We start from the raw sequence: 144,179 nt of genomic DNA on the forward strand, positions 1-144,179 counted from the left end.
AGTGCCAGCCCTTCCTGATGGTATTTCTTCAGAGTGTATGGAGTCTAAACTGAAGCTTTATGGTTAGACGGTTTAAGCTACGTAGTATGGTAGCCTGTATAATTGCAAATAATTTACTTGGCGCTGCCTACACTTTGGATGCATGGAGCAGCTCTCCAGTACTCCAGGTGTAAGGTATACACGTGGGTGGGTGAAACCAGCCGACCAGATACACTCCTCATCTCATGGGGTCCTTTGTGGGATTAACACTGGCTTGTCCCTTTGGAGCTGGCAAGTGAGCAAAGACATGAAGCAGTTCACATGATTTAAAGCTGTTGTCTGCAAACTTGAATAGGCACCAATTATACAGGGGTCACAATTTCTTTTCTGTGATGAAGACCACAAACTTACTTTTAAATTAAAAACCATGAAAACTCACATTCTTCTGCTAGTTGTGTGATTCTGAGAGCTGGGAGCTGAAGCATAAAGCAGTAGTGTTATGTGTACTAACAAAATGTTTAGACTTCTTTTGAGTGAATGGGTTTCTTAAAAAATAGAGAGGAAGGAATTGATTCTCTTGCCACATAATTTTTGGAAGAGAAAGCCTGTGGAAATTATTCCTCAAGTCCATGAAGTCTAGAATTGCCTCATTCTACTCTAGCAATGAAAATACTTCACAAATGTGCAGTATGACAGAATCTTACCTGTAGACTAAATTTGAAAGACAAATCTCAATTTTGCTATAGTTTCTAGAAGAACAGAGTTTGTATTAACGCTGGCTGATTTTATTTTTATTGAGGAAACCGTTTCCTCATCTTGGAATGGGGGTAGCTATTAATAGGGTATAGGAATTGGTTTTATCTCTGATAATATGAATCTGTTTTGAAACTTGGAAAAGTCCTCAAAGCATAGAGTTTGTTGTTGATAACTGTGACACCCAGTGGTCATTTAAAGAACCATAAAAATGTAGTATAGAATGACTGCAGTGAACCTAAAGGCTACACAAAATACTGAGGTTTACACAATAAATATGTGCTTTTAAGAGTGGTACTCTTTTCCTTGGTAATGTGTACAGATATTAAAAATAAGCTGGTTTAGGAGTTGTAAGACTTTCATCCATTTAGTTTATGTTTTACCATATTTTAAAAATATATATATATTTGTATTTACTTGTACAAAGCTTTTTAATATCTTGTGAGGCTGAGGTTACAAGTCCAATAAAACACGCTGGATGACGGAAAAAAAGTTACTTTATTGCTGTGAAGTATGAAATGGCTTTTAATTCTTGTTGGCCAGAAGCTGGCTCAGAAGTAGTCTGGGAGATAAAAGGACCTTGTTTCCCCTCCTTTGTTTGCCACTGACTCATTGTGTGGCTTAGAACAAATTGCTTGTGTGCATGGCCGATAAGTACTTCAGTCGGTACGTTCATAAAGGTGCAAGGTGTAATTAGTATTAGTCCAGGCGGCATTCACCTCCAACCATTTGTGCCATAGTCAAGAATGATTAAATTATATGTTGTGTATAATGCGTCATATTTATATTCCAAAGCATAATATTACTTTATGAGCTATGTTTTATTACAGAGCACCGGATACAGATTTAGTCCCATATACTCGGTAAATGAGAAATTAAATTCTATTGTTTATGGATCACTGACCATAAAATATTTACTGTTGGTGGCATGTTTTAAATAAAGGAATACCATCAAAATTCATAATATCTAATTGCAGTGGACCAAGAAGCACATGCCCATTATATATATAGTTATATCTATTGTTTGGGAACGTCTCATGGAACTACCAAAGCTTTTTCTTACAGGTAGGAAGAGTTACACAGCAAAAGGAGCAACATCAGAAGGAATCCAGTTATAAAACTGGAGATTTGACAGAGCTGCAAAGTCAGTTATTGCCTAAGGCCCTCTTCTTGGCTGCATTAGCTCTGCCTATACTGTGTGCCTCAGGGGTGCTCTTCAGCTCCCTGAGTGCGTGTGCCCTGTCTACATCCAGAATTGGGATGACATCTGAATTCCCACCGTTTATTCACCTCTACCCACCCAGTTTCCATGCGGGGAAACTGTGGACAGAAAGGGAGCAATGAGACTTTCAAGACACACACACACGCACGCGTGCACACACGCACACACAGAGGCTGAAAGGCTGTGTTATACCATTACTTTCCAAGAACATAAATATTACATTTTTCACACTTTTTTCCAATGGCTATCAATGATTCACATTTAATAGGATCACGTGAAAGGAAGTATTTAATTGTCTTAACCAAAATGCTTAAATACTGAACTCAAGATAAAAATACCTTACAACAACTGCACATGTTGGAGCTAAATTGGTTTATCATGAAAAATACAGAATTTTTATATATGTCATTGCTTGGATTCCTGTAACATTTAGTAGTCCTGGTTTCAGACCCTGTTGTCCTGATCTTTACAAGGACACAAAGAAAAAGTTAGTCCCTGCTCTCAAGAGCTTACAGTCTAAAGATAACCACAGGTAACAACAGATGGAAACAGATAGAAAAGTGCTCTTGAAGAAAATAAAATAATGCTTCATAAAATGCATTGTTGATTATGTAGACTAATAGATTCTCACCTGGTGTTCTTAACTGCAGGACGAAGAGTGTTTTTGTCTTCCAGCTTCTGATAAGAACAAAAGTATGTGATATAATGTTGTTCTAGCATAAGAACATATACTGGTGCTTACTGATATACTAACATATGTATGCACTTGGTACAATTCTAGTTTAGTCTCCAGAAGGAGACCGTGAACGGATCTTTTGCCCTTTAAACTAAGCCTGAAATATGGATATTTGCTACAGAAATTTGTTTTTGCTTAGTGTCCCTCCACTGTTTATTTGATACTCAAATGACTTGAATTCTAGCTCTGAGTCATAGATGCCAGCTCTTGGGGTTTTTTTATATTACATGTAGCTCATTTCAATCCTCCCGCTATTTTTTTTTGTTGTTGTTGTTGCTTTTTAGCCTTAAAAAGTTTGATTTTAGTCCTCACAGACTGGACAAATCATGTTAGAAACTAGTTTGTCTTCTACTTTGTTTATAGCATTTTTTGCTAGCCAGCATAAACAAAGCCTCAGGCAATTTGCCATCCTATTCTAGACAGGATGTCTAACAAGTGTAGTAAGTGTAAGATCTTTTGTTTACATTGGGAACTGAGTTTGGGCTTTTTGCTGCCCAGTTCTGTACTCTTTATTCTAAAAGTGTTTTCTTATCCTATGAGGAGAAAGCTACAACTCACAATGTGCAAATCTGCATTTTTAGATAAAAGAATATCCAGATATGTGCTAGCTGGAAGAAATGTGTTCCAATATTTGAATTATAGGAAGAACAGTATGCTGAGAGAAGAAAGAAGTCTGACATGTATGTTGATATTTACCTTAGTTTATGTGTTGGGAAGAGCACGCTTGGAAGAGCATGAGTAGTGATGTATTTTATCCCTTCCTGCACGCTGGGGCCTGGCACGCGCTGGAAGGGAATCTCCTGCTCATTGTTATTAATTGCTATGATGTAGCACACCAGTGGCTCAGGAAGTGTCTCTGATGTCTCACTGAAATGAAATGTTTCAGATACAGACATAAATATCATAAAATACACTTTTACCAATAAAGCTACTCCCCTACTGATTAGCCGTTGCCCTGTGGTTTAGCGATAATAAGACCTTCTGACTTAAACCTCCACACTCATCCCTCTTCACACCACCCTTCTGTGACAAACCAGCTCTTCCAGTGCTAAGGTTCATTTTGATCGTTAAAAATTAGGTCCTTGCTCTCAAGAGCACTGAGGCCTGGCTCTTTGCAAGTGGTGGCTGCTAGACATGCACATTAAGTTATTAATTTCAGGGAGAAAAAAAAAAAAGGGGAGAAAGAAGAGAGCTTAGGACTGGAAAAAGAGCAAGAAGGTGGCCGCAGGAGCAGCCCCAGAGCCTGGAAGCCGGGTGAGCCACAGTGCTCTGTCGGGAGATCAAAACAAGTGGATCCACCCTCATAATCTTCTTCTTGCACAACCCCTGACATGGCTGTGTGTGGATGTGTTTCACCCTGAAAAGAGGTGAAAAGAGGACAGACCTCTGAGTTACACAACCGTCAGAGGAGATAGATAGAAGTGAATTTTTAGGCTCAGCTCCTGCAGCTGGTACACTGAGTAAAATAACAAGTATAAAGGATGTGGTTAGCAAGTTGATTTTGTATCAGGGTGCAACATTTAATAATTACCAGGCCAAACTCCTGCCTTCTGGTGTTTTGAACGCTGAGGTATAAAAATAAAACGTGTGAAATACAAAATAGGATTTCTGGACGGTGGAAGTGAGCAAGAATTATAAAGGATGTTTGTTTAAATACTGCTACAGCAGATGTAATACAGATCATACCATCTCACTAAGTCACAGGAGTTCAAGAGTTGAAAATGGCCGTTTAGGACTTGTGTGTATACATAAGTGTCAGAGAAACTAGATAAATTCTTTTCTGTTGAAGTTGAAAAACCTTCTCAGACCCTACAAATGACAGAAATTTCATCTTGTTCACCAGAAAGCCTGGCCAGAACAGTCAGTGACTCGTAGTTTCAATGTCAGTCCTAAAAGCCTTCCAACACGAGGAGAATATGAAATGATGAAGCATCCTCTGCCACACGTCTGTTTGAAGTACAGCACAACGCCGTCTTAGCACCAGTGTCTTCAGGAATACAGGCACCGGTCTCAGTCACTAAATACCCCTGTTGCGGCAAGACAGGACTGTATGGGGTTTTTTTCATCTTCAAGCACAGATAGCCAAGGGAGGAAGTAACTGACTGACCGATTCGATGCTGTGACTACTGAACAAAAACCCCTTTAAAGAAATGTCTTTGAGAATAAACAGGCAAAATTATCAGTTGTTAGCCTACTGTTGATTTACGGTAGAAAATCATTTAAACGGACATTCTTCCTCAAAAAGTCCTGTCTGCTTCTCTGCAGAGGCTCAGATGGGGCACTGCAGCTTTGCTTCATCATCATTTATATCGTGTAGTATTCCAGGAGAAGTACAGGGAAGGGGCAAGAAGCTCCCGGAGAAATTAAAAAAGTTAGGGATATAAAATCTCGGCCATTGATTACAGCAGGATTTCAACCCAGCTGTGCTAGAAATGCGCTCTATTACTTTGGACAAGCTGTTGCACCTATTGACACCTCACGCCCTTATTTGATTTAGGCCCGAAGTTTCATGATTAGCTTAAGCCAATCTAAGACTGTACTGCTGCCAAAAGGACATTCCTCCCCCTTCTTACATCAGTCCGGGCACCCACATGACCATACAATAAGCTGATCCAACCAAAAACCAGCCCTGGGAAAAAAAAAAAGGAGAGATTAGTTTTTAATTGAGTCTGGAAGTTAAGCAAGCCCTGTGTGCTGCCAGGCAGTTGCTGCTGCTAATGAAATGGATGGACTGGGAACAAGCAGCCAGAGGGGGGGAGAGGTTAGGCAGCCAGCAGCAGTGAGATTCAGCATGTGAGTCTCATTTTAAGTGGGCACATCTACTTTGGCATGCAGTGTGGCGCGAGAAAATTTGCTCTGTAGAGAAAGACAGGTTGAGGTGCCGTCCCAACAGCTGTGCTGTGTGCATCGGGGGGTTTTACTTTGGGTTAGCTGTAGGCCCTTGCAGGAGCTTGGTGTATTTGGTAGGCTCCTGGAGCGCATCTTCCAGTTTAGTCAATTCAAAAGCTTATGTAGATGCACCCAGTATGTATACCTGGGGGTACCACTGGTACTAATATTTTTTGAGCCCCCTAGGTGCTACCATATTTAGAGTCTACTTAAACTCTGTTTTGGGGGTGAGAGGCAGGAATGTAGCAGGCCCAGTCCTGAGCGAGGAAAGAGGGACCACAAAGGTTTCATATGGTTTTATCCCTGTGAAAGACTGAATCGTTTCTCTGGTCCTGCTCGCTAGCAATGGAGGTGTGCCGAGGCTGAAGCTCAGGTCTCCATGCAGTTCCCTTCGGTGATGATGCACTCGATGCTTTTCCCCTGTTTGTGATCGTTATTCTACCAACATATGGCTCTGCTATGGTCAGCTCCTGGATGCTTCACCAAAACAGTCTGTGGACTCACACCCCAGTTGAAATGTGCCCTTTTGAGCAGAGTCCTTAATTTGCCCTTTGAGGGTGTTTTGTGCAGTTCGATGCATTTAGCACTTTTTTCACATATATTTTTCATCGGTCACTCTGGCAGTAAAAGAAAAGACAGCAGGGGGCACCAAATCTGCAGAATTCTGTTAAAATGACAGCTTCCAGACCACGGTCATAAAATTGAAGTTATTATGCATACTCTAAGTTTAACACCTAGAATTTCTTTCCAGCACTGATATTTTCTAAGATACCCCTTTGCTTCTCGGGAGCTACAGTGGTGAAAGTGAAGGTTGGATTTCCACAAATGGAGGAATCTGAGCCAGCAGCAGAACTTTCTCCTGCCAGTTGTCATCCCACTCCCTTCCCTGCTTGGTGCTGTGGGCTCCAGAGCTCATGCCCAGGAAGATGCTCTCTCTAACACTAAATTCAGGAAGGCGTTTGTCTTGGCAGAATTGGATTAACTGAAGGCTTTGCCTTTCAGTCCCAAAGCGTGCTGGTATCAGCGTTGTGAAAAGATTTTGTGCTGAAATCGGTGTTGGACTTTCTAAAGACCTTAACCTCTCAATGGCCATGCAAAATGTTTTCAAGCCTAGAATAAATGATGTACCTTAACTCTGCCTCTGTTCTTTTGCAGAAGCTGGAACTCCGTTTTCTTACAACTTACTTTTTAATAAAAAAATCCTCTGCAAATTAAAAATAAACACAAAATATATTCTCTCATCGTTCTTTGAGTATTGGCTTAAATGTAATATGTGAGGTATGGATCTGATTCGAAAGCCTTCTTCATATGGATGGTTCACACTCATGGAACATCTGTGGGTACACTCAGAAAAGTAAAACTTATTATCTGTATATATAATACATATGTAGTATTTGTATTTTGGAAGTGCTTCAGGATTGGATCCTCAGCTGATAACATACAAAGACAAGTAACATTGCAGTTTGGCAGACACTTTGAGAAATCTATTAGTTGGGAACTACTAGTAGTGTATTTCTATTGCAGCCAAGGACTGGGAAGATTAAAAAACTTGTTCAAACCATGCTGAGATGTTCATCACATGATTTTTTTCTGCCCTGCATGCCCAGTCTTGGATTTATATTCTTCTAAATTTACAGTCACTTTCTTTCTCAGGCCATAGACAGAATAATGAGGCAGAAAAGATAGTCATGCGACTAAGATGAGAGCCTAGGTCTGAGACATGACTGCTCATTCTGTAGCTTTTGGTAAGTCATTTTAGGGTCAGATTCATAAAATCATTTAGTTATTTGAATTGTTAGTTCAGCTGATTAGGTGCATGCCTAAGCAAGTAGTGCTTCCAGGCTTATTTATCTACTTTAAATGTAAACACTCATTGGATAAAACAGGTAAACAACATACCTGCTAAGCCTTCCAGAACAGCGTGTTTTACAGGTGATTGCTATTGTTTCAGACAGCAGGAAAATAATGTCTTGTTGTCAGATGACCAAAACTCGGATGGTAGCAGCTGCACATGAGTATATTATCAGCTCAGTAACTGTCTAACAACACCTGTCATGCTCTGTGTTGAACTGATGGCACATGCTCAGCTGATCTGTGCATGTACAGGCCAATATATTTGGATTCAGTGATATTGGCAGATCTGAAATGTTAAAAGCAGGACCTAGAAATCATGTATGCTTTTCTCCAAGGAGATATCTCATCACTGGATTACTCTTCATGAGTGGTTTACTGAGTCTTATCACAGCATTTTCTCTCGGGATTCATGAATCTTATATTTTTGACTGTGCAGTTTCACAGATTCACTGACCTTACAGCATTATTATTGTGAAGAGAAGTACATTAAATATTGGGAAGAGTACTGACACTGCTGTAATGGGGATTGCATAAATATCTAGTGTAAATAGGCTCTACGTTCCCATTGATTTCTTTAGAGAAAGTTTACAGCCTGGAACTTTTAGCTTCATTTGTCTTACTCACAACAGCAGGCTAAAATAATGATTTCAAAACCATATTTTACAGTCACCTGGCAAGAACTGCATGAGACTCTTGATAACAGATCTGGGTTGTTCCTTAACAGCTGGAGGGTTGCTGTGTTTCTTCTGTCTCCATAACTCTTAGCCTGAGAACTTCAACTCTGTCAGCTTGAAGTTCAAGAAACTGAGACTCTTCTTACCTGTGATCTACTTCATTGATTTCTGTGGCATGACTCCTAAATAAAGTTAGGAAACCTGCAAAACAGACTGCTCCCCATGCTCAGTGGTGATGGATCACAGAATCACAGAGTTGCAGAATGGTTGAGGTTGGAAGGGACATCTGGAAGTCATCTGGTCCAACCCTCTGCTCAAGCAGGGTCACCTAAAGCAGCTTGCCCAGGACCATGTCCTTGAATATCTCCAAGGATGGAGACTCTGCAACCTTCCTGGGCAACCTAGTGCCAGAGCTCAGTCACCCTCACAGTAAAAAAGTGTTTTCTGATGTTCAGAGGGAACCTCCCCTGTTTCAGTTTGTGCCCATTGTCTCTTGTCCTGTGTTCAGACACCTCTGAAAAGAGCCTAGCTCCATCTTCTTTGCACCCTCCCTTCAGCTATTTATATACATTGATACGATCCCCCTGAGCCTGCTCTTCCAAAGGCTCAATAGCCCCAGCTCTCTCAGCCTTTCCTCATACAAGAGATGCTCCAGTTCCTTAATCATCTTCGTGGCCCTTTGGTGGACTCTCTCCAGCATGCCCATGTCTCTCCTGTACTGAGGAGCCCAGAACTGGACACAAAATGTAACTCTTAGGATAACTGGACCTTTTTTAATAATTTGAGACATTTCTTTCTTCCCCACATTTCCATTGCAGCCTGCCTTCTGGGGGCTAAGTCATTTGTCCTACGCAGCCATAACAAGCCTAATTTTCACAACCAGGTCATTCTTTGCTGGGGTGCAAAAACTGGTGGTTGGTGGGTATAGATGTGTCAAAACTTCAAGCAGACATGAACAAGAAATCTGAAGATTTCCTTAGGCACTTTTTCACCAGACAGGTCAGTACCTTGCACTGCTTATAGTGCTGAAAGATCAATCCCTGTCCTAATCCTCTCCCATCCCAGTCATATTTAATCCTCTTCTGTCTTTCCCACATCTCTCCCACTTCTCCCTCTCTAGTCCATTCATAATATAATACCTAGCAGTCAGAAAATAGCAGAATAAAAAATGACTGTAACCAACGCAAAGTTGGAGCCAGACTGCTCTGAACAGGATGGCCATATCCAGGCTTTTGTTTCAGACTTCACGTACATTAAGTCCTCAAAGATTTACAGTTCTATCCATTCTCAATTATTCTCTGCCATGAAACTCTCGTATACCTTGAATGAAACCTAAAGATAAAGAAGTCACTCAATTGAGCTGATATTCTCAGTAAGCAAAGAACCAACAGAGTTTGTGAGCTCTGAAGTACCAAACAGAGCAGCTCAATTATTTCTAAATGTGCTTGTGCAGTTCAGCTGCCTGCTATAATGTTAAATTTTAAGGCTGTACTTTCCCCTGCTGTTTGTTTACTCCACTGCCTTTCCCTGCTTCTGCACAGCACTTGCCAATTGCAGAGAAATTAGCATTTCTCTTTCTGCTTGTGCCAATAAAGTATGATCCTCCACGCAAACACACACGAAAGGTTCTGGCTGGTAGTGGTGTTTAACATTCTCTCTGAAATTTAGCTACCCCATCCATCAGATATAATACCAGAAGAAGCAGTCTGAATGTTGGGGCTTAAAAAAATCCAGGTTTTCTCTTTTTTGAGGGAGTACGTGGACATTTTTAAAATGGATTTCAGATACTGTGCTTCCCTAAATCTCAAGAAACCTTTCGAAGAGGCTTGAATAAAAGGTAAGAGATCATTTGGCCATGAAAATGACCAGATGATCAGAGGGCTGAAATACCTCTCCTATGAGGAAAGGCTGAGAGAGTTGGGGCTGTTCAGCCTGGAGAAGAAGGCTCCGAGAAGACCTCATGGCAGCCTTTCAGTACTTAAAGGGGGTCTATAAGAAAGATAAGGACAAACTTTTTAGCACGGCCTGTAGTGACAGGACAAGGGGCAATGGTTTTAAACTGAAAGAGGGTAGGTTTAGATTGGACATAAGGAAAAAAATTTTTTATGATGAGGGTGGTGAGACACTGGAACAGGTTGCCCAGAGAAGTTGTGGATGCCCCGTCATTGGAAGTGTTCAAGACCAGGTTGAACGGGACTTTGAGCAACCTGATCTAGTGGAAGGTGTCCCTGCCCATGGCAGGGGGGTTGGACTACATGATCTTTAAAGGTCCCTTCCAACCCAAACCATTCTGTGATTCTATGATTTAGAGTATGTGTTAGGTAGGGTAATGAGTCTCTGATTCGTAGTTTATAACCAAAGTCTAGTTAACCATCCAGTCTTAGACCTTAGATGCAGTGTGCATCAAAGTCTGTGAGAATGTCTCTCTTGTGTAAACCGGTATTTTTCAGATCAAAAATAAATGGAGGGAATAGGACAAAGTAATTGCATTACTTGGAGTTTTCTGGGTTAAATAGACTATGTCATATATAGACCCTGAATATCTTTCTTTGTTACATTTGCTGTCACAGTTAGGCATTAAAGTGATAATACTGAATGTAATTTTGCGGGTTGCACAGTTCTTAAACAGGAGTGATATAATGTGTTCTCCTCCTATTCCTGCTTTTATTTTGCAGATGCAGATGAAGAATTTTGATTATTCTAAGCACATTCTGGTTTGAAACCTACACAATAATCTGAATCTATTATAATATTATGTTCATATGCCCATCTGTTTTAACAGTTACTTCTTTCATTTGGGAAAAAATGTTTGTTCTCCTATCTGAGTATGAGAAATCTATATTCACTGAGAACTGAAAAATATTTATAACTATCCATAAAGCCATTTTGAAAATAGCTTTTGAAAAAGTGCTTCATAGAAGTCTCCTGGCCTGGTGTTCAATCTGAGAATGATTCCCACTGTAATGTGGTTGCTGCATATTTCATTGGTTAATGTATATTGTGGTTTCTTTTGTTGGAGATTGTTACAGTGGAGTTTGTGTGAAATAGATGAGAGGAGAGGAGAGGAGAGGAGAGGAGAGGAGAGGAGAGGAGAGGAGAGGAGAGGAGAGGAGAGGAGAGGAGAGAAGAGAAGAGAAGAGAAGAGAAGAGAAGAGAAGAGAAGAGAAGAGAAGAGAAGAGAAGAGAAGAGAAGAGAAGAGTTCACTTGGAAAGAACTTAGAATGATCATCTAGTCCAACTGCCTGACCGCTTCTGGGCTGACCAAAAGTTAAAGCATGTTACTAAGGGCATTGTCCAAATGCCTCTTAAACACTGACAAGCATGGGGCATTGACCACCTCTCTAGGATAAACCAATAGGTTTTTCCCTTACTCATTTCATAGAATAGAATAGAATCATAAAATAGAATCATAGAATCATTAAGGTTGGAAAAGACCTCTAAGATCATCGAGTCCAACCGTCAACCCAACACCACCATGCCCACTACACCATGTCCCTAAGCGCCTCATCTACACATCTTTTAAATACTTCCAGGGACGGTGACTCCACCACTTCCCTGGGCAGCCTGTTGCAAGGCCTGACCACTCTTTCAGTAAAGAAATTCCTCCTAATGTTCAATCTAAACCTCCCTTGGTGCAACTTGAGGCCATTTCCTCTCGTCCTAATTAATTAACTTAATTAAAACAAAATAGAGCATTCTCTCTCTGATTTAAAATATTTAAAAATAATAGATAATAGGGTTGGACATCACACCGAAATGTCATTGAGTTAACAACCTGACAAAAAGCCAGATCAAATATTTCTTGACATAGGTTTGTGTAAATTGCTCTTAAAATATTCCAATTCATGGAATTGGTCTCTGTGGGCAAATCAGTTCCATTACTTCGTTGTCTTTACCAATAGAAAAGTCTTTCTAATTTCTAATTTAAGTAACTTTTTGTAATTTAAGACCATTACATTTTATTCTATCTGTAGTGAGCAAAGTATATTATATTCTATTTCCATACTCACTACCCCTTTACATATTTGAAGACTGTTTTCATGCAGGTTTTCAGAGTTTTCTTTAGGTGAAATGAGCTCCTTTCTGCCTTATCTCAGAGGCCATGTGTTTTACCTCTCTAATATCTCCTGAATTATCTCCAACTGATGCACATAGTGTCATGTCCCAAAATGTCATTACTTCACACCTTCAGTGCTACATTTTTGCTTCTATATCCCAGTACAATGTTTTCTGTTTCCATGCCAGAATGATACTATTGACTCACGTTCGGTTTGTGATAAAACATGCAGCTGTTTTTCTAAGGACCGCTGTCTGATTGTTCCCACTCTTAATATTGTGTATTTAATTATTCTTACTTAAATGCAGTACTTCTCATTTTTATTTGATAAGTTGTGTATACTTTTCACATTGATTCCTTAAATTGTTGTGATGATTCTCAATTTGCATCCTACCCTTTCACAGGCAGTTAAGGGATCCTCTGCAGCTGATGGCTGAATGGTATTTAATAATCCTCTCTACTGCATTATCCAGAACATTAATGGAAGTTTTGACTAGTGCTAGACCTGAGGTAGAATCCTATACAATCCCATGTGCAAAATCTTTCCACTTTGACAGTGAATCATGAATAGCAAAACCAGCTGCATTTTCCCAACACGATGTTAATAGTTGTGTAAAAATGTCAACCAGACTGTTCTTCCTTAACCTACATTTGAAAGTGTCATATGAAACAAGGGTCAAAATCTAGTAGTTAGGATATATGACTTTAATTGCTTCATTCCTTGTCCCAAGGCCTGTTACTTTGTTATAGGAAGGATTTTGGTTTATTTGATACAATTTTACCTTGATTAATCATTGGTCCTTGCTATTTTTTTCTTGCTCTCTTCTAGGTACTTGTTTAATTTAAATTAACAGAAAACTTATGGAATAAATAATTAAACATGCCAAAATGTTTATCATTCCCTGGTTATTCCCTTTGCCCTTTCTGAAGATGGTGTTTCTCTTTACTAGTCTTCTGGAACCTCATCTGTCTTTCAGGATTTCTCAAATACATAGTTGGTCTGAGGTTATAGCAACTTTTAAAATATAAACCACACTGGAAATGTGTGCCAGTCTCCTCAGGTAAACTGGCTTTCCTGTAAGGACATTTCCTGCACATCTCAGACTGTCCCATAATGTTCTGTAGTATTTAATGAACACTTTTCTTTGAAAGAATTATTAGTTATTATTGTGAAAAAGTACATGTTTGCAATACATAAAGATACTATAAAAACTGCATATTGAAGCAGAATCTAATTTAAGAAGTTGTATAGACAGAAGGGTGGATATCTGCTGTTAGCCCCTATGAATTTGACAGATATTCAGATACGAAGTCATGTGGTGATCTACTTTCACAATATGGCAGTAAATTCAGATGCCTCAGATCTGGGGCCCAAAATTGTGGGGTTTGGAATTCACATCTGATGTTCAGGGACAGAAGACACTAAATAAGTTAACAGAGGAGACTGGGCGTAAAAGGAGTTTATACGACTATGGTTGGTGCGGCTTTGGACAGAAATGCAGTCAGACGATTGCTCTTAGTTTACCTGGAGACTCCCTCCAGTTTGATTTCACACCTTGCCTAGGAATTCAAACAAGCTGAATAGATCTTTGCCTCGCATTATAGTTAAATTAACGTTTCTATGACTCGAGTTTCTAAGCTGAAAGTTGTCTTCTTAAAGAAGACCCTGGCTGTGTAGTGAAAAAAATGGAAGATGCCATGCAGTACTTATGCACTTCTGTAGCTAACAGAGGCAACGTTTTTATTTTTGCTTCTTAGAAGTCAACAAGTCGATTTCATTCATTTTAACTCCCTCCCTCTGGTTTCTAAGAAATGAAAGTGAGAATATGTTGCTAAACATGTAAGTAAATATACTCGACTTAAAGCAACACTCAGCCCTCTGTGCCTTTTGCGGAACACTGTTAAATTACATCTTAAGAAAACACAGTACAACCCTTCGGACAGATGATCAGTGTTTTATGAGCATATTTTTATTAAGTTCCAAGAAAGTCCTACACCTGTTAACAAAGAATATTGATAAACACAATCAAAGGATTGGAAACTACGTAGTGTGTTTGGGTTTACTTCAAACCTGGCAGCCCTGCAGGATGAAATAATCCACGTAGGAAGATTTTGGAATGGGTAAAGGCATAGACACTCCCCAGTGCAGTTTCTGGATGTTAGCACGGAGGTACCGTTTGTTGGAGCAGAAAAGTAATTAGGTCTTTGTTCCTCTTCGCTTGCACTGAGATGATTAGCAGGTGCTTGGTACACTTCTGAGTTTTGCAAGGCAGACATTTTTCTGGTAAGAACTGGACTTGCTTATTTCAGACAGTCCGGTGAACAACCATCAGAGGACAATTTCTCTCGGCCACTGTGTCAGGCTCAATGCAGTGTGTGCACAATTTGCCACACTCAGCTCCCCTAGTTCCTCCGATGAGTACTTAGTTGTTAGGCATATCAAGCTGTTTACTCAGCTACTTAAGCTCATTTGCAATAATTTTACCTTCTTCCTTGGGATACACTAGAAACAGTCCCTCCTCTTCAAGGTGAAAATGAACTCCGTAATGCCGTTCGTGGACATAAATCATCTTAACTCATTTTCCCAGTGACTTTTGTCACTTGTGAAAGACTTTTTTTCTCCCTGGGCATCTATTAGCCTGCAGTCAGTTCCAAGCCACCTCCCCTATTTATGGGCATTTTAACAGAAAGAAATTAATAGGAATCCACATCGGGTGTGAAGTTACAGTTCACTAATTCACACTATTCTTGCTGGAGACATTTCAGTGCTAAAGGCAAAATAGCTTACTGTACTTTCAAACCAAGATTACTTTCTCCTAGCAAGACAAAGTGGCCCTAGTGGGAATTAGGGCAGCTAAGCTGCAATGCTTGGAAATTTGCACCCTAATTATCACAAATTAGCTTCTCCATCTGGGCCAGAACAAATATATGAAGAATATTCAGGGGGTTGTCCAGTGTGTTACCTTTCCCTGCAGTATGATCTCCACTGAGGTTTGTCTGGTCGTATTCAGATCATCACAGTGGAAAACTCCTCCGCAGTTCAAATCAGCAAAAGTGCGTTCTGATTTTCAGTTATCTGGATGTTCAAAGTACCTCTCAGAAGGTAGCATACATATACACGTTAGTGACAACAGTAACTGATAGATCATTAATCTGAGTTGTAAATGCCAGTACTGCTAAGATGTCATCTTTGCTTCCATTTCAAGCCTGAGTCTGCCAACTTGATTAGCTTTGCTTAAATGAATAGTTTTGCTGATGTTAATTGTTTCAATGGATACAGAATTATTGTCACTAAAATGCATGTTTCAGAAGCCAAAATAACCCCCCCCACCTAAATACTTGCTGAAAAATATTTTTCTTTTAGATAACCATGTCCACAAAGAAAACCTTCCTGGAGTCAATATGATTTTGAGAGTTCCTTAAATTGCAATTCAAAGCAAACTCTTACAATATCTGTTAGGAAACAAAAAAGTTTATTCCCATTAAGTGCTGTTTTACATCAGTTTATAGATCAACAATTTATGTAACCCAGTCAGCAAGAAACACGTATATAGCATCTACCCTTTTGAATCAATTAGCTGACTGATGTCAAGGCAATTACATTAATGTAAAGTTGTTGCAGGTTCAAGGAGAAGACAGCTTAGTTTCACTACAGAGGAACTGAGAAACAGATTTTGTGTGTGTGTGTGTGTGTGTGCGGTACTTGTGAGTCATGATAGTTTCTTGAAGGCTGTTTAACGTGCTGAAGTTGACATGAGTCATCGTTCTCTTCCCAGGTAATGACTAGTTAAGATCACATTTAGCTCTTCCATTTGTCTAGTAATCTCTGAGACTTGTATTTCATTGATCTTCCAGTGAACAACTGCTTCAGAGTTCTGAGTGACAAGTCTTCAAGAAATAAGAGAGCGCTCCATCTGGAGAGCATGGCTGCCTAGAGCTGGCAGCTGTTACTGCTCAGCCCCTTTTGTCTCAGAAATAAAAGTGACAATTGGTTTAACAAAAGAAAGCATACCTTGTCCTTACTATTAATGTCATCAGTCATGAAGTAGGTACAAAACATATAGGACTTGGAAAAAGGCAACTCTGAATGACATAGATTTTATATTAACTTCCAAATTAAGCCCAACAAGGCCGGAATTTTTATTTACTACACCACAGTCACTGTTTCTCCTAGCTATTCCTAGAGTTAAATTGAGTATTTTAGATGGCGTTCTGAATATTTGCTTAAGACCTAGACCCAAATTTTCATTATCTGACTCTTGTGGTCTAGGCAAGTTTATTTAGGTTTTTTGAGATAACAGAAAGAAAAAGAAGACAGAACCCAAATTAAGATGATATATTTGCGGTATAAAATGTGGTAGAACCTCCATGCAGGATGTCAAACCTTTCCTGTTCTCTTCTTCATAGGAGATGGGTAAATCGCAGAGAATCACCTTGTCTTGCTGGTCCTGCTTCAGTCTAGAAATACTTTATATGATGTTAAAACCAGGATGGCTAATGTATTAAAGGTTTATATTTAGAATAGGAATGATCTTTCAGCACAGCATTCTCATGAGACTTCTTGCTAAACATGTTCCCACTCCTCCATTGCCACCTCCAACCTTTTCTTCTGGTATTTTTCCAATTTATAATATGAATTTTTCAGTTCTTGTTGTCAAATGCTAAAATAGTTTTTATAAGAGACTTTAGCTGAACTGACTAGAAATTCTAAGTGATACAGAGTGCTACAATCATTAGTTTAACTCCTTCAGCTGAAAATATCCCTATTTATGGGTTTTCAGTTTTCTCTCTGGTATAACATGAGAAATATGTTTCAAAGTTACAAAAGCTTAGGGGATCAGTTTGGACAATCTTTAATTAAATTCAGCATTTTGATAAAGACTTCTGTTATTGATATGCTAATAATACAACTCATGTTTTTTGGACAATTGATTTTTTTTCCTTCAAACAGAGATCACTTAAACCTGATACTAATTTAGCAGAGGCAGAAGACAAGGAGGCAGAGTCATAAGGGTCCTGAGCTGATGGCAACCAGTGCATTTCTACTGTCACTGCAGTGCAAGCTGCTGTACATCTGCATAGCCTCCCCTTCCTTTCACATCACAGATGTAGCCATTTCTCATAAAACTGCACCAAAAGTGAAAACACTTCTTCTGAATAAATACAGCCATAATTTAATGTTTATGTATTCCTTAGTCAACATTGTTATTTATGCAGACCATATTGTAACTATTCATTTATGCATGCAAGTTAAAAATGACTAAGACCATTAATTCCATTAGAACACATATGTTGGTTTGGTGAAATACTGTTTTTTTTTCTAAACTATAGCAGACACCAGGCCTTGGTTTACTGCACCAGATTGTTGTTTTCTGGACAGCAGGCATGAGCATTCAGCAGCAGTCTCAGTATAAAGAGGTAAAGAGGAAGAGCATTTGGGCAACCAGCAAGGCTTGTACATTAGCAGAATATTTCAGGCTCCGGGGTGGGAAAAAATGAAACACCAGAGGAATTTAGCCCAGAATGTTATTTCAGTGTTTGGACAAATGCATATCCTATGCAAATTGTCTTATTAGCATAGCTAGCTCTGCAGGATCTTCAGTGACTGATGAAGGATTTCTCATAGGTTACTTATTCAGAAAATTTGTTACTCCATTTTCATTCCTTTGATGGAATTCAGTTATTCAGAATTGACAAAGTTGGACCCCACTCTCTCCCCACAGACCCAAATTAACTTCCTTCTTAGCAGGATTAACCCGCATTAGCAAGAATTACTTGTGTAAAGTTTCCATGTATTGATTAGAAGCAAATCAGGTAATGTCAAAGGCAATTAAGACTGTTTCAGATATTCCATGTTAAGATCTTACTTTCTATTCCCTGCATGGACTCCCATTTTTATGCTGGGCTTCCTCTCCAGGCTAAAGTTCTTGAACAGTTCAGAAAAATGTTCATAGAAAAAAAAGTAGACATGTTATTTTGTCAATGCTGAAAATCTTATTAGTAGTTTATGGGAGGCTCCTGGCTTGTCTAAGTATTGGAAGGACTCCACATCTGGAAGGAGGTAACTTTTGTAAGATGAACATGACTTCTGCTGTGGCCAAAAGTAATTATCGTCTTTGGCCAATTTTAATCCTTCTGAAAATTTCACACATAGTTACTAAAAATCTGTGGGAATTAAGCAATTTCTTTCCCCATTCCATTTCACTGGTTATGCTTTAAAGCGAGACCTCCCCTGCAATTGCTATTTCCACTTGCTTTTGGTACTCTGTCGTGGAACCAAGAGCAGAGACCCTGTCTTTCTGGAGTGCTTAGTACCCTACCAAATAGTTCATCACTGGTGAGGAAGCAGTCTTAATGGACTCCCAGGAGACAAAAGCTGAATTTGCAGGAGGTGAGGAAGTGGGAGGCAGTGGATGGACCAGGCTGAGACTATGAACTAGCAAGAAGGTAAGGAAAAGACAGGCTAGTGGGCAAGAACTGTGCAGTAGAGGGGAGAGGAGGCTGGAGAAATAGGGCAGAAAAGCGTATCTTAGGAAGTAAGAGGTGCAGTGAGATCTATGCTCACAGTATCGCTCCATTAACGCTGCAGATAAAGGAAAAAGGAGAAAGTCCCAGATTCCCTGTTCTCAAACACTCTTCTATTTGCTAGCAAATAGCAGAGACACAAACAGTCAAAATGTGTACCATGCCTCTGTAGTGCTGGTTATCAAAGCATGGGACAGAACAGTTACTGAGATCAATTAGTTCAGGGGGGTGATCCAAGTTGCAAATCTGAAGCCCCAATTTTGCCAGTGGCCATTACAGGCATGAGTGTGATAGTGTATAATTCTGGTATTGGCTGGCACGTGAAAAGTAGAAGCAAAGCAGCATAGTGTCATGCTCTGAACAGTCTTGTTTTGCTATTTAGGAACATTTCTGTATTGCATATTAATCTATGCTTTTTTAAGTGGATTTTAATAATTAAACACGGAGATCATAGCCTGACAGGAACCTTATGAAATTCAACAAGGACAAATGTAAAGTCCTGTACTAGGGAAGGAATAAGCCCTGGCAATGATACAGGCTGGGAACTGACAAGTCTGCTGAAGACCACCTGAGACAGGCAGTGGAACAGGTTGCCCAGAGAGGTTGGGCCATCTCTGTGCTTGGAGGTTTTCAAGACTTGACCTGATGAAACCCTGAGCAACCCGGTCTCACCTTGCATTTGGCCCTATATTGAGCAGGAGGTTGGACTAGAGACCTCCTGAGGTCCTTCCAGTGTAAACTTTCCTATGATCCTATGATAATGTAGTTAAAATTTATTCAGCTGGTTCCTACAAAAGAAGGTGGGAACAGTATTCTTGCTAACAGCTGGGGAAATAGCATATTTATTCACCTGGCAGTAAAATGAGATTATTGTCAGTGGGTTTGTGAGCTATCATATTCCTGGTGTCTGAAAAGAAGACTTCATTAACAAAATGTCACTTGCCTTTATTATTGCAAAGGTAACCTTTCGAAAATGAACTGACCATGAAGTAATACAGTCGTTTCCTCTGGAATCTGCAGATAATCTGAAACAGTAATGCATAAGAGTGTGAAATGCTTCGATTAATCTCTATGGGATATTAGCAGTAAAGCCCAGTAATGGCAATTTGTATATAAGCATTGTTAATTATTCAGTATTACTCAAAGTTCACAAAGAGTCAGATGTATTATTAAAATATACTCAATCTAATGAGTGACAATTCTCTTCTATAATTAATATAATGGTTTTTACTCTAACAGGCACTTAGTAATATATTACACTTAAAACTATATATTGTAATAATAATATATGAATCTTAAAACTATGAACCACCTTGGCTGAAGGTATAAGACCTTGTTGGTGGATTTATGGTGACTTTAGTTTCTCACTTCAGGGACTACTGGTCTTATAAAGACTTGTCCTTTAGGTTTACACAGTTGTGGTACTTATTTGGGAGTTAAAAGGACTCATTAGCAGTCCCATCTCTGATGCTGTTCTATAAATTAGCCACTGGAAATTTCTTTCAGTACTTTCAGATTCTTTCATTATCTAGCACAAAAGGTAATTTCATATAAAATCAAGTGCACTGAGACCTGCTAACGTAAGGGCATCCTGAACTCATTAAGCTACTGCATCTATTGTCACAATGTCTATAGGAACATTGGATGTCATTTGGTTTTGAGGGCCGTCTGTTGCTCACCAGATGTACTCCTTTGTTATTGTTTATCTAGTGACTGATTTTTTTTTTGTCCCTTCATAGAGTCCTCACAAAGTAAAAAGCCATCCTTAAGTAAAAAATCCCAAATCCTCTCTGTTTGTGCTTTGACCTATGGTAATATTTGCAGAGTGATAGCTTTGAAAATCAGCATCTCAGTACTGCTTGTACAAAAGCAGCACCACCATCTGTATTGCAAAAAAAGGTCTACTTGTTTCTCTAATTCCTTCAGGAACCTGCAGTCATATTTTCCAATAAATATGCATGGTAAAGACAAATACTTTTTGTTTACAAACAACAAATTCAAAACACAAAATATGCTTCAGTGGTAACTGTAGCCTGCCTAAATTTAATCTGTTTAAGTAAAGCAAGGACCCTTACAGTCTTTTGTAAAAACCATTTCTCTGAAGGTTTTACAAACACACTGTCATGATCTGTTTGTGTGTATTGTGGGATACAGCCTACAAAACCAGCTCATGTAAAAACTTGCGCTAGAAAGTATTGTTAAGCTTGAAGTACCTTGCATGACCCATCAGCAAATACATTTAAAAGAAATAGCCTTTGGTTAAAGATGAGAAAATACAAACTTTTTTTTTATCAATCCGAACATGAATTTACTTCCCATTTCTTACTGACTTTCTACTTGGTCTGAAATTCATCTCCATGCTTCAGTGTTCTAAATAATTTTTGCTGCTGCATTGCCGGGTTACAGGTGCAGGGTGAGAACAGCAGCCCCTTCTGGGAATGGCTTGGGAATACACAACCCGGAGGAAGCGTGAGCATTTGTGAAATTTTGAAGACAGCAGAATGAAAGATGAGGTGCTAAATCTGAGACTGTGACTGCTAAAACGAGCTGCTGAACACCAGAGAGCAAGGATTACTGCATTTGCTAATGGACTGCTACAGAACTGCTAGGCGTTTTATTTCTAACAATGGAAAAGAAATCCAGGTATGTCTCAATGTGTGGATGTCATTTTGTTTATTTTGGGAAAAGAAGCATTAAAATAACAGTTCTGAAAGCAACATATTTTTTTTTTCTAAAGGTGGTTATACTCTGTATTTATCTGGTTTTCCTATTCCAGTTCCCTTCAGCTGCTAATGCTGCATCCTCAGCCCTCAGCTCCCATACCCTCCGTTCTGGCCTCTGTGATACGCATTATTTCAAAGGAGCACAGCTGGGTGCTCGACTGTAATTTCTGATGCAGCTAGGATCAGGTCTATCAGTTCATTTGAAAGTTAGGACCAAGACCTTAGAAGTGAATGGGGACCTAATAGACAGACTGATGTTCCTGCTGTGTTCACATAGGCTTAAACCAGTGAGAAAAGGGTCAGGCACATCCATATTATTTTCACCCGTTGCCTCAGATGCCGTGGTTTGCAATAGTCTCGTTCAGAAATGACAAAGGAACGGCTCCCTGCTGTGAGGTCCTCATGCCAGAGAGAGTTGTAATGAGTTTGTAACGAGATGGAGATAAGGAAGACTTTTTAGTGATTATTGAGACAAATCTCAGAGATGTACTGAGTGAAGGGTAAATCTTTCCATCACTCTCCATCACTTAAATATCTCAGGATACTTAAGGTATCCTCGCGGTAGAATGTAAGAAGACAACAGTAGGACAAAAACATCCTAAATGCATCTTGATAGATTTTCCTTTCACTGTATATCAGAAACTTGTAATTAGTCAGCCACTAGCAATGATTAATGACCAGAAATACGGTTAATGGGCAATATATGTTTCAAAATCAATATCAGGAAAGGCTGTGTGATCTTGGAAGCATTGGGCTGTGGAAATGTCTCCTTGCAACATGATAAACAAATAATTTGCCTGTGTGTTCACTGAAGAGCTCCAAATACGTAGCTGGAATGTAAATGAAGATGAGAGACAGTGAAAAACAGGAGAACAGAACACTACCTTGGAGTGTAGTCCTGAACTGAGGTTTAGTGGTTGTTTCCACTTCTGTCTTTTGTGATATCTACAGTAGATTTTTATAGATATGCGTATATATGTGTGTATGTGTGTATACATGTAAGTGCTCCAGAAAGAAATGTTTTATTTTGGTTTTCTTGGAAGCATCAGTTTTTCTGTGTTGAATCTTAACACAGGTAATATATATCCAGATATTAAAGTAACTGTGGCAAAAAAAAAAAAAAAAAATCCGAAGACGACTTCTGTACCTCATTTACAGCTCGTTTCAAAATGTGTTGTTATGAATAAGCCATTTACTTTCACAAGCATACACTCTGCAGGATTTCAGTTACAAAAGAATTAAAAGGTCAGAGAATTACAATGCGTTTACTGCATCTCTGTATGACAGGAAAGCTCATTACTATTTGCCGTGTTCTGTCCTTCTCAATTAAAGCATCAAATCACATGTACAGTCTGGAGCAGCTCAATTATAAAAGGTTACATCCATCAGTTTATTCCTGATTGGTTTATTAATTACTGGCCTTGACTTTTAATTCAAATCAGCACTCTTTCCTTGGGATAAAAGTGCATATTATGTTAAAAATAATATACCATAATTTTAAACAAAAATATATTGTAAACATTTAAAAAGAAAGCTTGTATTAAACTTGGCTTTGATAGAATTACGATTTCTTGTACCATGAAGTCTTACTTTTCAACAGGTGATGCTGGCAAATTTCTAAACAGTTTTGCTACTGAACCCTCTTCCACCCATAAAAGGATAGAAAAATGCGGTGAACTGAAATTATTTTTAAGTTTTGTAGGGATATTTCAAACATACAGCTTTCATCCATGGTTTTCAGAATATTTTTAAATGGGACTTCTGGTGGTTCTGTGGTATTTTCTCCTGAAAACTTTATGCTTACAAACCTGCTGTATTGTATCAGCTGATGTGCTCCAAAGAGGTGGAAGAACTTTTGATGGTAAATCTAAAACAGATTTCCTGCAGAAATAGCCAGGTCATGCCTGGAGACGCTAGGGACGCTGTTAAAGGCAGGGTAAGAAGGCAGGGGCTTACCCTTCCTTCCTTGTTTTAAATATGTATTTCAGCAATTTGGATATTGCGAATACCTGAAAGTCATCAAGAGCACTCTCCCAACTTTTGGCGTTTAAGAAAGGTTTGTCTTTATTTACTCTAACAGCAAATACCGTTTTCACCTAGTGGGAAAGGATGGACTAACCTTACTTTGCTGAGCTACTCCATTTCAGCTAATTAGCTCCTCGGCTGGGTTTCTGCCCCCTCTCCCTCCATCAGAGGACGGCCGCTCCAGCGCCGGCCTCCCCACGCCGGGAGATGCCCTGGCACCGCCTCGGCCTTCCTCTGGCCTCGCCCTGCGCCTCGCCGAGGCGGCTGCTCCTTGGGGCACGTCTCACCCCTCCTCTGGCCGAGCTCCTGCCCTCCTCCTGCCCGAGCTACCTGATCCTAAAAGAAAAAAATAATAACAATAAAAAAAGCACTTCGAGTTTGGGCATATAATTACCTTCTCAGGATTGGGCCTAAACTGATCCCAGCCTACGCTCCTTCCTCTCGCGCTGTCGTGATACACGATTTCAGTCAGGCACACGCGGGCGTGACAGCAGACGCTGCCCGAGTGGCGGCAGGACCCCGCCGCCGAGCCCCCCGCCGCCCCCGCTGAGGGGACCCGCCCCTCGGGGGCGCCCTGCCGGCGGGGGCCGCCCTCCGCCGCGCCTCAGCGGGGTGGGGAGAGCGGCGGCGGAGGTGGAGGGGCTGGGCTGGGAACCCCAGGCGCTGACGGCGCGGCGGGGGTCGGGGCGGGCTCGGCGGAGCGAAGGGAGCGGCTGTGAGGGGCGCGGCGGCCGCCCTCCCTGCCCGCCCCGGCTGTGTCTGCGTATGTGACACTTCCCTCCGCCGTGAGGGCGCCCGGTCACTTCGCCGCTCTCCCCGCTGGGATTTCGGGGGTCGCTGGTCTGCTGGTCGCCCGCCAGGACCCCCCCGGCCGGGGGCGGGGGGCGCGGGGGGCTCTCCCCGCCATGGCCTTCACCTTCGCCGCCTTCTGCTACATGCTGTCGCTGGTCCTCTGCGCCGCCCTCATCTTCTTCGCCATCTGGCATGTGAGTACCCCAACACCCCCCGGCCCCTCCGCCGCCCGCGGAGACCGTTAAAAACGGCTCCAGCCCCGGGGGAGGGAAGGGGGGAGGCTGGCGGGGGTCGTGCCGTGAGGGCTGCGTGAGGGTAGAGGGGCGGCAGGACGGCTGGGGCTGGAGCGGGCAGCCCCGCGCCCGGGGAGCCGAGGCGAAGCGCTCGCTGCCGGCTTGTGCCGCCGGCGTCCCGCGGCGGGAGCGGGCGCTTCCCGCGCTTCCCCCGCACGGGCGGCTGTGCCAGGACAGACCGCGCCGTGAAACCTCAGCGTGGGTTATTTCATATATTAAGTTTTTACAAGCGTAAAGACCAATGGCAATGCCTCTGTGGTAGCGTGTGATAGCGTACCTGACCGTCCGCGCTTCTGGGAAGTGCTTGCAGCCGGCGTGCTGCCCCAGCCCTGCGCCTGTGGAGACCTGCCCGCTGCTGGCTTTGGCTGAGTTAAGAGGTACTCATGGCTCTAGCACTGGCTGTGGGATCTTCGCGGTAAGAACTGCTGTTTTTCTTGCCCGAGAATAGACAGTCGTGAGGGAGAAACCATCCCATACCTGATGAAGCAGTTGGGTTGTTTTTCCTTCAATAATTTCTACGTTAGTAACTTTTGTAACAATGGGATTTGAATGTGAAACTTCCTCACCCTTGTAATGCATGAACTGGATGTTTGAATCCACCGTCATTAATTTCACTCGGAAGTGGTGGTGCTCATTCCTTACTCTGCACTGGGTGGCTGTGGTAGGCATAAGCGTGTGACTTAGAAGGTGTTTATTTCCGCAGTGGTGAAATTATCCTTATGCATAATTTGCAATTCTTTGAAAAGGTTACATATTTTGGAATTATTTATGCTATGTGTATGCTACACAAATAACTTCATGCCATAAACATTCAGGATGGAACAGGATACGTTGAAAAGTCTCATGAATGCCTCTACAGATACCTGATGGAGTAAGATTAAAAAACCCCTCCTTTGACTAACAAGCAAGGGAGATACAGAATTTATTTTTATTGAAATGAGAGTAAAGCTGCTAGCTTAGTTGTATGTAAGCGTATTAGAAGTATGAAACAGATCACTCTGTTGTGAGAATTCTTTGAAAGCAAATTATTTTGAACTCTTAATGGTGCAGTTACAAGTTTTTTCTTATTAATGAAACCACAAAAGTGTGATGGTAATGCCAAGTACTGTAATGATGTCAAGTACTGCAAGGCTGAAAAGGGTCTCTAGCAGTCAACTACTGCACTCCTGTTATCTGAAAAAAGAAGTAGTAAAGTTTAGATGGTTACTCATGTTTTCTTCCCTCCTCTTCCCCAAACCTTTAGGGCCCCAAAAGTGAGAATTCTACAGCTTCTTCAAAGGGTTTAGAGTTAAAGGTGTATTCTACTCTGAATCTCTTGCTACAAATTAAGCAGTTATTATTTCCTTCATTACTATCACAATTTTAATGATTTCTTAAATGTATTTGAAGTTTGTTACCATGTTTCACCAGTCGTCTTTTTCCTGGACTGGAGCTGTTGTTGTCTGAAGACGTGTAGTACTTCTAACAAATCTAAGAAATTCTTTTTCTTCCACTTCCAGTGCAGTTACTGCAAATTTACTCTTAGTGAACCATTTTTCAACTTTCAGTCTGGAAACTCATGGAGAACTATGCATTATTTGTCCATAAGAGGCAACTAAGAAAGGAAACCTTTTGTCAATAGGCTTATGTTTATGGTGCGTGTTTCTTATATCTATTGAAAATGGCTGGAAATGCTGTTCTATTGTAATAGAGCAAGAATTGGTGCCATCTTTTCTTATAAATAGATGATAATTCTATTAAAATACATGGTTTGTGAAGGTCATAGAATAACAGATTTAACACCCTGCCAGAATAAACTTTTAAGCATACTTGTTACCCACATATACAAAACACAAGGATTTTTATTATTCTTTCTGTAAGAACTGTTATAATCTGGTTTCTTGTTTCTTCTAAAATGTAGTCTAACATGCAGCTTATGTATTGAGTTATAGGAGTTTCTTTTACCTTAAATATCCCATTGTGAAAATCTTCTCAAGAAACAAAACTCCTACTCCTTTCCTGTGACCTGATTTTTTTCACTGTAATATACTTGCAAGGGACAGTAGATATATTTTAAATAGGTTCTCATAAGTGCAGTGGAGGATTTTAATAATTATATTTTCCTGTTAAAATGCTTTTTAAGTGTTTTTTTTTTTAAAAAAAAAAACGAACACATTCGATTACTAAGAATAAGTTGTTGATTAATCTGAGCGCCCCATCGCTTTGAAAGATTTCTGAGATTCTAAGACTGAATGAGAATTTATATTTTGTAAATTATTTTAAAGGACGAGAAAAAACTATAGCCTTTGGACTTCACATTGTTCTAACCTGAAGCTGACTGCGGTTTGGGCAGTTATCTGGAATGAATTAACAGTGGATCAAATAAAATCTCATTTTCTTTGTGCTGGGAAGTCAGATGAATTATAATTTTCATTAATATTGATGTAATAGGTTCAATAAAAACAGTAATAGGTTCAAGCCAAAAGAAAAGAAGAGGGTAAAATGAGGATTTTTATTTTTGGAAACTGTGCTTTTCTGATGCCTTTCCTCTAAGAAGTTAAAGGCTCTCTATGCATTCCTGTGCTCCGTACTGTTTGGGGGCAGACAGAATGAAGCTGGTCGGTGTATTTTAAAGGAATTGTAAATAAAATACAGAAACTGCTTCAGACATCTGGAACATGTAATAATTTTTTTCCTACCTCTGAGTGATCTTCTCATATAGATTGCCAGTGGTGTCTGTCATCATAAAAAAAAAAAACAAATCCAAGAAACAAATTAGATACTATCAGAAACTTTTGTTTAAACTATGCACAAGATTTATCTTAATGTATCATTGCTGGAATTGCACTCATACATATAAAATGAAAGAAAAGGGCTGAAAAATTGAATTCTCCATGTACTACATAGTACAAATACCACCCTCTGTGGTATGGGAATTTTGTAAGCATTTAGGTTGTTCAGTGACCACATTACCTCTATCTGTAATGACACAATATTAGAAACATCATGTAGAAGTGGATGTTTTCATGCCACTGTTATGGAAAAGTACTAGAGAATTTAGTAGAGGGTGGTGGACTTTTCTGCTTGGTTTCTTCTAACCAGCCTCTGGAATTTAATAAAACCTTACATTCCCATTATAGAATTAAGTAAGCTGTTTCAAACAACTCTTTTGGTGTTTAAACTTCATTTAACACTATCAATTAGTCCTTTCAAAATCCAGGAAAACTTTTCCATCTGAGGCCTAAAACCTTTCCCTGAGTTTGAATTTTCATAAATATACAGTTTGGTAAAGTTGGTTGTATCTGAAGCCATATTAGCCGAATGTATATCAGCTGAATGAGACTGTCTTCAAATGAAGTTAGCAAGCGTCAAAATATTGAGCGAACTTCGGTAAGTGCGTATCTTGTGAGGGGGGGAAAAGTAATACATAGAGATACCTCAGTACAGTTGATTTGAATATATACTGCATGTGACTTCTTGCAGAAATGCAGTTACAATAGTGCTCTGTTTGCTTTACCAGCTGAGGTGTCATTTAAATGTGTTTTGGCCAAGGTGTCCTCTCATCTGGAATAATGCAGCTGAGCATATTTCGGGGGGATTGCGTGATACAACTAACAGCAGAATTTGGTCTGCTAACTGCATAATTTTATATCCTCATCTGATCATGTTGTAAACTCAAGAACAGAGTATATGGTCTTCTTACTAATGATCACGGACACTTGGTTTTGCTGTCCTCCGCTGTTGTTCTTCTTTATAAACAGCTTTTTACTAATCAGTTTTAATCCATTCCTAAACTATCTTGAACTAAGATTTAGCTTCCCGTTAACATTTAACTGAGCTATGTCAAGTCTGTTTGAACTCCCAACAAGATTTGACATACCACATTAATTTCTAGTGTAGCTCCGTTGCGTTGTGTCTGTGAAGTTGACTGGTTGACCAAATTGTGGTTTATTTGTCATCACTTAAAATGTGACATGCTTGTATGAAGTCCCACAGCACTATTATTCTCTTCAAATACATTGGTTTTGGATAATCTGAGTCCTTCCCTTTTTTAAATATTTTAAGAAGAAATTTGCTATTTTAAGGAAAGCTTTAAGAAAAAAGCTTTTCAAAGTGTTCCATTTTACAATACCACAGTAAAACAATTCATAAATACCAAGAACATTACTGTTTAAAAAAAAAAAGAATTTCTGTGGTGGGCCATCTCTTTTTGAACTCATACCAGCATATCTTTGAATGTGTGCGACTGCTTCATAACCAGTAGTACTCAAGGATTGCCAGAAAGTATTAGGAGTATCATGCCAGTGAAAAAATCAATAGTGCCTGCCTGAGAAGTTGTACCAAATTTGATGGGCTTTTGGAGTATTCTGATATAATTGTGAATTCAAATGAATCTGGGAATAGCTCTCTGGCATGCAAGAGTTGTGTGCACTGAAATTGGTGACAGTTACCTGAACCAAGCATAAGAAGAATAAAGCAGCAGAACATGGAAATTTTTTTGGTTTATGTTTCCCCCCTTCCCCCCCTCCCTTATTTTTCTGTTGAATTGTGAAGATAGTATTAATCCTGATTAACTACTTTAATACGACTTTGGCTTGACTTAACAGTTACAAGTTCACAGGTATGTTTAAAAACAGTGGGAGGCAATGATTGAACAGAGTAATATAGGCTAAGATTGACTTTTAGTTTTAAATTAAAGCATCCTTTTTTACAAACACCAGGGAAAGAAGCCCTTGGAATCTATATTCAGTGCTGTTTCTGCTATTGGCTTTGTGTATTATGTTTAGCAGACAGCTTGAATTATCTATGCCTTGTTTTCTCATTTACTAAGTGTGGATAATAGAACTGAACTGCATGTCATTTTATTTAACATATATCCCTAAAATGCCTTCACTTTCTGACAGAAGGTGCTATGTACGTATAAGATGTTGCCACTTATGTTATTTGTCACTGTATTGTCCTGGTGATGTGGACCATATTTTATTAGTACTCAAGTTGCAGTAGCTTAGGTAAAAAATTAGAAAGCTCTGCAAGAGTTATATATGTGGAATTTGGTGAGTATTCGGTATCTGACTCACTTAGGCTTCCTCATAAAATTCCTACCCTAATTTTCAATAAATTGTACAACCTTAATTTTAAAGATACATAAAGAGTACACAAGAGAATCATTTAAAGCTTGGGTTGATAGCAAATTCAGTTGAGCAAAGCACTTCGGTCACAAACTAGTTGCTAGTTTATCAATGTTCTCTATGTATCAGTGTCTTATTGTTTCTGTAAGTTTGGTTTGGGGCATAGCTATCTGTCTTACCTGAAACAAGAACAGAGATCCATGAGCTCACCTGAACCCGTGCTTCTCTTCAGTAAAGGCTGTCAGCCATCTCAATTTAACCTCTTTACAATGCTTTAGAGCCTGTCTTGAAAAGAAAGTAATTTCCTTACAGACTTGTGGTCAAGCTTGAATTTTCTTTCAGATATTGAAGTTTAGTGCTGTCCTTTAATGAGTCATTAATTCAGTTCTCCAAGAATATTGGATAATTACGTGATTAAAAATAAAATCAGATTAAGGTTTGATGAACAGGAACACAAATGCTGTTGCTGTACGTTATACGTATTTCTTGAACATATTTTTCCTTCTCTAAGTGGCGAAGCATGTTGTCCCTGAAGGTTTCATAGTCGTGACAGTTTAAGGAATAAGTCTGATATTTCCACTCTTTTTAAAGACAGAGCACAACCAGATTGGTCTGGCTATAGAATAGCTTGACAGTTCCTTTACAACTTTTCTTTCAGAAGTTTGTCACGTTAATGCTGACAGACAGATATTAGGCCAGGCAGCACAGGCCGTGGAGCAAACTATATTTTATATATTGGAAAATAAATATATTTCAGTTTAGTTACCTTGTCATGCTTAAATAATAATTAAAAAATCTAGGAAGTCGTCAGGCTCTACCACAGATTTAAATGCGGCGGAAAGATTAAATTGGATCTCTGTGTATGCTTGAACTGTCATGATGAGATTTATTCGGAGAAAGGTTTTAAATTGTGAGTGGTTGCCACTGGCTGTAATTCCAGATGCTTCACAAGTCATAGTGACTTCATTATCTGTGTAAAATAAATTATTGTGTGGAATCTTGTGCCTCCCACAAAAATGTGCAGAGAACTATTTAAACGTTATTTGGTTGTCACATAACTGATATTTTTTTGGTCTTAAGATTAGTTGGAAAATCTACTTACCAAAGGGATTTTGTATCCAAATTGGTAAATAATGTATTTCTAGTGCTTTTTTTTTAAACTGCTATGCTTGTTAATAAGCAAGGCAATATAGCTGTCATACTTTATTAGACCGTGAGTACAACTCTTAGACTGAGTCTGAGGCATGAGATTATAGCTCGTTACACATATTTGTTTATTCAGCCAGCACATACTACATTAAATCGCACTTAAAACATTGAATTCAACCCTCAGACCTCTAGCTTAGTTGATTCCTCCCACCCCAACATAAATATCCTTTTATCAAAATACTTTTCAGAAAGAGGAAGAAGCTCAGCAGAGAATAAGAATCTTCTCCTTACAGATACTAGACCTCTCTTTGACCTGTTCCTCTTCCTCAGTGCCTCTGACGTGCAGTTCATTTATAACCAGTGTTGCTGCTGACAGCTGCAGGTGACTCTACCAGGCAATGAAACTAGGTCTCACCTAAGTCGTAAGCTGGGGGTGCTGAGAGACTTACCCTTCTGGAGGTTGTTGGTTTGGAAAACACTTCCACTTTCTGTGGAAAAAAGTACCTTTCCCATATGAAACAGGTAAGAATTGTTGTTATTTCCACTCTGCAAAGAAATAGTCACTTAAAGTCACAGGACAGAGTCACCTGATGAGATGAAGCTAGAAGAATGTCAAATACTACTTGATTTACTAGATCAACTTTGTCCGGTGTTTCACAGTTGGAAATTCCCATCAAAAAAATTTCAATTTGTGACCATGATGCTGTGCAGAGAGCAAGATGCAATTTTATTGACAGAATGGTTCCTGTGTTCCTTGGTAATAATTATGCCTTCAGAAATATCCAGTTCCTGTTAAAAGGTTCATAGAATAATTTAGATTGGAAGGGACCTAGTCAAATCCCTTCTTCAAGGTGGGCCTAATTTCAGAGTTAGGCCAGGCTGCTCAGGGCCTTGTGCAGTTGACTTGTGAATTCCTGCATGGGTGGAGAGCCCACAACCTCTCCAGGAACCGGTTCCAATACTTGACCGTTCCCACTGTGAACATTTCTTTCACACAGCTGGAATTTCTCTGGGTGCAACTTCTGACTTTTGTCTCTTGTCCTCTTGGTGCATGCCCCTGAGAAAAGCTTTGTGCTGACTTCTGTCTAAGCCACCCCAGGAAACTGAACACAGTAATCAGATCCTGCCATAGCTGAACACACTTCCCTCAGTCTCTCCTTGCACGTCATGTGCTCCAAACTTTTGTGCACCAGAATGGCCAGGTCCTTTTCTGCTGGCTTGCTCCCAGGCTGTAGTGTTTTATGTGGATAGCCTATCCCAGGTGCAGGACTTTGCCTTTGTCTTGGTTGACCATCATGAGGCTCTCACTAGCCAATTCCTCCAGCTTGTCAAGGCTGCTCTTAATGGCAGCTGTGCCCTCCAGTATGTCAGCTGATCTCCCCAGTCTAGTGTCATCTGCAAACTTGCCACATCTGTCAAACAAAACTTGGTCCAGTATTGATATCTGAGGAACTCCACTCCTAACTGGCCATTCAAACCAGTGACCGCTACCCTTTCAGTCTGATGGTGCAGCCGATTTTTCACCATGTAGTAGTCCGCCCATCCTATCCCCCTCGTCTGGTACAAAACTTTTCTGCTGAGACACAGCATCTTCCTGATGCTTAGTGTTTCATAGTGTGCCCAGGAAAATTCAGAGGAACATCAATGCACCTTGTGAAGGCAGGACAAAAGTCTTTATATTTTTCTCCACTTCCCATTGAAAAAGTACTGCTATATAAAGCAAGGGTTTATTTTAGGAATGTCATTGTGAAAAGTTATGTTAGAAGGCACCGAAAAATCACAAAACATTTACAATGGAAGTAGGTTTTCTCAGCAAGATACTTCAGGAGTGCTGAACTTGCAGCTCCAGTTTTGATAATGTGAGCACATGAAGCAGAACCTAAGGGAGATGAAGAAATAGTGCCTTCGTTGAGTTGTCCCATAGCCCACTGCTTGCAACTCCTCACCAATGCAATAGGTCATGAAAAGCTTACCTTTGGGTTGGTTTTGGGTCCTTTTGTATTTCTACGCTTTTGCGGGTCATGCCATATTGTAGCTATCAGAGATAGAAATTTTTATTTTTTTTTTTTTTTAAATACAGCTGGAAGTCTAAGCTAAGCACATCACTGGAAGAACTGAAGTTTAAAAAATTACGGAGACCTACAGTAAAATGGTGAGAATTAGTAAGTTATAGTCCTTGCAATTCTCTGATAACAGATACTGTGCAAGTGCCAGGCATTGTTGATACAAGCGCCATTTTTTTGAATAGAATGACATTTGATTTTTGAATGCGTTTAAATGCCAACGATCTTCATGCTGTGAGTCACTGTTTCGAGTGTTTGATTGTTTAGTCAATCTTCTGTTGCATTATTTTTTTATTGCATTATGAGTTCTGGCTAAATAGTTCACATTGTATCACCATCTAAGTATAAACTGCCTGTACATTCAGAGAATGGGCATTTATAAGCAAGCATAATGAAGGCTCCACTGAGATCAATTTGATTGCGTGTGCTTCAGAGTTTTCTTCCTGCAGTATTATATAAACACTATTAGCAGATCCTTTAGAAAATTGATTTGCTGATCTTTTAAGTGGCAGGCCTGTTTGGAGCTATGCTGAAATGTATCCTTAGCCTTAATCACACCCCTGTAATTAAACTAATGAGTTTCATAAGAACATAGGTGAACAGATGAGGATGCTTTTTGGGCTGCTGTTATTTTACTCTCAAGGTTTGATTGTTTTACCGGCTACTGTATCCCTTTCCCTTGCTCTATTTTTGCAAACACAGCTGCATTGCTGCTGTATCGCTTCACCTTGCCTTATCTCTGCAAACACAGTTGTGTGGCTGATGGCCGTTGTGTGTCTGTGTGTGTGTCTTGGCCTTGGAGTTATTTCCTCCAAGTTCTGCCTGGCCTCTTTTTGGGAAAGAAAGAAAACTTAGGAAGATCTTGAATCTAGTCATCCCTGCCCGATGCCACCTGCATTAGAAGAGCCCCTGTTCCCTTGTCCTGCCTCTTGCTGGTCCAGCTGGGCTCCTGCCATGCCACTGGGAGGCAGGAAGCACAGATCCAGCAGCATTTCTGCCTGCCGCCCTACAGCGGGCTCCTTTCTGAGACTGGGTAGGACCCCACTGTTGAGTGGGTAATGGGCAATAAAAATGGTGTGGGAAGGGGGGAAATGGGACAGCGGGAAGGAGGAGTCCAGGGAGAAAGACATGAAGGAAAGAGCAAATGAGAGGAAGAAAATATATGTATGAGTAAGAGACTAACAAGAGGGAAGATTGAGAACACAGAATGCTTGTTTGGGAGACAATTATTTGAGAAGAGAAGGCTGCCTGAATCCAGAAGGTATGGTTGAATTCAGGTGGTGGACATTTTTGGACAGCCTGTGTAATAAGTCTCCTGTGTGGGTATGGTGTAATATGTGACATGCTTGAACAGATTTTTTAGCAACAGAACCCAGATGCCCTTATGTGTTTCCTGGATTTTGGTGAATGTGCATAAATCACTGCTGGTAGGAATGGAGAACATGAGAGAGGGGAAAAGAAGTAGCAGCAGCAGTGTGAAGCTTGTGAGGAGATGGAAGAGAACTCAATGTAAGGAGCATGTGGGGAAAAGGAAGGTAATACTTCTCCCAAGCATATATCAGTGAAACAGAAATTAAAAATGTCAGAATAATAACTTGTAAAAATATGTAGGAATCTTTGAAAGCTCAGGAATAGAATAAATTGTGGTGTGGTGATAAGATGGGAAACTTGCTCAGAGACAGCACTAGCCAACTGGCCAATCTCTCATCAGTGACTTTTATCTTACCGATATTGAAAAAAGATTTTCTCTTTTGATCTCATTCTCTTACCACCTCTTTGGAGCGAATATTTTTTCTAGTTGTATCTATTTTGATATATTTTCCCATCTGTTTACTACCCTTTCCCTGAAGTTATTTTGCAGAAGCATCCTGTTTATTCCTAGCTTTGGGATTGTCAGCTTTGTGCTGTGAACTAATAGAAAAAGTGCTTCAGTTCCTTTTGAGAATAATTTATGAAGATGGAGCTTTGTGGCTTTAATGTGTCTCTGTCTTTCTCTTCTCATATCCCCCATACTGTAGGTTTGATAAGAAAAATGCAAGTAGAAACACTGCATGGAAGCATATGGCATTTAAGGTGGGGTAAATTAGAAATTATTTGTAATTTTGAGGAGAAACAGGGACAGAAGAATATATCCTCTCATATCTATAGGTAGCCAGTTATATTGCCTCCAGCCAGAATTAACCTGCTATCGGTCCAATGTGACCAGGCTACCACCCTTCCTCCTAGCTTCGCATCTGGCTGGCCTTTTGTATTAGGTCTTTCACCAGCTCGAGTTTACCCTGTCCCCAGCTTGGTGTGGAAAAAGCTGGGTAGTGAAGAATGGGGCCTATACAAATAGAAGATATACAAATCTGTAGCAATGAATCTGTGATGTAGAGGTAGTGAGAAATACATCTTAGTTGTTTCATTTCTTATTGTGCTTTCTTAGGTGGTATGGAGTTTAGTATAAAGAGAAGCAAGGGCAAAGCAGTGCTCTCTCTTGTGCTGAAAGCAGAGTTCTCCAGCCTCTCCTGGCCGTTGGTAGAAAATAATGCTATTTTCTTCTCACCCTAGTTGGTTGAGAGGTCTGCAAACCAGTTCGTCTGCACTAGCCATTACCTGAACCAGAGCCACAAATCTGAAGTCAACAACTCAGCTGTAGAGGTTGGATCCAAACTCCCATACTTTGTTTTGGCCCATTGAGGAGATTAAGACTAGGGATGAAGCTTTGGCCTAACTTTATACATCTGCTTATTCAATTTATTTGCAGATATGGTCCTTGTTTGCATCGTTTCAAGGACAGAAGGAAAAGCAAGAGTCTCTATGAGCTTTGTTAGGATGCCCTTTCTTAGCTTGCTGAATGTGTGGCCGTGACTGGGAATCCACGCTGTAACAAGTTGTTTGCTTTTCAAGACAGTCCTGACTATCAGATCAATTTAGTATCTAACTAACAAGTGACAGCATTCCTGATACGACATGTCAATTTGTTGTCACTGGTGCTCTGGGAGTAACTGATCTTGGGGTTTTGGTGCTGAACTGAAGAAATCAGAAGCGATCAGATACTGAAATGTTTAAAAGGTTTTGATCTTGTTATCTAAATGGAAAAACCAGTTTGTTTTAGAAAGAATCCACATAAAATACTTAATTGCATGTAGGAGGAGGAGACCATATGCGGGGCAGAATATTGGCGGCATGCTTGTATCGAAAGTACAAGGAATGTGGGAGATTTATACTCAGTTCCCTTTGCTGCAGAGGTTCAACCTGTATTTCCCACAGCCTACAAAGGTGCATAGGTTTTGGTCTGGTGAGAAATATTGTCAAATCCTCTGTAAGTTTTAATTGGTAGAAGGAGAAGAGCATGCATGCAACCCCTTGGGAGTGCCAGCCTCAGATCTGCTGCCTTTGATTCAGACCCTGACATTAGCTTCACCGCTGACCCGTAGAGTCTCCAGGGACAGGTATCCTGCTAGAGGGAATGGTCTCACATTGTACGAAATTCTTATATAGTAAAATAAGAGTAGGTCTCTTGCCTCTCTCATCCCTTCAGTGAAATGTATATTTATGCACTGTAGTGTGATACCAGCAATGGAAACGACGCTGTTATCCATATTTCAAAAAAATGAGTAGCCTGATGGTTCAGGTTCTCTTGTGAGAGATAGATGAAGTGATTTTTAAGTCAACTGAGGCAGAAGAATTGACTCTACCACACTGAATGTAATTAAACTTAAGTAATGCATCTCCATGTACATGCAAGTTTTTTTATGTTCAGAACAATGTGGTGTATTTACCAGTTTTGTTGCTAATTGAAAATGTAGGTTTTTTCCTTAATATTAGTAACAACTGATTGTGTCCCTTTAAAAAAAGTTAAGGGGTGTATTTGGTTTGCAAAATACTGCTACTTTCTGAACTGTTACCCTATACTGAATGCAGTAATGTAAGGTTTTAAAAAAAAAATAAAAGAGTTGTGAACAAAATGATGAAATCCTTTGGGGCGGGAGGGAAGCATGGCAGTCTGGACTTACCTTAAAAATTCCTCCTCCGCTTGAGGTCTGTTTTGAAATGTGTTCTAGCTGCAGGGAGCAAAATTATTAGCCTATTTAGAAACAGGCTTTGTACAGCTATATTATGATCATACCTCCTGCACAGCTTGCTTGCTTGTCTTCCTTCTCTTAATGAACTGCCGTTTATATGTGCACAGCTGATTTTTTTTGCCTGGCTGGATTTCAGCTGGTCTAGACTGGAAGACAGTGAGCGGGTATAAAGTTGTGGTACAAGATCAGGTAATCTCTGAACTCTGTATTTGGGGAATAGATGGGACTTTTGTCTCTCTCCTGAAGGAGAGAGTTGACATCTCTCAGTTTCAGGATAACTGGGGAACATATTTCAGTGTCTGTGGTGAGCACGTGAAATCTGTGTCCAGAATCCTGTTGTTAGCCAGTAAAACTGTTTCTCCTTGCAGCTGGATGAAGTGATTTTTAAAAGCCCCTTTTATAGCAGTTGTAGATGCGTGTCAAATCATCTTTCTGGGAACACTGTATTCGCCACAGAATTTTGCAGCTGCGGAGTGTTTTTTAGTGGTTTTGTCAAAACTAATAACAAGAAGTGAATTCTTTATATTCAGAAATCAGGTTGCTTTTTCAAATTGTTGTCTGCAGTGTTGCAATAATAACCAGTAACTCATGGAGATAGTAACTTTCCATTCAAAGCACTCAAAGCTCTGTACAGTATGGTTGTATTCCTGAAGATAGATTTCTGTCTTTTTCACAACGGGGATGGAGTTTTTCATTCTTATACTAATAGGTGGACTGTTTCGGGTGACTGTCAAATAATTATTCTTAGTGGTTTCTTCTGCACCTCTCTGCAGACTTGAAAATCTGATTTGGCGTAGCTGAAGCAATAATACTACTTTTGTCCATCTGTATAGTTTTTGGTTTTTTGTTTGTTTGTATGGTTTTTATTTATGCAGGGGAATACAGTGGTGTAACTACACAGACTTGTATGTTTGTGCACGTGTGCTCTCAGCAAGGAAGCCTTCCTTTATGGATTTTCATCAATATTTAATTAGAGTAGGATAATTATACCTCTACATTTCCATAGGTGGATAGGAAAGCCTTTTGAATCATGTTTGCAGAATGGAGATGATGCATTTTTAATTTTGCATATTAGAGTTTCTATTGGAAAAGACTTAGGATTTGGCTTAAATACTTGAGAAATTACAGTAAGATTTTCATCATTGTTAAGTTAGCTTAAGCTTCCAGTTAGAGCCTAAAAAGTTTAAATCATGTTGGCCTAAATGTAACGTCCTTTTACAGACAAAAGCACCTAAGTGCTCAGGTGTATGTTTGTGCAGCCCTGGATGGAGCCACAAGAGCTTTGTTTGCATTAGCAATGTGTTCAGATCTCTGTGTGGAGAGTTGTTTAATAGTGGCAGCATATGAAATTCAAGTTAAGTAGAGCAAGCAAATACCATACAATTGTTAGTGTGAAATCTGACAAATATAACAATTTTCTACCCTTGAGTGATTTAAAACCATTTGCAATCTTAATCCAAAAAGGCACTGCTTAAAGCAATGCTCTGATCTAGAGATGAACAGCAGTATAATAATCAGACGACAATGCGTAGTTTCACTTCTCGTATGTTATTAGTCTACTGACAGTATTCTTTGTTTCCCCTAACATTTTATATGGTGCAGCAATCCAGAGGCTTTGGTTCTTCTGCCACTGATTCTGTAAATAATTTAATTTCTCTAAGCTTTGTTTTTCCTCTTGTATACAAAATGGAAATGATATTTTCCTTGCATTTGTTAAGGCCTTCATTGCCTTGAAGGGAGATTTATAATTCAAGGTATTGTTGGTTATTATTGTGTACTTTTATTAATATATGGTGAATTAATAAGCGTAATATTCAGAAAAGTAAATACATTGGGGAGAGATAAGAGAAAAAAAGGAATACCTTTCATCTCACTTTTCCTCTCTGCACTTTATTTGGCTTTAGTGTTAAGATTCTCATCAAAACCAGCATTTCAGATACACTAGTCTGAGAAGCTACCGAGTTGCATGGGCGGGTATGATGAAAATTAAGATTTGAGCCTTTTTTTCTTTTTTAATAGGAGATGTTTAACAAAAGGATATAGACAAGGAATAAAATATGACAAAAAGGATAAAATTCTTTGGCTTTTGAGGCAGGTTGCCCATCTATTAATGCAATTTTGAATAATCTTTCTAAGCAACTGCTGTCTGTCACTCTTTAATAGAGGAGAGAAGAGCTCTTCATACTAACAGAAAGTCAGGAGGGGTGATTTCCACTAGAATTATACTTGACTGTGCAAAGATCACTCCAAATTATTTTGCTTTATGTCCTGTCCTTGCTTCATTGATCATGTAACTGCCACTGCCAGAGGGATTTAAGCCTCACTTTAAATATAATTAGGATGTAAATGTGCCCTAGTATGGCAACTTGAAATACCAGGCAGGTTTGTAGCTGAGATCATATGGAGAAAGGGAGGGAACGAAGTCATATGAGATAACATTGAGACATTGACTGATACACCCATCTGGCTAATGGGGAAGTGCTGTTACAAATATCAGAGCACTTGCTGGGTTTCAGAGATAAGCAGTTAAAACCAGTCAAATAAAAGGGTGAGGGAAGAAACATTGTCAAGGATAGGCAAGGATTAAAGGTTTATTCTTTGATACTAACCTGCAACGTGGAGTTGCATATTTCATCTATTAGGTTAATATATCCATGTAAAATTACAACATTAGTAATGTTTAAGCTGAACGATTGTTTTTGTCTTTCTGACTTCATCTAGTACTTTTTCAGGGCATGTACATTTAAACTGGCACGTGTTTTGCAGTAGTCTGCCTGCTACAAAGAGGCAGAGGTAATGCATCGTTTGTGCATGTCATTGGGAGCTAAGACTGTACTCTGAAAGCTTGTGACGTGAACCAGGCAGGCAGTATTTATTAACTCTGTTAATAGGTTCCTTGTCTGAAGTACAAAACCACACAAATACTGTAGGTATTTGGCCTACGGGGCTTTCTAACACCATTCTCCTGAATCTGAACTGCTATCTAAAGAATCAGATTTTAGTGCATCTTTGGGTTACCTTTTCAAATAAGGGATATTGAAGTTCATAAACAGCAGTGGTGATATCTGCCAGTATAAAACTCTTCCCAATTTCTAGATGATGTACTGAATTCTGTTGCTAATTTGGAAGCTCCTGACTGTTGAGGCAGCTCCTACTTGTGCCATATATAAGTTCCTGCAGTGTGGCTTTGATGCAGGGGTGGAGAGTAGAGCTGTGTCAGGTCTCTCTGCTCAAACAGTTCCTAATCAAACTGGGGCTATTAAGGTGCAGTCATATGGGTAGCATGCAAGCAGCTTGTCTTACCTCTTTGGCCACAGCTTGACTTGCTGGGTAAATTTCCCTGCTTTCTGAATCGTCTTCAGAGGAAATTCCTGCTGCATTTCCTTGTCAGGGACACCTCTTCCCTCGGGATGCAGCAGCAGGCACAGAGTTCTTTTTGGACTCAGTCCTTGCTTAGATCGGCAAGGGGAGAGCATGGTGTCCCCTCAGGCACAGAGAGCTGAGCCTGCTGGATAGCCAGGTGAAGCCTGAAACGGGAACCTTATTTTGCCATTTTTCATTTCTCTGCCACTCATTATTGTGCTAATACATTATTTCTGGCTCTTTTCTCATGTTCATAAGGATCTTCCCTCTTCTCCCTACTGTCAGAAGTGAGGGATTAATAATGCAGGGATAATTTGATACATGTAACTTATGTGTAAAGGCTCTTAAAGACATTTGACAAGAAAAAGGTTTTGACTTTTTCAAAAAAGAGATTGGTTAGATCTAGTTTCTTTTGGCAGGTATCAGGATAAAAAGCTCCAGACACCCAAGAGTTATTCCACTCACTTTAGGAAAAAAAATAAAGTAGAGCTATAGCGCCAGCATCATTTAGCTCTGTTATTAATTCACATATAAAGGCTGTAATGCATAAGATTTGCGTGTGTACGTGTGGGTTTGTATGAATGTCAATTAGCATGAGCTGGGATGGAGTTTCTGCTGAATTGAAGACAAATGGTTTGGAGTCGTGCCAATTTTGATGCAAGTTCCTGCAAAATAAAACTTTCTCATTTTACTGAGTGGCTGTTGTAATGAAGCAGTCTTGGCAATGATATACATGGTTTGTGTTACCTATGCAACAAATTTAAAAGTTAGGAGAAGGCTCCCAGCTTTCACAGCAGATTTGTGCAGTGTTCCAAATGGAGCAGTGAAAAGGGAGATCATATGCCTCCTCCCTGTTTTTAAAATAAGCTTGGTGTATTTAGCACTTGGATTTTCTGATGTGGTGTCTGCAGAAATTGGGGGCTGAAGCCCAGGAAGTCCTCTCCAGTTCCCTTTCCTGGATTCTGGTTTGACAATTAAGTGACAATAAATTAATAACATTTACTGGCATTACTGTTTCATTATAGGACAAACAAAAGACCTTGATTGAGAAAGGAAGATAAAATGTTTCAATCTCTACTGAGCCGTGTGTTTTCTTTAAAATAAATACAATGGAATATTGAACTATGTCATATAAACTGATTTTCCTAAAACCAAAATAAGTTCCAAAGCAAAAATACAGTGTTGGAAGAAAATTTTGCTTTTTGTGTTAAATCTGGAAATTCTTTCAGAATTAGTTTATTGGAAATGTTGAAAATATCTGTTCTTCTGACTTAGAGAAAATCTATATTTTTGAAAACTCTGATATGTACACCTAATCCTCTTCTTACTAAAAATAAGGATCTGACTGTTTGTGTTAGTTAGCAAAATGTTAGTGTGCAGGATCATTGGTAGCTGTTCTTTCTGGATGAAATAGAAGCCTAAAATAGACCTAGAACATTTCCTTGAAAGTTTGCATGGTTTTTGCCTTCCATGTCTTGGTCAAACTGTAGCTTAAGTTTTACTTTCTGCTGCCTTAAATCTTCCAGTCCTGCACTTTCAATACATATTTCTTCATTTCCTTCTCTGAACTTTTTACATAGTACCGAAATAATGGTTACAGAGCAGCTGTATGCCCCCCACCCCCTGAGCGAGTAAATACCAGTGAATCTCTATTATAACACGTTTTGGACCCCTGGTAAATTGAAGTAGTTTATTTTATGAAGAACTATTACTTTACTGGAGATCTTTTTACACCCCAAAAGATAGTCATTGGGGGCATGAGTGAGAACAGAGTTGTAAACTTTAAATGTTGCACAGCTCCAGCATTTTAAAGTCAATATGCTTCAGTATCTGGCTTGCTGAAATGGTGAGTAACCGTGATGAATAATTTTGTGCTCTTTCAGTGGGTCATAGATTGAACTTGTGAACCTGAACACGAAGCAGCTCTGAGGCTTGCCAGAAAACCTTCATGAACTTTTGTTAAGTACAGATCCGATACTGTGTACAGACCAGTAGTGTTAAGAACATGAGTGAGTAGCACCATAAATGCTCATCTTACTAAGTAAGTACGAAATAAGAATAAAAAATTTCCCTCTTTAAGAAGTGAAAAGCAGAGAGTTTTACTGATTTGGAGATTTTCTAAAGGGTGTGAAAGTTAACCCCAAGACTTAAAAAAAAGATTTTTTTTTTTTCAGCTTCCTGTCAGCATATACGATGATGCTGTGCAGCATCAGCCTCTGTGGTTAGCCTGTTTAATTTCTCCTGAATTAACTTGAGTGGTAACAGCCTACTTTGTCCCCTATTCTGAAGACAGAAGGTGACTTGTGAAGGGAATCTGGGAACTACTCTTTTGCTGCATGTCTACCCAGCTCCAGGTGTTTCAAAAAGTGAATCAGCTGATAACCCCTCTGTTAAAAAGAAATGCGGGTATGGTCTGAAAGCTTTGTGCATATTCTTAACTGAGCCTGCATCCTTTCCATGAAGTTAATTTTCTATTTAAGTAATAATTATAGTAATGTTTATAAAGTGCATATGCACACATTTTGGATGTTTTCCCATTACTGTACCTTCATGGTTTTATTTGATGCCCTTTTTTGAGGGGCTGCAGGTAGATGATAGAGTGCAACAGTAGGCTGTATTTTTTTGAGTAGAAGTTAAGTTCTGTCTTTTCTGCCTTCAGAGGCTGTGAAAGCTGTGCTATGCAGCTCAGTGGCAATCAAGATGTTGTAGGAAGACATTGATTTATTACAATACAATAAGAAATGAGAGCTGAATACCATTTTCTCTGAGCAGCCAGCTCTTGGTTTCAGGACCTTAAAAACTCCAGCCCATCAGATGTTTAGTAATGTTTAGTAAAAACAAATAATGAACAATACACTCAAGCACTGGCAAGTAAAAAAAAGATATTTCCTGTTATAGCACAACCTGCATTCCATCCTTTTCCTGCGCTAATGAACCAAAGTAGGCCAAATTGTTCTGTGGTGTACTTATGTATAGTTTAGTATCGTATAACAGGATTTGTTAGTATCACAGGCAGAATTTTTTCCCAGTGATTTGATTTCATTTTTTTCTGCTAGCCTAATGTTAGCACTTTACAATGTTCTAAAAAGAAGATTGTCAGGTTGATTCAGACCTGGTTTCAGTCATCTGTGATGCTGTGAGTGATGAATTTAACAAAAAGCGGTCCTGGTGAGTGGGAGGAAGACAGTACTTAAAAACCAGTTTAAATCTCAGATCTGCATTACTTGATGTGTCATGTATGGTCTCTGGGCCATATCAGAGACTATAACATTAATAAAATTATTCTACAGTAAACACCTCTTACGATTTATAGGATATTACAAGAATATTGAAAATATTGTGACCAACAGCCACTTAGGCTCAAATGAGCATTCTCACTGAACATCACAGTGGAGGTGTTGACTCAGAGGAATCCTTAGGGAGGGGGAAGGGTTTTCACTGCCGTGTTTACGTTGCTTGGTAGCATGAACCAGATCAGTCCAATCAGAAGAGAAAGAGGAACAACCATATTGAACGAATGTTCACCAACCACATAGCTAAATTTCTTGTTCAGATTCATTTCATATCGTGATAAGAATTGGGTAGCAAAAATTGTTCTCTCAGTCTGTCACTTTCATAGAATCACAGAATAGTTTGGGTTGGAAGGGACCTTTAGAGGTCATCTAGTCCAACCCCCCTGCAGTGAGCAGGGACATCTTCAACTAGATCCGGTTGCTCAGAGCCCCGTCCAACTTGACCTTGAATGTTTCCAGGGATGGGGCATCTACCACCTCTTTGGGCAACCTGGTCCAGTGTTTCACCACCCTCATTGTAAAAAATTTCTTCCTTATATCTAGTCTAAATGTACCTTTTTTAGTTTAAAACCATTCCCCCTTCTCCTGTCACAACAGGCCCTGCTAAGAAGTTTGTCCCCATCTTTCTTATAGGCCCCCTTTAAGTACTGAAAAGCTGCAGTAAGGTCTCCCCGAAGCCTTCTCTTCTCCAGGCTGAACAACCCCAACTCTCTCAGCCTTTCTTCATAGGAGAAGTGTTCCATCCCTCTGATCATTTTTGTGGCCCTCCTCTGGACCTGCTCCAACAGCTCCATGTCTTTCTTGTGCTGAGGGCTCCAGAGCTGGATGCAGCACTCCAGGTGGGGTCTCATGAGAGCGGAGTAGAGGGGCAGAATCCCCTCCCTCAACTTGCTGGCCACGCTCCTTTTGATGCAATCCAGGATATGGTTGGCCTTCTGGGCTGTGAGCGCACATTGCTGGCTCATGTCCAGCTTTTCATCCACCAGTACCCCCAAGTCCTTCTCAGCAGGGCTGCTCTCAATCCCTTCATCCCCCAGCCTGTACTGATACCAGGGGTTGCCCTGACCCAGGTGCAGGACCTTGTACTTGGCCTTGTTGAAGCTCATGAGGTTCACACGAGCCCACTTCTTGAGCTTGTCCAGGTCCCTCTGGATGGCATCCCGTCCCTCAGATGTGTCGACCACACCACTCAGCTTGGCATCATCTGCAAACTTGCTGAGAGTGCACTTGATGCCACTGTCTAGGTCATTGATGAAGATATTAAATAGTACTGGTCCCAGTACGGACCCCTGAGAGACACTTGTCACTGATCTCCATCTGGACATTGAGCCGTTGACCATTACCCTCTGGATGTGACCATCCAAGCAATTCCTCACCCACCGAACAGTCCACCCTCAATTTAGAGAGAAGGATGTTGTCAAAGGCCTTACAGAAGTCCAGATAGACGACATCCATAGCTCTTCCATGTCCACTGATGTAGTCACTCCATCATAGAAGGCCACTAGGTTGGTCAGGCAGGACTTGGCCTTGGTGAAGCCATGCTGGCTGTCTCGAATCACCTCCCTGTCCTCCATGTGCCTTAGCATAGCTTCTAGGAGGATCTTTTCCATTATCTTCCCAGGCACAGAGGTGAGGGTGACGGGTTGGTAGTTCCCAGGGTCCTCCTTTCTACCCTTTTTAAAAATGGGTGCAATCTTTCCCTTTTTCCAGTCAGCAGGGACTGCACTTGACTGCCGTGAGTTTTCAAATACCATGGAGAGTGGCTTGGCAACTACATCAGCCAATTTCCTCAGGACTCTGTGATGCATCTCGTCAGGTTCCACAGACTTATGTATATTCAGGTTCCTCAAATGGTCACAAACTTTATCTTCTCTTACAGTGGGAGGGACTTTGCTCCCCTGATTCCCGTCTGGTGGTCCATCCACTCGAGAGGTGTAGGAACAGAGGCTGCCAGTGAAGACTGAGGCAAAAAAGTTGTTGAGCATCTCAGCCTTCTCCTCATCTGTTGTTACCAGTTTGCCAGTCTTGCTCATCAGGGGGATACACTTTCTTTGACCTTTTTCTGGCTGACCTACCTGTAGAAGCCCTTCTTACTATTCTTTGCATCCCTTGCCAAGTTCAGCTCCATCTGCGCCTTGGTCTTCCTGACCCCATCCCTACACAACTGGGCAGTGTCCCTATACTCTTCCCAGGATACTGTCCCTGCTTCCACTGCCTGTGTATTTCCTTCTTGCCCTTTAGTTTGACCAGCGGGTCTCGACTCATCCATGCTGGTCTCTTGCCTTCCTTGCCTGATTTCTTACACCTGGGGATCAAGAGTTCTTGCACTCTGTGGAAAGCGTCCTTAAAGATCTGCCAGCTCTGATCTGCTCCCTTGTCCTTGAGGGCAGTTTCCCAGGGGGTCCTATTGACTAACTCCTTGAAGAGCTGGAAGTTTGCTTTCCTAAAATTCTGGGTCCTGACTTTACTCTTTGCCTGACCCATATCCCTCAGGACTGCGAACTCCACCAGTGCGTGATCTATGCAGGCCAGGCTGCCTCCAATCTTGACATCACTGGTTAGCTTACTTGGGTTGGTGACCATCAGGTCTAGTATCGCATCCCCTCTGGTAGGGCTGTCTGTTACCTGGCTTAAGAAGTTATCCTCAATGCATTCCAGGAGTCTCCTGGATTGCCTACAGCTTGCCCTGGTACTTTTCCGGCAGATGTCTGGGTGGTTGAAGTCCCCCAGCAGGACGAGAGCCTGCGAGCACGATGCCTCCTGTAGCTGGAGTAAGAAGGCTCTGCCAATAGGCTCCCCTTCATCAGGCGGCCCGTAGTAGACACCAACCACAAGATTCCCTTTGTTGCCGCAGTCTCTAATTCTTACCCATAACCTTTCAATCTGCTTATGGCTATTCTTAAGAGACAGCTCTTCACGCTCTACCCATTTCTTGATGTAGAGAGCAACCCCTCTGTCCCTCCTTCCTCACCTGTACCTTCTGAACAGCTTGTAGCCATCAATAGCTGCACTCCAGTCATGGGATTTGTCCCACCAAGTTTCAGGAATGGCAACTAGGTTGTAGCTTTCTAGCAGCACAGTGGCTTCCAACTCCTCCTGTTTGTTGCCCGTGCTGTGTGCATTGGTGTAGAGGCACTTCAGCTGGGCTGTTGGCCATGTCACCTTCTTAGAGGAACACCCCTTAATTCCATTGAGGTATTTCACTGGTGTTTCCCTGTCAGCTGCTATTACCTCAGGAGCCCCGGCTCATCTCTGTAAGATTTCAAGTGTGCTGCAGTGTAGCCAGCACGTCTTAGAGCAACAGGCTGAGGGCCCATGCTAGCACTCTGTCCCTCTAGCCTTGGCGTGTCATCCCACAGCTTGTCACCAGCATGCCTAATATTATCCCCCTCGCCCTTCAAGTCTAGTTTAAAGCTCTGTCAATGAGCCCCGCTAGCTTGTGAGCAAAGACCCTGTCCCCCCTTTGAGAAAGGTGAATCCCATCTGATCCCAGCAGGCCTGGTGCTGCGTAGGCCATCCCATTATCGAAAAACCCAAAATTGTGGTGGTGACACCAGCCACAGAGTCATGTATTAATAGACTGGGTGCATCTGTTTCTTCCAGTGTTGCTGCCCGCAACTGGAAGGAGAGAGGAATTCTCCAGATTCCCTTATGAACCGTCCCAAGGCCCTGAAGTCTCTTTTGATTGCCCTTGGACTACGCGTTGTGGCTTCATCGCCACCCACATGGAAGAGCAGTAATGGGTAATAGTCCTAGGGCGGTACCAGGCTAGGAAGTTTCCTAGTGATGTCCTGTCCTGGTTCCGGCATAGTGGACCCTCTGTTCCCCTCAGAAGGGAGTTGTGTACAACTATAACCCATCTTTTCTTCCTTGTGGAGGTGGTCGTGATACGTGGGGTAGGCCTTTCTGACCCTGGCAACACTTCTAGTGTAGGTGGACCGTCATCCACATCATCCATTGACTGGTCTTCCACATCCAGAGCCTCATACCTGTTGTAAAGAGGCACCTGAGAAGGCGAGGTGGGCAAGGAGGGGGTTCGCCTGCCACCCCAAGCGTGGACTTGACTCCTCTCCTTTAAGCTACTGACTTCAGCCTAGCAGGAGAAGGGTTTTTTCTGGTGACTGTTCCTTTTTCTGTCCCACGGAGGGCAGAGCATGGTTCCACCAGTCTATCTCTTTCTCAGATTCCCTGATGCTCCTTAACCTTTCTACTTCCTCTTGTAGCTCTGCCACCAGGCTGAGCAGATCATCCACCTGGTCACACCTCACACAGCTGTTCTCACTACTGCCATCCATTACCAGCGAAAGGCTCTGGCACTCCCTGCAGCCTGAGACCTGGATGGCTGCATGTTTTCATGGGAGCTCTGTCTGAGTTGCCGCATCCATTCTGGCGAGCGCAGAGGACATAGCTTTCTGCCGGGTGGATACCATAGCTAAGCTCCTTTGTTGATGTTACCATTCTCTACATCTCTCTATGAGCTCCCTGTACTCCATCATGTCAAGACAGTGACCTGTTTCAGGTCCTTTTGCATTCTTACCTGACTGACTGTCCCTTACACGATTTTTCTGTTTCTGCTTCTGCTCAACAAAATCAACAAAGTTACTCACCCAGCTTGCATCAACATGGTTCAAACATGATAAATTTTCAACACTATCTCCCAAACACAGTAAATATGTCTATACAGCAGTTGATGGGCAGGCACGAAGTTTAGGAGCACAGCGTGCTCCTAAACCTGCCCATCTTCTCTTTGTGTGCTGACTTGCAGACAGTCTATGAACTGCTGGTATGGGTGCTGTGAAAGCTGTGTATGAGAGTGGTGGGGTAGACAAATTGTTTAAATAAACCATTAAAGACAATTTCTTCAAGATGGGATTGTGGTGCATTGACAGGGTGGTGGCAAGGAAACATATGTTAAGTGTTACTGTTATGTTCTGTGGTTAGTGTGATTGTCATCAAGTTCTGTTTCATCTTAACTTTTCTGAGATGCAAATAAGCAATAATATCCAACTTCTTTGCTGTCACTGAATTCACACCCACACTAACTCCATTGCCACCCTAAAACATCAGGTTCTCAATTAAAATATATTTCTGTAAGAGCTCAGTGATTAAAAAAAAAAGTACTTTCCCTAAAAATGAGAGATCATAATTCATTCCTACCATTAATAGGTGAAATTTTCCGTTTGATGGGTGCATAAGCATAGGAAGAAAACAAAATTCAGGTTCAATCTTATGTGAATACTTCATTATTCAATGCTGTTATTGTCTGGAGAGATGAGCACAGAGAGTGTGGGTAATGAAAACAAATTTTATAAATATCATTGCAGTTGTAGCTGTACTGAAACATACGTTGTCATCACAATCTCATCTGTTCAGTATGTGTTTAAACTGAGGCAAAGTCCTTGCTGACTTACACTTGGAGTTATGAGATTTGCAGATGGTGTGAATCACCAGAGAATGCAACCAGTATTTTTATAAACCTTTAGTTTTATCAGGTGGATAACACCCACAAGTACACTCCTATCTACAGAAGAAAGCACGGCTAGGGCAGTGGCAGAACAAACTTCCTGCAATGATTTGCAGCGTGGAATCACAGGGAAGATTCCCCAAGACAGAAGACAGTTCAATATCCATTGCCCATTCAATTCCTGGCCCCTTTCTGCAGTAATGATAAAAATTATTGCTAAATGTGATGCTTTTTTTTTCCCCTGATATAGCTTTGCAAATAAACAGATAACTTGTTTTTTTTCTTGGAGTTCCTAAATAAATATCAAATGGTTCTTATTCTCTTCCTATGAAGCTGTGCACAACGTTAATATTTACGAATAGAAATAAATTTCTCCTCTGTGTAAGATCAGTCCTGGCACATGTTTCCAAAATGCTATCTGCTTAGCTGTCTGTTTAGCTTTGTGACTAGAGGATAGTCATTTTTCTTTGGAACAGTCTGTTTATTGTGTGGCCTTTGGAGAGATGGGGTCACTGATGTCCACGCGTATGTATGTTTTGTAGTCTTAATTGCCACCCTGGATCAAATTAGATTGGATAACTAAAAGATATTGAATGGTTTATAAAATACATTCATTTACAGAGGTGAAATGATGGCAATTCATATGGTGAACTGCCCTGACTGGGATCTATTACATTGTTTGCCTCCAACTGAACTACTCTCTCAGATTGCTGGTAAGTGTGGCAATTTTGGAGGTGAAACAGACCTTGAGCATACCCGGATGCTGTTCCAAAGCATTCAGCAACTCCAATCGGCTGATGTATGGGAAGCAGGTAGCTGCATCCAGCTGAAATGTAAATGGACAGAAGATTGTTTCTCTAGAGTATGGCCAGAGCACTGCACCTCCTGTGAAAGCATTGTGAAATACTTAATGGAGGCAAGCAGTTAATTATTTGGTTTTTGTAGGGGAAAAATGGCAACTCCAGCCACACATGCCCTAGGGCATTAAACTGCTACACAAGCCTAGTTTTAATTGAAAGAGGAAGATGTTTCCTAATTAATTATGTAAACAATGCTGTGGCACAGCCCAGCCTTATTTTCAGTAATACAACATAATTTGTTGCACAGTTACATAGTGTAATATAAACTATTACGGAACTTCTATGAAATAAAATACTAAGAATTGAGGAGGATTTATTTCTGTCAGTCTCCTTCCAGAGAGACACTGAAACCTTTACTGAAGAAACTTTCCTCCAATCCTGTGTGCTTGATACCAGACCTCAATCTGTTTCTTGCAGGTGTAGGAGGAATGTCTCTTCACATTGTCATAATTTGCAGGCGTCCCAAAAGGTTTGTCTGTGAGACTACTGTATTTACACTTACTGGTTCCATGAAAACAATGTACTTAATACTGTCAGATTTGTTTCAATGCACTTAGATAGAATACAAGCACAACGTAAAATAAATTGTGTGCCAGCAAATAAAGAGTAGGTTTTTGACTACAGAGTTGGGAATGCTGGTAAAAAAAATAGAAAGCAAAAAATGAGGAAATCTAAATATATATTATATTTGAGGCTAATCCCTTTTCCAAACTGTCATTTAGGATTTCTTCAAGGCTTAGCTGCATTAGTTAAGGCTAGCTCAACAGAGCCCTGCCTTAATGGTTCTGTTTTTCAGAGCGACCTAGTTCTTCTTCATCTAAACACGCTTTAGGGTTATCATCTTATCTCCGTGTTCAGTGAATCTTTAGAGGCTTTCCTGGACTTCTTGAAGGAGGTCCATCAGGTCCATCTTATGAGTCCAGTATTCGGGTTCCTCGTGGTGTTGTTTCACACCAGTCTTTCCTCACCACATGAGCTGGATCTTGTACTGGCTGTCATTTCATGATTATCTCAAACTCCTGGTTGCTGTTACTGACTACCAAAAGGAAGAGCACAGCACATTCACTCTTTTTTTTTTTTCCCCCCCAAGGAAATTTCAGCCTATCTCTATATTTACAACAGAAAAAAGCTGTTACCACTGTACATTATTAAAGAGAGTTGTCACCCAAAGCTCATAATAGCTTTATATCTTAAAGCTACATCTGTAAGTACCAGTGCAGTGAGGCAAAGAGAATTTAAGGCAGATGCATAGGATCCCAAAGTAAATCAGTGGCACAGCTATGAACAGAGGCACCTCTCTTACCTGTTACAGGGCCATCCTTCCCCCTTTCTGTCAATGCTGTCAGTGCTGCTGTTGATACCCAATTACAAACAGAAGCATGTGTGTCTGACTTGCTGGTTGTTACCTTCTTAACAGTTGGCCCAGCTTGAGAATATGAAGACCTGTTCAAGAAGCATTAAATATAGAGGTGTCATAAGCCTTATTCTTCACAATTGTACTCCGACCCGCTCACGGTTTCTGTTATTTGTTCTTTTACCTTAGTCTAAACATCCGTTGCAGGTCTGATTCCTAACTAGTAGAGATACTGCATCTATGGGGAGAAATGCTTCACTTATGATCACGTTTTATAGTTCCCTTTGTGGTTTATTCTGGCACTTTGACTTGTCATAGTTGAATAAATTGAATTCTTTAGAGTGCTCTTGTAAAATGCCACACTTTTGATTTTAAATGTGCTTCAGTGTGATGAATGCAGCATTAGAGTGGGATGTGGAGTAATGCTTGGATTTGTGGATTGTAGCTCTAGGTTTTATTCTCAAGCCTCTCACCAGATTATTATATAAATCATGGATAGGTCATTTTCAGGATTTCTGCTCCTGCATTCCATATCTGTAAAATGAATGTGTTTTACCTATACAGCAGGTCTGTGTTGACACCCAGTTAGTTATTTTTTGAACAGCTAGGCAGCAGGCATGCTGTAACGTCATAGAATGGTTGTTCCACTCATATACTAATTACCCAACTGCTACCTTGTACTTCCATCATCTTTTTGTCGAGAAAAATGCTTTCCTGGGTTGTAAATTGTCTAAAGAGAAATCATTGTTTTAACATATATTTATGTGGTGCATGTCATAGTGAGCTTTCATTCCTTGCGTGAAGCAAGCAGAAGAAAAGTTATTACTAGAACACAAACATAAAATAAAGATCGTGCTTTGAGATCTTTGACTGAAATATGCTGAGGGTTATTACAGCTGTTTCCTTTCCAAGAAAACATTATCAAGCATTATTATTTTTATGGGCACTTTTATCTGCTGTACTTTAAAAGCAGGCAGTAATTACCAGTGTGTCTGAATCCATCAGTTAATGGAGGAAACTAAAGGACATGAGCAAAAGGCATGTCTCCATTAATGAGGTCTGAGGTAAAGGTTCCAAAACCTACCGGAATTTAGGAAGGGCATGTTTTGCTCTGAAGTAGTTTACCTTTTGAGGAATTTGCTTGATAATGAATAGTGGCTTAATAATAATTAAGCTGATATAGTAATTCAGAATTAATATCTAAAGTAGGCTTAATGACTAATAGAAAGGGGCTGTTGTGTATGTATTAAACCTGGAATAGCATATCTGATGCATCTCTAATATCTGAAGTAGGTTTAACAACTAATAAAAAGGGGCTGTTTATGTATTAAACCTGGAATAGCATATCTGATGCATCTCTGTGTTTTAGGTAGCTAATGACTTTTTCCATCAAGTCTGGAGATGCATTTGTTTGTGAAATAGTTTTATATCATTTGGAAGTTTGAGAAGAAAATTGTAGCTGATATGAGGGAAGAAATCTGCAAAGCTACAATGCTGAAAAGGCTATAGGTATGATATTACATTACAAGGTTCTAGGTGTCATATGTAGGAGTACCCCATGTTTTGTTTTAACTAGTTAGTTCTTAGAGGAGCGTATCAGGGAAGCTAGTTTCCCATATTTTCTCAGGAAAGGGAGGAAGGGAGGCAATGCATCTAATTTTCCTAAAGGAAAAATAAGAGTTTGAATGAGCATTCATTACAATTTTTGAAAAAACTGTTTTTCAGATAATCGCCTTTGATGAACTTCGGACAGATTTCAAAAGCCCAATAGATCAGTGCAACCCAGTCCACGCAGTAAGTACAAGCAGTGGCTTGCTAAGCAACAGCTACTAAAGAAAGGGGGATGTACTGAGCTGTCAGTGAAAGTATGAGTGTGGAAATGAATGTAGAGTCTGTTGTGAAGTTAACTGTAGTTTGGGAAATTGATTTATTGGGGCAGTCGTAGGAAGCCAGATGGCGACTCTTTATGCTAATAGCTTTGCTTTTTGCTGAAGGAGGCAGGAAGATAATTTGGAAGTTCAAAAACAGAAGGATATAAAATGTGATGCTAATGCTTTCTTTTTATCTTTTCATTCTGTGGCACAAGTTTTCCTTTTTGAAATAATTTGCTTTCTCTGCGTTCAAGCATGGGATGACCGCCTTCTCCCATACTGTCTGTATCAATGAGTCAAAAGCTTGAAAGGATTTGATAAGAAGTGCATTCCTAGACCTCTCTGTCCCATGGCAGGGCCCTAAATTCTCCTGTGCTTTAAGAGTAAATAACACATTCTGCTGCATCTGCTATGGAAAAGGTTAAATATCACCCTGGGACTGTAAACTCAGTTTTACCTAATGAACCAAAATGCAACCCAGATTTAAGCATATGAAAATTCCTCTGTTAATTAAAGCTGTAATCTAGGGTGATTTTGCTGACTACAGTTAAAAATGCATCAGATTTGTACCACCGGAACTGAGAGCAGAACTTGGCTCCCTGTCGTCTCACTGGGAATTACAATGATTATGACAGGTGCTGAATTTGATCTCTACAGAGTATCAAGTTATTGAATTGCCTGCAAATGATAACCAGATTCAGTAGCTAGTACTTTGCCATTTAATCTTGTTTCATAACTCAGCAGAGGATTTGCGGTACTGCTTAGACCACTGATGATTTTAAGCATAATCTTTTCATGAATCTTTGACTAAGAAGACTTGTTTACTGTTCACTAACACATAAGCAAAGAATGAGAACAGAAGAAAGAAATTATATGAAGAAATCCTGTAGAGGACTTCAATGGAAGTAATCTGGTTTTGAATTTACTGGAAGTAATCTGATTTTGAATTCACTTTATCTGTTTTTACTTCCCATCTTGAGAACTGCACACAAGAAACGTGTATTTATATGTGCCAAATTCCAGTAAGTTGTTCTCTTCCTAAAACTTGTAAGATGTTCCATGGAGATAATTTGCTTTTATTTTAAAATGGTAATGGAATTGGTCTCCAGGATAAAAAAAGTTAGTAAGTTCCTGTTTCAATCATATTAGTGGTGTAATCAAAAAGTTAATCTTAGAGTTTCCAGTAAAACACAGCAAAGTATTCTGTGATCAGTTGACATATTTGACTCTCTTCTATGAAACTTTCCATGATAACTCAAGCAATAATCTCAGATTGCTTTCTTCTGCACAGTATACATGTTGATGCCTTTTATATTGACATAAAAGGAAGATTTTTAGCAGGTATTTTTTATTTCTTTTATCTTTGGTCAAGTGTATTTTCATTTTTCCCTATGCATAGTTGCTCGTGCCCGTATTCCATTTATTTGGTGGGATAGTTTTCTTTATTGCACTATAAGAATGTCTGATGTTTACTCATGTATCTTCCATAATGTTTTCAAGACAGAGGGTAGAGCCTTTTTGACAAGAGAAGGCTGAATTAGGGAGAAATCAGGGGCAAAACCAATGGCAGTACTGAGAATTTAATTCAAATTTCCTCATTCACACTCTATTACCTACAGTTCAAAGATAGACTTCCTACTTCTCCAAGGCCAGCTGCAGTTAGGCGTCAGTCTTCTAAAGGGAATTGAGAGGATTATCTTTCCCTCTCCACTTGCCTCCTACTAAAGGCAAAAAAGCTTTCTGCAGCTTCACAAGCACATCCACACATATCCGTTCTCATGTTTGCACCTGTGACTCTAAAATTTCTGAATCTCTTTTAGATTACAGACACCAGAGAGAGGCACAATATTTGTCTGGTGCCTATCAAGCTTCCACTGTCTCACTGTCTCTCCAAAATGATCCTTTTTTTAAAAATGGCTTAAACTGGGGGACAGGGAAGGAAAAGAGACATTTCTTTGGAGAATAGAAATAAAACTCAAACGGAGCAAATTTAAAACATTTGAAGAGCAAAAAGCTTAGGGAGAGTTGGCTTTTCACATTGGTATATTACATTACCTGTTTAAAAAAGGTCATTGTTCAGAATATTTTTTCCCATGTCTAAATGAAAATATTACCAGGTAGTCTTCTGAAGACAACAAAACCACTCTGCCTTCTGCAGTGTAACCAACAGTTGAATCTTTCATAGTAACTCCAATGATGGGGTTATCTGATTTTACTAGTGAATTTCTCATTATGAGTCATTTAAAAGAAAACCTGTCTTTGACTTGTCTTCTTTCTATGAATCGAGCTTAGAGCATCTTTTGAGTCACAGTGACTTTCAGTATTTATGAATGCATCTGTTGTTTAAAGTGGCATTTCTAGGACATTTCAGATATTCTTCACTAATGGGTTAAATTCTAGTATCACATGTTGCTGAGGCACCCTGTTAGTGATAGAGGAAGGGCTGCCATACCAACTTCGTAGTTGGTTTTCCCATTCAGAATTATCTTGAAGCCAGAGGTTGGGTACCTGAAAATGCAAGACCAAGTCTCTGTGGTGTAGATTGGCACCACTGGATAGAGCCACAAATGCTGACTTAAAAGAAGTTGCAACCCCTGGCTCAAGGCTAACACAGACTTAAATCCCCTGTTTATATTGTTCACTCAGTTACAGATGAAAAAATAACTTATTGGGACTTTGAAATGAGTAAATCATTTGGCTTGCAAGCAGTAGGTAAGAAGTGAATGCTATCGTTTCAGATTAATAACGTGTGTTGCTTCCCTGCAGCCATATGATCTTGACCCATTGTAATTGTAATATATTGTCTTTAATTTATAACACCAGCTAATCTCCTACCTTTTTCCCACTCTTTCTTGACAGAGAGAGCGGCTAAGAAATATTGAGCGTATCTGCTTTCTCCTGCGAAAGGTGAGCATAAACTAGCGTAGAATTTGTGACGTTTGTGAGAATTAAAGCCATCAAGTGGCGATGTGCATTCATTTGCTCTTTGAATGATCCCCACACTCCATTGATGAAAGGCTGGATTCTACTGCAGAAGTGGAAGTCATGATGACCTTGTGAGGACAGAGTAAGACAAATTATAAAAGGTTAACATAGAGGATTTCTGGATAAGAACTGAAACTTCAGAACACCAGCCCATTCATTTTTAGAAGGTGTTTCGAAGGTGGTGGTTCGTTTTGCAGTTGCAGCTTGAGGTGCTTTTATAGCCCTATCAACTGATGATATTAGTGTAGTACAGGCTTTAGAAATACCCTTTTTCTGAACAGTGGCTTACTATTTGGTAAACTAAACATTTCATTAGATACATATTTAATGTTTAAGTTTTTCAATTGGCTGAATAGAAAAGTTGATATAGTATTTATTTTAACTTGACACGAGAGAGATGCTGAGTGCCTCAGTTTCTGAGGGATTTGAAGGAGCTGATAAATTGTAGGATTGATACATTCATGGGTTACTTATCTGTAGCTTGAAAGAGGGTTTTCATAAACACTCATTGTTCTCCTGACTCTGTCCCATTGAAGTCCAAATAATCATAGTTCCAAACTATTTTATTCTATATATTCAAGTTTCTATAAATTGCCTTCAGCAGAGTAGTAATGGAGCCACCTAAATTATTCTGCATTTTTGCTTAGAAAGTTTATCACTGAAGTGTGGACTGCTGACTGCATCCTAATCAAGCTAAGAACTAAATTCAGATATGGTTTTAAGAAACTGATGGTCTCATCCTTAGAGGTTTTGGAAAAGCCAGTGCTAGGGATTATTGGTTTGGGGTGATCCAGAGGCGTAACTGTGACTCCATGCAGAATCGGTGAAGTGTCGTTCTCTGATCAGTCAGAACCTGAGTCATATCTGTTTGGCACCATTATGAGCATGTGACTGTTAGGAGCCACATTTAAGTACTTACTTAGCCTGTTTATGACACTAGGGATATGGAAATAAGCGAGAATACTTATCACCGATAGCTTTCCATTTTATCAAATAGGCAGCCAGCCAATTTCAAGCTGTGTCCTGGTTTCTTTGACGTAAAGCAACTGGTGAGTGGTAATGTATTAATATATGTGAGCCCCGTGAGAATGCCTTGCTTGCATCAGTGTTTAATTTTTATTGAGCCTCAGCCTCACTGTGAATAGCAAAATGGAGCATTTTGGCTAATTACAGACTCTGTATTCATAAGGGATTGGCTTGCTTCTGGTTCACTTAAACAGTTTATTAATTCAGCCTCTTCTTCAGAGTTCTTTGGGGACACTTTGTTTTAATTGAGAAGAGGAGGTGCAATAACTACAGAGATTTGTAGCCTTCAAATCTGACAATCACTAAAAATAGCTTTAGTTTATGTAGTATAAAGGATTCACTGTTGGGGAAAGCTCTGGAAAAACAGTAAAGAATTGTGTGCCAGCTATATAGATACAGGAAAATAGCAGTTAGGATGCTTTCAGCAAGCACTAAATATATCCCCCATTGTAACATTGTGTGGCTTTAGGTCTGTTTCTCTTTCTATGAAATAACAACATATCTGCTTTCCTATGTCTTGAAGTCAGATAATTCTTTTAAAGGGCTTTGAAAACAGTGATACCTTGCTATTTATGACATTAGAACTTAATGTCATAAATAGACATTAAGAACTTAAGATCTGCTGTAAATCTGTTTTTTAAAGAAGTTATTGGTGGGCTATAAAAATATATTCGGTTTCATTATATCCTGGGTCGGAAGGGGTTCTTGGGAATTATTAAATGGGCATACAATATGTCATATAAATCTGATCCCAGTGGGCAAAGAGTTTCTTAAGGATGGATTTTCAGTTTTATCGCCAAAATACTCGGAGAAGATTATTAACAAACTGTGACCAGGTGTGTGATATGTCACCAGATATTATATGACTTATTTACGTTTTCCAAAATAGAATGGAGGATGTAATTGTTCTGCAGCCAGGCATTTGCTGACGTTTAGTTTGGGGAAAATGTTTCTATATCATTGAAAAAAGTAGGGATCATGTGAAGCAGATATATGTGGTGCTGGCATGTGTACATGCATGTACACATAGGTCCACGTTTTTATGGTGGATAGAATTAGAATTAGATCAGCCTAAGTTTTCTGGTCACGGGAGAATGATTGATTATGTATAAAGAAGCTATGAACTTTGTATAGCCATGGTCAAATCTCTTCTATCCTGAAGTAAATGAGAGGAAGGACTTATTTTCTGAAGCCAGTACAAAGTGAGGTTCTCTCAGAATACAGGTATCTCGTTTCATTCAGTGGTGTGTTTTGGGGGCTTTATAGTAGTATATATATATGGGTTCATGTGTGTGCTTGTTAAACTGTTGAATGTCCGCCAATGTCCATTGTGTGGACACTGGTGTCTCATACAAGTGTTACATGATTCCCATAGGACATACACTAGTTTTGGCGAATGCTGTGGAGTTTGTATCTGTGCTCTCTTTTTTGCTAAATTGCCTTTGTTTCTCTGAGGATATGATTATGTGACACACTACAATGCTGTACAGAGAAACACAAACGTTGTGAATGAGCTGTCTTGAGCTGGTGGAAGCAGTGCAGTATGCAGCAGTACAGGGTTCTTGGGCTCATTAGCCCTGCTGAGGAGAGGGATAGGTGAAGTGTGCCATATAGATCTACCATGATTTTTGAGATTAAATATTTTGGTGGGGTTATTAAAATAATGATGACAGCAACATTATATAATTGTAATTGCAGTTGTATTTCAAGAAATCTACCTACCTGATTGATTCCTGTTGGATGTACTTATTTTAGCGCTAAGGACAATTAGGAATTTCCCAGATTAAAACACGGTCTATTTCATTAATCAACCACTGTAATATTATTACTTTACCTTTGAGGAAATTTAAATTAATTTGTGATTAGGTTATGCATCATAATTTTTGAATTAATCTGATAAATCCTTACTAGGGAGGAGAGTTGATTGAACTTGCTTCCTGCTCAGCGAACGTATTTCAGACTTCAGTTTGCTCATGCCAAACACTGCTGAACAATATAGGTGACCTTTCTCAAATTATCAGAAAATATTTGTTTTTAAACCCCATTAAGCTAAAGTAAAAGTGATTTATGAACAGCAAAACTAGATCTGGAACTCACTGGGATGGAATTGAGGTAGATAAAAGACAGACTTTTACTCATTTTTCTGCTGTAGTGGAGCATTTTAGTTAAGTTAGGCATAAAATTCGTAAAACTGCAAGTGTAAGAAAATATTGTACCAGAACTCAATCCTTTTTCTTGATTTTATTTGGTTGTTTTTTGTTTTTTTTTGCAAGTTCTGAAGGGGTGATTGGAAGAGAGCAAGTTCAGCAAGAAATCTAACCACAGGCAAGGTGACATTAATCTCAAAGATGTTTCAGACGAACTTGAACTGTCTTGAAAAATACAAACAAATATGCAGACAAAAAACCCTGCAGGGACAAATTTCAATAACCAAACTTAGCCAGTTCAGCACTCCAGTACTAGCAGTAGCAACAGCAACAGTAGATTGTAAATCAAGAGCTGGGGTGTTTAAAAGAAAACCGCCCAAAACCTCTTCACCTAATCTTTTTTGAAGCAAGTTTTAATGTTTTAATTAGGAGGTTGGAGGTTGCCTATGCTTCGTCTGCTCTAGTCCTTCTGTCACTGTGGCTTCCAGTGGAGCTGGATCTGCAGTAGTAGTGGTGTTTACCAGATTCAATTCTGGTTTTTACTACTCAGCAAAAATAAAATAAATCTATCTTTTGTATTTCATAGTATATATCCTAATACACATCACAGTTATGTTTTACTATATTTATTTTGGTAAATAACCGAAACCAATGTTACCTTAAAGAGCTATTATAGAAGACATTCCATTCAGACTGAGATACTGTAAATAAAATGTAAAACCTAGTGAGCATAATATACAATTCCACATGCCTGAATGTCTGCATACAATTTTGTTTTGGTATGTTCCCATATTTAAATAATCTGTAAAAAAGTCAAAATTACTTACATGTACAAAAGTAACAGTAATTCAGAGGCATGAGTAGTCAGAAGCTTGAAGACTTGTGGGTTAACACCACAGGTTCAATTGTAGACAGAGCATTCCAAGGAAGAAGATAAGGCTCGATCCTGTGTCTGTGCCATGCCTGTTTGTCCGTGTTGAATGCACTTACTCAAAGCTTGTAAAAAACCCACGATATGTTCAGTGAAACATTACTGAGCTCACTGGATCAGCTAACAGGGAACAAGTTAGCTTTTTAGCTTTTCCTTAATAGCAGATGAAAACAGTATTTTCCGAGCATGGAGGTTCTTGTACTTTACATGTAGATAAATATTATGGAAAGTCAGCATTCTAAAAAAGTAGCCCCACCTTTCCTTGTTTATCCTTATTCAGCTGAGAGTTTCTTTCCTGCATATTTTGGATGAAGGAGACTGACCAATGTGCACTAGAGTAATTGCCATATGAAATAATTTTTGTACTTGGACTTTGTAAGGTTCCAGACCTTCACCTACCAGTAGCTCCTACCATTCTCTGCATGAAGCAGCTCCAGCGGACATACCCCTTTGGAGAGTGTCAGGTGTCACAGTAGCTGATTTCAATTGACTAATCATATTCTTTTCTTCTTGATAAATTTGCTGGTTATTATGATGATCACTCCTTCCGTTGTTCTGCCTCATAGTCACTGGCAAGCTTGAGATAATGTGATGGATTTTAAGTGTGTGTTTCTGGGTATGTCCGTTGATTGCTTCATCGTGGATTTAGGGATTTATAGATGTGTGACATTCTTTTAGCTAGTCTGCAGGCTAATAGTCATTAGCAGAGTACTTCTGTAAGCCTATAGCATGGTTCATTAAAACGCTTAATGTAAGGTTATATAAGCAAATTTAGCAAATGTGATGTATAATCACAAGGAATTTTTAAAGTGGTGTGTATCCATCTGTATGTAAGAAGGAATCATACTTTCTTCCTGGGGCTGAAAAATCTCATAGGCAGAAACTACAGCAATAAGACAATTGGTTTGTTGCAGAACTGGGAATAGCAGCAATATTTTTACCTTTTGTAGTGCTATACAGTTTTTACAACCTCAGTAAAGATGTTTTAATTCCTTATTTAGTTAGACTTGACAGAAAAAGAAAATGTTGCAGCATAGCCACACTAGAGGGATAAGTCTGCAGGGTAAATACATGCCAGGTTTGTGGTATGCATTATGCATTACATTCAGCACCTTCTAACCGGTAGTCAACATTTTGTCTTTGAAGTTTAGGTGCTTGTGTTATCTGAGAGGAAAACAGAATTTTTAATCTAGTCAAAAGGTATTTTTGGACTGTGGAAATAGCAGTGGTATTCTGCCTTGCAAGACAAAGAGGCTGATGTATCCAGAGTTCTGATAAACTGCTGCTGTCACAAAGATCACAAAGGGAACAAAAAATGGCACCATGTGACATTTTTCCCATTAACAGTGATTGTTACAATGATGGAGCACTTGAACTTTGTCCACTCTCGTTAGAGACCAAAGAGTTCATCATTGTTACTGGTTTCTCAGTACACGTTGTATTTCTTGATGTATCGAATGCTCTGTCTTTTCATACCTCATCCAAATGATGAAACTGCTGAGTTTTGACTAATCATCTGGGCAGCAGGAAAACTGTCAGGAGACCTTTCCTACTGAGTGACTGGAAGCCTAAACCCTAATCAAGAGACAATGTGGATAACTTCTGAAGAATGAATATAGAATAACGTATACAGAAAACACACTGCAGGTACCCAGGTAGTTATTCAATACTTTGTCTCCCTATGACTCAATGCAATACAGAAGCTTCTACCCAAGCAGGCATTCCTGTGTATAAAATGCTTTAAATAAATACTACGTATTTTTAAAATTATTTTTATCATCTCAAATACTTTTTTTTTTCTCCAATCTTTGCACTGCAATTCAGTGGTTCAAAACAAAGTTGGTTTATATCAAAAAGCTTTCTGAATGTCCCTGGATTTAGGAAGGGTTCGACTTTGAGTTTGACATTCATGCTTATCATTCATCTCTAAGATTGAACTACAACAAAAGCAGCTGTAGTAGCCCTCTGTGGGCGTTCTCGTTCCCTCCCTGACATTGACAGCTTGGAGCAATCTCTGTTTATTGCTCTGAGATGAGAAACGTGTTGATATTCAAGCATAAACCCATGTGGAATAGGCCTAGACTTAGATTTGGATTTGAAGTTCTTATAATTTAGACACTGTTTAGATAAGAACTGTGTAGCGCGTTGTTGGTGATTATGACCAAATATGTCTGAATTTGTGTAGAAATTCCCAGTGAAACTTGGGAGAAACAACAAAGGTCAAACTCTGAGTAGAATGAGGGGAAGAAATACAAGTTTTTGATTAGACAATTCAGCGCATGTCTTTTACCACTTCACTTGAGCTAGTAATGCTTTATTCCTTGGAAAATCATAATTTTCCTCCCTTTGGTCTGGCCATTACTGGGAGAGGACTGTGTCATGAAGGAAAGTGGCTGGTACATATTTCCAAGAAGTCGGAGTGCCTTTTGATTGGATCACAGTTTCATCTCTAATTTTATAAAGGTCTGAACCTTCTATTAACTGGCCTGATAAACAATATGAATATGAAACAGTTGTTAAGTAATCCTTTTTTTAGAGGTTTAAACATATGATCTGTTATTGGGACTACAGTGATATTCTGAATGAACATTATCATATGAAAAATCTTCACATTTTAAAGGTGTCTTCAGTAAATTCAAAAGGGTGGTTTCAGGATGTTCTATTTGTCCTCTTTCTGGAAGAAAATGTAATACAGGAGCAAATCTGCTTTTGTTGTGATTAGGTGGATATTCTGCTGTCTTCCGTTTTGCCACTATTTGAATTTTGCATTCTTTTTTTATTTCCTTAGTTGGATACTTTGATCTTTTAAAGGCTCTATTGTGCTTCAGCCAGAGATTCTTTTCAGCAAGACTTGGCTCTCCTATTATGTCTTCATTAGTGTTTGTGTTACAGCAATGCTTCCAGACTCAAGTAAGGAATAAAACCTTACTGTGCCAGGTGCTACAAAAAACACGTGGTAATAAATATAAAGAGCATTTGTTTACATGACTCACAAGACATGTACGCAACAGGAAGAGAAAGGTTGCGCAGCTGATTTGATGATAGAAAACTTGTTTTCAGAGAGCTACTTAGTTTTCTTGTTAGCAGGCATAGTTTGAATGTCTTAGTTTTAATTGAAGCTAAAAATGCTTGCTGTTTTTGAGGGGTCTGATGGTTCATTGAATTAATAATTGCATGTAGTTTTTAATCTGTGCAGCAGCTGTTCAAATCCAGCCCAGTCTGGAATCAGACTCAAACTATTGTAGTCCAATTGATGACTGTTGGGAGTAAGATTATCTTGTGTTGTATGCTTAAAGACTTGTGATGCTTGCTCTACAGAAATACTAATAAACATAGACAATATGATAAGATAGATCTCTGTCAACATCATAGTGAGTCTGAGCTACACCCCCCTGCTATACATATGCACACATAATTAGCTCCTAAGCTGCCTCAGAATAAATTCTAGAGTTTGCATGCAGGCACTGGAATAAAGGATATTGCTGTTTCTAAACCATTAATTAGAACTGCGGATTTTGTAGGATGTAAGCTTGCCATGGTGTACGGATTCTGTCAGTTAGGACTTGGACTGTCAATACAATATCTTTCATAAAACTAAATTCATTTAAGTTCTCTTTTGTTTGAAGTGACCTAGGACTTTTTAAAGTACATTAGACTCTGAGTATGTGTGAGAGACATAAAACTGGTGTGTATTTCAGTAGTCAGTACTTATTTGAAAGATACTGCTAAACTGCCATTAGATGATAAAGCCAACTTTCTTCTGGCCTTCAGAGTGGTTCTGACAAGGTATCTTTATATTAGGAACAAGAAACTTTTTACACTCTAAGGATAAAATTTGAAGTGAGCTAAAAATGTATTAGTATACAATTTTTAGTTTATGGAAATCATAACTTATGGATGAGTTATTTTTAAACAATTTTGGTACAGCATCTCTTGTTAGTCAAAAGAGGCATGAAATAAATTTTAAATCTGCTGTTCATGTAAACCGCAGGGCTGTCCTTAGGTTGTACAAGTGAAAGAAAGAAGAATGTAGTTTGGTAGGGGAAGTGGGGATACAGAAAAAGCAAGTAAAATATTTTTAGCTAAAGTATTATACACTTTCACTGGCTCTGGGTTAGTTTAATTGTTTTCTGCAGCTTGCCCAAAAGGGGATGGAGTTAAGATATTGATAGCGATTCACACTTGATCGAGATTTTGTTTGCATCTGGAAGCATGAGGGACATAATGATTTTCCCCGAATCTTGTAATAAATTTGCAGTATAGACAAAACTTAGGCCTTCAGTACCTTTGTTGCTGAGGTGCCTTTTCCTCTTTTGCACTCTGATAGGAAATTTGCTACAGATCATCTAAAAGCTTTTTTCCTTCCCTCTCTTAAGTCTTTTCTGCCTGCTCTTTTGTTACATTTATTATGTATGAAGTGTGGAATGAGATAAAATGGGGGTGTGACCTATTCAATCAGTCTCTTGGGCACCCACATAGTTTTAATTTCATCAGAAAGAGTGGAACTTGGCACGGTAGCTATTTTGCAGAACTGACAGTAGAATTGGGACCAAAGAGCTGGCAGTATTTATACTTTATGCACAAATAATCCCATAAATGTTGCGTGACTAGAGATAGTGCATCTCTTCTTCACACTTTTTATTTTATTGTAAATATATCGGGTTCATATTTACTAGAAAGGTATTACTATTACAATAAAAGTACTAAACATAATTCCTTTCGTCCTTTCCTTGTATACAGTACCCTATCTGGGAAGAAAGTCCTTAAGATAGGACTTAAGAACTTAGAGGAAGTGTAGTATTTTTGGTAGGCAATTCATTCACTACTGACGCTCATTTATTATGTGCATTGTGCCAGCACTACTTTTAGACAAATTTACAAATTCCTGAATTCAGCACTTTTCAAAAGTTAGAATGTAACAATTGTTATTTTTAGCAATCATTACCTAAGGATGTCTGTGTGCTTAGCTAAGGACAATGAAAAGATATATCCTGCTGTGCCTGCACAGGTGTTCAAAGCAGGGGTAGATCATAAGGGGAAAAATTAAAAAACTATTGCAAGCCTAAGAGTGAAGAGTTCAAACTTGTGACTCAGTCACAGTTTGGTCCTTACCCCCCTTTTAGTCCAGGAAGGAAGTAAGATGCGCCTGATGGAAACTGAAATATGTTTTGAAGGGAGATACTTGTGGTTATTCATAATATTATTACTCATGAAAATATTTACGTATAAAAGTATTTCAGGTTAACCAACTGTATTTTGCTATTAATCTCATCTTTTAAACGTTTATTCAATAATCAAAGTGGCAAACAAAGTATCACCCTGTAATAGACAACCTCTTGCCTTACAATTCAGCTTCTTCCAGTACTGTTCTGGAGGATATGTAAATATATGTCCTTACAGTGTCAGAACATTACAAGTAACAGTAGAATAAGGCTGAAGATGCAGCAAAGATGTATATGAGTAACTGTTGCCTGTAGTGTACTCCTGAGAGCAGTGTACTTCTCAGCTGCTTGGGATAATATAATTTATGCATCTGTTCCTCAGAGCTGTGTTGAAAATATTGGCAATATTTGACTTGCTAATGGCCTGTATTTGCTCTAATTTGGTATGCAATAAAGTAAATATTTGCATTTTAATAAAACTAAAGAAATTGGGGTTAAATCGAATGTCACTGTTATGTTTAGCAGAATGTTCATTGTGTATTTAAGTCAGGATCAGACCCTATGAAGCCTCTATGCAATTACAGAAAGCAATATAATACCTAAAAATAGAGTGCAGTGATTTTACATCATACCTGTTATATGGATGAAAATTGTTTCTGCTGGGAGTTAAATGTCCTACCTTGCATTTAGATGCTGATGTTTTCAATAAAGCTGTTAGAATAGCAGGGTAGGGATTGTCTTTACCATGTCTGCACTGTACCAAATCTACTTCCTCGCATTGACAGTCTTTACACGCCAGATATGGAAACAGCCCTTTAGTGAACGCTTAGTTTTCAGCATTTATGAAACTGTCAATCTTGGGCAGACCCCCGGGAGAAGGCCTGAGGGCCTTTCCTGTGCTGTGCAGATGGCTGAACTTCATTTTAATGATCACTGAGATTTCTGCATTCATAGACCTGCCTGTGAAATGAGGGGCTGGTTTTCTAGATCCTAATGAACAGCTGTGGTACTAATTGTCATTCTCACCAAGTTTTGGGCAAGCAGACAAAGACGGCATGAACTCTTGGAATAACCCAGCTGCGGGGCGTCCTGGCTGGTTGTGTCTGAAATACAACAGTGAGGTAGGGCAAGAAAGCGTTTGTTACCCTGTTTCGTGTCAGTGTTGTGAAAATTAGAGAAGTTTGCACTCCAGGGTTGCTAACCCAGCTTCTGTTACTGGTTCTGAATTAACGTTAAAAAAAGAAAGATTGTAAAGATATCTCTTGATCCCTGCTGAGTGGAAAAGAACAGTTAGCAGAGGAGATACACTTATAAGATCGCAGCACATCTGCCTTAATGATGTGCCTTCCAAGGCCGGGGCACTTTTTGAACTCTGCTGGTGCCCTGCAGGCCTTATAGTGGAGAAGTCTTTTTTTTAAATCTGTTTCATAACCTCTTTACCTGTTGGCTGTTATGACCTCCCATAGGCTCTGCAACACAGAAATATTTATAGATATTCTTGATGAAAGTCCCATAAAGACCTGATCTTCCTCTGTCACTCTTGTTAAAGTTACTATTTGTGTTATGACAAAGCTTAAATATTCTAGTCATTAACTAGCTCCAGTGGAATCTATAGATCTTAAATATAATTATCCCCAGGTTGCAGAAGGCAAAAATGAGACAATGAGAAGTGAAACGATGAGCCTAAATATAGACGTGTTTAGTAGCTGAGATGGAAAGAGCATCCAGAAATCCTGTATTTTAATATTAGATCTGGTACTGTGTTACAGATGGATATGGAGTGCTTTGTGTGAATGATAATTAGGTTCTTTGTGTTATTCATTTCATTGTCTGGTATTTGTGCTGTGGAGTGACTTATGTTCACATCCGGTTAATACTGTTTAAAGAAATTCCAATAGTGCATTAGAATAATGAAATTTCCTTTACAAAGCATTGGCTTTGTGCTACTTTGCTTCGTTGTAATCCAGAAAGGTGGAGTGGTGAAAACACAGATGTTAGATCCTTTCTTTTATTTCTGCTCTGTATTTGGTCCATAACATTGAGTCTTGCATGCGTGCCTCATTGCTCTCCCCCAGATAAAATGTAAAGCTGTATATGTGAACTTAGTAGGTTCAGCTGCAGGTTGTTCTTTTGATGATCTGGAATGCATTTTCCAGACACTTTCTTTTCAGCTAGTTGCATACGTCTACATAGCAAACTGCTAAATACTTCTAGAGGGTTGCATAACATGGTTTTGAATTACTTAAAATGCTTTGGTTATAGGTCTGTGTTATAATAATTTTAACTACACAACTGAATTTCTAAGTGATTGCTGTAAGCGACTAGAGAACAGAGCTTGTAGAGACACAAGCAGGTGTGGATTTTAACAGGAGAATTGAAAGAAATTGAACCTGAAAATTTGGACTTTAAACCTTAGTATATTTGCTGTGACAGCATTGTGTTGGGTCTAAGGCAGCCTTTCAGAGAAGGTTTTGGAAGTCAAGTAACTCAAATCACTTAAAGTAGATTAGAAAGATACACTAGAAAATGTAAGTGGGAAGCCGTCCTGTATTTCAACAGAAAATTTAATGTTTCATGTGTCTGATAAATGCAAGCAGTATGTTTAAAACTGTTGCAAATGTTAAGATGTATGGTCTGTGTATTTAAATTATTCACAGTTGACCCTACTTCTTTGGTTTCTGCAACAGCAGGAGCAAACAGAAGTTACTTGTTTCAATGTATGTACATTCCACATATGTGCACAATCTGGACTAATGCACATGCTACTGCTGTTTTTCTGTGTGTTACTGCTTCCTTTTTTTCACTTGCTTGCACTACACTTCTGGCTTTTGTGGTCTGGGTTGTTCAATTAGGAGAATTTCAGAGTCATTAAATAATCATCTCCCTTTGGTCTCACGATGTCTTTAGTTAAGCAGCTGATACTCCGCTAGCTCTGGTAGGCTCTATCAGGGTGGCCTTTAAAGTCTAATTAAAATAAGTCTTGTGTTCCGAAAACCTGGGGTACATCTCCATCCCCTCTTTCTCGGCTACTGATGAGGACAAATTCTGCATGTCAGCTTTAGCAAGGAATATGGAAAAAAGCAGCAAAGTGAGCATCATAGTGACAAGCTGCAGCTACCCTTTAGTGGAAGTGGGTGCAGCAGCATTAACCACTGCGATAAAGCAGCATGCACATAGAACAGGCCTAATTTGGGGCCCTGGAGTGATTCCATGCATGCATGGTGTTTTCAGTTTCTTGTTGTTTTTAGGTGGATGGAAAGGGCTTGTGTGTTTGTAACGTGAACAACTTGTTTCCACTTGGGTAATCACCAGAGCTCTAATGTTACGTGAAGGAGATTCAACCTCCATTTCTCTTCAGTTTTTTTCCTGCCATCTGTGGGAGGAGAAGGCAGGCATTAAGAAGGGAAGTTGTTTCAGCCTCTACAGCATAATGAAGACTTTCAGAAACCCGGGGAAGGGTAGAGTGTCTAATGGCTGGCAATTTCTGGGTATGGTGTAAAATCTGTGGTTACAGTATGGAGGCTTGCCTGCGCAGATGTAGACTGGGAGTCTTTTGGGGGAAGAAACAGCAGTTCTTTGAGAATTACTGTTACTGTGTAGCACTCAGCAGTATTGGTCCTAAGCAAAGTGCTGGAAAGAAGCATGAGGTCTTGACATTTCAGTGGCTTAACAGTGACTGGGAAAACAGTTTGATTCACTTGTTACAGTTGATTTTCTAAGCATGAGAATTTAATAGCACTGATGAAGGGAGATTACTATTCCTGCTATAATATCTTCCCAGTTTTGGTTTCTGTGAGATATTTTATGTGCCCTGTTCACTGGCGAGACAAACTGTAAGAGTCATTCCATGTAAAAATGATATAATGTTTTGTAAAAGCAAAATTACATTTGAGAAGGAGGTATCCATGTGTAATAAACAGAATAAGGAGGAAAATTACTGACAGAAAAAGGTGGGTTTATCTTTTGTGTAAGAACAACAGAATACATTTAGGAAATAGGAAACTGAATAAAATGATTTAGGACTGAGCTTCCTGAGAGATGGCCTTCAGCATTTGCAATTTACAGAGGTCTTTGTATTCCTGTAAACACAAAGAAGCTGCTGACAGGTGCTTAGCTTCAGTGCTTTTCCCATGCTTTAGTTCAGCCAAACCTAGATGTCTATACATAGCAAAACCTGCCTTATTTTCTTTGGAATAAGAGGGGAAGAATCTATCTACATATGCATGTATGTGTGTACTACTTTGTATGAGGACGTATTGAATATTTATGGTGAGATGGTAATTATATGAGTATGATATCTATCTGAGATTTTACATTTTAAATACAAATGATGGATTGGGAATAAGGATTTTGAATATTTACTGATATGTAGATTTACTTAAATATACATACCAGAGCAAAATTTAGAAAGGTATAGTAGTTTCTTTCCCTTGCTTATGTTACAGCAAAAGGTGTTTCTGATGAGCAGCAATTTGATCTAGAAGCTGACTTCCTTTTCAAGCTTTCCTGTGGTTTTTCACCAGATAAATGTCAGCCAGCAGAATTTCTGGTGATAAATTTGTAATGTCATTCATTAGCTTGGGACTCAAAGTGACCAAGTTGCAGCCCTTAAGAATTGTGCTGCTTTGCCAGTTTCTCCTTCAACTCTGTGTTCTATAACCATCTTGAGACTTCATCTTGAGCAGTGGCAGAAAGCAGAGGTCGTTATCTGAATCAGGGTGTTCCTCGTTCAAAATAGAAATATATACTGTTTATATCCTAACATATTTACCATACAGTTTATATCCTAACATGTTTACCATCTGACAGCTTCATATGCTCTCCCAGAAATGAATTAAAGACGTTAGTTTAATTCCTATTGCATAGCTATCTGTATCACAGAAGTTACTATTGCAGTTGACTACCTCAGCAGAAACAACAAGGATTGACTGTTGCTTGTTTCTCAAACAGCTCTCTTCTCTCCAGGAGCTGAATCCCGTGTTTGCTAAAGTTGATTGAAAGTTTCCATTGGTTTCAGAGGACATTATGTCAAACTGCAGGATGATTCTTACAGCCAAGAACTGAGGCAATGTTATTTTTTAGTTATTTAGTTATTCAGCTATTCAATTTACTTTTCCTCACAAGCCTTGCTGTTAGTACCTTTCTACACTTTCTGCTTTCGATTCTCGCACCTCCTTTTAGATTTGGTCTCTTAGGTAAATCACCTGAATATAAACTGCAAGTGGACTTGCAGGCTGGGCTTTGTTTGCTTCTTTGCATGAATTCTCTTCAGAAACTGTTTTATTTATGTCCACAGGAATGTATCATTCCAAGAAAAGGATGAAGAGACATAAATGACCCATTTGTTGTTCTATCAAAAGCATAGGTAGATTTAATTTACACCAGAAACTGTGACTGGAAAGTGAGTCCGTTTCTGAGAGTCCACTGCTTCCTTTGTTTCCTTTCTAGCTTCACAGCAGATGTTTTGTTTTGTTTTGTTTTTTGTGCACTGCATAAATTTTCACCATGGGTTTCCTTCCCTGTTATTACCAGCCAGCCCACTGGTCAGGCATCAGGGTTGTGTTCTTGCTAAGTTTGTGGATTGTGTTGGATTCAGAAATCAAATATGTGATAATGAATATAATATGCTTTTAAGTCTTGTGATGTTTAGAATCATAGAATCATAGAATCATAGAATCATAGAGGTTGGAAAAGACCTCTAAGATCATCGTGTCCAACCGTCAACCCAACACCACCATGCCCACTACACCATGTCCCTAAGGGCCTCATCTACACGTCTTTTAAATACCTCCAGGGATGGTGACTCCACCACTTCCCTGGGCAGCCTGTTCCAAGGCCTGACCACTCTTTCAGTAAAGAAATTTTTCCTAATGTTCAATCTAAACCTCCCTTGGCACAACTTGAGGCCATTTCCTCTTGTCCTATCGCTAGTTACTTGGGAGAAGAGACCAACACCCACCTCGCTACAACCTCCTTTCAGGTAGTTGTAGAGCGCGATGAGGTCTCCCCTCAGCCTCCTCTTCTCCAGGCTAAACAACCCCAGTTCCCTCAGCCGCTCCTCATAAGACTTGTGCTCCAGGCCCTTCACCAGCTTCGTTGCCCTCCTCTGGACGCGCTCCAGCACCTCCATGTCCTTCTTGTAGTGAGGGGCCCAAAACTGAACACAGTATTCGAGGTGCGGCCTCACCAGTGCCGAGTACAGGGGCACGATCACCTCCCTATTCCTGCTGGCCACACTATTTCTGATACAGGCCAGGATGCCGTTGGCCTTCTTGGCCACCTGAGCACACTGCCGGCTCATGTTCAGCCGGCTGTCAACCAGTACCCCCAGGTCCTTTTCCTCTGGGCAGCTTTCCAGCCACTCTTCCCCAAGCCTGTAGCGTTGCCTGGGGTTGTTGTGGCCGAAGTGCAGGACCCGGCACTTGGCTTTGTTGAACCTCATACAATTGGCCTCAGCCCATCGATCCAGCCTGTCCAGGTCCCTCTGCAGAGCCTTCCTACCCTCCAGCAGATCAACACTCCCGCCCAACTTGGTGTCGTCTGCAAACTTACTGAGGGAGCACTCGATCCCCTCGTCCAGATCATTGATGAAGATATTGAACAGGACCGGCCCCAAAACTGAGCCCTGGGGAACACCGCTCGTGACCGGCTGCCAACTGGATTTAACTCCGTTCACCACAACTCTCTGGGCTCGGCCGTCCAGCCAGTTTTTTACCCAGCGAAGAGTGTACCTGTCTAGGCCGTGAGCCGCCAGCTTCTCTAGGAGAATGCTGTGGGAGACAGTGTCAAAGGCCTTACTGAAGTCCAAGTAGACCACATCCACTGCCTTTCCCTCATCCACTAGGCGGGTCACCTGGTCATAGAAGGAGATCAGGTTGGTCAAGCAGGACCTGCCTTCCATGAACCCGTGCTGGCTGGGCCTGATCCCCTGGTTGTCCCGGACATGGCTCGTGAGCACCCTCAAAACCAACCGCTCCATGATCTTCCCCGGCACCGAGGTCAGGCTGACCGGCCTGTAGTTCCCCGGATCCTCCTTCCGGCCCTTCTTGTAGATGGGAGTCACATTGGCGAGCCTCCAGTCGTCCGGGACTTCCCCAGTTAACCAGGACTGCTGGTAAATGATGGAGAGCGGCTCGGCAAGCTCCTCCGCCAGCTCCCTCAGAACTCTCGGGTGGATCCCATCCGGCCCCATAGACTTGTGAACATCCAGGTGGCATAGCAGGTCATGAACTTCATCCTCTTGAATTATGGGGGGTTTATCCTGCTTGTCGTCCCTGTCTTCCAGCTCAGGGGGCTGAGTACCCTGAGGATAACCATTCTGACTACTAAAGACTGAAGCAAAGAAGGCGTTGAGTACCTCAGCCTTTTCCTCATCCTTGGTGGCAACGTTCCCCCCCGCATCCAATAGAGGATGGAGATTCTCCTTGGCTCTCCTTTTGTCATTAACATACTTATAAAAGCATTTTTTGTTGTCTCTCACGACAGTGGCCAGGTGGAGTTCTAGCTGGGCTTTTGCCTTTCTAATTTCCTCTCTGCACGACCTAACGCGATCCCTGTACTCTTCCTGAGTTGCCTGACCCTTCCTCCACAAGTGATAAACTCTCCTTTTTTCCCTGAGTCCCAGCCAGAGCTCCCCATTCAGCCAGGCCGGTCGCCTTCCCCGCCCGCACTTCTTGCGGCACATGGGGACAGCCCGCTCCTGCGCCTTTAAGACTTCCTTCTTGAAGAACGTCCAGCCTTCCTGGACCCCTTTGCCCTTCAGGACCGTCTCCCAAGGGATCCTCTCGACCAGTGTCCTGAGCAGGCCAAAGTCCGCCCGCCGGAAGTCCATGGTAGCGGTTTTGCTGGCCCCCCTCTTTACTTCACCAAGTATCGAGAATTCTACCATTTCATGGTCGCTAAGCCCAAGCCGGCCTCCGACCACCACATCTCCCACCAGCCCTTCTCTGTTCGTGAACAGCAGGTCAAGCGAGGCATCTCCCCTGGTGGGCTCGCTTACCAGCTGCGTCAGGAAGTTATCCTCCACACACTCCAGGAACCTCCTCGACTGTTTCCTCTCTGCCGTGTGGTATTTCCAGCAGACATCCGGAAAGTTGAAGTCCCCCACAAGAACAAGGGCTAGCGACTGGGAGACTTCTGCCAGCCTCTGGTAGAATATTTCGTCTGCCTCCTCTTCCTGGCCAGGTGGTCTATAACAGACCCCCAGCAGGATATCTGCCTTGTTGGCCTTCCCCCTCATCCTTACCCACAAGCACTCGACCTCGTCATCACTATCATGGAGCTCTAGACAGTCGAAGCATTCCCTAACATACAGGGCTACTCCACCGCCTCTCCTTCCTCGCCTGTCCCTTCTGAAAAGCTTATAGCCGTCCATTGCAGCACTCCAATCGTGCGACTCATCCCACCACGTTTCCGTGATGGCGACTAAGTCATAGCTACCCCGCTGCACAATGGCTTCCAGCTCCTCCTGTTTGCCGCCCATGCTGCGTGCATTGGTATAGATGCACTTGAGCTGGGCTGCCGATTTCTCCCCCGACAATGGCGTGCGGACCCTAGGCTCTTCTCTAGAGAGCCTGGTTTTATCCCCGTCCCCCTTCAAATCTAGTTTAAAGCCCTCTCGATGAGCCCGGCCAACTCACACGCGAGAATCCTTTTCCCCCTGCGAGACAGCTGAACTCCGTCCGTCGCCAGCAGGCCCGGTGCCATGTAAACCTCCCCGTGGTCAAAGAAGCCAAAATTCTGTTGATGGCACCAGCCCCTGAGCCACGTGTTGATCCGATGAGTTTTCCTGTTCCTTTCGGTGTTCCGCCCCGCCACTAAAGGGATCGAGGAAAAAACTACCTGTGCTCCCAATCCTCCTACCAGTCGCCCCAGCGCCCTGAAGTCCCTTTTGATCCCTTCGGGACTTCTCCCTGCAACCTCCTCACTGCCAGCCTGTATAACCAGTAGCGGGTAGTAATCGGAGGCCTGCACGAGACTAGGGAGTTTCCTAGTAATGTCCTTCACCCGGGCCCCAGGGAGGCAGCAGACTTCCCTGTGGGATGGGTCCGGCCGACAAATTGGGCCCTCGGTCCCCCTCAGAAGGGAATCACCAATGACAATTACCCTCCTTTTTTTCTTAGCGGAGGCAGTCGTAATTTGTGGGGCTGGCTGCCTCTCCTCGGGCAACCCCCTGGATGGGCCTTCATCTTCGTCCTCGTTCGTCTGGCCCTCAAGTTCCAGAGCCCCGTATCTGTTGTGTAGGGGCAGCTGGGAAGGTTGAGGCGAGGAAGGCCGGCCGGGGGTTCGCCTGGCGCCCCGAGCAGGGACCTGTGTCCATTCCCCTCCGTCGCCTGGGTCTCCTCCTTCTGCCTGGTGGCAAGAGGGCAGGGGTTCCTCCGCTTCTTGCGGAGCCTCCGTGTGCTGCCCTCGCCTCAGGGATGGCAGGGTGCGGCTCCACCAATCTATCTCTCTCTCGCACTCCCTGATGCTCCTTAGCCTCTCCACTTCCTCCTTCAGCTCTGCCACCAGGCTGAGCAGATCATCCACCTGGTCGCAACGCACGCAGGCGTCGTCTCTGCTGCCCTCCTGTACCAGGGACAGCCTCAGGCACTCCCTGCAGCCGGAGGCCTGGACAGATGTGTGTTTGCGTAGGGGCTCCGTCTGGGTCGCCACGTTTCTCCTGGCGATGGCTTTCGGCCGAGTGGATACCATGGCCAGGTGGGTAGACGTACATCATGAAGACCTTTCTTGTCTGCAATTTGTGATGAAGATGAATCATTCTTTGGAGAAAGGTTATAGTCATGTTGTAAATCATGTTTTTCATTCTAAAAATGAAAAAAAAAAATCCAGCAGTGATAAATAACTACCATCTGGAATCTGAACTATTATGATTTGTCATCCACATAAGATAAGCTTTTGAGAATGTTTAAGTTGAAGGCATAGACAGAGGTACACAAATGTGTTAACTACTTTAAGTAGCGAAGTTAAATGAAAGTAAAAAAAAATGTTCCATGTGAGGTGGAAAGATTCCTAAAACCAAGAAGATGGAATTCATTGCAGCACAGCTGTATGGGAGTAGGAAGGCATTGGGAGTAGCTGTATAGTAGGTTTCACATTGCTTAAAAAAGTAGGGCTCACTTTAATTATTTGACAGATGAAAATGAATTTACATCAAAAGAAGCCCCTGAAATGCTTTTTGTGATTTAACTTTGGTTGGTGTAGCTCCAAAACACAGCAAGAAATGCAGATGAAGTCTGTATGGGATTGTCTAGCTTTGAGAAATATGTACTGTGGAAAATTAATCTCTTCTGTGACTTGAATGAAGAAGAGAAATAGAGATTTCTGAGAAAAAGCATTGGAAGAAAACAAGAGAGGAAAGCCAGCTAAGGAAATGGGAAAGCAGTGAAAAAAGCAAAATGCCTTTAGAAATAACTACTCTGAATCAACATCACACAAATTTCTGTTTCTGCCAGCTGCGCACTCACTTTCTTTTTTAATAGAAAGAATCATCTTGGGTCTGAAACAAGTAGTGTGGGGAGCCGTGGATTTACTAAGAAAGTGAGTTTCTTGTCGTAGTGGGTTTTAGCTCGCAATGCTGACTGAGTAATGGATTTGATCTCTTTAGGGTGTATATAACGTATCAAAATGGTAGAAGCAGCCTTTTTCCAAGGATGCTCCTCCAATATTGAAGTGAAACTTCAGTAATAGCTTTATTATTTCCTTTCTGAATGCATCAGTAATGAAACTTACTTCTTTAAGAACTCTTTTACAGGCATTCATTTAGTCTCACAGTGCTTCCTGTGAGGGAGGCAGTAAGTGTATTCTACGTTTTGTAGACAGAAATCTGGAGCACCAGCTAAGACAGTAAATGATTTGTCCCGTGCCTCTCAACAAGGCGCTGGAGTACAGCCATGGTCAGAACCTGGACAAACCTGGCACTGCGTCTTGTGCTCATTGCTCCTAGCCACGCTGTCTGTCAACTGAGTTATGTCTAGGGACAGACAGAGGCACACAGGTGACTTGCAGATATGGTTTGTTTTCTGAAAAACTGCTTAGGTGACTAAAATCAAAGCATGTTTTACTGACATCTGTTATTTCTGTTCCTTTCTTTTTAGCTGGTGTTGCCGGAGTACTCTATCCATAGTCTTTTCTGCATAATGTTTTTGTGCGCTCAAGAGTGGCTCACACTGGGGTTGAATGTTCCTTTGCTTTTTTATCACTTCTGGAGGTAAGCCCATCTTCTATATGCTGACTGCTTGTTAGCCTTATTTGCCAACTCAGCACACATGCAGACTGTATGAACTATGAAGTGCAGTGATAGGAGTATGGCTGAATATCTTTTGCCTAGAAGCTTTGCCTATAAGCAGCTGAAACTTATGTTTCCAGAAAAAAGTAAATATTTTTCCTGGACATTCAGAATGGGTAAAGAAAACATATAATAATATAAATGTGGCTTTCAGTTACTAACTTAGATAAATATTCCAAAGGGCGTTAGGATGTACTCACCACAACTGAATGATAACTTGGAAATTAAATAGGCTGGAATGTGAAAGTGGAACTTGGTGAGGCTCTAAATGCTTCACAGATAAGGAGTTGTAGGGCAGTTCATATCTGAAAGATCTTGCACCTATTCATTCAGGCCTAGCAAGAAAACTTTTCCATTGGAGTTGTGAAATAGAGACTGGGCAGGTTGACAGAATTTTGCGTCTCATCTTCTTTGGCAGCTTTATGCTTTTTTTTTGCAGTATAAAATAAGTTGTTTCTTGGTGTACAGTAGAGACTTTCTGTTCTGCAAGAGAAGTGTCTCTTAGAGACTCTTGGAGTAAGGATTGCAGTAGATGAAGAGTTGTTGTCTTCACCCTGCCCACGTGAAAAAGCGGGGAGTGTTTCCACTCTGAATCTCTGCTCTGTGCTTATATTCACTGAGGGGCTTTCAGAGCCTCTTTTGATCTGAAAGATCTGTAAGACCTGCTGTTGAGCAGCTTTAATGTTTTCTGGATAGGCAGTGCAGCTGCTACTGCTTCACCTTCCTCTGCATTCTAGTGGAGGATCAGCCTTCTGTTGCCTCTGAAGATAACGAAGAGACATCAGTTTTTGTGGCTGTCAATCTGGAGTCTTCACTAGTTTTGCATTTCCACAATGTTTGTAAAAGCACAGATGATTTTTGTCTGTCAGGGTCTCTTTTGTGTTACAAAGATACATATGGCAGCAGATAGCTCCTGTTGTGAAGTAGCTTGAAGAATAATTCTGTAAAGAAGGCAAAACCATTATCTCAACTAGGAACTAAAAAGTAGTAGCTTTCTTACACTATTTCCTGCAAAAGGCTGGTAGTAATGCAGAGTCATATGATAAAATCTATTATTCAGAAGTTAGAGTCACAGTATAGTTCTCAGAAAGCTAAATGGAGTGAAGCTACGAGTGCTTTTCTCCCTATTGGTTGGGTGCAATAAAAATAATAATGTTTTATGGTACTGTTTTACTAAGGGTTAACAACCAAAGTGTGACAATAATACTGGTTTAAAAAGTTAAAAAAAAAAAAAATTCTGTTTTATGTCCAAGGTGAAAATGATCAGACTCTAAATAATGATATCAACTTTTAGAGAGAACTTTTGATTTTCTTTGTTTCCATGGTTCTCCATATGCTTTGCTGTAATTACTCCATAATTTCTGCTGTTTTAACCACAGACAGGTTTGGGTTCATTGTAAAAGTTCTGCACAAAACCATGGGAAGATACTGTGCAATATCTTCATCCCAATGAAGATGATTAAGCGAGGTTTCACCTGTGGTCACTGTAAACGAATTTGCAGTGTTATTAGAGATTGTAAGTGGATGTGACTAATATTGGGAAGAAGGAAGGGAGGAAGGCAAGGTTATTATGAGAACATTTACTTTCAAAGTTTGCTGCTGGTCACTTGTATGGGGGTTTTATGTCTCTCTATCTGTCTGTCTGTCTGTCTATCTATAAGCAATCCCAGCAATCTTCAGTGGTTACATTGCTATTTCAAAGCAACAGAAATAACAATATTTCATCTGATTTGTGCTGATCTTAAAGCAGTTCATTAACTTTGTTGAGGACTTCTTTTTTGGTTTGCTTTTGCTTTTTACTGCAAAGTAGCTGAGACAAAAGATTCTTTGCCAAAAAAGTTCTTTTGTCAGGATTTTCTCAAACATCCAGTCATTGCTGAGAATAATCAGAAATTTCTCCTATGTAAGAAGAAAAACATTTTCCAATTAAAATTATTTGGATGATAAATTTTTGAGCAGTGCTACATGTAAAAAACATTAGTCAGCCAGCTCTTATATTACTCCATATTGACTTTTTTCCTTTTCAGAGTTGGAGGAACTTAGCTATCAGTTGGTTGAGGCTGTCACCTTTCATCATGTCTGAAATCAGTTGTGTAGATGCAGTCAAAGCCCAGTAATCCTTCCTCCATGCTTTGATCACAAGCCACCACATATTGTCACTCACAATATGTAAGTTATTCATGACTAAGCCAGAAATAACTATATAGGAAGGGGGAATGTTTCAATCTAAAGAATTAATAGAACACAGAAAGTCCACATTCATGAATTGTTTGGTTCTATAAAAACCGTCTGTTTAGACTAGCAGTCCTGATTTTAACAACGTCTGGAAATAGAGGCTTGAAAAAGAGAGGAAAATTCCTCCTATATCGTGAAAGATGGTTGTCTTCTAAGCTGGTGATCAGGAAGATGTATATCTGCACATATTTAATATAGAAAGCTACAGAGTCATTCTAGATGTCTTCTCCTGCTCTTTCAGGTATTTTCGTTGCCCAGCAGATAGTTCAGAGCTAGCATATGATCCACCTGCAGTCATGAATGCAGATACTTTGAGTTACTGTCAAAAAGAAGCCTGGTGTAAGCTAGCTTTCTATCTCCTTTCCTTCTTCTACTATCTGTACTGGTAAGTCTGGTCATTTCACTAAGGAAATAGTAGCTGCTTTTCATTTGACATGTGAAATTGTATTTAGGAATGACTGGAATCAGTTGGCTTATTTCCTTAGTCTTATAAAACTTGCTTCTGATCTTGATTCAAGGAAGCATGCCCACTTACAGGAGCATGTGCTTATATCTGCTGGCACCTCGGTACAGAATATTAAGCATTTTATCTAAGGCCTGAGCCAGGCCCCAGGGCCAACCCAAGGAAAAAATTTTTGCTCCTCCGCCTAGACTCTTAGGATGAGTGAAATAGCAAATGTTATGATAATGACATTACATCAAATAAAAATTATAATATTCTTATGATTCAAGAGAATCATAAGAAAAATACTACATCTACTGGTGTAGTGATGCTCAAGATGGTAAGTAAATGGGTAGGTAGATGGTGGGTAGGAACATGGGGTGCACCATGCCTGTAGTCATTCCTACAGCCTCCCTTTCATTACAGTGTAAGCCTGCGCGTGGTCCAAACCCCTAATTTAAGCACATTCTTGAAGATACGTACCCCAGTTGTGTGTTATCCCCCCTGCCCCTTTCAGCTGTCAGATGTCCTTAGTGCACAGTCACAAATGCCCAGTGCAAGAATACGTGAGGATCATATTTAAGGTAAGCCTTGGCAGAATCCCTGTGCTTTTAGTCACCCCTGTAATCACACCATAAAACTACTTGACAAAAAAGGTTAAGACACTTTAAATGGAGGTACTGTTTTATGATGCCTTTATTCTACTCCTTCTTCCATAATGTATTTGCATAGAGTGCCTCTTCAAGCCAGTCTTGCATACAGTAATCCCTCTGTAAGGCAAGTTTGTATGCTAGTGGAAGAAGATAAATGTTGTTTCCCCTTTGGTCACTGGTCAGTTATCTGTTGTGTTGTTCTCCATATCTTGAGGAGTCATTGCTGCAGGTTGTTGTTTCTCAATATTACTTTTAAATATTATTGACAACAAAGTTTTCTGTCCACGTATCCATGTGTATGTGCCTGCGTCTGCATACATGAGAGAGAGAAAGAAAGTAGAGGGCCCAGACTTACAGAACCTGGTAGATGCCTAAGTCACACTGAGATGGATGGGGCATGAGAATCCGAGCAGGAGTTTAGCATCCAGTAGCTTTGTGGGTTTGGGCTGAGCGCCTTTGCCTGCCAGTCCTCTTCATGGGGGCAAGAGTGGAAGCATGGCAGTTATGCTAGACAAGCTCTGTTGGTAGTGCAAGGAGAGATGGCAAGGCATGGCTGGAGAGAGAAGCATTTTTAACCCCCATTTTTGTTTTGGCTAAAAGACCCTGTCAAAGTCAGCTGTGTAGTGTGATCTAGCATTTCTGCTGGGACTCTGCTGTTGTGCAGCTTCCTCTGAGCCCTGCTTCCTTCATTCTAAAATGTGGCCATAAGCCAAAATCCACTGCCTGGTGCTAAATAAAATAATATTAATTACATTCAATTTTGCTGTGTTTTCCTGGGTATTTTCAGAATTAGAATTGCAGTAAAATGGAGCTGTGGCAATATACTGCGATTTCTTTGCTTTTCAGAGTTGCATTTAATATGTATGGATTCACTCCAGCTGGTGCCTGCTTTTTATGTTTCTTCTACTGCATGGAGTTTTTTCCAAAGGAAACAAAATAATGCAGTTTCATGGGAAACCTTGCCTGCCCTGCTGAGAGTTGCTGGTTGAAGTTTTAAAGATCAAACACACTAAAGCAAAATGGTTTTGTCTCTTTGCTGTTCAAATTCAGGCATCAGACTGCCTTTAATAAGCTCAAACACAGCTTGTGTTGTTGATAATGAATTTGTTATTTCTTGAATGCTTTTTGATACCCATCTTGAATACACCATAATTAAGATGCTTTAGAGAGAGAGAAAGAGTGCAAAGGAAAGCACAGGCCGTTACAGTCAGATCTGAGGAACAGACAGTAAAGGGTTATAAAAATCAAAGTGCTCTGTATGCTTCAAAAGGATACTTTCATATTGTGTCTTTCTTTTACATACAGCATGATCTACACTTTGGTGAGCTCTTAACTGAAAGATCATCATTAAAGACTGAAAACAACAAAGGCTGGAAGTGCAAGGACGAGTAAACCAAATGAAGCATGATTAAAAAAAAAAGCAGAGAGGAAAACTTTGAACCCAAGAAGTAAATAGAGTATGTGAAAGAGAGACCCAGCAAGAAGAACCAGAATACCATGGGAGAATGGCTGAGTTAACTCTGTTTATCTCCTGTTTCTCAATGCGTTGCAGTAAATGACTTTTAAAACCCAAACAAAACAAAAACCAAATGCAACAAGGTGGGCCAAGTCACACAACTATTCACCTCTCCAGGGATAATGCTGCTTGGTTTAGTGGATTCATTATAAACTATAGTCCATGCTGTCTTCCAGGGAGCAAAGTTTCTTTTCTCAATGACTGTTCTGGACTGAGGAAGCAGAGGACAAGATCATCTTACACAGAAAGAACAGCTATACAACACATTCTGAAAATGAGCACCGACTGGAGTTCAGATAAGATGTGTGACTGTTCTGCAGGGATGTTCACATGACACGAATCAAACAGGGATGTCGGACCTTGTCGAATTGCTTCAGTGTTTTTTTTTCCACCCATAACAACAATAACAAAAGAATTTGCAGTTGCAGTGTTCTGTTTTCTAGTGATATGCTGTTCCTGTAGGTGAACATCCAGTATATTTCTGTACTTCATTTGTGATGCACCAATAACATACAGTGATATGTATAAATACATTGGATTTGACCTAATCATGCCAAGCACTTGTCAGAATCGTGTTCCTCTGACGGCAAAAAAAAAAAGGTAAAAGCTACATATATTAAGGAGCATTGTAACATAGGTATTGTATTCATCACAATGCTGGATAACAAAATACTGGACCAGCTAATTGTGGTCTGTAATTCTGTTTTGCAGCTTTATTTCTGCTGTCAAATTTAAGCTGAAACAAATATACAGAATGTTTTTGTCTTGTATGAGGTTCGTATTGAAAGATGTTCAGTTTTTTATAATTTAAAAGTTTTTAAATTTTGTGATGTATTTCTCATTTAAATTCATATATATGGGCTGTATAAATTTATATATATGTATATACAAATACACATCTACATAAATACTCACAATCTATTTCTATTTTAGCTTAATCTATTTGATTGACATGTCAAAGGCATCAAGTGTCCAGAACTGCTGCTAAATATATTTCAGCGCTGAACCTAGTGGAACAGGGCTGGTTCCTTTAAAGCCACTATGGTATTTCAATGCAGCCACTGGTGCTCTGGGTAGTAGGCAAGCCTGTAAGAACAAGACTCACACCAGCGCATGCACAGAGACCACTTGGATCTTGTTGTGAATGAGCTAATAAAGTAAGTTGCTACCAGAGATGCTGCAGAGAACAGTGCAGAGAGGCCCATCTGTACCCCTGCTTGGTTACAGGTGGTCTTGTTAGCACTAGCTCATTGTTGACCCTGCCAAATTTGGTCTGGCTATTGAGAGCCAATAGATTGTTCCTGTACCAAACTCTGAGGACTTTTTAGTCTGGGCACAGGACTTCAGCAGGAGAGATGCAGTCTCACATTCAGTACTGCCTCTCTGCTAACATATCCTGTTTCAGAGCATGGTGCAGAAGCAATGGCTCATCTCATGTCTGGCAAGGTCCAAACTGAGCTGGAGTTACTGCATGTGTACAGTGCCAAGACTCTTTCTGGTTTGGTCTGGCTATGTAACAAAACTAAATCCTGTTAGCCTGCAAAGCACAGCTGCTGCATGCAAACTGCTCGTGGACCATGCCAACACCCGAATCATGCCTGGGCATTGCTTGGAAGAGTGCTAGCTGGCCTGCAACCAAAATTGTACCATGGGTCATTCTAACAATATTTAGATGATCAAGTTGTCCCAAGTGCTGACATTCTTTAATTTACAAGTACAGACATAGCCAGTAGGTCATACTGGATGTAGTTTAACTTCTTACAACATAGCATTCCCAGTTCTGGAAGCACACAACAAAGCTGCCAGATAAGGTTACTTGGGAAGCTAATTTGGGATCTGATGGTTCATTAGTTTGGATTGCACATACTACAGAAGTGGCTAAACTGCTCTTGAAATCACACCGACCCTGCAATCAATGCAGATGTATTCGCTTGGACTGTGTGCTTGAGATAAGAAACTTTGCTGGGTTATTACAGAGCTCACCAATAAAGCTCTGCTGCCATGGTATAATGAATGCACAACCCATTAAAAAAAAAAATTGTTTAATATGAGGATACTTTCCCTTTCATTGAATTTAGTGAAGCTTCTCTTTAGCAGAAATCATTTATGAAACTGGCCAAAGCATTATTTGGAGGAAATGATTAATGTAAGACATGTATCTCCAACCCAGAACTCAAGAGTAATGAGATCTTCCAAGGTGTCTGGAAGTATCAAGAAGCTACTAATGCTGTGGACCTCACAGACAACAGAGTAAGATACAGCCCTTAGCATGTTCCTTGCTCTGTGTTGTTACCCAGGTGAGTTGCAGTATCTTGCTGGGTTACTCCAACAGACTACCACCACTCGGCTGCAGTCCAGTGCTAAACCATTACATGCTGTAGTGGCAGGTACCATATGAATACTGGTATTCAAATTAGTAATTTTCTTACAGTGACAGGGTTGTCTCCCTGGATTTGTCAAAGGGTACAAAAAAACCAAAGTTTTTTTCTAAAGTCAAATAGCTCTGTTATATAACAGGAAGTGTATGATTACTGTAAAAAGTCCAGAAATTTACCTTGGATTCTTCTGTGTTGTGGCTGTGTGGTCTGGCCTCTGAACACTTGTGCCCACATATAGTGGGTGTTCTCAAGACCAGATTTGTCATTTTTTCTGTTGGACTTGCCAGCCATATTAGAAGAGTAGAAGCACAAATAGAGGAAGGAAGAATGAGGGATACAAGATTATCTGTTGCCCTCTTAATCCCTGGCCATGTATCTGGCTAAACACAAGCTAAGCATACTTTGACCAAAGCAAGGGAGGTAAAGAACTGCATAGCTGTTAGTGAAGAACAGAAAAAATGCTGTGAACTTTGGTCACAAGGCAGTCTCTTCCCCATGTCACAGTTCTAAGTGAGAAATAATCTATGCTATATCCCTTTTGTCTCCAGTTCCTCCTTGTTGGTTGGTGGAGGCTAGAGATTTCTTCCCCAAGCCTGCTCCCTTCCTGCCTCTTTTCCTGGAAGGATGAATGTCTTTACTTAGGAACAGCAGTTTTCTTCTCTCACATCCTCTAGTGATACAGATAAATCCCACAAAAGTCATAAGAAAACATGTCATCTTCCTTTGCTCCTTTGAACAAGTGTGCAATGAGCACACGCTTAAATGAGTATTCATTTTCCTCATTTGCACCATCTGTAAAGTGAGAATGGTGATACCTAGCTTGTGAAATCTTTCCATACATATGATACTCTTATTTTTTCTTTCATAACTGTTGAATCTGCTTAAAGGCAAAAGGTAGGAGATGGAAAAACAAACTGTGAGAGGATGAGACCCAAATGAGCTGCTTACAAAAGGGGTAGCTATACAGTGTGCTGGCCTGTAGCTGCCTGTTCCTGGGAGTGATGAAAAGGCAGCCTGTTGGCAAGGTGTTGCTCTGTGGTTCTGCCCGTCCTATTTATAGTCAGGTACTTGCAGTAATGCTGAATAAAATTGTTGCTGCTATGACTGTTTCAGTTTCAAATACAGCAAATCAATGCTGATAGCAGAATGCTTCGCCTACAAATAATTAACTGCACTTAAGCTGTCAGAAATGTTTTTCCATCTGTTTCCTTGGGCCATACTCTTCCTTTTGCACTAAGCCACTGAAAGTGGAAGAAAAAATTCCTCAACCTACATCTTCTTACAGAAACTGCGCTGAGGTGGTTGTGATCTGGCACTGCTGTTGGGGTCATTAGTATGGGTATTAGCAATCTATTGCTTTTCCTTTCTCCATTCTGTCTCCGTATAGATACTTTTCTAAAAAAAATTTTTTACAGAGATGATCCAAAATCCTTGAATTTACTGGAGATTTCCTGTTGTTTCCAATAGATTTCAGTTAATATCCATTACTGTAGAGCTACATGGGAAATAAGTCCATACTGAAAAGTCCCTAGAGTTTTGCTGGTAGAGATTCCATCCTTTAGATCTTGATATCACCTCCATTAATATAACTGATTTATATTAATGGAAGAGGAACATGCATTTCAGACGGAAAAGTGTAACATTTCAGTGCTTATGCCAGACTGTCACAGAAAGTTATGTCAATTTGGTAAAAATCTGGCTTCATAGAAGTTAACAGAAATCTTACCTCCTATTTCATGTGAGCCCCCCTTAGCATTGTACAATTTCCACCAAGAGGTCAATGGAAATTAAAAATAGAAAAAACACCAATGATTTTAGTTAATCAAATACGTTATTGGATGTTAGATAAAGCTTGGATTGTTACAAATAGAGCAGGAGATCAAAAGGTTGAAATACAGCAAGATATTTCTATTTGGGAAGCAACAAATATTAGACTGCCATCCGTGCTGCACTGAACTTTGCACTGGTGATCTCAATCCATATTCCTGCTCTGGGGAGTTTTTTGATCATTCATTGCTCATGAGCACATTGTTCTGATTTATTTTTATTCTGCACAGTAATGCAGTTGTAGGTGGGAAGGAGGAAGAATTCTGCTCTAAAACACAGCATTCCCCTTTTTTTCTCCCAGATAACCAATGAATATGCTGTAACAAAATTCTAATGATGTATTTCAGCAGTACATCTCAACCTAAGAATGAAGCTATTAGCTGCGGATGATATTCTGCTGCAATTTAATAAATCACAGTTCTAGAAATATTTTTAAGTGCTTAGGCAATTAAAGTAGTTATTTTGTTGCTGTTAAATTGCTGGCCATCTTCTCATGCAAGAGAAAATGTACTTCTGTGGCCCAATTCCATGACTTTCTGGGTAGTCAAACTCTCAGTAAAACTCTGAGGGGTGTAAAGCGCTTTTAAAATTCTTTTTTTCTGGTAATGGGACCCCATGTTTAGGTCATATATTATGGAAATGGAGTGAAGAGTTAAAAAGAGCCAAAACCTCTTATTTTGTCCAAAGCTTGAATAGATGTTGCTCCTTTTTTCCTGTGAAGTATCCCTAATTTCACCAGTCTCCTGACACATCTGAAGAAATCTGACTGTCCCGCTGTTCTGACAGTTTCAGTCTTGTTAAGCAGATTTGCAACCGCTGATCATTAGCATGAAACACTGACTGGAAAGCATAGCTCCTACAAACCAAGCCAAGATTGATGGAAATGTTGTCTTAAGTAACACAGCAGAGATCCGGTCTTGTGGAATAACTCTCACCTGTGCATAGTAATATAGAGTACCAAGCAAATCATAGTACAAGTCATATAGTACAAGTAAACCAGAATTTCCGCTCCATCTGTAATATATTTTTTGTAATACAGTATTTTGCTTGGTGTAAAAAGCAATATAAATTACAAGACAGAAGATAATCAGGCTGCAGCAGTTAACAGGAATGCAAAGTTTGACCGTAGTTATTTCTAAATATTTGCAGTAATTACTGATTATGTCAGAGTTATTGACAGCTCGGAGTTACTAGAGGTGCAAATTGTGATGTTAATAGCAGCTTTAGCAGTACATATGTCCGCTTCTTTTGGAATAAGAATCCATGTTTCTTTCTAAAACATATTTAACACATTTTCAGACCCTACCTGACTCTCAATATATAGCAAATTTAAATGTACTACAAAAAAAACCCAAATGAAATGCAGATACAAAATATAGCAAGCATGACAGATTCTTTAGCAAATTTACAGAGAGCCTTGTTATTCAAAGGTAATTTCTAGGTTTGATGTCATTTATTGTGGGTCTCTGGACTGTTGAAGCCCACTTGAATGCTGCCATTGTCAACAGCAACAGTTCTGCAAAAATACGAGCAAATACAAGCTTGGTTATGTATTCCCAGCTGCTAAGAAACATCTCATCATGGAGCCACATTTACTACAGAGCAGATGACATCCACTTTGTCACTTCGAATCACTTGCCCTTTCAGAAGGTAAGAACATGTCAGTCCAAAACTCTTCTTAGCCATTTGCAGCCAATGATGTTGACCTACCTTGTCTTTACAAGCACACACTGGTCTCCAGGTTGAAAAGTACCATCAGGCAAGAGCAATTTTCACTGACCTGTTCTTGAGCTTCAGCTTTTACTGTTTTGGGGTGGAAAGGAAGATTTATTTCCTATGCCTAATGACCAGCATCACTGCCTTGGTTTTGGAAACCTTCCTCCCACCCACCCTTTTGTTGGATGCATTTTAGTGCATATCAAAGTATACTAAATCTATGTCTTTGAAATGTGTTTCTCCTCAGGTTTGATTTTCAGCTTTCCTGCTCTTTCAGTGCCGAGTAGTCATCCAGCCATAAAGAGGTATATAAACGAATTATAAAGTTGTATAAAATATCCAGTTGAGGAGGGCTCTTATCTATCCTTTCTTATAACATAAAAACAATGGGAGCACTGAAAAAAAATTGAGAGGCAAAGATGTGAAACATGAAAAGAAATATATGCCCCATTTTAATCAATGAAGGCATTGTCACGAAAGATACAAGTACCAGGACACCAAATATTCAGTATTGTTCCATGTGAACCTATAGCCTTATATAGATAACAAACACTTCCGTAGTTACATTTGAAAAAATAAAACTGTAGAAGAGTTAGAAACCCACAGCTTTCAGGAGCCGTCCAATTGCCAGTGGTTTGAGTTCAGCAGACTATTTACCTTATGACCAGCTTATCTATTACAAAGTATTTTCCACTTTGTTCTGAAATGTCTAGAGGTGGCTGCTATTACAGACAGCAGCTGAAGCCAGATGGACCATTGCTGTGTTCGTTTAAGGACTCAGATTCTGTTCTCAAATGACCACAAATCCAGACCATTCACTGAATTAGAAACTGTATTTCAAATTATTAACTTCCCTACACCAAGGATAAAATTTTCAAAAGCTCTTAAATTACTTCAGAGTGTGAGTCTAATTTTCACAAAATATTTGCATATTTACTTAATAGAGCTAAGGATCCTAAGAACCTCTTGAAAATTAAATGAAACAGTTGTCCACATACCAAGACTTCAGTATGCAGGAGAAAGCAGTAAGAATTTGCCACGTGGTAGCTATTCCTCACCAGGTCCTTGTGTTTGCACTCTGTACACTACAGCCCTGTAAAGCCAAGTCTGCAGTTTCACAGGTAGTTTGCACTGGAGGTGCACAGAATAGCTAATGTATTCTTTGGTCCTTTGTTGCTCTTTTGATTCATTTTCCATACAGGTGAACCCTTAGACTCCTAAATACTTTAGGCACTTTAAAATGTTATTTGAGTGCGGTCTACTCTTTCCTGTTAACCGCAGGGTACATACTCTGATCAGCTAACCAGAAAGGATAAAAAATAAGGCAAAGCCAGATAATCCCTCTTTAAGACATGAAGGTCTCATGGTTGAGTTATCAGAACTGAGAAAATGAGAGTTCAGTCCTTGCCCGTTACACAGCCTTCCTTTGTCACTTTGGGCAGGCATTAATCTCTCAGCTCACCGCCTCCTAACCGGAGGTGGTAGTGCTTCCTTCTCCCTCATTTTGAGTGTCTTGTCACTTTAGATTATGAACTCTTGTGAGACAGAGCCGTTTCTTTCTTTGAGTAATGCCTGGCACTGCATAGCTGAAACTGGGAATTACATGTCTAGATGGTATTATAATCATAAATAGTTAATACATTTTCTCATGGGAGGAAGCAACTGAATTCAGTGGAATTAGTCAAAATGTATTTGTTCCACTGTCGCCAAGATCGGTACCTGATCTGGTTTGTTGCTGTGCCTTAGGGCCTGCTGACAAACTTAAGCATGCTTTAGCCTCTAAATGCATGTAATGCAGTAATTTGATGCTGCCAAAAAGCACTAAAATGTAAAGAATAAAAAAATCCGAAAAGCTCCCCATTTCAGTATTTTGCACCCTTCTAAAAATTCTTTGCACTAACCTTTCATCCTCTTCCGTTATCACACAATGACATCCTGTTTTACTCATCTTCCAGTGTTGCACTGAAAGCAAACCCAGTGCAAACTCAGACTAAAACGGTGGCACTGGTTCTAATCCCGATCATTTGTCTGCTTGTGGGCATTTATTTGAGAATTAAATTATACTATTTTGGTTTTAACTGTGTAGAAACGGAAATCAGCTAATTTGATAGAAATCCTTTTTATTCTGAAATACGAATAAAGCCACATGTGTACAGGAATATGATGTTTGAATGTATTTACCTGCATTAGCACTAGATCAGAAGTATGGAAGTCGCCTCCATTTGGCAAAGGATGATAGATTTTTATAGATATAACCCAGCTGCAAAACAGCAGAGCTGTGTTATAGGCAGGAACATGCCCCAGTTGCAAGCACTGGTGTAAGCACCTTTCATGGTGTGGAGTCACGCAGGTTACTGGTGGTTGAGCCAATGCAGTTGGGGACCAGTGTTTATAATCGGATGGGAAGTAAAACCACCTGGGAAGTTAGAATATTAAACAGTGCTGAACTTCTGCAAAGTGGATACATGTTTAACCCTTGTTTCTTCCACCACAGTTTACATCATCCTTGAATTTGATTACTTAATGTTTCAGTTTTAGGTCCTTGAGTTCAGCACCCAAGTAGGCTGCGCTTTTTTATAGGTATGTATATATTTTCTAGGAGATTGCATAAGATGAACTATAAAGGAATCTAAGGTTTTTCTATATCCCTTTTATTGTCCATTTATAAGCCTTTAAATACTTTCATATTTGACTTCATGCTCCTTGATATGCACATGCACATGCACACACAAGCTATCTAGAAGCTAAATAAATTCTTGTCTGTTAATATAATGAACAAAGGGAAGTGCTCTTCTGTTACGTCTGTGTATCTACAACTTATAGCAGGTACAAACAGTAATATTACTTACAGGATTATACTGAGCAAGAAGAGGAAGCCGTATTTCTGGACTGCAGTGGCTTTTCTAACAAGTTCATTTGAAATTCATTTTTGACGAGCACTGCTGTGCGATCATTGTAAGCCACAACACCTCGGGTCGTTTGAGAGTCTTTTTTCAAGGGATGTTGAAAACACTCCCCAAATGTGCTCATTCTTCGACTTTTTGGCCTAGAAAACCTAAATGCAGTTAGCAAGGTCTATGGGAGAAAAATTAAAGCTAAGTCCTGCCTGTGATCCAGAGCACTCTCATTCTTACAGCAGCAGCGAGTGTTTGGCTTTGAATATCTGTGAAGGAATTTATTGTATTTTCTATCATGGGTTTGCCTTATGAGAGCAGACAATGTCCCGTTAAGTTAATTATTAAATAAGATTGTTAAGTTGTATTGGAAAATGCAAATCATTCTTTCAAAACTTGTTGCCTTTAAGTAGAAGCAGAATTTATCCTCCAAAAGCTTCCTGAAGTGGTACCGGCAGCAGCAGAATTTTAATGTACCTTCTCTCATTCATCATTTGAAGTCTACAACAACAAGTGATGAATCTTTGATGAACCTTGTCAGGCTTCCTTCAGATTGTAATAGCAGTTTTATAAGCTTCAAAGAAGTTCAGAAACAATTTGTTATGACTGTATCTACTTTTTTTGTCTTTGAGCACTCAGCCCAGTGCTGAGCACTGATACATCACTGGATTAGAAAGTCTTGTCCCTGTGTTTCTAGTGTAAATGAAAACCTATGTAGCAAACGTTAGAAGGTATTTTCCAGAGAAATTCCAACAGAAGCTGCCAAACTACAGGGATCCTTTTAAAGATTTTTTTTTTTATATTGTTGTTGTAAGTGTAATGAATCCATTGACTGTGTCTAGAGATAATCTCTTATCCCAGTGCACTGGGAGTAATTATGAATTGGTGATGCTCTTTTCATGCAATCGTAGGGCTCTGTTTTCTCTCTGCAACATGTTTTAACATCCATGAAACGCACTTCTATCTCCAGCAGATATCTTGTTCCCAGAGCTTGGTACAAATGTTATCAGAAACAGTGCATTCTCAAATGAGGACATTACTATTGCCATTTCTTGTTTTGGCATCTTGTTTTTGTGGCTCACCCTGCTACAGTCTAGACTCTGAACTACTACATGCAAGCACTGAGAACTCAAAGACCTGGAAATTTGTTTACTGTTAGCACAACCTTTGCAGTCACCAATATTGTTGGCTACAAAAATAACTTGCCCTTTTAAAATTTTGCCCTGGAACTTTATGACTTGCAGAAACTCTGGATATAGTTTCTTGCCTGTATTAAGAGGCATCGCTGTATGGCTGCCTTGTTTCAAGGCTTTCATAAAGACAGAGCAACTGGTCAACAAAAGATTCTTGATACCTTGCAAAGCCCAAGTGGAACAGAGCTGCTTTGCCATGTCCTTGCCAATGATCAGGAGCAACGGGCTCTCGGTAGGACTCTGTCCTACCTTGCTGATTCTACCTTGCTGGAGTGGCTTCTTGGGAACTGCTATCAGTTGGCCCATGCTGAGATCAGCTTTCTTATTATGTTAAATGATGGGCTACTCTGCCAGTTCTAGCTTTGTTTCTCCGGTGTTTCAGTTCAGCAGAACACTAAAGTGATGCAGTAAACCTGGAGAGGTGGAGCAAAAATACACAAGTTATTTAACTGTCTTCTGCCGATTGGTAGTGAGGCTACAGGCTCCTTATATCCTCTCAGGGTAGGCAGGCATTTATCAATGCTACCCAACTATGAAAATTTCAGTTTCGGTCGCTGATGACTTAACTTGCAGGCTATATGTGCAGAGGTGAATTCATCAGGAAAGCGGCTTCATCAATAGTGGGTGAAAGAAGTTACCACGTGATATTGGAAGTGATGTGTTCTCCTCTTTTAAGCCTGACTTTTGAGTCTGTGGTTTCTCCAGTACGTTCAGAAAACTTTCATAGTATTTGTTGCTGTAATTCATTTGCCTGTGACTAGTGGCTCCTCTTCACAAGAGGATCCAACTCACAAGAGGATTCTTGATTCACTTACAGTTAGTCATGGTGGCTGAACTTCTAGCTATCTCTCTCTGTTCCTTCTTGGAAAGCTTCCTCCATTGCTTGTCTTCTCAGTTTCTGCCAGTTGGTGTCTGGAGCTACAACTTTTCACAAAAATGGGAAGTTTGTGTATGTACATGAGATGTCCACGCATAGCTCAGACAGCAGCATCCCAGGAAAGCAGAATATCAATGAGGCAGCTGTGTCTTCACTGCAGGCAAAGGAGGCGGATCTCATCCTGTGATAGATGCCAATCTTTGGTAACCCTAAGCCCTGTGATGTGCCTGGGATGATCGTATCAGTGGATGTTCAAACGTGGCTGTTCATATCAACTATCTGGCTCAGTAACCCATCTGATACTCGTAGCAGATAAACTAGCCCATCCACTTCCCCAGGCAAAGGTCTCTGCCCACCACTGGAGTTGCTTTTCCAGGTCTCATCGCAGCGGTTTATCAGTATTTACCCAAGCAGCTTACCTAGCTGCTTATCACTGATTCTCTTCTCAAAGCTACTGCCCCTGCACCTCTGCTGACAAGATGGTTTGTATGAGTGCTCTCTAATCCACTTCAGTGAAAAGCATCAGCTCATATTTACCAGCCTTTGAACTCATAGGACAATACTGAAGACCGTATTGTCTGGGGAGCCTGCACACATCTGCTGCCTCTGCTACTTCTGGCATGGAGGTGGGTGGGTGGTCTCAAACAGAAACCTCTGAAACCTGCTGGAGCTCCCACTGGAGTCATTAAAGACCCTACATGGAAAGCGATGACTTGTTTTTCTGGCATTCAGGGCATCCTAAGCTTCTCAGATGGACCTTATGGGAGGAGAGAGATCATCTTGCCCTCCCCCACCTTTTTCCCACCCCCTTGTCCCGGACGACAGTGTCCCTTTGCACCGGAGCTGGCTGCTCTGCTTGCCCTCGGCAAGCTGTAGGCTTTGAAGTTCTCCTCTCTCTGGGATTTCAGTTTGGGTTTGTGCCTGTGTAATGGGTGGGAATGAGAAAAGACATTCAGATAAAATCAAAACTATCCTGGCCTTAAAATCTGCACTAAATCTTTTTGGAGAGTCAGAGAATTTGGATCACCTCTTTATTCTCTTGTTGCTGGGACTGGAAGAGAAAACTCAGAAAAAAGCAAAAATCTGTTCTTCCCAAACAGACAATTCTCTTTCTCCAACTGGAGGAGGCTGGTTTATTTTAATGATCAATGGAATGAGTAGGTGGTCATTTGAACAGTCCCACCAGACCTTTTGAAGTAGGTTTTCTGTGTCATTGCTGCAAACTTGAGAAGCAGACGAACTATTGTATTCTGACACAGGTTCCCTATGCGATCATGGTCAGATGGCCTAACATTTCTACACTTCTGTTACTTCACCCTTACATGGAGATTAAGCTACTGTGTCTCGACACTGCATTGTAAGGTTATCTACAGCTTGCAAAGGAATTTGAATACATCGAGTGTGACACATTTCGCTAACAAAAGAAATCCTTTTCTAATGAAAAGAGGCAGCATATTTTAGTATTTTAAATACATGACAGGGAAGCCTAGGTTTATTTCTGATTATCCTAATAACTTATTGTCAATCAGGCATCACTTCATTTTCAAGAACATTGATTTTCCCCTCTCTCTAAAATTGGGTGAATGTTGAAATATCCAATTTTGTAATGAATAAGGAAATTTCCAGATGGAAAGTATTAGAGAGGAAAGAACATTATCGATATCACAGCTCATAAATGCTATGTACCTTGAAATCAAGGGATTTTGAATGGTTAACAAATTGCATGTCCTATTACGGAAGTTGCCTTGGCAGCAGAAGCCTTTAAAATGGTACTGTTGAATGACTGTTTTTAAGAAATTGTAAGTCCTTATTTGCATAATAGCCCAACAAGTTCATCTGTTCAGCTCCTGTTTGTAAGAAATCTAATGCATTTTGTTAGCACTCTGAGCAGTTCATAGACCTGTGGGTTGCGACGCATGGCATGGAAGTCTTTCAGGTCTGACTGCATGATAGCTCTCAGGAGTATATTAGTTGACGGAGAGTTATCAGAATTATCTAGTTCTATTCACATTCAGCAAGTGAAGGGGGAGGCAATGGTTAAGGCAGTCTGTAAAATAGTGCTTCTGTAATCCTCTGATTCAGGTCAGTGAAGTTAATTCCCTTGAGAATCTGTTTGAGAATGAAAACTCACATAACTAATGGTGCCTGACAAGTGATCACTCATTTCAATTACCAAAGAGCAATTTTTGCTCTCAGCAGCATAGCAGGTTGAGTTCTGACTTATAGAAACAATTTGTAATAGTGGATCAAATATGCATTAATTTTCATTTGGAGTATTTAATTTATTAGGCAAGTTGGGGTTGCACAGTGGTATAGCAATTCCATTACATTTGCAGCTCAAAAAATGACAGTTAAAAGCAAAAAAACATGACATGCTAGCTATTTATTATGCTGTCAGAAAGTTTGGCTGAAATCTTGGCAAGAGCTTAAGGAGATGTTACTGTTCTGTTCTTCAAGTTCTGAACTGTGGCTCCCAAGGTGGGACTGGGTCATTCACACCAGTGATGTGCAAAAGCCAGAATTTATAGGGCTCTTTAAAATCCTGGGGTAAAGAACATAATTGACTTAGAGTTGGCTTGGTTTGGATTTTGTTGTTGTAAAAGCATTCCATTTATTGTAGGAATTGCAAGTCCCTTCCTATCTCCATACCAAAAAACATATTAAAAGCAACAGCTACAAACCTTTAATATAACTTATGTTGTGCTCTGCCACTATAGTAAGAGTAGAATTGCTGGTAATTTTATACATTAAGTTTATTGTCTGAGCTCAAGGTGTGATAGATCTCAAACAACTCAGTTTTATATTTGTGTTCTCAGAAAACAATTTTGGTTTCACAATGAGACCAAACTCCTCGCTGGGTTATTTGTAATTTGAGAATATTCTGCCTAAGCCCTAATTGGGCTTTCTGGTTTCCAAATTCCTTCCAGTCATTTGAAGGGGGAAAGGTTTATAAATACTCACTAGAGACAAGAGGTGAGAAATAAGAAAAAAATGTTAATTTCTGTTTATAAATTTTAAAAAATGCTATTCTTGAAAATGTTTTCTCTACTTTTCTCTGCTGCTTTGGGAGTATCTTGGGGAAAATCTGCTGGTTCATCTTCAGAAATGCGTTAATCAATGATTAGGCTGATGTAGCCAGGAGACAGACTCACTTCCCTGCTGTTTTTATTGCTGCTAAGAAGTACCCCATGGCTTGGAAAAAGGCAAAAGAAATATGCTTTACTGCTAAAATCACTAAAACTCTTAAAAATGAAAAAAAAAAAGAAAAAAAAAAACACCAAAAAAAAGCAAAAAAGCTGTAGATGCAAAAAAATGCTAAACCTGATAAACCTGATAAAACATTCTAAAACACATTAAAACATACAAAAATTGCTTAAAAAATTAAAACACACTAAACCTGCTAAAGCACGAAAAACACACAAAAACCACAAACCCACAATAAAACCACAAAAACCACACATAAAAATGCAGAAAACAGTATAACACGCTACAACATGCTAAATCACATAAGACATGGAAATCACATAAAACCCACCAAATTAGCAAAAACCGTAAGAACCATACAAATACTAAAACTGGCAAAAAATTTGCAGAAAATGGTAAAACTGCAAAATTGCTAAAAACTAAAAAATGCTTAAAATGCAAAAGAGCTAAAGATGCAAGAATTTAGTCTGAAAGAACAATTCAGTCCCTTCTCTGAAGCATCTGAAGCATCCATCAGTCTGGAAGACTGTATTTCATGATTAATACCATTTCTCTATACTGTAGCTACTTTATTATTTTTATAGCATAGAACAATTATTTCTGTAACATAGATAACTTTTCCTAATAACATTTTGCTCCTACACTATACATTACTTCTAAGAACCTGGGGAACTTTCAACTTCTATCCGTGTTTTAACAAAGATGTGACACAGAGGAGTAGCGCTGGCCTCTGCCACACGGGCTGTACCCCTGTAGCCTACTCCAGCATCTACATTACATCATCTCTTATCCTTGTTTCACAGCCGGAGATTCAAGAAAACAGAGGGTGAAGTTCAAACAGTCTGAACTTCAACTTAGGTCTCTACAGCTACTTTAAAAATTCGATCTTACTGATTAGATATTGCTGTCTGCTCAAGGACTGTGGGTACTTGTGATCCAGGTCATTCATCCCATGAAGTGATGACATTTGACATGCCGTGGATTGAACAGCAGGTAATGGAGGAACTAAACAAGGTCATCAGCTATCCCCTAAGCTATCGCTATCACTATCACTATCAGCTATCCATAACCATAGCAAATATTCTCTGAGACATTTAAAGAATAATGACACTATTTGCCTAATTACTTGTTGCCTAGTTAACTGCTTGTTTTTACAGTAAAATTATTTTTAATGTAGATGTGTGGTCACATAGGATGTGATTTTTTTTTCATCTTTTTTATTTCATCACTTATTGCCCTGCCGCTGTTACGTTCTAGGTTCCCTGGAGTTCAATCCTCGTGTCTCTAAAATATTAAAACCACTTGAGACACTAGGTCAATGTCGCCATGCACGCAGTGAATACTAATGCAGATGCAGTGCTTCATATTCCAGACGGAGTGACGAGACTTCCAGGAGGAGAAAGGATCTGAAAACCTTTTAAGTCCTGCGAGAACATGACAGCTTTATAGTAGTGTAAATCAAATCAAAGGAAACATGAACAAATCATGTTCAACAAAACTTAAGATTTTGTTAGGGTTTTTTTTATTAATCAGGAAATACCACATAAGAAATGTAATTTTAGTTTATGGTCTATATTAACTGTATGTCTAAATGCAAATGTGGAGTTTCTGTAAATGTGATGTATACAGAGGGTGAGTTAACCATTGCATAAAAAGGGGCTGGATAGAACACTTGAGTGAACAGCAAAATCCGTACACAAACTAACATGTGCAACATGCGATTTATTTCTTGGCATGTAAAATTGCATAACGTGGAGCTGAGAGTTGCCTGGCCAGGGTCAGCGGTTACTGGTTCCAAGAGCTGCTGTCGTACTTGTGTATTACCACAATATCTGAGCATATTGTCTCACTGAATTAGAAGGAGACCTGATGATAAAGGTATGAATTCAGGGTCTGCGCTCTGCAATTAGGAGGAACGAATAAAGATGGCAAGAGAAGCAGACAGGTAATCAGGCTAAATTAACTGACGGAATAGAGGCAAAAGTCCACTTAACACGGGAGAAGAACACAGGAGTAGGAAGGGGAATTTAAAATTATAAATAAATTTGTTCTGTCTTTCCATATATGTTTCTTACTGGCCACCTGAGTTCCAGGAAAACACAGTTCCAAGTGTGGAGACTGGGAAGCTTGCAATTACTCAGAGCACAGGAGTGAAATAATTGGGGCGAGTACAATCCTGAACTCGAGCTTGCTGATTTCAATTTCTAATCAGACCTGTCTCGTGGCACAGAATAAATGATAATTAAAAGCACTGCAGGAGCTTGTTGCTGTCATGACTGAAGTCTGATCATTTTGTATCTGTTATTTAATTAAATTTGCTTATAATTCCACATTACATGACATTAAAGATAAGATGCAAAGTTGTTCATTTGGTTTCTTTTCACCTTTTAATCCATCGAAGTTTCTAAGCCCAAACTGCTCTATTATGCTTTCTTCCCTGAAAAGCAACTAGTAGTTAAATCTGTTATTTTTATTGTAACAGCCTGCTCCTTTCAAACTCATTCATGCATTGAAGCAAAGGACTGAGTATTCCACAGTGACTTAACTTTGACTTGTTTTTATTAAGCGTAACGGGTGTGATTAGATATTTACGGAGGTAATCATACAGCCGCCGTTGTGTAATATCTGAATACCTGCAATAGTACAAAAAATATCACACAGGATTTCCAGTCTTTGGGGATTGTATTTCTGATTTCAGATTTAACACCTCAGAGGCTATATAGAAAACGTGTGTATACAAGCATCTCACAAGTTCTTTCCCTACTAGGGAGAAATCTGTAGGTGGAAACTTTGGGCAAAGAACAGTTCAGAGAACTAAACGAGGCTCAGCTCTGCCACTAATCTGCACAGGGCATTTTTTTTGCTTTTTTGTAATCCCAAATTTTTTGGGCCATTAACTTCAACATAGCCTGAATTTACTTAGAGAATTGAAGGGACGGAGCAGTGGAAGTGACCACCTTTATGGGGGTTTTGTGCTTCTATGCAGCTGTGGTTATTTGGTGCTACCATTTCTTAGCTTCTTGAGTAGAAGCCTTAACATCCCAGATTTCCCTTTTCTTAAAAATCTTGAATTATGTCCTTATGGTAGTGTTGAGCCAGCACTTTTTCTTCAAAAGAATTAATTTAATTTTTGCATATTATCTTCTCTTCCCCTGGACTGACTTGGAATTGGTTTATTCTTCTTATAGTTTTGGTGTCTTTATCCCTAACACAAATTTATTTATGATGTTTATATGACTTAATAAAACTCGCTTTTTTTCTTTTACGAGAAAAACATATCCTGGCATATCAACATTACAATTGAAAATTAGTTTCACATACAGGTCATCTGTTGTAAAAATTATTTCCTAATATTAAGTCCAGGTCTGCAATTCCTTACTCCGCATTTGGTGCTTCTTGCTATCAAAGGCAACTTAATGAGAAGAGAGCTGATAAGAATTTATGATGGTCTGTGAGGAATATAGTGGGTTCACAGTGGTCTAGCACATCTTATGGATTTCATACAATACATTCTGCTCTTAACTACAAAGGCTCCTTTAACCAAAAATGACCTTTCGTCTTAGCATTCACTGATACACGACAACGCAGTGGCTCTGAAGAGAAGGACACACTTCTGCTACTGCTCTGCATGTTCATGTTTTAATTGGCACTGAACTGCACTGAGATATCGATTTCAGTTGACTAAAACCAATTTATATATGAGATGTTAGTACAAAAGTCTGCATTATTTTAATTAATGTGGGATTTGCATACCTAGTCTTCCTAAAACAAATCCTTTGTTAAAGAAAAGTATGATATTGCACCACTTTAATCTTCGATGAAGATTAGTTGCAAATAGTTGTAGTAATATATTGTCCTCGTTATAAGCAAAAAGGTCCTTCTTTAAAAAGGTGAATAAAACAATAAAATAGAGGGGTTTAAATGTATTTATTAATAACTGTATTCAAAAAGGATGATATTTTGGATGGGAGACCTTCCATTTTCAGCAAATAATAACGCTAAATGACAAAATTAGGCACAACTTAACTTCAGTTATTTCTCTATTTAACTTCAGTTTCAACTTGGTCATGTCTTCTGTATTCTTATTGAATTAGCACTGTGGCTTCGCTAAAATCTGTCCTGGTCAAGTCCAGAAAACTTACTCTTCTGTCTCTAACATCAGTAAGACACAGCTTAACTTAGTGTAGAGTCAGTTTTTTCAGACCCAGTCTTTTTTTTTTTTCAGCACTACAGTTCATCACCTTTCATGTACATTTTGCTCTTTCTGTTTTATATTATTGCAGGCTGAAGTGATAGTCCTCAGCCATTGGAGAAATTTTTATTGCAGGGTGCATATAATGTAGCCAGAGCAAAGAATTCACATATTCATGTGATTCTAGGGAAATGAATGTTGTTATTCTGCTGAACTGCCGGTTGTTAATAATTCAAGATAGCAACAGTTGAAAAATAACTGTATAGCAATTACACCAATCAGATGCTCCTAATAAACCAAAATGGGAGGAATTTCACTATTCAGGCAAAATGAGAGCTATCTTTGCATGAAACTAGCCCCATGGTAGCCCTAAGTTACCCAGAGCATTTCCTTTTTACTATCCAGATATAGAGTCTGAAGGAAGCGTGTGGGACCAGACCATTGGTATGACACTTCCAGACACACAATCGCTGCACGGGAACAGGTAATTCTGTAGCACATCAGCAGTGGCTTCCCTGCGTCCTGAGACACAGAGCGCAGTGCATCGTGCTTGGTTTCCAAAGTATGAGGATAACTTACAGCATGTCAGAGCAAGCTGTGTAAGAGGTAAAGGGCAGGTACAGCACTTCCCACTGTGTTTGACATCGTGTGTGTGTGAAGCCATGCAGTGGAGACAGGCAGCGGGTGAGGGACAAAGCAATTCGACGTAACAGAGCCACTGTCCTGTTGACTGTTGGGAACATGATGCTGCAGAGGACTTGGGTGTATGTTTTGTCTGGGCAAAGTTAACAGGAAAGCAATGACTTTTGCACTTATGATCTAGTATTCAGTATTCTGAATTGCCTAAGAAGCACAACTACCAAGGAAAAAATTTCTAGTTGATTTATTTCGAGCAAGCATATACACACGTGCTGCCTAGATACTTCATGATCGGCAGCCCAGCTCAAGTGCATCTACACCAATGCACGCAGCATGGGCGGCAAACAGGAGGAGCTGGAAGCCATTGTGCAGCGGGGTAGCTATGACTTAGTCGCCATCACGGAAACATGGTGGGATGAGTCGCACGATTGGAGTGCTGCAATGGACGGCTATAAGCTTTTCAGAAGGAACAGGCGAGGAAGGAGAGGCGGTGGAGTAGCCCTGTATGTTAGGGAATGCTTCGACTGTCTAGAGCTCGATGATAGTGATGACGAGGTCGAGTGCTTGTGGGTAAGGATGAGGGGGAAGGCCAACAAGGCAGATATCCTGCTGGGGGTCTGTTATAGACCACCTGGCCAGGAAGAGGAGGCAGACGAAATATTCTACCAGAGGCTGGCAGAAGTCTCCCAGTCGCTAGCCCTTGTTCTTGTGGGGGACTTCAACTTTCCGGATGTCTGCTGGAAATACCACACGGCAGAGAGGAAACAGTCGAGGAGGTTCCTGGAGTGTGTGGAAGATAACTTCCTGACGCAGCTGGTAAGCGAGCCCACCAGGGGAGATGCCTCGCTTGACCTGCTGTTCACGAACAGAGAAGGGCTGGTGGGAGATGTGGTGGTCGGAGGTCGGCTTGGGCTTAGCGACCATGAAATGGTAGAATTCTCGATACTTGGTGAAGTAAAGAGGGGGGCCAGCAAAACCGCTACCATGGACTTCCGGCGGGCGGACTTTGGCCTGCTCAGGACACTGGTCGAGAGGATCCCTTGGGAGACAGTCCTGAAGGGCAAAGGGGTCCAGGAAGGCTGGACGTTCTTCAAGAAGGAAGTCTTAAAGGCGCAGGAGCGGGCTGTCCCCATGTGCCGCAAGAAGTGCGGGCGGGGAAGGCGACCGGCCTGGCTGAACGGGGAGCTCTGGCTGGGACTCAGGGAAAAAAGGAGAGTTTATCACTTGTGGAGGAAGGGTCAGGCAACTCAGGAAGAGTACAGGGATCGCGTTAGGTCGTGCAGAGAGGAAATTAGAAAGGCAAAAGCCCAGCTAGAACTCCACCTGGCCACTGTCGTGAGAGACAACAAAAAATGCTTTTATAAGTATGTTAATGACAAAAGGAGAGCCAAGGAGAATCTCCATCCTCTATTGGATGCGGGGGGGAACGTTGCCACCAAGGATGAGGAAAAGGCTGAGGTACTCAACGCCTTCTTTGCCTCAGTCTTTAGTAGTCAGAATGGTTATCCTCAGGGTACTCAGCCCCCTGAGCTGGAAGACAGGGACGACAAGCAGGATAAACCCCCCATAATTCAAGAGGATGAAGTTCATGACCTGCTATGCCACCTGGATGTTCACAAGTCTATGGGGCCGGATGGGATCCACCCGAGGGTTCTGAGGGAGCTGGCGGAGGAGCTTGCCGAGCCGCTCTCCATCATTTACCAGCAGTCCTGGTTAACTGGGGAAGTCCCGGACGACTGGAGGCTCGCCAATGTGACTCCCATCTACAAGAAGGGCCGGAAGGAGGATCCGGGGAACTACAGGCCGGTCAGCCTGACCTCGGTGCCGGGGAAGATCATGGAGCGGTTGGTTTTGAGGGTGCTCACGAGCCATGTCCGGGACAACCAGGGGATCAGGCCCAGCCAGCACGGGTTCATGGAAGGCAGGTCCTGCTTGACCAACCTGATCTCCTTCTATGACCAGGTGACCCGCCTAGTGGATGAGGGAAAGGCAGTGGATGTGGTCTACTTGGACTTCAGTAAGGCCTTTGACACTGTCTCCCACAGCATTCTCCTAGAGAAGCTGGCGGCTCACGGCCTAGACAGGTACACTCTTCGCTGGGTAAAAAACTGGCTGGACGGCCGAGCCCAGAGAGTTGTGGTGAACGGAGTTAAATCCAGTTGGCGGCCGGTCACGAGCGGTGTTCCCCAGGGCTCAGTTTTGGGGCCGGTCCTGTTCAATATCTTCATCAATGATCTGGACGAGGGGATCGAGTGCTCCCTCAGTAAGTTTGCAGACGACACCAAGTTGGGCGGGAGTGTTGATCTGCTGGAGGGTAGGAAGGCTCTGCAGAGGGACCTGGACAGGCTGGATCGATGGGCCGAGGCCAACTGTATGAGATTCAACAAAGCCAAGTGCCGGGTCCTGCACTTCGGCCACAACAACCCCAGGCAGCGCTACAGGCTTGGGGAAGAGTGGCTGGAAAGCTGCCCAGAGGAAAAGGACCTGGGGGTACTGGTTGACAGCCGGCTGAACATGAGCCGGCAGTGTGCTCAGGTGGCCAAGAAGGCCAACGGCATCCTGGCCTGTATCAGAAATAGTGTGGCCAGCAGGAGCAGGGAGGTGATCGTGCCCCTGTACTCGGCACTGGTGAGGCCGCACCTCGAATACTGTGTTCAGTTTTGGGCCCCTCGCTACAAGAAGGACATGGAGGTGCTGGAGCGTGTCCAGAGGAGGGCAACGAAGCTGGTGAAGGGCCTGGAGCACAAGTCTTATGAGGAGCAGCTGAGGGAACTGGGGTTGTTTAGCCTGGAGAAGAGGAGGCTGAGGGGAGACCTCATCGCACTCTACAACTACCTGAAAGGAGGGTGTAGCGAGGTGGGTGTTGGTCTCTTCTCCCAAGTAACAAGCGATAGGACAAGAGGAAATGGCCTCAAGTTGTGCCAAGGGAGGTTTAGATTGAACATTAGGAAAAATTTCTTTACTGAAAGAGTGGTCAGGCCTTGGAACAGGCTGCCCAGGGAAGTGGTGGAGTCACCATCCCTGGAGGTATTTAAAAGACGTGTAGATGAGGCCCTTAGGGACATGGTGTAGTGGGCATGGTGGTGTTGGGTTGACGGTTGGACACGATGATCTTAGAGGTCTTTTCCAACCTGTATGATTCTATGATTCTATGATTCTATGATTAATTAACGTTTTGTGAGTCTGAGACTCCTTAATTAAACTAACAATTTGAAATTGCATTTAACAATGCAGGATGCAATTTATATCAGAAATGCCCAAAGTAATTATTAAGAATGTAAAAGAGATAACCTAGACATGATTTAACTAAAAAATTTTCAGCAAAAGAAATTAAATAAATACTCAATATTCCTGTGAGGTGAGAAAAGTGAGTCCCTGATCACTCTCTCACTGTGTGGTTTTATGCAAAACTGGTCTGTCATGCTAATTCAAGGATTAGTTCTTGCTATTTAACCTCCCCTTCCTCCACATGCCTTCCAATGCTTATATCCTCTAACAATATACCTGTAATATTAGGGAGAATATATCTCAGATTTCCACATAGAAATAACTGCATCTCAGGCAGAGACCCCTATATACACTTACTGAACCTTCTAGAGGAAGCACCTGTAAAACATTAACTATCTGGTAACAATTTACTCAATACGTTAATCATAATTTTTTTTTTAAACAGGTTATGTTAGGTTATGTGATTAAGGGCTCATCTCCATGACACAACGATGCACAGAAGCAGCATGGCAGATTGGGGAAGTCCCAATAACTCAGTTGGGGGGTTACTGCCTGGGGGTATGGGACACGTTATGGGATGCAGGGGAAGAGCATTTGGGGATTGTACAAGACCTATGATGGGATATTTAGAAGAGGAACCAAATATGGGGAAAGAGAAGGATCAAGGTGGTTTGAGGAGGGACAAGTGTGAGAAAATAGAAGGATAAGGGGATAAAAGGGGACAGCCATGTGTAAGCAGGGCTGGTCAGTACGCTCGTCTGACTGCCCCCTGCGCCTCGTCAGCGCAGTCTGCCCCGACTTCTCATGAAACTCCATTTCTGACTCTTGTCCTGAGTGAGGGGGCTCTCTGTTCTGCCTGTATGTGTGTGTGTGTAGATTTAAGTCCCAGCAACTGGGGTAAGGACCATGGATCACAGCAGGGGCCCATGTGTCTTTGTGTCTGCAATGGGGGGGATGGGGTTCCGTGCCCGTTGTCTGGGTGCGTATGTCAGGGTGTGATCACTAGCGACTACCAAGCAGGACCAGCGGCAAGCAGGGTAAGAGTCTTGGGAGCCAGGTACCGAGGTGGCTGTAAGTCTGGGTCAAATACTGGAGAGATCAATGTCACAAGGTGGCTACTGGAGAGACCAGGAGGTCCAAGCCAGCCAGGGAGACCATGGGGTTGGGACTGACTGAGACCAGTTTGCACATCTATGTCTGTGTATGAGGCAACTGGAGCTGAGAGGATCCAGGGGCCAGCTACTGGGGCCATGCTGTACATGTATGTATATATTTTCCACCAATGGACCTTCATCCTGATGAGCCAGAGAGGGAACAGGATAAGGTCATTGGTGCCATCTGTGTGTGCGTGAGTGTTTCTGTCTGGGGTAACGTGTGTGTGTGTGTGTTTATCATCTACTAGCAAGAGAGAAGAGCAGTTTCTGGTATCTCCTGGTTACTGTAAGGTGACCTTTCCTATACATCACGTACATTGAGTACTGTGGGTGAGAGGGACCAGCACTGAGGCAAATACGTGGATAAATAAAAGCAAGATACCTTATTTGTTCTGGGTCAAAATTAGACCATCTCAGGGTTCCTGTAAAAAATGTTACTTTTTCTGTATCTGTCTTCCTGTTTATTTGTAAATATTGTTATATATGTTCAGCTGTTATTTGAATAACATTGTGTTGTTTGATGTTTTGATCCTGTCTAAGGACAGACTGTAGTTAGTGTTGAGAGAGAGATTTCTTACTGGGCACTCTGTACCTAACATGAGCTCAGCTGCAGTTTTGAATACACAAAGGATGTAGGTCTTCAGCTTCAGCAGAAAGGTATGCAAAACGCACAGCTCGTGGTGGCTACGCTGCTGCAATGCAGTGGTTGATCTAACTCTGCTTGCCTCCTTCAGACAAAGTGGGAGTCGTGCTCAAAAGAATGTGATCTAATGGTCTTCTGCTGACTGAATACAGATGATGCCCTGATATGATTACAAGTGGAAATACAACATAGTGCTTAGGCTTTGTTTTTCCTTTTTAAGAATAAGCTACCCTGCTTACAAAGTGGATTTATATAAGATTCAGTGAGGAGTTTCATTTCTGGAATGCTGAGTTAATTTCGAAGGCTAGCTTGTAGAAACCAATGTGACATTTCCAGAGAAAACTGGAACTTTCAAAAGTTTCTTTTGATGCAGAGTTAAAATCACTCTGTTGGAACTCTGTGTGCAGCTTCATCAGTTTTATTTTCACTGGATGCACAATAGAAAAAATCTTTCTTTAAACAATTTATTACAGTTACTATAATCCTGCATTATCATCATCATTATTAATACCAAACAATTTCATGTTCCCTTAGATCCTTTCCTTTTCCTATGGATGATCTACGCCAACAGCAGCGATGTTTTTACTGTATTGTGAATACACAGTTTACTAATATAAAAATTATTCATGATACCGCTTTCAACTTGAATATTCCAGCCCAGAGAAATGAGAACATTGATGGGCATGAATAATCGATCAGTGGTATATATCTTTGTCAGCTCAATATTTTTTCAGCAATCTTGTAATGGAAATGAGAAAAAATTCTGTGTGTGTGCATGTTTGTATTTATGCATTAATGGATGACAGTTTTAATTATTATTTAATATTTCTATTTAGGGCACCAGACATCTAATCATCTGATTGCCCAGGCTCTTCCTCAGCATTCCATCAAGTTTATGAATAACCTGTAATGACAGATAGCAAAGGGCATTTCCTGACAGTTAATGACTGACTGGAGTTGCTGCGGGACAGAGGCAAATAGCTACATAACCATCCATAGGAAAATGACATTTTATTTTCAAAATAAAATCTTTGGCTAACAACTTACTAAGTTTTCCTTTTTTCCTAATCATATTTTTCCTAGGTTTGTTCTTTCAGAACCTCTTGGAGTTTCACGGAATGAAAGCTATCTACTTTCAGGCAGTTAGTCAAATTTGCTGCTTTTAATATTTTTCGGTAATAGCGAATAAAGGAAGCCATTGTAAGGTGTGGATCAACAACATTTTGCCAACATGTGCTCCTTCTGGGTTTTTCAAAGATTAGAACATAGAACATTTTAGTGGAGTCTAACATCAGTAGCTTGACCAGCAGGTTACTGTGAAAGCCATGCTTTTAAAGAAGATAAAATTAATCTTTCTTCTTTATTAATACTGTTTGAAGGATCTTCTTTGACTTCCCTTATTAAGGTCTAGACTAGCCTAGCAGAACGCTAGAAAGTCAGTCTCAGTTAAGTCTGCAGAGCTGACACACATCAGCATTTGTTGTTACATCTTCAATGAAACTGAGAAGACAAAATAAATCCTGCAGAAGGCAAGGTCATGAACAGCCTTATCAGTTTCTTTTAAAAGAATCAGTTTCTGCCTGTAGAACTTAGGGCAAAAGCTAACCTCTCATAAAGTGGAAAATTTTGATATATAACAGTAAGTGATGTTTATTTGAAAATCATAGGGGTCCAGTCTACATGGCTTTTTTTCATTTTCTTTTTATAATAAGAGTTGCCATATTAAATGGTAGTTGTTGCTGACCTCTGTATAATATTTAGGCTGCTTACCAGTTCCTAGCAGGAAATGGTCTGCCCGCTGAGCTGACCGTAAGGTTGACAATTAAGGCCAATTCTGAGGGCATTTTCTGTGCTGTTCGTACTGGCAAACTAAGAAAGAAACCATAAATGAATTTCGCACTGACATAGTGAAATTTGACTAAAGCATTAATAAGGAATAATAAAGTATTTGGTTCATATGAAAAAGAGTGCAGAACCGTACTGCCAATGTTTCATAAGGACAACGATGGTTTTTTATCAGGGAACAGTCTGATTTGCAGTCTTGTCAGTTCTGATGCAGTATGTTTAGGGTTTTGTTTCCATATCTTTACAACACATTGTTATTACTTTCATTTTATATGATATCATTTAAGTATCAATTCTGTTCCTTAACCTTTTTGTTCTTCTCTTGAAACTGATGTGTTTTCTCAACAGCAGGGCTAAATAGATACCCAAAAAGTTTTGGAAGCGGATCCAACAGCAGCCGGACTGCTGAGGCTTTCGTGCTTCCCAGTGTGATACAGGGGATGCCTGCACCCTGACGGAGGAAAGATGAGCGCTCTCACCATTGACTAGGTAACTATTTTGCTTACAGGTGCATGAGTTACAAGTTATGAGTTACGAGTTGCGAGTTACGAATTAGAGAACTTGCGAGTTAGAAAGCTGAGTTCACATGCGAAGGGGATTGAGCCCTTGTTCGTTGTGTTTGTTTTCTTTCCTAGTGAGCTCATAAGATAAAGTTTAATTTACAGAGTTATCTCGTCCTGTAAATTTGAGATATCCAAACAGACCATGACCTATATGCCTTAAGTCTTTTCTGTGAAGAGAAAATACTTCATTTTGCTGTATAACAGAGATTCCATTGAGGAACAGTCTATATGTCACATCCATGGAGCCACCAAGTTAATGCAGCCTGATCAGTGTCACTGTAATTAATGTGAAAGCAATTCAGGCTGCACTCATGATAGGAAAAGAACCACTTGAAAAGAAACAAAGCCAGAGAACATGACACTCTGCTGGCACTATGTTTTGCATGTGAAGATTCAGCATGCTTTGAAGGTAAAGGGGAGCAGTCATGCAGCAAAGGGATACCCAAGGGGCATTTGAGCTGGCTTGGCTAGGAGAGCCACAGAGGCTGCAGGGAGACACTGGCTTCCACCATTTTTTTCCTGAAAATGAGTGGACACTTGTTATTGCCCACATCTCTGCCAAAACCACTCACAAAGGTTTCTTCAAGAAATCTCTTCTCCGCTGGATCCTGCATGAGTGTCATAATGCTTTGGCCACAGAAGTTAGGCATACACTTGCGTAGTCTTTGATATTTAGGGCCATAGTTTGGTACTTCATCACCACTCTAAACAAGGTGACATATTGTTTTTCTTTGGAGGGGGTACTGGTTTTGCTGGAAAAATACATTTGATTCTGGCTTCTTCATTTTATACCAGTGAGTAAAAATTTTCCTATATCAGTTCCTATACTAGGTGGCTTATAACTCCAAATAGGTTTCTTATGAGTCCATAGCTGCTTATCCATGTCATTCTTGGGATTCCCAACACAGTGGGACCTTCACCTGCTACAAAGTTTCCTTCACATGACTACAATAGAAAAAATTCAGTGAAAATCTGTAGGATGCAGGCAGATCTAGCTGCTTTGCTGATTAGTTGTGTTCTAGTAATTTTCAATTATAAGCAGTGAATGCACTATTTAACAATTTAAAGATTTTTATTTAAATATATCTGAACTTATGAATCAGACTGGAAAAACATGGTTCCCCTTAACATTCCCCAACCATTCCTGAATGCCCTTGGATTAGTTTTGTAATGTTATAGCGTCAAAATTCTTTTAGAAACATTACTTCATATCCCCTAATGAAATACAGTGTTTGCTTTAGCAAACTGTAAATTTGTCAGCATGTGTTAATTTTAATTTTGTTTGCTTCATTTGGTTAGGAGCATGTTACCCATCAAATAAATAAATGTTATTTATCTTAGCACAAAGGGGACACAAGATTCCCACACAAAGAGAAATCATAAATCTACATAAATCTACAAAACAATGTGTCCATACAGTCATGTGTAACAAAAAAACGTAAAACATTTGAAGTTAATTTCAAAGCCACATAGAATGTTTCTGGTTTCAAGTTTCAACCAGATTCATGCAATTATTTAAGCCGGCAAACATAATTGGAACTGCTTCTCAAATAAATTTATAGTAGCACATAGAAAAGAATTTTTTATTCTTGGATTAAACGTGAACATTTTTCAGCTTAACCAGTCCTAGAATAACAGGATAATATTGAATATCTCAGTTCTCAGGAGTCATCCTTTCTAAATCTTTCATAAACCTCAAATATTTATTAACAGAAAAATTTGCAGATACAAATTAAGCCATACATTTTAGTGGCTGGAAAATACTGGGTTTTTTTCAGCGTTCCAATTTTCTATATTCTTATAACTGCTCAATGTTAACTACAAGTAGCTTCAACAGGAGCTTTGCATGTAAATCTCCTGTGCATAAGTGGAAAAACAGATGAGTTTTCTGCAAGTACTTAATTATTTTTTGTCTCTTGAGATTCCATTTCCTTAGTATGACACTTGTTACTGATTCACCAAGCCAGACTTATTCATATTAATGTGTTTGAAAAAATAATATTTTATTTGAGTATAAGCATTTCAGATTAACAAATAAAGGATTAGTCACCATTTAAATGTTTAGGGAATGCCATGTATGGTCAAATCAAGTATGGATGAGTTCGTTCTGAGCAGACTTTTATTGTCCTTTTTAGATTTCCAACAGAGTCTGGCAGTTCAGATAAAATATCCTTAAATTTCTTAAAGTGTATTTGTTCTTTTAGTTATGAAATAATATTATGATTCATGAAAAACAAGTTGAAGGATATAACCTGTATACACTGGGGGCTCAAGAAAACTTATAAGCAGACTGATTTCAAGATACTTAAGCCTAAATTGCTTTACCTTTAAAAAATCCACTTTGGTGAGGGTATAGTAACATTTGATTATTTCACCTAAGTATTTGCTTTATTAATGTCTTCTTGAACTTCCCGTAGCTTGAAGCGTCTCTCCATGAGGCAGAGCCATACTACAGAAATTGTTGAAAGAAGTTAATGAACTCATTTACTATTGGCTTTACTCAGCATTACCACGGGACGGTTTTCACCAAAAGGCGAACGGTTTTCACCAAAAATTAACCTTACTTCACCCCTCAGTTGCGGGGTTTTACTGCTGCGATGACCACCCTCCGGTCAGGGGTCGGTGCAGGCCGAACCAAGGCTGCTGCTGGAAAAGGCGGGCGGCACGGCGCGGCCGGGGAGAGCCGTTAGCCCTCAGCGCCCCCCAGCGGCCCCCCTCAACGGCCCCCAACGGCCGCCGCTCGCGGCCAGGGCCCCTGCCCCATCCCGCCCGCCGGCTCCCGGTTGGAGGTAACGGCCGATGGCCGCGTAGATGGTGAGCGGAGCCGGGGGGCTCTGGCTGCTTTTTAGGTGTGGAAGGAAAGCTTGAAAGATGGATCCCTAAACGCAGAAATGTTAAAGCTGTCGTCTGCAGTGGAAGAGTAGGGCTTCTCTCTAGCCGTGGCTTAGACCAGGTTAACTTTCCACCTTTCCTGCATTTAGAGGGGGCTCCAATACCGGGGGGGGGGGAGGGGGAACAAGTTGACCCTGCCCGTTAAAGCCACTGAACTCTTCAGGATAGTAAGAAAGCAGAACCGACCCTGAAGAGTGTAAGATTTTTGCGATACTACAGGCAATAAAATAAATTACCAGCTGAGGGTTACTACTCCTGTATAACTTTTGGTTCAAGGAGTGTCTGAGGGCTGGTTGTTGGCACCATTGCTGTATGAATATGCTAATGCTTGTGGGCTGTCTTTGAGTTTGCGTCGCTGGTCCTTGTTAGAAAAAGCCAAGCAGTTAAGAAAGGTTTGTTTCTTGAAAATATATCATAGGTCAGCTGTAAGAAGCCATTAAATAGTTTCCAACTACAATTAGATACAAATTAAACAAGCATCTTGCAAGTGCTGAGGGAAAAGGTCCTGCAAGATGACACTGATGTGTCTTGGATATCCTGTCCCTCTTTACTACAGCACCAAACTTGCAGGTTTTCATTTACACATGCCTAAATTTTGACATGCATAGATACTAAGACATCCACCATACAGGTAGAGACTCTAACAAATCATACATTTTTCAAGCAGATATGCATTTCATTAGTTTCTCAAGATTTTTTGCTGGCAGTTGGAAAGATCAAGTATTTCTATTGACCATCAGCGGGGTTTCAAATCCTTATATTATTTCATCAGCTAAGTCCTTAATACATTATTGATTATTTTTTATACTTTGACTAATAAATTTTGATCCTTCTGCAAAAAACAAAAGGCAGTTTTAAGTTTTGTTTCTGTTAAAAATGAATGGTGTCTTCAGTCTTCTTCAGTTTTCCTTCCTTTTTAGCTCTGCTATCTTGCTATGCTCTGAAAGTTAGTGAAATGAGTGGGTCATAGTCATCCCCTCTGTTTTCCCCAATGATGTTACACCTCAAGACTTTACAGAAGGAGCTTGGGGGTGTAGCTGGAAGGGGGTCTATCCGGACCTGTAACAGATTTTTAGAAGAGATGTTAGATATTGCTGTTAGAGCAATTACTTCTAATTATTTCTGCATGACTATTGCTAGTATAGCATTATTAGTATATATGCCACCTCGAGGCATGATTGCAGTCTTTTTGGATCTAGCTGTTATGGGTAAAGAGTTTATTACTACTCGGTTGGAGCTTACCACTTCCACGGTTGAGCTAACTTTGTCTGTGGACTGCCCTGACCAGTTCTGGTGCACAGTTAGTTGTTGCATTGGTTTGAACCATCTGTTCTGCACTAAATAGATTGAGGAACATGCAAGTGATGTCTGAAAGTGTATTGGTTATGGGAATATTAGCTACGGCTTGAGTGGTAAGAAACGGTAAGGAAACAGCAGCACTTTGTATTCTTGGGGTGCAAAGGATGTCCTGGATCTAGTAGGAGTGGGTGAAGGGATTACTGTCACCGTTTGCTTGCAGCTGGCTCAACAACTATTTCTCACAGCACTTTCCTGCTGAAACTGTTTTAGACTGTTAGAAACTTAGTTTATAAAGTAATAAAGAAGAGGCAAAGTGCCACTTCTTACCACAGGATGCTTTTATGTTGTCAAAAAACTAATGTTATCAGATGTTCAGAAGCAGACTAAACTTCCACATTAATAGATCAGGATTCAGCAAACCTCTTCAGCACATGATGAAATTTAAGGTATGTTCATGCTTTACCATCTTGCAGTTCATCTTTAATCTAATGAGCACAGAGAGCTGTTGCCACTGTGGATACAGCTAGATCTAAACAAGATTGTGTGGTTTCAGAAGAGATCTCAGCCACTGCGATAAGACAAGTCGTCCTTCCTTCCATTTCCTAATTTTAAGATCAGCTGAGTGACCTGAGCCCTGATGCACAGGGCTAATTGTGGATCCCAGAGAAACGGGAGAAGAAAACTGAGCTCAAGGAATCAGCTAAGCTCGCAGCCTCATAAAACTCTGTTCTTCTGTTGAGTTGCCTTAACTCCCACTGGAATGAGCAATCCTGCTACATTGACTTGTTACACTGAGTTTCAAAACCCCAGACAAAAGACACCATAGCCAATGATTAAGCTTCTTGCTATTATATGAAGCGAGGCAAGATCTTTACTTCTTTCTATTTTATCTACGTCATACGCATTCTCTTGTGTAATACGCAACAGCAAATAACACTTCAAGCAGCATTTATTCTTCTGTGTACTTTGTTTATATCACTGAAAATGCAATATGGAACATAATTTCAGTGGTGTTTCTTGAATTTAAGTATTTGGCCTAAACAGTTCATAAAATTTATAGTGGAATGCAAATAAAACATCTTTTTCTAGATATCAGCTATTGGGACATCAGTAATTTTTTTGGTGGGAAATTAGAGTGTTTAATTCTGTGAGATACGGGTTGTAAGCTAATAACATATGAAAGAGAGATGATGAAGGAACTGTGTGTCCTGTCAGACTACTTTCTCCTGTTACATATCTGTCTCTGGTCCACCATGAAGACCAAATCAGTGGAAGGAGGAAACAGCTTTTCATTGACCCTTTTAAGCAAATGTCAGCACAGAACAGATTTACAAGTGGTGAATACAGCACAAGCTGGTTTTATACAGTAAGCTAGCATATGTTGATCCAGATCCTACCCCTAGTTTTGCAGATGTTGATCAGCAGTAATCTATTTTGATCTAAATTCAATTTTACACATACATATTTGCAGTTCATAATTAACTGTTGCAAATCAGCTTCTGGAGATAGAGACACAAGTTAGAATTTATAATACTTCATAGTTTTACCATGTTATGTGTTATCATGTCTGGGCTTTGATGATGCTGTGATTCTGAAACATGTGAGGGAACGGAGAAGGGGCACCTAAGTGGGAAACTAAGCTAATATGATATCTGAGTGAGACTTGCAAGTCAGGAATTAAGACCTCTGTTCTGTCCTGGTTTTGAACGCTTTTTTAACTTGTATTAATATCTTCCTGGTTAGAAAGTACAATGGTCTTTTTGAACTGGATTTTTTAGATTACTATTTCTGGCTGGATTCAGGATTTTAAAAAAATCCTCAAAACATCTTTTCAGACTCTTTTAAACTCTCCATATATACTGTGTATAGTATATGACTTTTAAAAAATTCAGAAATTCTTTTTTTTTTCTTGTAGAAATCCTTGTAAAAAATGTACGTTCTTCTTTTATCTAAATTATGATTAATGCAGTAAATGTGTTTGCCTTTATAGTTCTACATTATTCATTTTCCAAAGCAAATACATGTTTAATTTGCCACTCAGTGTACAATTAACTATTTTTAATTTGTCAACTGTGTGAACTTTCAGTTCCAACACTGCAGAAGCAAATATCCAAACACCACCTGATTTCTAATAAGGCATGCAGACCTTCTCAAATATAAAGTTCACGCTGAGGGCAAGTGGGGAGAGAGTCATTGCCGCAAATTTAATTCAATAGATGTTTTCTTACTGTTAGGATGAAGAATACCTACCCCAGATGGATGAGCGAAACAAAATGCTGAAAGAAAAATTAGTATCTCGTCTCCAGTTTGAACCAGAGAGGGCAGAGGTACTGCTTATGGCAAAAGGCACGTCTATTGTGTGCGAACAAGCTGACAGCGGTGAAACGGACAGCAGGGAACTGGTGAGAATGTGCATGGTTTTAAACTAGACTATGTGTTAATATTTTAATTGCAGTTAATATCCTCCTAGCTATAGTCCCATTATACTAAAAGTCTGACTTAGAGTTAACTATTACAATTATGTAATCTTAAACTAGAGTTAAATACAAAAGCATGTACATTCCTGAATCCTTCCTAAATCTGGGTGCCCAAAAGCCCAAAATTAGATCTTTAAAAATTCTGGTCAGTTGCTGCTAATCCTGGAGTCAGGGTTAGCGTGTGCACTCGGAAATTAAAGGCAGCACCCTTGCATGTGCGCTTCTGGGCCGAACTCTGGGCCTGGGCAGCTGTGACTCTTGAAAGTGTAGTGTTGCTGAGCTGTCAGGGGTGTCTTAAGAGTGGTCCAACAGAGAAATATAAACAGATTTGTAGTAGAATATAGGGGCTTGTAGAGACTCTCCGGGAGTTTGCAACAGTGTTAATATTAAAGTAGTTTTTGCATAACTGATTTTGTTTGCCAGTGCAGCTTTGGGGGTATCCGGATGTTTTGTAAGACTGAAAAAAGTGATGTTAACCTAACGCATAGCCTGGCATCCTTTGTATGGACAACCGTGGTATACATAGGATAATCCTAGATTTACAGTATTTTTACATACAGCAATTTGTTTGTTTGTTTGTTTTAAATCTGGCTTCTGCCTGGCAAAATGTTATATGAATACATGTGGATTACATGTTTAATGCCTGTGCAGTCCTGGGAGTGAAAGTCTTCCTCCTAGGAACGGTGTAAGGAAAACTTCAGAGGCTGCCATTTATTGTGAGGCATTTTCCTGGAGGAAGTATTTGATACTAAGTAACAATTAAAATATGGGAATTTGGAAGAAAAGGTTTTTTGCTTAAAACTCAACTACAGTCCTGCCACTGTTGCTGGAGTCGCCTAAATTTGTTATAACCCACTACCTTCTGTCTCTCCAAAGCAGAGTACAGTGGAGAGCCTCACATTACTTAATGCTCTTACCAAATATGCTACAGTATGAGTTAACCTTCATCATTTAAAATATCTTCCCATAGCAGTAAACTGTAGCTCTCAAATATGAGACAGAGGCATTATAATCTGTTTTACATTATCTTAGCTTTTTCTTATCCAGCATAAACTGTTTATTCTCATCATTCATATAAGGCAGCAAAGTTCTATTTTATGATGCTAATTTGAATAACCAAGATCAGACCTCTACATTTTCTATACATTAATCCCTTACTCACTCTATAAATCCATGTAAATTAATCTAATTTACATGATGAATGGAAGTATTTTCATTTAGTTAGTCTTTGGCTCAAATGTCCTGAAAAACAATAATTTGCTGTTCTAAATTCAGAATTTCTTTTTCTGAAGGTTTGTAACTATTTAGGCTTAAGTTGATGGAAATAGGAGAAAGCAATTTTATACTCCATATGAAAATACTAGACATTAATTCTAGTGCTCTGAGCACCATTATTTTTAAGTCCTTTGTCAAGATTATTTTTATAAGTAAATTTTCATGTATGTAAAATGCTGTATATCTTAAATCAGAAAACTTCTATAATGAAAGCTGAGTTAAGCCATCAGTTGGTTTGAAAATGTTTTCCATAGCTGTTAAATAAATGCCGCCTTTGATTTTTTTAGATTATAATATATGACCACTCAGTCAATAGTTATTGAAATTAATGTATTTCTCTATCCTTTGTTCCCAGTCATCCTCAGGAGAGAGGAAATACCCTATGCTTTGCACAGCAGTTTACAGAGCAAGCACAGAAAGGAAACACAAAGCAGCAATAAAAGAGGAAGGCGTGTGTTTTGGAAATGTGTATGTGTAATTATATTTCTTTATGATAACTTTTTGTTCTCTGCTACTTAAAATTTGAAACAGCAATGGATGTCTTCTACTGAATTATTTGACTGCTTCCCTGTGAATTCTGTGAAGCCTGGCTTGACGCTCCAGCATAAACTTTATAATTTTCGCCCATTGCAATAGAGTCTGATCTCGTTTATGTCACTGAAAATCTGGAGAAGTGCTAGTGAAGTCATTGCAAATGGAATAGTCTAGTCAATAGGGAATTATATATTATATTAACCTGTGCAAATGTATTCCTATGTACTGTGTTGTTTTCATCTGTATAAAAGAAGACAAGTATTAGTATTTTTCAAATTTAATGATGGAGTACAATGACTGAGTTGACTTAATTGTTTAATGTTTATTGTCTTGAAGTGAAACTAAAAGAGTGTTCATATTGCTTACTCTGTCAAAAACCTTTGAAGTAGCACGACAAGTTGAAGGGGTGATGTATAGTTGCCAAGAATTGAAGGTTCAGAAAAATTGCTGTAGTGGGATCAGTGAAATCCAAGATTCTGTCTCTAACATTAGCAGGAGTAGAGGCTATTTAGGGAGACCACGCAAGCCTGCTTGACTGGCTTCTGCAGTTCATTTCCCTTGTACTCCCCTAGCATCCATAATTATTGGATTATGAATGTTTGGGGCTGCAACTCTACCATATATCTGTTTATGAACCTGTTGACCATAAATTTGTCTTCTCCCCTTTTGAACTTCCTCACACTGTCATCCTCCACAGATACCTGTGGCAGGAAGCTCTACAAGTTCGTAATCCCCAGTCTTCTGGCACAGTTCATCTTTTGGTTTCCTTTCCCTTTCATACAGGTGATGAGAAAGGAAAATATTTTTCTGAGGCTGAAGAGACAAGAATGCCTTCTTACAGGCAAACCTCCATTCCTGAATTTTATAGATTGGATTAAAACCACACTTGGGGTATTTTATCCTAAATTCCTTTTTTAAAAAAATCAAGTTTGTCTATCAGTTTCTTCTCAATGGATTTTGAACTAATTGATCTCTTGCATCTAAACTTATATGAGAGACGTAAACATCTGGAGGATGTGAACAACTTCTCAGTTTGTGAAAAATGAATTTTTGTGTAATGGAACCTCAACTTTCATCAGTCCTGAGCCAGGCAGAATGGTCTCCATCCCAGATATTGGAAAGTATCTGACCAGTAAGGATCTGCATTCTGGCTTGTATCACCAGCCACAATACATGCTGCTAATTGTCTAGTTTAATTAGTAGGTGATGTGAGAGAAAGCTGAGAGTAGGAATCCAAGCATGGAAATTAAAGATGGAAGTATTTCTGGGGAGTGTTAAGGGAGTATTAAAGCACAGGTTAGGAAACTGCCGGTCTTCATTAGTTTCAGTGCTTACAGTACAAATTATTTTGTATTTGTGTATTTTGCCCAGATAACTTTTTTGGCTTTGTACATTTATCTTCAGAAAAGCACATAAGTGCTGCTATTAGTATATCAGGGGCTGCTAACACAGATTTCTGTCTCATCTTCCACATACTGGATTTGACTTTGCCATCACTTTATCATTCTTCAGTCAACAGAGGAATCTTATTCGGGCTTGCCATTTGCTGAGGTTTCACTTTTTTGCTCTCACACTTCTCTTTTCAGAAAGCAAAACACCTCTTAGCACAGAACTGTCTGCACTGGCTGTACCATCCAGTTCAGTACAGTCTAGTTCTCCACTCCTTTTTTAGATTTTTCTGACACACTTCTTTAAGAAATATTCTCTGCTCTAACTGTGAGATTTTGAAGAAAGGATTCTATAACTGTTAGTTTCTAGTCCTGAAAATAAAGGATGTCCCTATATTTTTGAATTAAGGGAGATCAAGTCTCCATTCATAGACTCAAGTACAAGATAATTGCTAACCACCATAATCCTTCTTTCCAGCCAGGGAACTGGTTTGCACCTCCTATCTTTTGGAATATATTTTCATATTTGAATGCATGTTATCACACCAAAAATGTAATTCATAGTGAACAAGGGCCAGTACTGAGGAAGATTCTACTGATCTACTGGTCTAGGTAAGATGACAGCAGACCAGCACAGTGCAGCACTATGTCCTAGCTAGAGAAGAGATTAGTTTAAAAAAAGGAAAAAAATGTTTCTTCCTAAGGAAGTTCCTAAGTGTTTCTTCCTAGCAGAGGACAGCTGCATAATCTTGGAAGGCTAAACATGCAAAAATCAAACTTTATTCCAGTACAAAGAACGTAATTTATAGGATCATGTCAAAGTTTGGCCAATTTACGCTTCCTCCAGGAATTCCAGATCTGAGTGAACATTGGTGTCTCTCAACGTGACAGTCTCATGAGGGAGATGAACACTTGTCTATTCTGGGCCATGTTGTCTTCTGCATCTATGTACTGTTGTGTGATCGATTCGTCTCAGATATGTGCAAAGGAGTGACTGTGGTCTCTGCCAGATAATCAGTAAATTTATTGATGTCTAGATAATAATTGTATATGGTTATCTAAATAGTAGATAATCACTGCTCTGTTATCAGATCCTCTCTCACTTTCTCCCATCTCTCTGGAAAGTGGCTGCCGTTCTCATTCTTTCTGATTAGTCTCTGATCTAACACATGGAACATTCATGGACAGCTTCACGGTTCAAGATCTCTAGAAGAGCCATACTGAGAATGCTAAGGTAGCTGTTACTTCTAGCTAAGATTCTGTTATATCAGGCAAAGCTGCTTTTTTTTGTAAAAGACCTGAAATCAGCCTTCAAAAGAACAGGCTGCTCTTGAAGTGCTACCCACAGCTAAGTGTGCATGTACCACAAGAAAGAAGTTGTGGTGAACAAGTACCGGGAGAAGAAAGAAGTTATGGAATAGAGTAAATTCTTTGAGATGTATTCTTGGTATGAACAGTGCTCACTCTGTCCTTCCTTTTAGCAGTTTGCATTATGGAATTCTGTCCTGGAAGAGAAATTTCAAGACTTGTGCATTGATCTTCCATACTCTTGTGGGAAGCTCTTGTGCATATATAGTGTGGGGCTGCTGCTAAAGCAAAAAGTTCTGGCAGATGAGTTTTAGACAATTTCAGCTCCCCTAAGTGATTCTTCTTTGATGCCATTGCCACTTTGATATAATCTAGATTATGAATTCGCCCTTTTAGTCCGAATTATATAGCCTGTATTTTTTACAGCATATTCACAACAGAGTTAGACCAACAGTTAGCTGAAGCATAGTTACCTTAATTAATCTTTCCACCACTGTTCCTTTGCTTTCTTTTTTGTTGTTACTGAAGATGTGAGTGGTTAAATGAAAGCAAGTTGTACATGAAATCATCATGTCCTTTATGTTTTGTATTTATTTTTCATTTTGTCCTGACAAATGAGATTAGTTGGAGCAGATTAAAAATTTATCTAAACTGTGTACACTTTAGTGTATACAGAGGCTAAGCCACCTGCAAGATGTGTAAGAAGCTGGTGTTGCTTACTCTCCTGTGTCCTTTTCTTTGTATTTTAACTGCTGACAGTTATTTTCCTCATGTTTTCATACAGGCTAATATTGTACATGTATTTTTCTGGCTTAACCTTGACTTACTTCTTCATGCATATTGAACTTATTTAAGAGATTTTCAGATTAGTCTACAAATCTAAGAATGAACTTGAAAAAAACCCTGGCAAATCCTGTATTACAGTATTCTTATTTTTTATGCTTTCTCTAGGAAAGAATTTAATTTTGAAAATACAACTTATTACCTTCTTTCTGTTTTCATAGTAGATACCATGCTGTTGGAATTACTAAGAATGAGAACAAATTATACCATTGATTTTTTGAAGTATTATTTTCGTAGTTGCATTTCCCAGAGCTTGAACTTAGTTTAATCTTGAAGATCTCTTACCTTTGAGGCTAATGAAAATAATGATCAGGTTTTATGTAATACTGCTTCTAATGCCTGTTATGTCAGAGCACAAGAGTAGGGCTGTAATTTTATTTTTATTTCTTTCCCCACCCTCACTGTATATTTTATTCATCATGAATAAAGTTCTTATTCTGTGCCATAGGACAACTGTATCATAATCATAAATGCAAACCATTATACAAGTTGTATTTTAGCTGATTGTTCTATTTTGCCTGTATGACTGAACCTTCAGTTTTCTTCCTAATAGAGTATATTGTTCAATTTTAGGATCTCAAGAATACATAAGGAGGGAAGAGAAGAATCTCTTTGTCAGCCTAGTAGCATGTCAGAGCATGAGACAATGAAGTTAAAAAGGAGCGTAACAAAAACAATGTCCTTAATGTCAGAGAATGAGAATTTGAAAAAGACACTTCCTACAGCTTCTGCTTGCAAAGGAGTTCAGCATGGTTTTGGCACATCACCTTCTTCTCCTGTATATGGTAAAGTACCAAAAATGACAGAAAGTGGAGTAATAAAACATATTACTTTCTTTCCTCATCTTTGTAACAATTCTTTTCCAAATACTTGTAAATATACAGTGTTCTCCAGTACATTTCTAACAAAGCATACAGTAAGTCACGAGCATTCCAGTTTTTACTTCAAGCACAGTCTGATAATTTATATTCTGTTTTTCTACCGAAAATAGCAGTCTTACTGAGCTTCTAATATTTGGTGAGATATAATATTGCAGTGGGCAGTTGTAGCATTAACATACACTCTGTCCTTCTCTCCAAAGCCTTTAGAAGGGAATGCTCTTCTTTCTCTGGGCATTACAGGGGATGCGAACGACACTTTCTTTGTAGGTGGTGAATATATAAAAAGACTCCTGCAAAACTTCACATCTTTTAAAAAACAAAAAGAAAAAATGGAATAGTAGAGATGTAATACTGACTTTAACTCAGTATACCAACTGCAAAGTGTGTAAGAGTATGGGTTTATTCTGGTTTTAAAAAGTTACAGTTATCCATACTTCTTTTCTGTGTAGATTTACCTATTCAAAGTTTCTTTAAGTGAGAAGCTGTGTAACGGATCTTGAATATGCTTTTTCCACCAGATATTAATGAAAACTAAATATATGATTGTCTTTCCTATTGTCCTCCAATCAACTTGGAGTTTTTTGAAGTGTGAAGTGAGATCATCTCTCTAAAATACAAAATCATAATTCATGGAAGTTGTATGTATGGGGAAATGAAGCTACTCACAAAGACTTGGTGGCCTTGTGATCGCAATTCTTGCCCTTTGAAAGTCATTACAAGTTTCAAACTGACTTCAACGGGTCAAAATTCAAGCAAGTCTGCAAGCTGGAGTTAATTTATGTCAGTAATTTTTGGACTATGCTTTGAGTGAAACTTGCAGAAAACATTTTTGAGTTAATTGTGTTCTGTAAGTCTTCAGCACATAAAACATGAACATTGAGAAACTATGCTTTGTTAAAGAAGGCATTGAATTGTAGGTTGTACTGGGTCTCGCTGGGATGGAGTTAACTTTCTTTGAAGTAGTCCATACGGTGCTGTGCTTTATATTTGTGGCTAGAACAGCGTTGATAAGGCACCAATGTTTTGGCTATTGCTGAGCAGTGCTGCTTTCCCGGGGTCCAGGCTTTCTCTCCTTCAGAATGGATGAAAAGGTTTTCCAGTAATAAATAGGGCCAAACAAACGACAAAAGTCAAAGTGAATGTTATCCTCTTTACCTCATGGGATACACAGGAAGCAAAGTATTACATTTCTTATCCAACCATACTGAAGAAACTGATGTCAACTGATCATCTGAATACAAGTTTTAATGTCTTGTCAACAAAAAGAAGCAGCATCTTGTGTGTGTGTAAGTCTCTCTCTATACAAATATTAAAACCACCAGAATGCATTTGGGGAAGCAGACATTGCAGAAATGTAAACTTGTAGGAAGGTTAACTTAAATTAGAAAAATATTGTGCATAGTGATCTGCTTTAAACAACTAATATTTTCCTTTTTAATCTGTCGGTTGCAGATAATATTAGAAAGACTGAAATGCAAACAGCTGTTTTGAAACCAAGTTGCCATAAAAAGACTTATGAGCAACCAAAAGTTGAAAGATCTTCTAAAAAGTCTTTGAGAACCAAAGTTCATTCTTATGATAGAACAGGTACGCAAGTCGTAGCATCGGAGGTGGGGGGGGAGACTATGCTATTAGTTATGGCTGTACAGCCGGTGTATTTACTTCAGATTTACATTGAAATAATGGAGAATATACTCAACTGCTACTGTCTTTCCTCATCCCTCTTCTGCCTTTAGAGTAAGACTACACATATAGGGGAGAGATGATACAGCTGTATATGAGAGTGTTGTCATTTCAAATCTTATTTCAAAGGCTAACAACATTATCCTTCGTATTCACCTTCTTATGGTTTAATTTTACACCTGATCTCAGAGCAGAATTTACTTTCAGACAGCATTTGAATTCTTATTTTAATGTTGTTTCTATTTTATATAAGCTACAGTAAATTTTCTTTTAATTGGAAGATTTGTGAAGAGTAGTCATGTTTCCTACTTATCTTCCAGGATTAGTGCGGGGAAAAATAAATTTTGATCATTATTTATCCATTGAAAATATCTGTCTCTGATTCTGAAAACTGTGAGGGAGTGATACCACAAGTGGATTCTGATTTCTTTTTCTTCTTTTGCAAAGTTTTTTTCTATGCACGTTGTAATAGGGATTAAAAACCATGGGAAAAAAAGTATTTTTAATGCTTTCTAGGACTTCTCAAATTGTTTTCCATAATGTTATAGAACCTTTTGTTCAGCTGGAGTGTTCTTCTATACAGGACTAGACTGGTCTGATTTCTAAAGGGGCAGTATGTTTCCATGTAAGAAGGAATTTCTTTTAAATATTAGAAAGAAAAGTATTATTGTTATTCTTTTATTTTCAACATTCTTTTTGTTTAGCTGAGATTTTGCTCTGCCTTCAGAAGGCTTTTCTTATCCTTTCAGTCTTTTTAGTGCTTGAGAAGGTCTTTGGCCTGTAAATTATATTTTTTCTACTGAGTACTTTGAATTTTACTGTGTAAATTACACCAAAGATCAGTGTAAAATCACTGGAAATTGAAATTGCTTTGAAGTCAATTGAAAAACTGTTCTTCAATTGCAGGAAAATACATTTGGAATATCTGATGGCTTTTTATTTTTTTTGAGAAAGACTTTCTAAGACATGTTTTCAGTGTCTTCCAACTCAGTCTGAATAACATTGGACCAATTCTCCACACTTGTTAAGGCTTATACAATGAAATTAAAGAATGAATGGCTGGCTGACTTGCATAATGGATCTAAAGATTTCATGTTTAAGGGAAAAAAATTTTTTTTTTCTTTTCTTAATGTACCAGAACCAATTGATGATGATGTTATAATGCATATTTTGAGGCTTCGCGGCAAACTTGGCTGGCAAACAAAGTTACCATCATGTGAATGGTTAGCTAGAGAGGCTGATGTAGCCAGACTTCAGAAGTTCACACTTACGGTGATTTTTACTTTCCCTTCTCCACATCCTGTGCAATTACACGTTCTAGAAATGATGTTGGTTATAAATGTAAAATACTTATTTCCTGAAAGCTTTTGCCTGTTCTTAAAATCAACAAATGTTTAAAGAGAATAAACTATTAGAATTCTAATTAGCAGGATTGAATTCTAATTCTTAAAAATAGGAAGTGGAACCAAATTACACTTTGCAATGGTCAGAGCCATAGCAGAGTTCTGAGAGGAGATGGTACCTAGAATTATTCTGGGAGGAGAATAGTGGTACTTAGAATTATTTATTCCATCTCTGGGTCCATAGCAATCACAAACTTAGTACTTAGCCAGTGCTCCCCGTAGTTGAGCTATTCTAGCACTAAGTAGATTGTGATCACGTCTGTCCTGATCAAACATGCCAAGCATGAGGCCAGAATTTGTTGTGAGTGGTACTGGGCAGTCTGCTCTTGATGTAGCCAAATGGGACACTGCCTGTGTTCTCTTACTAGTTTGGTGCATTCGATGACAGACAGACACATACCTGGTTTAATTATAATTTTACATACACACTTTTTCATAACAAAAAAACCCCAGACAATACAGCAAAAAAAAAAAAAAAAATCACGTTTCTTTCAATGTGCACAATGTTGTGAAATATTTTGGATGCACAATAAAAATAAAATCTATGTTATATTTTGTCCCTTGGGACTTTTGATTTCAGATATGGCTGCAAAATTTTTAAGAAGCATCATAGTTGTCCACAAAACTAAAATTTCTTCCAGCTATAATGATTTATTTTCAAAACAACTAGGTATCTCTGATATTTATAATCTTTAACTGTATAGGTGTTTTTGCTACTTAAGACCTTTGTGATGTTTTTTTAATCTTAACAGTGCTTACCACTGTTTTTATAGATGGATAAACTTAATTACTAAAAAATTTGTTCAAGCTTGGATAAAAAAGTTGTAACATTAATAGGGTTATATGAGACTGTTTTCTTAACAAGGAATAGTAATATCTAACTAGCTGCTGGTGGAGCTGAAAAATAATTTTTTAGAGTGGAAATAATAGAATAGAAAAATTTGATGATAATAGAATAACTTTCTAGTCAATTCAGTGTTGCTACTAAGCTTGTTATCAGAAAAAAGTCTGGGTACTTCTCTGTTTTTCTTCTCATAGTAAAATATGTACATATAGGACTTGTAATCATGCAAAATAAATTATATATATACATATAAATAATTTCCTCTTTTGACAGAGACCTTTATTGCTAAAAGATAGCGGGGAATATATATATTGTCTTCAACGAAACAGGAACAACTTTAAAGCTCCCTACAACCCGTACGATTTACAGGCTGTCTCTACGAATACAGCTATGCAAAACAAAGAATATTGGACTATTACAGCTTCATTTGTGTCTAAGGTAACATAGAATCATAGAATAGAATCATAGAATCATGATTCTGCATGACATGCTGCACAACACACAGAACAACACGAACCCAGAGGTTTCCACAGAAAGAACAGTTTTCTTTTCATTTATTATAATGTTGCATTCCCATTGCAATTATGTTACCTTCTTTGCTTAAGAGTTCACTGGTCTCTCCTAAAGACAAGTCCTCGGTTGGGTTTGAGCTGAACGTAGCTCATCCTTTTGCTCAAGCACGTGTTTAGATCTTGAACTATGGTATAGTTTGAGACTAGGTGTATCAGAAGATGGGTAACTTAAAACTTAGCACCCTGTAATCCACTAACTATCTGCATTTGTGGGCATAGTAATGCACAACAAGAAATACACTCACATCCTGCATGTTCTGATCTCAGACAAGGGCATACCCTCTGCTGATAGTTGTGCGTGGAAATTGGTAGTGTTCATGACTTATCTTTGCTTTTTCTGTTCTTTTACTCTTTGCATTGTAAATAGGTAAGCCCTTAGTGACTTATTGGTTATCTTTGTTTAGCCCTGACAGCATTATCTTTTTAAAAAAATAAAAGATGAAAGTTTATTCTATCTCAGAATGAGATCTCAAGTTTATTCTATCTCAGAATGAGATCTCACGACTGATTTAAGCCTATGTAAGGCTGCTGAGAGACTGGCTCTAAGCCATCCTCTCCATTATGTTGGCACTGGTGATTTCATGGCCAGTGTGTTGGATCATCTCACTAATTAAGCTGAAAATGAATGAAAATACTTATATGTGTATTTATCTGCTTGCCAGGTTAATTTTCAGTCAGATTAGAAAGCTAATCCGTCTCACCCAGAGCATAGAGTACTGAAGAAGCACTAAAAGAAGCACTAAAAATAATACCTTTTAAGAATATGAGGACCACATTGCATAATGTTTCATCAGTTCTTAAATGTCTTTGAAGACAAATCAACTTTGAAGCCCTTTTTCTCTTTAGCATCAGTGAAGTTTAAAACTAGTATGACACTAATTTTGCATGGAAGAAGTGATAATTGCATAATTTACATAATTGGATTGTTGCTGGATGCTAAAGTTAAACTTTTTGTTGTATATATGAGATACATGATTTGAATGTCAGAAAATTACAGACATAGCTTAGGAACTGTTGCAATTACTGTTGTTAAAATGGGGAAGATGTATTTGCTACCAGTGGAGGTACTAAGCTTTTATAAAACCAGATTGGAAGAAAAGAATAAATGTTGGGAACCTTACTGGGAAAAAAAAGGCTGTGACCTTGTTCTTTTGCCTTCAGAATGCTTGCTATAGTACATAAATTTGAAGTACAATCTTGATTTAAATACAAAGTGATTTGTTCCAAAACATCTGTAATAAAAGATCTACTACTTGCTTTGGCTAAATCACAGAATGATTCATTGAAAACAATTAATTAGTGCTTAGTAGCCAGTCTTCTATCTCTTATACTCCCATGAAAGCTAATGAAGATTTCTACAGAAGTACATCTGCCCATTGCCACTTTACTGTATTCCTGCCAGTCAGATGCCAGTCCATAATTTGAAAAGGAATTATGTTAATTTACAATTTGTAATTTTTATATCCTTTCACACAGCTGTGAACATTCTCTTTGGAGAATGAAAATCTGTTTGCTTACTCTGTTGTTGATTTGGTTCTAAGATGCTGTTTGCCTAACTGAAAGATATGGCAGAGGTTCAAGAAAAGGTTTTTTGGAGCTTGCTGCCAGAAGGTGTTATGGTGACCACCCTCTGGGTGGATATATCTGCCCACATTGTATTGGAAGTCTTTCCACAAGTCTAACTCTCGTTTCCTCTTATTCAGTGTTGCATCATGTGGTGATCAGAAGAAATTGATATTCCATAGTTTTACTTGCTAGAAGTAAATAAGTACATTCAGATTTCTCCTTCTTACATACTTTCTGTGAGATAAAGCATTTTTCTACATGAAAGATATTCAGTAAACCTAAATAAAAGGATTTTTAAATGTACTGAGGGGCTTTCCTAACTAAAGACAGACTCGGATATCTGCCTGGATACTTTCCTGAATAGTGTGTATGTGCCATAATGACATATTTTGAATGACAGAAATATCTTAATATTTAAAATGATAAAAACAAGTAGTAACTGTAAACTTGTTCAAAATTAAACAAAAACTGCATTGTTAGACAAAATAAAACATGATACATTTTGCCACCACTGCAGTCATCAGTATTCATGCTTTTGCCTTTGATAATGAAGGTTCAGTAACACTTGTCAAATTCTTTTTGAAAAGGAGTTGTGTATTTTTTCTTAATTTTTTCCCTAGTTTTCTGCAGGCCATAAATTAGGAGAAACGGAAATAACACCAGTGCCACAATGGCTGCATGAAAGACAGATGTATTATAGGTTACTCAATTTGAATTTCTTTTCCAATTTCAGGTAAGGAAATGAAAAAAAAATTGATTGAAGCTGACCAATTACAGTAATAATTTTCAATATCTTTGTATGATAAAATGCCAACTTAATACTATTAATTTCTGCATAGGCATTTTCAAGAATTACAATATCTAAAGACTACTCAAAATCTTTTCGGTTCTTATGACTAAATCATTAACGGAACCAAACATCCTCTTTTCTCTTTTGTTATTTTTTGTTTCTTCGTGTTTATTTATTTAACCTTAGAAAAAGTAAGAATATCTCTAGTAATATCTTCCTACGCACTAAATTTTAGGAGGCAAGTTAATTCTTCCACTTGTTCTTTTTCACATTATATAGAATGCATGAAATAGCTAATACCGTTCACCTTATATAGAATGCATTCAAGCAAATTATGTACTGTAAAATAGAAGAAAATATTTAGTGGCTGGCTGTTTTGGAAACATCAGTAAAAACATGATAGCTGAATTTTAACCTCTTGCTTAGACTAATATTAAGCATCCACGTCCTACACATTTGTCTCAATATTTTACTTTTATTACTTTTTAGTAGGAGATCCTTGTTTCTGGTTTATTTTTTACTTTCATCTGGAGAATATTGCTGGAAGGGATTCACTTTTGGTACTTGACCCTGTGTCTCATGTTGGATTGTGCATGCAAGGTTTTTCTGCGTTCATCAGTCATCATCATGATAACATCACAAATTTCACATAGTTTTGAAACCGCATTTTATGTTTGCCAGTGCCACATTCCACATATAAAAATTAACCAAAGTAATCATGATTTTATTTCATTACATTCCTCCACAAAATTCCCAAAAGGTTTGTTGTTACTGAACGTGTGTATATGTGTCAATTAGAGAATTAAAGATTGCTGTGATGGCAATGTTTAGAAGACAGATAAGCCAATTTTAAACTTCTAAACAAAATTTTACTAAACTGGCATTCTTTAACTACACACTTTATGTTAATGCTTAGTTCATATCCATTATCAGTCATTATCACTCCATAGTCAGTTAATCCTTCACAATCTTAGTCTGTGAGAGTGAAGTACCACAGAGCTGATGCGGTGTATTTAGCACAGTTCTTGATTGCCTTGGTCACTGAGGTTGAGGAGATAAAACTCAAAACCTGTCTACCAAGGGAAGCTGAAACGATAATGAACATGTTGCATCTCTTCTCCCCGCCCAACCACATTGGGGATCCTACCCATTTATAAATATGTACTGTGTTTATATTGTTTCTAGACAATTGGCTTCTGCCTCTGTGCTAGGTGTTGCAACAGCTTAATGAGTACTTTCCCAGGCTGCAGCAGGTGCGTTATTCTGTAGCTTGGCTGGTGTTTTTTTTTTTTTGTTTCTTTGTTGATTTTCCTTAGTTAACTGCTGTTTCTTTTCTTAAAGCAAAAGTAATGTTTGCCCAGCTTTGGGGGTTGTCTTTTATCACTGCCCAGTAACTGACCATCAGTGAGTTATGGGTTCTTTGCTTTCAATCTGTGGCCATATTTTCAAGGCCTTTACTGTTACCCCATGCTTAACCTACTTCCCATGAAGAAACTCCGGTACCAAGGTCCAGTTTACATAGGAAGTTCTCAGAACAAGTTGGTAACAAGCCTAACTGGCCAGGACTGGGGCTTGATGCATTAACATAAGGCACAGTTAGCTTAAAGCTTCTGGTTTATTACTGGCAGAGGCAGTACTATTTTTACTCAGCACAAAAATGCTTATGCAGTTACAGTCTATTAAGTATGCTTATGTTTGGGTTTAAAACAAGCTAATATTAATGTTTGCTTGGTGTACTTTGTCTTTTGTTGTGTGGGTACAACAGGCCTCTGCTTTAGCTATATTTTTCATACATCTGTCAAGAGGTGTGGAGGCAGTGTTTGGGAGCAGATTTAGAAAGCGGAAATTGGCTAAATAGATCTGCATTTGTCTCCCAACAGCATAAGTGCTATTAATGAGCTGTTGCGACAGCAGGTGTGACAGTCTGTAAAATTTACATGCATAACTAATTATTTCTGTTGCTTCTAGAATGAAGAAATACTTTTTAGTCTGGAAAATCAATGTTAGAAGAAGCAAGACGAACAAGACCAAGTCAGTTTGAACGTAGGTTTTTCATGCAAAAAGAATTAAAGAACACTTCATCTCCTGCTGTACACTTTACCAATTTGTATCTTATTTTCCTTAAATACTTTATAAATCAACAAAAACCATTATACAAATGCCAGATTACCTGTTGATAGCAGCATGGAAGACTTACTCTAATAAAATTTTTATGGTACTTTTATCTTGCTCTGAAGGAGCCTGGAATTTTTATCTGGAGAAACCTGAGCTTTAATTTGATGTTTATCTACTGCCAAGCACAGTGGGATTCTGCTTTATGACTAGGGATTTTCGCTATGAATGGGACGAAAATAATAATTAATACAGTGTCATATTGTAAAATGAGAGTGGTTGCACCAAATCCAGGCTGAATATGGGCTGAATGAGAAGATGGAATTCAGTCTGTATGTTGAGGTGAGTAAACAAAATCCCATCACACTTCATCTGTTCTCCTTAAGGGCATCCATTATTGGCATGTAAATAATATTTGTGTTATGTAGGTTTGATGATAAAAAAGACATTGTTAACTCTTCACAAGAGATTTTTTTCCCCTTTTATGGAAATGTTTCCTATAATTAAGATTATTTTTACAGGTTTTTAATTAGCCATTGTGTTAGGAAGAGGCTTCTTTCTGGGGTTTATATCAAAAAGTTTAGCTTTGTGCTGAAAGCATACGGATTAGATCTTTCACTTGTACTTAGGGGTAAGGAACTGGGAAAGTTTGATGGCCTTTTTCTTCCATTTGAACAGTCAAGTGGAAAAGGCATAAACTGCCAGGTAATCCTTTGTATTTCTAATTTTAAAGTTACTGAAATAGGAAAGGTATTCAAGTAAAGAGGGTTTTTAACTGCATGAAATCTGAAAATTGTCATTTATGGAATGTATCATTAAAAATAATATATGATGAGTCAGCTTCTGAAAAAAAAGAATCATGTTTTCTCTTTGCTTGGCATTAGTCAGAGACACGTTCATTAATTCATACATTAATTCTTAACAGATACATCGCGCTTTCCCTAAAAGCAGATTTTTTGTAGGTGGCAAGTTCATCAAAATTCAGTTGGGGCACTTTAAATGACCTGACTATAAAATATTTTTAGTATGTTTTGTCAAAATCAGATTTGTCTTTTGAAATGTTTTTATGTCCTGAAATCATATGACCTTAAACTATACCCCTTTTTATAAATGAGAAAGTAGTCCTGATGCTCTCCACTTCAGCATTTGAATAAATTTGTGGGTGAGCTGTTGTCCTGGTTTCGGCTGGGATAGGGTTAAATTTCTATCCTAGCCGAAACCAGGACAGCTGTTCCTGGAAACAAAGATGGTGAAAGAGAGCATAGTCCCTATAGAGTCCATGAATTTGTTTTCTTGTGTTTTTGGGTTTGGTTTTATTCCTCAGTATGTTGCTGCTCAGATAAAGTTACTGGACTTTCATATAGGTATGTTAGTGCAGGACACTTTTTCAAAAGGAAATCACAGAAGGACTTCTAATGCTATGTTGACTACGCAGCCTGTTTATGCAACTGATTGTTCCTGAAATGATTTAGATCCCTATGCATTAAGAAAAGCAATTTAAAAGTTATTTTGTTGGATTTGTTCAAATTCTTTATACTTCTTAAATGTCATGTTGAGGCAAAGCTCTCTGAAGTTTATTAATGCAATAAATAAGTTTGATTATGCTATTCCTTATTTTAAAGTAATTAAAAAGAATGCTCCAAACATGGATAGTGAAACGCAAACACATTTGAACTGCACATTGACAGGCTGCTGTCTTTTCTGTCTTCTACACAAAGGTGCGCACATTGCTTCACACAAATCACAAAAGCAAAAGAAACCTCAGAGTGGCTATGTTTTGATTTGGAGACCAAATAATGGCTTTGTTATCAAAAATAAGAGGTTGTGATCTTAGCCCACTTATATATTTATTCTGCCCATTATAGCGCTCCTTTTTGGTGTGTATTCCCCCACAGAATGTGAGCTTAAGATTTTGTTATGAAGAGCATCTGCTGAAGAGACACCCTCCCTTTGAATATCCCAGTGCTATCACCCAAAGGCATAAAACTCAGTGCTGCTTCTCATTACCTTACAAGTCCTTCCTGGTACTTAGTGTGACATATTTTGTGTGTTATTATAAAGGAGTTATCTGTTAAAAAAAAAGGAATATTTGGTATCATTTTAGTTGTCCTAAATTCTCAGATTTTGGACTACTCATGGTTTAAGTTATTTATGCCATGGAACAATTGGTTATGTCAATCCAGACAAAACTGTCCAAGATTTATATAAATTATTTTCAAAGAGTAGAGAGAGTTTAAAGGAATCTTACGTAAAATAAAAAGAAAGCAAATATTCTAGAAAAGACCAAGCACTTAGCAGTTCTCTGAACTTGCTAGGGTAGAACATAAGATTATGCCTCATGGAAAAAATGCTATATCTGGTTGTTCAAGGATTTTCACAAGTATCAAAAACAGGTCCTTCACCTTTTTTTAAAAAAAAAATCTTTAAACAACAAAGGAAACCATGAGTGTCATAACCAAAGCAACACTGGTCTCCTAGCCATCTCCCTTAATGCCTTTTAGATTCAAGGTCCATAAATCTTCTATAGCCTGACTGATCTGAAGGGTAGCTCAACAAGGACCCATTCAGCAGCTGATGATAAAAGCCACTGGGACGTCATTTGGTATCTTGGTGCTCGCTTGCTACTGACTACTGTTCTTGCAAATGTGGTGAGAGCAGTCTAAGTCTTGCTAATTCCACTGTTGATTACTAGAGTGCTGTTATTCATAGTAACTGCCCCAGTACTTTCCTATGACAGTCCATTATTTGTCACTGTTCCCCTGTAGTACCACAATCAACCATGTTCTGCTCGATCTGAGGAATTACTACTGAGTGTTAGCATTTTTCCTTTTTTATGGTATCAGTACTAAGCTCTCCTTTGCTTATATTTAAAATTATTTGTAGCCTGGTGCCCAGTGTTGAGGTTAATCCTTTTAGGGCATGAGAGAAACTCTCCACCTTGCAAGAACTGTGCCGGTAACGAAAACTAGATCCTGACCATGTTTTCCTTCCTTGACAACCAAGCGGGTCTGCTCTAGAAGGAGTATAAATCAGATGAATAAACACAAGAAAGCTGTCTTCATAGTGTTTGATAGCAGTCTGCATACTCACAAGGCTACTCTAATAACATCTGGGGTAGAAGTACAGCTGGTGGATAAAATCTTTAACCAATGGATATTACTTTCGCTTCTGGTAAGGTTAAGTAGCTCATCTGTTAATGGGAACTTAACCAGACATAGCCATGTTACTATGACAAACCCCTTTATTCAAAAGAGGAGACAGCTATTTTCAGATTTCAGAAAGAGCTTGCCAAATAGAGCAATGTCCTACAAGTAAAAATAAAAATCAAATAATAAAAGGAGTTCTTTAGTAAGAATAACTGCTAATAAGAAAAAACAATGCAAATGGAAATATCAAATTATTGTCTTCCAGATGAGATATGATTTTATCTATTGGGATTCTTCTAAGTTTTCACTTTAAAAATTTCCACAATAATTGAAGGTGAAATTAGGGTTTGTTATCACAGAGAAGGTTAACCTCAGGCAAAAACAAAACAAAAATCTTCTGGCATTTCAGTCAAGGAAGTTGTTCAGACCTTTCTGACACCATTTTTCTGGAATGTCAGCAAAGATGAAAATAACCAAAGTTCCTCCATTTTGAAATCATAAGAGTATTGCATACTTTTAAATAGAGTTTAAGACCTCTGAGTATTTCTACTTAGTCTAAAATAAAAATACAAGCTGTAGTCTTACTGGAGGCAATGCCTCTAACAAGAACCAGATCAAGGAAGAAATACAAGTCTTTTACAAGTCTTTTTTCCTCTCTGTTCACTGCTGCATTATATCACTAGTCTCCTAAAAACTTAAGGGCAATTAATTTGGTCATTCCAATTGAAAAATGCTATGGATTTTTCTGTATCACTTGTTTTCTGAGTATAACGTTTCAGGAACATCAACAGAGTTATTAAACAGACAGTCATTCAGTTGCTATGCCTCCTCAACTTTCATCTTCATTCTTTGTTCTTATTTAGGACTTTCTCTGTCTCAGGCATAAGGGTATTGGTTATTTTGAATTTTGAAATTGTGATTTGCTTTCTGGGGTGTTTTTTTAGATGTGTGAATTAGATATGTGCTACCCCTGCTATACTGCTCACTATGACATTCTGGAGAGCTTTTTTAAACTTATTTCCCCCTACAGCGAAGCATTTAAATTACTTGGAATCCTTTATGTAAACACACCAGTCGTGATATAGCTTCAGCAAGGGACCTATGTGCAACCCATGTCAACCACCCTTGTTTTATGGTGAAGGAACTGATCAGCGAAGGAAGACGACCTGCTTTTTACATTGTTTGCTGAAGGTTCAGGGACATTCACAGTACAACCACTATCCTGAAGGACCAAACAAAAATGTTAATTTTATATACCAAAGATGCACAAAAATAGAATAGGAGAGCAGGTAAGAGAAAAGATACTTACTGTACAGTAATAGTAATTCCTTGAGAAAATTCCCCAGGAGGCAAGGCTGAAGTTTTTGCTGTGTGAACCTTCTCCAACTGGTTTGAGTAACTCTACAGGAACCTGTGTTGCGATTCTTTACTATGAAGACTGCAATGAAGAAGGGGGAAAACAGTGTCTAAGACCACAACCAGATTGGGAACTACTTGTGGGAATAGACCTATGCTATCAAAAGAATACATGTGTCACAAGATTAAGAAATGTGGCTTAAGTGGCAATAGTGCTTTAACTGTAGAAGAATAATTTCAGAAAGTCTGTATTTAAGCCCCAGAAGTGTGTGCACTGCTATATAAAATGAAGCAATATCTGTCCTGAAATGTTAACATTGTAATAACAAAACATTGAGGGACAACCTGAGAGGGAAGTAATGTTGAAAATGTTGATATCATAAATCAAGAATTTTTAGGCAGGCTTTGAAATAGTTTAAAAAGATTGCACAGAATAACAAGTTAAATAAACGTAAGAAAATACAATTCTGTGCTCTTTACAGCAGTTTGCCTTTTTGATAACGTTATTTCTCAGAGCTGCGGTAGTTTAGAGTGTGTTTAAGTAATTGCTTGAAATTGAGTTGCTTATTCTATCTCAACTTACCTATGACTGTGCACACTTCAAGAACATTACAATTGCAAGTAGAATGTGTTAAAGTAGTCCTTACCGTAACAAAATCCTAACAATTCTTAGTGGACAATTGGTTGCAGTAAAGAGTTAGACATTTTTAATGTACAGAATAAAATTTACAGCTTTTTCGTTTGCAATGTCAAATCCGCGGATGGCAAGTCTTCTGTCTCTTAGTAGTTCAATGGCACAAGTAGAATCCTAAAGCCGACATATTATTATCTTACCATGGTGAATAATGCTAACATTGCAAATGTCAAAATCAACACTACTAAAGGAAGTATCTTCAGAAGATTTCAAGAACATTCTAGTTAAGTATACAAATGCTATGAAATAAGTTGTGGGAATGACTACTGAAAAGTATATCCATATGATCAAAGTCAAATGCTTTAACTATCAGAAAGACTGCCTTCCATATTTTGACAGCCTTCTATTTAGTTGATGTAACACATTTGTCTATGAATCATAAAATTGAAGAAATTAATTCACATCTCTTTCAATTAAGTGGATTTATAGCTGGTAAGACATAAACAGTGATGGAGATAAATGAGAATATGTTATGTGATTGTATTCCATGTTTAAAATGCAGTGATTCTTTGAAATCAAATGCTTCTCCTTGACAATGATGTCACTAGACATTTATAATGTCTGCTTGGCACTTTGAACTGTATTCTGTATAAGTCATGGTTCTGTCTCGAAGCGATGTGTACAATAGCCTGTATGCATATTTATAAAGTGAATATGCATGTGTCTACTCTGTCAAGACTTTTATTAGGATGGTCCAGGGTGGGCGCACCAATGCTTCACTTCCCTTTCTCCTGAATACATGAGAAATAAGATAGAGTCATTCTAGTTCCTTCAGTTACCAAGTAGTGACAGACCATTTCATGTCATGTTTTTCAAATGATTCAGCCACCTCTGACTCCTCCCATGCCTTCTTTAAATATTACACCATTTCTGAGCCATCCAGCACAGATACAGTACTTGACAGAGTGGTCCTACAATTATTTCTGTAAAGGATTCCAGAACCAGCTGCCTAGCACAATTGTCTAGAGGCTTACTTTTGGAATCATCCATCAAGCAAATGCACATTGCTCAAGGAAATTATGCCCAGTAACTTTATTGTTCGAAGTCTGTAATCTACATTTCCTGCTCTTCTCTTCCTCATGTAATCTCAGAATAACTCTGATATATTTGCGGTTCTGCATGTGCTAAGACCAAGATGGCATTGCATGTGCTCTACCTTGTAACCCTGTGCATTCCACAAGAGAGGATGGCGTACGGATGCCTGTTCTACGATACTTCAAGGAGGAATCTCAGGAATAAAGTCAGGAATTGCAAGTGATAAAAACACTGCATTCCATTTTACCCCTTCTTCATCATGACAAATTCCCACAGTGTTCCATAAACCTACCTTTCAGAATGCCTCACATTGCCTATCTTTGCCTGGGATTTCTGTTTGCTTGCTTTTTTTCTGCAGTCCCTCCATGTAATCTTACCCTCTTGCTGACATGTGTGTTCTTCTTAGCAATATTTGTGCAATATTTATTGAATATAAGACTTATTTTATTTTGAATATTTCATACCTCTTTCACTCTTTAGACACACAATAGTAAAAACTGTCTGGTAATGTTGAGATTTCTGATTTGTTCTCATTACCTTGCTCCTTTTGGGTTTTATATTGCATTCTTTTGCTCATTTTATAGAAAACTTATATAAAGATTTAAACACTGTAGAATCTTTTTTTCTGTCCTAGATAATATTCTGAGAGATGAGAGTTATGTGTCTAGACAGAAACATTTGTCCAGCCCTTTTCAATTAAGATTAAGTGATCTTGCTGAGAGCTCTTGTGAAAATATTTTCCTGCACTTAGGACTTGAGCAGTACTTACATTGATACAGGCTTGAAGCATGTGTGGTATCCCACTGACCTCAGTTACACTGAAATACGAATCTCTGTAAGCTCAAAATCTTACACAATGTAAATAAAGAGTAGTTCAATCTGATCAAAGAAATTACATGTATATAAAAGTAGAGGAGAAATTATAACAGGTGCAAAATTCTGAGCTAATAGCTTATGCAGTAGAAAGGAAAACTTTGAAATGTCTGACCATGAGAAATATGTACATCTGCCATAACTTTTCCTGATGATGAACTTTGGTTATGATGCTAGTAATGGGAGCTCAAGCACGGGCATTAGAGTTCTGTTCTACAATTACTAATTTTTGTGGGGGTTGTTTCTAGAATGTTATACAGTTTTTTGAAAATCAAATTGTTAAACTAATACATATGGAGGAAAAAATAGTGCTTTCATCTATCTCTTAATAAAGATCAAAATTAATAATCAAATTACTATTAAGGAATGCAATGAAACATTTATTTGCATCTTGCTCATTTGCAGAATGTTTCTTTGACCATGCAGGTGTGCGTGTATGATGACTTGATATAAATATGCTAGAGCTGACTCGAGCTGTAGGGGAAGAGGAAGCATTATCTAACTAAAATTAACAACTTGATCTCAAAGACTAATAGAGTTTGCTTTGTTTTTTTTTTTTCCAATTTTTTTTCTATTAAAAAATAGGTTCTATTTAGAGGCCAAAATCAGCAGTCCTAGTCATGCTATATAACCTTTTCCACCTCCAAAAGATATTTTTCTTTGCTATTTGACAGCTGTAGCCCACGAGGTGAGGGAAAATACTTCTGGCAAAAATGCTAAAATAAGACATTCAGAAAAGTTTGACTTTGCAGCCTATTCTTCTAAATAATATTTGCATATTCTGAATTGTATCCAGGGTGCTTAACAGCAATATGGCTAACTGAGACAGAGCGTAACCTTTCTGTCTTCAACTCATAGGGTACGTGTCCATTCTAACTGCAGGTGCCTTTGTACTGTTTGAGAAAAGTCCCTTTTCTCAAGTCTCTGCAGTATGCAGCTGGTGAGCTCCAGCAGCACCTGAGAATATATTGGAGAGAAGCCTTGCTCCAAACTTGTAGTACCCAGCAGCAAAGCGGGTAACAGAGGTCTTGTTATCAAGCCATCCATGCATTGGTCCTTCCTTTTGTGCTCACAGACATCCCGTAGGAAGTTGTCTGCTGATATGCTCTGGCTTTGAAAAAGGTATTCCTTCTCCAGAAGAGGATGATTTTAGGACTTCTTGGGACCATGAAGATGGCTGTCTTGTAAACTGTGTACCAAATTTGACAGGCTGCCTATTGTAGCTCTGTGCCAAAAGACTTGATGGAAGACATTGGATCTATGTGAAAAATACTGATTTTCCTTTCCTGTGCTTTCCCCTCACTTCAGTTAGTAATTGCAGCAAAGGAAAGGTCAAAGACACCGGAGAATGACTCAGGCAACCAAATACACTGGGTTTATTCTTTTCATTTCTTAAGTTCAGACTCACAAGTTATCAAAAGCTTTTTGTCAGATCTGAATTTAATGTCATGACATTTTAAGCTTATATCAGTGGGCTCCAGAGACAGCTCTCCTGGCTTTCTCTTCAGCCTCCCTTTCAGGCTGTGATAGACAGTCTCTTGTGTGTTGGAGGTAACAACTGCATACCTGGCAAGTCTGGCTCTCTCTCACAGAATTCTGGGAAAATTGCGGACAGTTCTTGTCCCTTCAGAGGGATGGATTTTTTTTCAATGACAAAACAAATCAAATGATCCCGTGTATTTAAGTAATTGCAGGCAGCTTACCTGAACTATTTCCTGCTATTCAAGTCCTCACACTCAGATATCTGCAATACCTTTTGTTTCTGGTGTCTCTGCCATCACAACCCTCTTACCACCATAAACTTCAAGGAGAAAGCAAAATCGAAGCCACTACCAGGCTGTTCTGGCTTCTTCTGCTTCAATTAATCTCATCTTTCTCTTTCCTTATCTGAAGGTGATTGTTGCCGCTGTCTTCTGGCCCTCATAAATGCAGTGGTTCCTCCAAGAGACCCTGTCACTCTACAGTACCGGAGAGAGCCTCTCAATTTATGAACTGCCATGTCCTCTCAGCCCTCTCTCACTGATCCAGGTCAGTGATGATAGATCCCTTGGTCTTTGAACTGGGTGTCACACAGGCAGCTTAACAACTCAGGACATGCAGGAAACAGAGGAAAGGAGCCTTAATATCCAGATATCCTTCATATTGTTAATATCTCTTCCAGAGCTCAGAACACTGAGAAGTCAACCGACAAGTCATGACTGCTGTCATACTGCACTATCTTAAATTGAGAAACAGGAAGGGGAAAAGATCCTTTGCTCTCTGCTGAAAAGCTGTTGGTTTATGGGGTGATGTTTCTGTTTTAGACTCTCAATAGTCTGTTTCACCAGCAGCATGGAGCACGTTGACAAAGAGCCTGAGCTCATTTCAGATCATGAGCAGAAAATAAGGGAGGATGTTTCTTAGGACATTTTTTAAAAACAAGTATGTTGTCAGGGATGACTCCTTCCATGAGATGTGCTAACATAGAGAGGAAGACTTGACATTATAACTTATATAATTTATGTCTATAACATTATAGCTAATAATCTTGGATCCTAATAAGTCTCACACATAAATGGAAATATTTACCGACAGTAGGAAGCAATTCACTAGATATAATAAACTGGCTATAGTGAAATAGCTTCTTTTGATATTGTTCTACCAAATCTAAGTCCATGCTTTAGATCTTGATTCCTCACATATTAGACTCCCTGCTTGGGCCGGAAGAATTCAGATTGTCCATCAGCTTGGACTGCGTTTAGTTAGCAGAAACCTCTGCCCACTCTAGTGAGATTCTGAAATCGTCCTTTCTTCTGGATTCCAGTTTTCTTCAACCACGTTAGGATTTGTGAGGATGTTTCCTTTCACCAGATATCTCTGCTGAGTAGTAACTGCTGAGTAATTCTTTATGTCCTTTTTTATTCTGCTCGTAATGTGTTAATTATTGCAGGTTTTTTTCCTCTTCCTCCAGACTTCACAATTTCAGGGTGGAAAAATCATTGCACCCTGTGAACATCAGGAGAAGTTTTTCATTTTACATCCAAGGACAAATCTGTCAGATGCTGCCCCAAATCTTTTCATTTAATTGCTAAGGACCCAAACTATGTTTGTAAAGGAGCTCTTAAGTTGGACAAAAGTCTGCATTATTTATTACCACTTGTGTCATAACCTATTTCCAAATAATCACCCGACAGAGCTGAAGCATTCTTGACCAAAAATTGTTCCTTCCTAAGTATATTCAGGGAAACCATCTGGATTTCTGCTCCCCTCCAGTAATCAGTAAGTCATTCAGGGTCAATGCTGTATTGGGCAAAAGGATGTCAAGGTTTGTGTTTGTATGAAGAGTTCCAAGATCTTCCTCTAATTTATTGTGCCTTTATGACATTTGGTATAATCTAAATATTGAATAAATATATGTAATATAAAAAATAATAATATGTAGACTATTATTTAGAGTAGAGAAAGTTATTACCAATAGCTGGAGTTCTTCAAGATACATAGGCTTACACTACCTCCCTCCTTCCCGTTTAGCCTAGTTGAAAACTCTAGGTCAAGCTGATGCTATCGTGACTGCAAGAAGCAAGCAAGTTATGGTTACCATAACTGCTCATATGTAATTATGGAAAAACTGTCAATTAGTTAATGAAATCAATTGACTTGACTTCAACTTATTTCTGCTTCTTTTCCTCCTCTCTCCACAGTGATGTAGCCAGAACCTGTACGTGCTTAAGAAGTTTTACTGAGCTACTTCAATTTCAAATAGGTGTTTCCAACCCCAAGATCATCTCAAGACCAGCTTCTTTGACTTTACATATACTTACCAGAAACTTACTTCACAGATAGATGCATGTTATTAAATTGTGGAAAAATTTTACTTTCTTAGAGTTGGGAGAAATTTAACAGAAGCTAATTGTTGATTATGAAAATAACAACCTGTTATGAGGAGCAGGTAGCTATATTATTGAGCTACTACTTTTGAGCTACTACTGTAATCTAGAATTCTCCTTTACAGGCAGATTACAAACCTTGCTTGTAGAGAGTATTTTTGAGACAATAAGATCTTTTTAAAAATATAGGTAGATATGCTTCTACCTGAAGAACAGATCCTATGATCTCCAAAGGCCCCTTGGACCTACTGCAGTTTTTGAGAATGGTTACGCCCTTTCTGTCAGTGATGACAGTGTTAAAATTACTCATTTCCAAATCTAAGATAGACTTGATTTAGTGATTCAATAGCTCCCTTTTTGTCTTTTTTTCAGCTTTATTCAGACACAGTGTCCAAAATTGAGAAAATTTACTATAAAAATGAATTATAAAACTTACTGCCAGTAAAAACAATAAAGTTAGAAGGAAACATGTACTTCAGCAAATATGTTAATAGACTTCATCTGGCTCCAGCAACAAGCTTCTATAGACAATAGGTGAAGCAAAGCTGAAAAAGTCTGTTTGTGACTGTAATACCACATCATATACCAAATTTAAAGCTTGAATCCTTTTGTGAAGCTGGAAACCCAGTAGAAGAATTTCATTTGCTTTTGAAAAGCTTTTTTTGAAAAGCATATTTTTAAATTAAAATCCTTAAACTGTTAAAATGCATTTATTTCCTTTTCACTGAGACAAATATGGTATCTTTATTTTATGACATATCTCATCTCTCTTAGAATATGACATTCAATGAAAAACAGCATTAGAAAAATGTTTTTCTGTAAAAGAAGCATTATTAAGGCATGCTTTTTTCTACAAGTAACATTATAAAAGCCTGTTTTTCTGTACCTTCTTTTAGCTATCAAATACGTGATTGGCAGAATAGAAATTTTAAGTAACAGGGAATGATCTGTATCTTACGTGCAATATGCAAAAGACTGTTACCTCATAGACAGATTCTGCTGCTTGTGAGCTCTTTGTGTCTATCACATATATTTGTGATATATGTGTGTGTGTGTGTTCATATATTTTTATATATATGTGAGTACATATTAAAAAAATTACCATTAAGAGTCAGAATGATGTTTGAAGTGGGATGTCTTTCTCAAGCCAGTACTTTTAGTGTTAGTAGATGTGCAATCATTTTCACAGTAAGAATGTAAGCTTTTCTTGTTTTAAACAAGAATTTATTATTTTAAAGGTAAAAGGCAGACAAGACACTAAAATGGTAAGAGACACCAAAATTTTAGTCTCAGGTAAATTCGCGACTTAATGGGATCTTCAGATTTTTGTGCTTTCACTGCAATATTCATGTATACCGTTTTGCTCTGACAAATACAGGCATCTGGTTTTTTAAATTTAATAATTCCTTTTGCTCTTACAATTTTACACTTGCAGACTCTGTGTTCACATTGCTACGTTGAGCATGACTATCACCAAAGTTACAAAGATGAAATGTAAAAACAATCATCCCAGAAGTAGCACTAGGCAACATAATCACTCAAGGACATGTATCTGTGTTGCAGTTCTCATCCTGCTTTTTCTTTACTGTGTAATGATGCAGCAATTTTATTATTTATTCTCTATAAAAAGCAATCTGCTATGCCCTAAGGGACAGTCATATGTTGTAGCAAAGGGGTAGCATGATTAAAGCTAGGCCCCTGCCGATTTCTTCTTCGAATTACTAGTTGAAACTAAGGAGTAAATATTAATGCAGTGACTTTAAGTAACTAGTGTCTAATTGCTTACTTGTGTTTGTTCATGGTCTTTTTGGAATCTTTGACAACAATAAGCATTTACTTCAAACGGAGCAAGATTAAGCTTAACTTTATACAGACTATAAATATATTTGAAGATATAATGAAAAATACAGAGTCTTTTTCACTAGCAGAATCAAAATAATGAAGGATGGGAACCCTTCATTATTAAAAGTCTATTAAAAGCTCCAAGAATAGTCACACAGAAACTTAAAAGTTTGTTTCAAGGAGGTTTGGAAAAGGACAAAACTTTTTATATAAACACAAAAAACGCAGTCATTTCTGTGCATCAGAAGGGTATTGTGAAGAATCTCTGATGGTGGTGTTGGACAGACTAGGTAAACAGTAAACAAGTAAATTGCTTCTAACAATGGTGATCAGGAGTTACCTTGCATTTTTAAGAATGTGTGTCCATGACATGATTCTTTAGGAAAGTTCCTGCTATTGCAGTGAACTCTTACCATTGAAGGGTAAAGATAATTCATTAATCTTATATTAGTGCCATTAAAATAGGTGAAGTTTAGTTACTTCATTGAATTTCTTAATGGTATGTTCCATGGCATGTATAGTCCAAGCACTCTTCAGAGTAACACCAGCCTGGCATTTTGGATACTGGCTTATGAAGTCCCTTTCCTATCTTTCGAGAGAAGCCTCTGATTTTCTACTGCCTTGATCCAATTTTCCCAAGATATTGAACAGTTGCACGACTGAGCTTTATCTCCCCCATATTGTGTATTGAGTTTTCTCAAAGTTACATAGGTTGCTGCAACCTGCTGAGTATGCAAACTGAAATATTAAATGAAGTCAGCTGCTTTCAGTTTAAGAATGTAAAGACCTAAATTTGTACTTTATTCAAGAAAAGATCAGACTTTGATGTATTTGTGTTCCATTCTAGTTTTGCTGACAACATGCAATGATTTTCTGTGGACACAGACAGACTTCTGCTGCTTGGAATTAATTAGCCTTCTAGTTCATATCTATAGGTGCAGGTATGTGTAACATTTGCTATTAAACTGGCAGATTTTTTGTCATAACAATATCTGCTCCCTACTCTGCAGTGAAATCATATAAGAAAACATATCCTTCTAATTATAAAATTAACTACCCTTGCCTCCAGACTCCTTACTGCCCACTGTTCTGACCTTAGCAACACAAAGATACTTCTTCAGCTGGAGGTTACATCCAGAACATCACAGCAAACAACTGAAGATGTAACTATCTTCCAGGAACTTGCCTGATCCCTTTGAGAAGACAGTTACACTGTCTGCTTTCACAGCATCCTGTGGGCAAAGTAAATGAGCTCTGTAATTTAATTAATAGTTGTGTAAAAAATGTACTTTTATTTGGTAGTTTTAACCATGGTATCTGGTAACTTCAGTTGAGTCAATGTAGTTTTCATTCAAGATTTGCCTTCTAGATATTCTTGACTTTTAAAGATTGTAAAGTGTTCTGGGAGATAGCAAAAGTGAAGCCCAGATGTGGCTAAAGGACATTCTGTAAGAGCCTAAGCCACACAGGTAGGCTCAAGAACATCTCTGGAGCACCTGGTTCTCTGCTTATATTTTCCCATGTATTACAACTTTACAGAAGTTTCAAGATTGGATTCTCTATCTGGGAAAGTGATCCTGTTTGACCTGAAGGCTAATTAATATCATAACCCGTGGGTTACATGTATCATACATACAGGACAAATA

The 144,179-nt window shown here is 39.4% G+C and overlaps 1 protein-coding gene across 1 annotated transcript; it reads left to right on the forward strand.

Annotated features, from left to right (window-relative positions):
• Window positions 1-24,342: 24,342 nt before the first annotated feature.
• Window positions 24,343-82,348, forward strand: CNIH3 (cornichon family AMPA receptor auxiliary protein 3). Its single transcript, XM_075147223.1, is given in 7 exon segments — window positions 24,343-24,423; window positions 52,972-53,040; window positions 55,977-56,024; window positions 70,334-70,394; window positions 76,463-76,577; window positions 79,132-79,275; window positions 81,291-82,348. Coding segments are annotated over 7 exon segments (546 nt in total). The 3' UTR covers window positions 81,319-82,348.
• The last annotated feature ends 61,831 nt before the right edge of the window (window positions 82,349-144,179 follow it).

This window comes from Calonectris borealis, chromosome 3 (genome assembly GCF_964195595.1).
Source record: "Calonectris borealis chromosome 3, bCalBor7.hap1.2, whole genome shotgun sequence".
Lineage (NCBI taxonomy): Eukaryota > Metazoa > Chordata > Aves > Procellariiformes > Procellariidae > Calonectris > Calonectris borealis.